Source organism: Toxorhynchites rutilus, chromosome 3, assembly GCF_029784135.1.
Source record: "Toxorhynchites rutilus septentrionalis strain SRP chromosome 3, ASM2978413v1, whole genome shotgun sequence".
Lineage (NCBI taxonomy): Eukaryota > Metazoa > Arthropoda > Insecta > Diptera > Culicidae > Toxorhynchites > Toxorhynchites rutilus.
The window spans coordinates 197360695-197504873 of NC_073746.1; the positions used below are offsets into that span (position 1 = coordinate 197360695).

Consider the following 144179-nt stretch of genomic DNA (forward strand, 5'->3'; position numbering starts at 1 on the left):
GAATTTTTTTCTCACCAGACGCATCCGTTTTCTTTGGAACTATCCAAACAGGAGCTGTCCAAGCGGAACGTGAAGGTCTGATAATACCATCAGCAAGCAGTTTATTGATTTGTTTGTTGACCTCTTCAGTGTAGGCAGCCGGATATGGGTAAACTCGCTGGTGTACCGGAATATCGTCGGTTGTATTTATAGAACATTCAACTTTTGTTGAACAAGTTAATTTTGAGTTGATTTTGTGGAAAACTGATTTATTGGCTTCAAGCACTTTATACAGTTTGTCTTTTTCATTTGAAGATAAATGTGAAGTTCGGAATAGGCTGTTAGAAGAATTTTCTGTTGGGCAATATTGATGAAGAGGAATTGTGAATGTTTCGAATTCCTTTTGTAAATACAAAATTTTGTTTCCAAGATCAATGTGTGCATTAAGGTGTTCTAAAATATCTGTACCTATTATTCCGTAGAAAAAATCGTGAAATTTGTGTAAAACAAATCGTGCAGAATGATTAATTTTTGGATAGAAGAAATTTATGTCAATAGCAGAAGTTGCGTTGAATTTACCATTTGCACTTGAGATCAAATTTGCTGTAAAATTGTATGGTTTCGAAATTCTGTATGAATAAGCTAGCTTAGGGTCGATGATACTAATGTTTGCACCAGTATCAACTAGAAAAGGAAAGGTTCCGATTGTCGTTCTCAGATTAATATATGGCAAGGCTGGTCTTACCATTGGGGGCACCATCCTAAAAAATTACTCTCAGGAGAAGTAGTTGTATCATTGATTGTTTCATTATTTTCGGAGACAACGTTATTATTTGAAGCACTAGGAGAATCTTCGATTTCTCCTTGTTGGTCGTAATATTGATCTTCGTGATCATAGTATTCATCATAGTATTTGTCATAATTTTGGTAATACTATTCTGGCGGTCCTTCTGAACGATGTGCCTGTCTTTTGAAATTGTCTTGACAGTTCCCTTGGTCTTTTGAAAATGAAATTTGGTCGATTGCCGTAATTAATATTTCTTGTCCTCAATCTTTGATCTACTTCCATCGCTTTGGGACGTGGTAAATTTTGTGAAGGTCCTGGCCTAAAAACATTGGCTGGGGGAAAGCGAGGGGAATAAAAATTGTTTCCCCTGAATGGTTGCTGCTGTGGAATAAATGATTGTGGCCGAGGAATGAATGCTTGCTGCTGTTGAACAAATGGTTGCCTCCTTGGGGGAATTTGTGGTGGCTGTTTATGTGCAATTTTTAAATAATCAAGCTCTTTTGGTTATGGAAGAAAAATGGGAATTACTTTCATTCCTGAAATTTGAACGCACGTCTAGATTATAATATTCTAAACAAAATTGGAAAGCCTTGCTCAATGAACCAGGCTCTGCAGTTTTAAAAAACATTGAAAGTGGACGTTCCAGACCCGGATAAAGGAGTCTAATGCCTTTTCTCTAAAATATTGAATATGGACTGTCGCGCTCCTTCTGTATTTTTCGTCAGTTTGTATTTGTGCAATAATCGATGATAGCAGTTCGTTCACTCTGTCGTAATAAATACACAGAGTTTTATTAGGAAGCTTTTTTATGGTTGTGATTTCGTGATCAAGGGTTTTGACGTAGGACGTCTTTACATTTTGACGTAGGACGTCTTTCATTTCTATACCGGGGTGTAAAATCAAAGTTTCGAAAACGAAAGCGTTACGCCGGAGACCGAGATTTTGAGCGTTAATAGCTCCTAAACAACTGAACGAAATGGTATGATAAACACTTCATTCGAAAGATAAAATGTCTACGCGTTCTATACTTGTTACTTTTTGATCCAAAAACTTGTTTCAATAGTCTTAAAACTGTTTTCAAAACAGGCTATTGAAATCACCAATCGGTATATAAGCGAGCGCCGCTCGGAAATCCACTCAGTTCTAATTGAACAGCAATTGGAGCATGTTGTCGCTGTTGTGGTGAAGCTCTTCGTTTATCATGAAAGCGCGGATGAACGGTGTCACCAAGAGCCTGTTTGTGCACCCTAGGCCAGAAGGGAATCCATCAGGAGGAGAGTGATGCCACAAACGGTTCCCCGGGAAGACATCGCTACACACACATACACGCGCAGAATTCTTTCCGTTTGGATGCCATTCAGCATCGAGAAAGTTCCAGAAAGATCTAATCATTGCTGGAAAATAATCTGCCAGTTCATCTGGGAATTTAAAAATACATTCATGTGAAATAGTTTATTTGAATGTTTTCTATCCATGTAACACTGTGACCAAATATTTTTCAATCAAGTACTATTAACAGGTGGTTTTCGAGTTATTATTAACCACTGGTGGGCTTCCAGTATCGAGGAAAATGTGGAAATATCTAATCGTTACTGAAAATAATCTGCCAGTTCCTCTGGGAATTTAAGAAATACATTCATGTGAAAGAGTTTATTTTAATGTTTTCTATCCATGTAACACTGTGATCAAATATGTTTCAATCAAGTGCTATTAACAGGTGGTTATCGAGTTAGTATTAACCACTGGTGGGCTTACTGAAAATAATCTGCCAGTTCCTCTGGTAATTTAAAAATACAATCATGTGAAAGAGTTTTTTTTGAATGTTTTCTATCCATGTAACACTGTGACCAAATACATTTGGTTTTGTGATTTTTCAATCAATCGCAATCAACAGGATAGCTTCTGGAGATTATTCTTCCCCATCAGTAGGATATTTCCGTATCCAATATTGTATGCGCCCGCAATCGATTATTGCTCAGTCGCTGAAAGTTCGTAGCTCAGAGAGTTCATTACCCTCTAGTTTGCCTTCCAAATTGCCATCGTAAACCACACCTTCTGTCAATTCAATCACACACAAAAAGCATACTTAAGCGATATTCTGGTGGTGAGACACATTCATTTTTCGTGAGGACATCGACAAGACAACATCGTTGCCTAACATGCTGGAGGAGGTGGACGGCGAAGGATCGACACATACACGCGCAGAATTCTTTCCGTTTGGATGCCATTCAGCATCGAGAAAGTTCCAGAAAGATCTAATCATTGCTGGAAAATAATCTGCCAGTTCATCTGGGAATTTAAAAATACATTCATGTGAAATAGTTTATTTGAATGTTTTCTATCCGTGTAACACTGTGACCAAATATTTTTCAATCAAGTACTATTAACAGGTGGTTTTCGAGTTAGTATTAACCACTGGTGGGCTTCCAGTATCGAGGAAAATGTGGAAATATCTAATCGTTACTGAAAATAATCTGCCAGTTCCTCTGGGAATTTAAGAAATACATTCATGTGAAAGAGTTTATTTTAATGTTTTCTATCCATGTACTGTGACCAAATACATTTGGTTTTGTGATTTTTCAAGCAATCGCAATTAACAGGATAGCTTCTGAAGATTATTCTTCCCCATCAGTAGGATATTTCCGTATCCAATATTGTATGCGCCCGCAATCGATTATTGCTCAGTCGCCGAAAGTTCCGAGCTCAGAGAGTTCATTCCCCTCTAGTTTGCCTTCCAAATTGCCATCGTAAACCACGCCTTCTCTCGATTCAATCACGCACAAAAAGCATACTTAAGCGATATTCTGGTGGTGAGACGCATTCATTTTTCTTGAGGACATCGACAAGACAACATCGTTGCTGAGGGTGCTGATCGGCGAAGGATCGAGATCTGCCCTGAAACGCAAGCAGTTTGAAACTGTGAGGGAACACAGAGAAGCCTATCCTTCAGGAGAAGAGAAGGTGACCATCGAAGCAGCCGCTACACACACACACACATACACGCACGGAATTCTTTCCGTTTGGATGCCATTCAGCATCGAGAAAGATCCGGAAAATAATCTGCCAGTTCCTCTGGGAATTTAAAAATACATTCATGTGAAAGAGTTTATTTGAATGTTTTCTATCCATGTAACACTGTGACCAAATATGTTTCAATCAAGTGCTATTAACAGATAGTTATCGAGTTAGCATTAACCACTGGTGGGCTTCCAGTATCGAGGAAAATGTGGAAATATCTAATCGTTACTGAAAATAATCTGCCAGTTCCTCTGGGAATTTAAAAATACATTCATGTGAAAGAGTTTATTTGAATGTTTTCTATCCATGTAACACTGTGACCAAAGATGTTTCAAGCAAGTGCTATTAACAGATGGTTATCGAGTTAGCATTAACCACTTGTGGGCTTCCAGTATCGAGGAAAATGCAGAAATATCTAATCGTTACTGAAAATAATCTGCCAGTTCCTCTGGGAAATTAAAATTACATTCATGTGAAAGAGTTTATTTTAATGTTTTCTATCCATGTAACACTGTGACCAAATACATTTGGTTTTGTGATTTTTCAATCAATCGCAATTAACAGGATAGCTTCTGAAGATTATTCTTCCCCATCAGTAGGATATTTCCGTATCCAATATTGGATGCATAAAACCTTGTGCCTCCAACGTAACGCTCTCGTTTTCGAAGTCCCCCAAATATTCATTCATTCAGAATGAATTCAGATTCAACTTCAAACAAATGATCTCTAAATCAACGATAGTCCTACGTCACCCTTGCGGTTATACCATAGATATAACCCACTTCCTGTTTTTAATTCTCTCTTATCACTATAATACATCAGGTGCTTTTAATATCCCTCCAATTGGAAGAAATATTATTGGCATTTAAAACATCGGCAGCCTCGCCAGAAATTTTCCTACGAATTGTTTTTTCAATAATTTTGTATTGAAGCTATGTTTGAGATAAATTTCTATACATCGTGAAAATACTCTTTACGTCCATAAGCCAGTTCATCAATACATTGGCTCAATTCATAGAAATCTAACCTGGATTTCTTAACGTTCTTCAGTTCTATAAAAGAAAAATCAAAATTATCACAAAAAAAAATATATCTCACTTCACACGTTGTTCACATGCACGTTTCTAATCACACTGGTTTTTATTTAGTTTCAAAAATTATTATCAATGAGGATAATTAACTTACATGAAGGACCGTGTCCTTAGTGCGGCCAGCATTTGCAAATCCGGACTTGTAGTAGGTATGTTTGAGATAAATCTCTATACATCGCGAAAATACTCTCGACGTCCATGAGCCAGTTCATCAATTCATTGGCTTTCCCGGTAAAATTATTGAGTCCTTTTACAAAATCGGGAATTCTCCCTAATTCTGTGAAATCTCCACTTGTCCTACTACTGGCAGTTGTGGTGGAACGAAGGCAGGATTCATTATCTTTGAAAATAGTAATCTAACCTGGATTTCTTAACGTTCTTCAGTTTTATAAAAAAAAAATCAAAATTATCACCAAAAAACATATATCTCACTTCACAAGTTGTTCACACGCACGTTTCTAACCACACTGGTTTTTATTTAGTTTCAAAAATTATTATCAATGAGGATAATTAACTTACATGAAGGACCATGTCCTTAGTACGGCCAGCATTTGCAAATCTGGACTTGTAGTAGGTATGTTTGAGATAAATCTCTATACATCGCGAAAATACTCTCGACGTCCATGAGCCAGTTCATCAATTCATTGGCTTTCCCGGTAAAATTATTGAGTCCTTTTACAAAATCGGGAATTCTCCCTAATTCTGTGAAATTTGCCATCATCTCCACTTGTCCTACTACTGGCAGTTGTGGTGGAACGAAGGCAGGATTCATTATCTTTGAAAATAGAAATCTTACCTGGATTTCTTAACGTTCTTCAGTTTTATAAAAAAAAATCAAAATTATCACAAAAAAATACATCTCACTTCACACATTGTTCACACGCACATTTCTAATCACACTGGTTTTTATTTAGTTTCAAAAATTATTATCAATGAGGATAATTAACTTACATGAAGGACCGTGTCCTTAGTACGGCCAGCATTTGCAAATCTAGAATTGTAGTAGGTTGACCCTCGATGTGGAGGAGGCTGCAGCAGGTAGTTCCGGATGCTTCGTTTTGTTTCTAGCTACTATGGTCCGTAGTACCGATCGGATGATGTTTATTTTATGATCACGCTTCCAATTCCTTCGTTAGCGGATCCGATGTTTTGTTTATCAGCCAAGCAGCATAATATTCGCCTGGTCTGCAAATTCCATGCGATGCTCGATCGGTAACTCGCTCAACCAAACCGTTCTCTTAAGGTCAATACGGGGTGGTCTTGTTAAGGTGTATTACGCTTACAATATGTATCAAACTCATCGCTAACGAACTGGCGACCGTTATCCAGGGAGATAGTTTGAGGATACCCAAGCCGAACAAAAATGCGTTCTAGGCTCAGCCGTTTCATTTGCCGTTATCTTCCGAAGAACTTCGATTTATTTATAACGGCTAAAATAATCCTAAACCTAAACGCGCATCTCTATCGCATTGGGCTCGCAGCAAACAATCTTTGTGATTGTGGCGATGGCTACCACGACATCGAGCATGTTGTCTGGTCGTGTATCCGGTTCCATGCTGCTCGCTCTCAGCTCTCTAGAGCACTGAGAGCACAAGGCAGACAATCGGATATCCCCGTCCGGGATATCTTAGGTAGCCGTGATCCTGATCTTCTGCTTCATCTATACCTGTTCCTCAGAAACGCCGATGTCAACATTTAATGATGTTTCCTTCGTTGTGTCCCCGTTTCATATCCCTCCTATCTAAACGATAAACTTTTACTTAGTCGCGGCAATACATACACACACTCTTTACAGATACACGGGCCAAAGGTTGTGCAGTCCACTGATCATTCAACAAGAGCCAAAGGTTGTACCGCTTATGACAACTCTACACGAGCTGATGATTGCGCCGGCTAGTGACCATTCTATCCTGGATTCCTCGAGTCGAGAAAGACGCACCACGCTAGATATGGGGTACAGACTAGGGGGGCGTTGCTGATTAATGGTCAGCTGCATCCCAATAGGAGGTATCCCGTGTCGGGCACACGTACAGAGCATCGAAGACTGCAACATACCAATTATGAGAACACTTGTAATACTAACCTCGAGCCAACCGCGAGTAATCGGTTACATATTACTAACATAGTTGTAAGCAAACATTGTCGAAATATTGAACTCCCGGCCCCGTTAGGCTGACGCCATATGAGCCTTAATAAAAATATATATTTTGGATAAAAAAAAAAAAATAATAATAATCCACGGTAACTAAGTAGTCTCCCGAAGGTAACGGACCCATAAAATCAATGGCAACATCCGTCCACGGCGTAACCGGAAACTTCCTCCGTTCCATAGGCTCAGGGCGATTTGGCAGGCTTACCAGCTGGCAACCTGTGCACGAATCCACTGTGCGAATTGTAGCATTTTCCATTCCTGGCCACCAACAGGTATGCTTCAGACGCTGCTGCATCTTAGTACGACCTGGGTGACCCTCATGTCCCAATTGCAGCATGCGTTGCCTCAAGTCTCGTGGAATCACTAATCTTGATCATCTGACTACGAGGTCTCCCACTTTCCCAAGCTCGTTCTGAAAGGCGTGATATGGCTTGATTGCCTCAGATGTATGATTCCACACCCCATGATCCAAACACTCCCGCAATTGAGATAGCTCTGGGTCGTTGGATGACGCTGTTTCAGCTTCATTCAGGTCGATAACAGCCAGTTCTAGGACACTACGTACGTAGACCTCGGAATCTGGATCAAATGATACCGTTTCTGATGGTTGCGAAAGGCGTGACAATGGATCGGCAACATTCGATTTGCCTTTGCGGTACACAACCTCGTAGTTAAATGTCTGAAGTCTCAGAACCCAACGTTCGATTCGGAGACACGGCGATGAATCAGGTGAGAATATAGCTTCTAAGGGCTTTTGGTCAGTCTCTAGTTCAAACCGAACACCGATGAGGTAGATTTGAAACCTCTCTACTGCCCACACCAGTGCCAGAGCCTCTTTCTCTGTCTGGGCATATTGACGTTCGGTGTCAGTGAGGCTTTTACTAGCGAAAGAAACAACTCTCGGTTCTCCTTCATAAAATTGTAGGAGAACTGCTCCCAACCCAACCGGGGAGGCATCCGCCGCAACTCTTGTTTTCAGTTTTGGATCGAAATGGGACAAGCTTTCTACTTTTCCTATGGGTCGTACGAGATGATCGAATGCTGCCTGCTCTTCGACACCCCATTTAAATTCAGTTTTGTTCCTGGTGAGCTCCCGGAGTGGAAACGACTTCGTAGCCAAGTCCGGAATGAAAGCCCCTACGTCCGAATATATCTTTGACAGATTGGTTTGTTTACAAGTTTTAGATGAGGGAACTATGAAACTGATTCATAAAATTCAAAATATTCGGCAAAATATTGCAGTTTAATAATGTTGATTTCAAGCATTTTTAATTTACAGCCCGATATCAGCACAATTGCTACTGCAGTAATTTCAATACTCGCATCGTCATCAAGTTTCCTAACGTTTTTTTTTTTTTTTTATCCAAAATATATATTTTTATTAAGGCTCATATGGCGTCAGGATAACGAGGCCGGGAGTTCAATATTTCGACAATGTTTGCTTACAACTATGTTAGTAATATGTAACCGATTACTCGCGGTTGGCTCGAGGTTAGTATTACAAGTGTTCTCATAATTGGTATGTTGCAGTCTTCGATGCTCTGTACGTGTGCCCGACACGGGATACCTCCTATTGGGATGCAGCTGACCATTAATCAGCAACGCCCCCCTAGTCTGTACCCCATATCTAGCGTGGTGCGTCTTTCTCGACTCGAGGAATCCAGGATAGAATGGTCACTAGCCGGCGCAATCATCAGCTCGTGTAGAGTTATCATGAGCGGTACAACCTTTGGCTCTTGTTGAATAATCAGTGGACTGCACGGCCCGTGCATCTGTAAAGAGTGTGTGTATGTATTGCCGCGACTAAGTAAAAGTTTATCGATCGGATAGGAGGGATATGAAACGGGGACACAACGAAGGAAACATCATTAAACGTTAACATCGGCGTTTCTGAGGAACAGGTATAGATGAAGCAGAAGATCAGGATCCCGGCTACCTAAGATATCCCGGACGGGGATATCCGATTGTCTGCCTTTTGCTCTCAGTGCTCTAGAGAGCTGAGAGCGAGCAGCATGGAACCGGATACACGACCAGACAACATGCTCGATGTCGTGGTAGCCATCGCCACAATCACAAAGATTGTTTGCTGCGAGCCCAATGCGATAGAGATGCGCGTTTAGGTTGTAGTGATTGGACATAAGCCGAGATATCACGCGAATGAAATCACGACCTACATTCAATCCCTTGAACCATGCCCTCGTCAAGACCTTAGAGATAATCGTGTGTAACCAACGACCGAACTCATCACCACTCCACATGCGCTGCCAACTTACGAGTGTATACTGACGAGGAATGTGGAAAAATTCATTATAAGCAATTTGCCTTTCAAAAAGTGTGCCTTCTACAGCGCCCACCTTAGCTAGCGAGTCCGCTTTCTCATTCCCCGGAATCGAGCAATGAGAGGGAACCCATGCTAAGGTAATCTTGAATAATTTTTCGACCAAAACACTTAATAGTTGTCTTATACTTGTTAGGAAATAAGATGAGCATTTATCAACTTTCATTGAGCGGATTGCCTCTATTGAGCTGAGACTGTCTGAAAAAATAAAATAGTGGTCGATGGGCAATGTTTCAATGATCCTTAATGCGTAATATATCGCACCCAGTTCAGCGACATACACGGAACAAGGATCTTTGAGTTTGAAAGAGGCACTGGAATTTTCATTGAAGATGCCGAAGCCAGTGGACCCGTTTATGAATGAACCGTCAGTAAAGAACATTTTATCAGATCTAACTTTCCCATATTCTGCCGAAAATATCGGCGGAATAGAATCGGAGCGTAGGTGATCTGGGATCAAAATGACAGAGGAATTGCAGAAGTATGGGAAGCAAACTTGGTTGGAGATGCCTGGTGAAGGGTGCACGTCGTGGGTAAGGTACTCATGGTATAAAGACATAAAACTTGACTGAGGAGTCAGTTGGAGTAGATTTTCGAAGTTATCAATCACCAATGGATTCATGATCTTGCAACGGATGAGAAATCTGGAGGATAATTCTGTGAACCGAAGAGTAAGCGGGGGTACTCCTGCCAAAACTTCGAGACTCATCGTATGTGTCGAATGCAAACACCCCATGGCTATACGCAAGCAACGATATTGTATTCTCTCCAGCTTGAGAATATGAATCCTGGCAGCTTATCGGAAGCAAAAACTGCCATATTCTAACACTGATAATATCGTTGTTTTGTACAACTGGATGAGGTCTCCTGGATGGGCACCCCACCATGTTCCGGTAATTGTTTGGAGAAAATTGATTCTTTGCTGACATTTCTGTTTCAAATACGCAATGTGTCTCCCCCAGGTACACTTAGAATCAAAATATACACCCAGGTATTTGAAAAACATAGAGTGTTGGATCGTTTTGCCGGATAGGTGAAGCTGGAATTGGGCGGGTTCGTGCTTCCTAGAAAAAACGACCATTTCAGTTTTCTCCGTAGAGAATTCGATACCTAGTTTGAGGGCCCACGTGAACAGATTGTTCAGGGTATCTTGCAACGACTTTTGCAGAACGACGGGATTAGTACCCGTGATGAAAATAATTCCATCGTCTGCAAGTTGTCTCAACGTGCAGTCTCTAGTTAGACAATCATCCATATCATTGACGTAAAAACTGTACAAGAGGGGGCTTAGGCAGGAGCCTTGTGGTAGGCCCATAAAACTGTAACGAGAAGATTTCGAGCTGCCATGAGAGAAAATCATGTGCTTTTCTGACAGTAAATTGTACAGGAAATTATTGAGAATTGGTGAAAGTCCACGATTATGAAGCTTCTCTGAGAGAATTTCCATGGAAACTGAATCAAATGCCCCTTTGATATCGAGAAAAACGGAAGCCATTTGTTCTTGGCGAGCAAATGCGATTTGGATTTCAGAAGATAGCAGCGCGAGACAATCATTTGTCCCTTTACCTCGGCGGAAGCCAAACTGCGTATTTGACAGCAAATTGTTCGTTTCGACCCACATGTCCAAACGAAGTAGAATCATTTTCTCTAACAATTTACGAATACAGGATAACATTGCAATCGGCCTATACGAGTTGTGATCGCAAGCCGGTTTGTTGGGTTTCCGTATGGCTATCACTCTCACTTGTCTCCAGTCATGCGGGACAATATTCAGCTCCAGAAACTTGTTGAACAAGTTCAGCAAACGCTGTTTTGCCAAGTCGGGAAGATTCTTCAACAAGTTGAATTTAATCTTGTCCGACCCCGGAGCTGAATTGTTACATGAGAGAAGGGCAATTGAGAATTCCACCATCGAAAAATTCTCATAATCGCTTTGAAGTGGAATGTCGCGTACGACGTATTGTGCAGGAGCGGTGTCGGGGCAAACCTTACTTGCAAAGTTAAAAATCCAACGGTCAGAGTATTCCTCGCTTTCGTTTGTATGGTTCCAGCCACGCATTTTCCTAGCCGTATTCCAAAGAGTGCTCATAGCGGTCTCCCTTGACAAACCATTGACGAACTTCCGCCAATATCCACGCTTTTTTGCTTTAATCAAACCTTTTAGTTTGGCTTCTAGAGCTTGGTACTTTAGAAACCATTCCACTAATCCAGTTTTCCTGAATTTTTTGAAAGCGGATGATTTTTCAAGGTAGACCTTTGAACATTCCTTGTCCCACCAAAGTGATGGAGGACGACGTCGGAAAGTGGTAGCCGGTACACGTTTCTTTTGAGCTTGAAGTGCGCTTTCGTAAATCAAACTCGATATAAAGTTATACTCTTCGAGTGGAGGAAGTTCATGCATTGAAACAATTGCTTCAGATATTATTTCCGCAAATGTTCTCCAGTCAATATTCTTCGTGAGGTCATACGAAATATTGACTGACTCACGAAAGCTTGATTCATTAGCGATCGATAAAATTATTGGTAGGTGATCACTACCGTGGGGATCTTGGATTACCTTCCACATGCAATCCAGGGATAACGAAGAAGAGCATAGAGATATGTCTAGCATGCTTGCCCGTGCAGGAGGGATGGCTATTCTGGTTGCTTCCCCAGTGTTCAAAACTGTCAATTTGAAGTTGTCGCACAGATCATAAATCAAAGTGGCACGGTTGTCGTCGTAGAGTGATCCCCATGCTGTTCCATGGGAGTTGAAATCACCTAAGATTAACCGCGGCTCCGGCATTTCCTCGATAGTATCAAAGAACTGATGGTGGCCTACCGTAGTTCTGGGAGGGATATATATCGAAGCAATGCAGAGGTCTTTGCCATTGATTTGTGTCTGGCAAGCAACAACTTCAATGCCTGTCATCGATGGGAGAGTGACTCTATAGAAGGAGTGACATTTTTTAATCCCCAATAGTACGCCACCAAACGAGTCATTTCGATCGAGGCGAATAATGTTGAAATCGTGGAAATTCAGCTCATCGGCTGAAGAAAGCCATGTTTCACAGAGATAAAATACATCACAGTTAGAGCTGTGAACTAAAAATTTAAACTGATCTAGTTTAGGAATGATGCTTCTGCAATTCCACTGTATTACAGTGGTCAAATCCTTGACCTCTTGCCCTGAATCAGGCATCGAGGGAAATGAACGCTGCCAAAAAACCACATTTTTCTTTCAAAAATGTTCTCACAATCGGAAACAAACATAATACTATGCTTTTAAGAGGGTCATTTATATTTAAAGCATTTAAAATGTTGTCCACCAGGTCAGAAAGCGCAAGCAAGCCAGATTGTGGCTGTTGCCTCGACCGCGAAAAAGGAGCAGACGTGTTGGGTGCTGCTCCGGGAAGTGCTGAGGACCCCTGGTGCGTAGAAGAACCGCTTAAACCAGGAGGTACTTGCTTCGGTCTATTCTCAGCACGTTCGATTCGAGTTTTCATTCCAACTTGGAAAGTTTCGGTTTTCTTTCTGGGGAGTGATGGAAAAGAAGTAATTTTTCTTTTCCTGATGGCACCCTGCGATGTACCGGAACTTCCTGCATTGGGAGCGTCAGCAACAGGCTCGTCGTTCTGCAGAATGGAGTAGGGATTGTCCTGAGTCGTTGGAACGGGACTCTTAAGCATTTCTGCATAAGTCCGCTTGGAACGTTCTTTTAAGGAACGCTTGATTTTTTCCCCTCGTTGTATGTACACCGGGCATTGAGTAAGATCATGAGGAGTCCCGCCGCAATGAAGACACTTGCGCTCTTTCGGGCAAGGATTCTTATCATGGCTCTCTCCACAATCTGCGCAACGTTTTTTGTTGCAACAATAGGCGGCCGTGTGACCGAGTTGCATACATTTGTTGCATTTCATTACCCGGGGTGCAAACAACCGAACAGGTAAACGAAGTGCACCTATTGCAACGTAGTTTGGAAGGGCGGAACCCTCAAATGTCACACGAAAAGAGTTTGTCCGATTGAGAACTCTTTTGTCATTTTTAAGTGACACAGATTTCAGTCGATCGCATGCAAGAATCTTCACACTTTTGAGTGAAGAGTTTTTGAAGCGACCGACACCATCGAGTATCTCTTTTCGAGTCAAACCCTTTTCGTTTATTACACCGTCTATTTCAACGTTGCAACAGGGTACGTATATCGTATATCGTATAACGTATCGAGTATCGCGATCGCAAAAAGATCACAGCGCGTTATTTCATTCGCTTGGGTTCTGCTGGAGACAACTCGTAATTTGTCTGGCCCCATCCGAGTAATCTCGGTAACTTCGGAAAATTTCTGTGTCAACTCTTTTGAGATGCGAATGACGTTAAGAGGTTTGGATTTTCGTCTAAAGTATACGATAAATGGGCCTTTGGCGCCATCAGGGTATTCTTTTAGACGAAAATCCTGCTTCTCGTCTTTTTCCTCATCTTCAGAGCTTTCTATTTCGTACACAGAATTTTCCTCCTCATCTTCTGTTTCATCCTCCTGCTCTTCAGGAGGAGGTTCATTATCTGAGATATTCTTTGGCGTGGGTGGGGGATTCTCCCCGCCCTCTGCCATATTAATAAAAACGAAGAAGTAGACAACTGTTCGATATGAACAGAATATAATAATTTGGAAAATATAAATTAGTAAAAGAAATTATATTTCTATATAAGTTATTGTTGAAAATTTTATTTATTTCAATTTTTGTTATTATGTGTAATTTGAAAATGAAAAAAGTTCCAATAAAAGTTCAACGGTGATGTAGGAAATGAACACCCCTAATGCCAACGCTTGCCGATATGATAAACACAATGATAAACAATGGTATAAATCGAGCACAGAAGCTATACAGAATGATGGAAGAGGTAAGAGGAAAATAAACTTCTACTTGCCCCGCTGCTGTGTAGCGTGTGTAATGATGTGGCTTGCTGCCGGATTGTCTCGATAGCGCACCACTTTTTATGAGCTTTACTCGCTCGCAGCGCACCAGATGAAAAAAAAGACGGGTGGGTAATGTCGGGGACATAACCGGAGTGACGTAGGACTATACAAAGGGGACAGATTTTGTTAAATATATATTTTAAATATATTGTTTTATTTTCTTCTCCTACGTGATTACCTACCTATCTACCTGAAAAATGGATTAGTTTACTGTTTACTCTTTATGAATATATAACCTTTGGTGTTGTGTTTTTGTTATCACTCGACATTCCCATCTTGTTCGGTTAAACCTTTCTGTTTAGCTATTGCGTTTGCCACTCGCCACAGCTTTCAAAGTTGGAAAATTTCTTCCCATCCAGCTTGTGACATATTTTACAGTAAATTACATTCAATGGCACGTCGCATTACCACCACTCAGTATCGGATTGGAGGTAATTTTAACCTGTAATTGAACATTTGCGATGACAGCGGTACAGTGTCGACTTTCAATGTGGGGTCATAATTTGGACCCCGAACTCTATGTTTACAAAAATGTCCAACTAAATATGTCACATTACAGGTCCGTCCAATTAGCTAAATGTCGAGATAAGTGTAAATTACTGTACTTTCAATCTAGAAGCAATTTAAGAATTGCTGAAAATCAATAAGCTCAGAACAACTGCCAAATTCACATACTCATCATATCCTGACAAACAAATTATGAAAAAATCAATTTGTGTTTTATTATTATTTTGGATAATGTTTTAGAAAGCATTGAACTGTATTTCCTAAACTCTTTTTTGGAAGGTTTAATGGCCCTTAAAAGCGCCTTGATTAATGGAATGGTTCCAATTTAGAAAACTTAGTACTCGTGGTTTTGAAAAAATCCATTTCGAACGCCCTCGATGCCGCCTTGTTCTGGATTTGCCACCAAAGCAGTTTGTATAAAGAACAAACTTTTTACTTCTGCTACCTGATGCCGTTTTGCGATTGCGTTTGCCGCTCGCCACTCGCTGCAACTGCCTGTTATCTTGATGTCCACCGAACCGAATGTGTTCTGTTCCGAATGCGGGTTTTCTTATCGTCGCGAGCAGCTTTGCAAGCTAACTCGATCACTTCGGCGGCCGAAACTATATAACGCCGGCTAGGTGGACTGGTGCACTGGTACTAACGCGCTCGGCCTAGCTACCCTTGCGGGGAACTCCAGATCAACACGGTTCGAGCGGGATTTTGCCTTTCCCTTCACTTTTCCTCCTTTACCATGTCCAGACATGGCTGCTTGGGTTGGTTTGTTGATTTGTTGTGATGCGAACCGATGTGGTGTACGGTTTGAATGAGAATGATCGTTACGGCAGCGGAGCGGGGATTTTTAAGCTGACTGGCTGGCTCGAGAATTACGCATGTGTGAGACTGCGACCAATGTTTCGTTAATTTTTTTCTTTTTCCTTTCCAATCGTGCTTCATTGTATTTCGCTGCTGCTCTGATTGCCCGTTTTGGTCGGTACGATTTGAGAAGCACAAAATGGACCAATCAAAAATGGGCACATAGTGCATTTTGACAATGCTTGATATTTTAAAATTATTCAATTATTTATCTCAAGAAAAATGAAATATTATTCGTTATGATAGATGCGTGGATATATTTTCTATCAATTGATGCAAAAACCTTTGCGATCTATTGAGAAATGCTCGAGTTATAAGCGTTCCAAATCTTGCATTTTTCCTACTTGTTCAGTGCCTAGATTTCCATTTCACCCCCTATATCTTCCGGTTAGACGTAGTCCTACGTCAAAATACACACTAGAAACGGATGTAAAAAAAACACCTGTATCGGATCAAATATAGGTTCGACCGATCTGCTTGCGAGTTGTCGAAGCAATCTAACGTTTTTGATGGTAAATAAAAACAATAAACATTCGATCCAAATACTCGCAGATTGTTTGGATCGATTGCATTGAATCGAACATTCACTTCACCGTGTAGCAGCACATTCGTCACAACATTTGTCGATTCATCGAGTCAAATGTTTGAGTCCAACATTCGAGTAAAACGTTGGACGAATCGTATAGCGCCCGCATTACCGCTTTCTCGTTGCGAGCCTTGCTGTCAAGTCGCAGATCATCCAGGCTTACATGCGCCTATCTCTTTCACTTCCAAGAAGAAGTTTCACTCGCTCTCACCGTGCGGAGATTTTTCATATGCGCGTCATTAGCGTCAATCGAGAGCTTTTTCCACCAACCGTCTGATGAAAGTTATGGAAAAATATTTCATTTTTTTAGCAAATTTTCGCAACCAAATCAATTTTATCCACTTACCAGCTGATGATTGTTAATCCAGAAGAAATCCTATCCACTTACTACAAGTTATCGTCCCACAATCGTTGTCAATTTGTGAAAACTACACGATCAAATAAACACCAGTATAGTCGATTCTACAATCTCGTATATCTGTCTTTATTCTCTCCGCTCTCCTGTTCGTACACATCCGGACCATAGATTTATTACAGACCCATTACCACATCGGCTGTTACGGACCCAGTAAAATTGAATGATAGGAGCGCTTCCAGGCGCAATGTAAATTTTAATTTAGTAGCGCATTTGGCGTAAATAAAAGAACAAATTTATTTGTAAACAGATTCAGGCGAGCATATGTTTTGACTCAGCCTGGGTCTGTATGAGATAAGCGCAACAGGCGCAAATAAAAATCAATACCAGCGAAAAGGGACTGTTTCTCTTTCCGTCTTTAGCTTCCAACAAGATAAGCGTGCCAGATGTTTTTCCATCCGAGCCTTATGAGTTATGTTTAGATAAGACCCAAGCGAGAGCACCGGGCCACCCAAGGGGTGCTAGTTTGATCAAGTGCGGCCCAGATAGGGAGCCAGACAAAAACAAAAAATAAATATTTACTGACGGCAATTAGCCAAGCAAGGTTAGGCCTTATCGCATGAAATGTGCGAAGGGCCGAAAAAGGAAAAGGCGTGTTAACCACAGCGTTTATTTAGATTCCCATGTGGGAGTCAAAACCTAATTGCTAACCGCATGGTCTCGCGCCTTACCGCGTGAAAGCGAAGGGCCGAAGACCAAATAGGACGCTGAACGAATGCGTTCAAGCGATAAGCGGCATTTATGACGCACGCAAATTAGAGCATATGTTTGTTTGGGACCCTACGCGGTGGCGTAGTGGAGGAAGAGAAAACAGAAATTTCCACTCTGGTAGATTAGATTAGGACCGCACGAAATAGGCGGGTAAATTATTATCAGGATGTTTGTTGACATCCTAAATATGAACAAGGGCGTACACGCCAATAAGCTAGAACAACTTAGGGAAAAATAATCAGGCATATGTTTTACGACAGGCGTAAACATGCGCAAAGCGCACTAATTTGTTTAGGTCCCGTCCTCTTCGGCGCACCAAAGATAAGCGCGAATGACGGGAGACGCATAGGACCGCAAACAAGTGAAAAAGGTTCCATGCGGTAAATACAGATTACCGATATGTTTCGGTTATCTGAATAGGAAACAGCTGGGAACAATCCCACGCTGAGAAATTCGGAAGCAGATAACCACGTGGTTGGTTATCTGTGAGAATAGGAAAGGGAGATTATTCTCTCCCTTAAAAAACATGTATATATAGTTTAATTGAGGAAGAAGTAAGTCAGTCCAATTCTAAAAATCAAACCAAACGGTTCATAGTTCAATTTCATCTTTCAATTCAAATTAGTTCAATTCGTTAATTCAAAGTCCAAAAAATAAAGGTTAGGTTCATTTACAAAAGAGCAGATTGGTGATTCCTTAAATCCGAAACCATTCACCAGCGTTGGCAACCAGGCGCCACGCACCCAAGGCCACAGCTCCTAACAAGGAAGGAGCTCAACCAAAAAGGTAAAACACCAAGAAACCAGGAAATATCCCATCCGAAAGTAGTTACGAGTTTCACTCGGACGACCCAATCTGGAGTCGTCTGATTCTGAAACATATTCGTGATTACGGGATATTTTCCGCCGGGCCTAGCCCTTAAGAGACAAAAAACAAGTCCAGGGAAATAGGTTCCCTGGCTTAGCAAAGATTTGGACCCGTGATACTTAGGCCTCAATTGCCTACATCTAGGGAAATAAGTTCCCTAGATTAATCACGAAGCGCTCGAGAGAGGACGAGCGAAAAGTCTTGCCTTCATAGCAAGCATCTAGGGAATTTCGATTCCTTAGATTATATTTTGGTGGCTCCAGAGAGGAAATTTAAAACTCACACCTTCACCAAAGATCTAGAAACACGAAACCTCGCGCAAGAGGAGAATTCGCCAAGGCTCAGAATCACGCCTTTTTGAAAAGACTAAGAAGTCAAGAATTGAAATTTGAACTCTCGCGCCAGAGAGTGAAATTGAACTCACGTGTATTCAAACGGGAATCACGTTGTAAGAGGAGATAAGACTTGGAATTCAAGCACTCAAGATAAATTGATTTGGACTCACGTGCATTCAAGAAGGAATCACGTTATTAAAATGGCTACATACTCATATAACCCTAATGGGCACTGCCGTCTGTGTACGGACAAAGACAAGAAAGAGGACATGGTCGCATGCGATGAATGCGATCGGTGGTTCCACATTTCATGTGTGGGACTCGCATACCTACCCAAGCAGGAAGAAAGGTGGGTATGCCCTAAGTGCATGAGCACAGAAAGAGAATTGATGGAACTGAAAGTCAAAGTCAGACAATCAGTCTCCGGAAATAGTTTGCAAGAAATTTTGCAAGAGCAATGGGCGCTCTGGTAAAGTCCATGAGGACAACAAAATTAGAACCAAGCACTTCGAATCAATTAAGAAGTAGCGACGATCAAGAACAGGAGGCAGAGCCAGAATGGACTGTCTATCTGAAGCGGCAGGCATTGATGAGCTTGCCAAGATTTGGAGGCGCGGCACGAGAATGGCCGAAATTTAAAAAAGCCTTTGATGAGACCACAAAACAAGGTCAATTTAACAGGCTTGAAAATTTGAATCGCCTGCAAACAGTACTCTACGGGAACGCAGAGAGAACGACAGCTAATGATGGATCCAAATAATATGGACCAAATAATTGATAGACTAGAGGATAATTTCGGAAAACCCGAACTAGTCTATAAAGAACTATTGTCCGAACTCACCAATATCAAAAGGGAGAGTCGGAATTTGATTACCGAGATATCCGAAGTACTGGATAATCTCGTCAGTAATGTTTCTCTAATGGATAGAGAAGAATTCCTGATTGACCACCGATTGGTGGAAGAGATCATAAGGAAAATGCCCTACGGTCTACAGGTGAAGTGGACTGAAGAAATGTACGACGGGGCAAAGACTTTAGCTAATCTCAATGAGTGGCTAAAACCTCATTCGAGAACCAATAGACTGCTGAATGGAACCAGCAGGCCGCAGCCGCGAGAAATAAGTAGACCGCAGCCGCGAGAACTAAGGCCTGAGCGTAGAGTTAATATAAATACGCATCAGGAGAACCGACCAACAAATCCACGCAAATGTGAAGCATGTCGAGGAAGTCACAAACTCCTCGAATGCACCAGATTCAAGGCTATGAAGCCTGAAAAGCGAAATTAATTAAGGTGTGCTTGAGCTGTCTTGCATTCTCAAATCACGTGATGCGAGATTGCAAAAGAGCAAAACGATGCGGAGTTAATGGATGTAACTATAAACATCATCCATTAATTCATAAAACTCAAGAGAGAAGATCAAGTGATCCAAATCAGTCGGAAGGACAGCATAGTCCAGATACACAAGCAGATGGTGAAATACACAATAACCAACAAATAACAAAACCCAACGTATTCTACCAAATAGTTCCTGTGATGCTGAAAAATAATGGCAAAATCATCAACACGTTCGCTTTCTTGGATGCGGGGTCATCACTCTCTCTTATAGACGAGGAGATTGCGAACAAGTTAGGGCTCAACGGAAGAATTGATCCTTTGATGCTAAAATGGACGCAGAACGTCCCTAGAAACGAACAGAACAGCCGTAGAGTTCATGTACGAATCAACGGCAACAATGAAAAAGAATACGTCATGAAAGGAGTGAGAACGATAAAGAATCTCCAACTCCCAGAGCAAAGCTTCAACAAGGAGGTGTTGGAGAAAAGGTATCCATACCTAAAGAATCTGCCGTTGAGCAGTTACAGCAGTATACGCCCAACGATATTGATTGGACTGAGTCACAGTCATTTGTTGATTCCATTCGAAAAGCGAATGAGAAAACCGAACGAGCCCACAACGCTACGAACCAAACTTGGATGGTTCATGTTCGGCAACATATCGTCCTACGTGCAAGGCGGACACATCATGGTCATTCAGCAAGAAGATGAAATGAACAAGGCTTTGCAGAAATATTTCTCCACCGAAGACTTCGGTGTGAAATTAGTCAAGAATCTACCAAAATCAGCTGAAGAAGATAAGGCTGAACAAATTCTAAGAAGTACTATGAAATACAAGGATGGTAGATGCGAAGTTGGACTTCTATGGAAAGATGAGGAAACGAAATTTCCAAATAGCTACAACAATGCAGCAAAAAGGCTAACAACAAGTGAGAGAATGTTAAAGAAAGACCCAGAGTTGAAAAAATGGGCAATAGAAACATTTGCGGATTACAAGAAGAAAGGCTACATCCGCAAACTGTCAGAGGAAGAAATTATGAAGCCGGTACATAGAGTGTATTATCTTCCACACTTTATTGTGCACAACAAAAATAAGTTGCCACCTAAGCCAAGGTTGGTTTTTGATGCGGCGGCAAAGATACAAGGTGTATCATTCAACACGGAACTGTTATCAGGGCCGGATGCTACTACGTCATTGTTCGGCGTTTTAGTAAGATTCCGAGAAGGAGCAATTGCTGTATGTGGAGACATCAAAGAGATGTTCCACCAAGTACGAATCCGAGCTGAAGATCAACACGCTCAGAGATTCTTGTGGAGAGATTGTGATAGCAGCAAGAAACCTGATATATACGTTATGCAGGTGATGACATTCGGATCAACCTGTTCACCGTCATGTGCACAAGCGGTTAAAAACCACAACGCAGAAAAATTCAGGACGAATTATCCAGTGGCAGCTGAAGCAATAGTAAAGCAACATTACGTCGACGATTATTTGGATAGTTTTGATGAGCTCGATAAAGCAACAAAAATAGTGCAACAAGTTATGAAGATTCACGATCATGCAGGCTTCCACATCAGGAATTTCACATCGAATAGTAGAGAACTTCTTCAAAGTCTACCCTCGGAACGTGTACAAGCATTGACTGTCAAAATGTTCGAAGAAAAGGATTCAATGACCGAAAAGGTACTTGGTGTATATAGGAACACCACGTCTGACACACTCGGCTATCAAATCAAATTAGACAAGCTAGGAAGTGATGTCACACAAATGCTACATTTACCAACAAAGAGAGAGGTACTAGCTTTCGTGATGAGTGTCTACGATCCACTGGGACTCATCTCGAACATAACGGTGCATGGAAGAATTCTCATGCAAAAACTGCACATAGAAAATATAGATTGGGATGATGAAATTCCCGAGAAGTTGCAGTCAGATTGGCAACACTGGTTAGAGGTGATTGAATCTGCCGAGAGCGTAACGATACCGAGATACATTCTCGAAGAAAGAACTGGTGAAGTGGAACTACACACCTTTGTAGATGCTTCAGAGCAAACATTTTGTGCATGTGTGTACATAAGAAATGTATCTGGAAACACACAACATGTAAGACTTCTATCAGCAAAGTCGAGAGTAGCACCAGTAAAACCATTGAGTATACCACGCCTAGAGCTACAAGCAGCCGTGTTAGGAAGCCGATTGACAAAGTCGATAATAGATGAAACGAGGTTGAAAATCGTCAGCAAAACGTTTTGGAGTGATTCACAGACCGTATTGTCATGGATCAAGAGTCCAAAACGAAGAAGCGTATTTGTGATGCATCGAGTAGGTGAGATTCTGGAAGACAACAGGAAAAATGAATGGCGATGGGTGCCAACAGATGAAAATCCAGCCGATGAAGGCACAAAGGAAAAGCTAGGAAAATCACAATGGTTTGAGGGACCTGATTTCCTAAAGCTCTCAGAGTCGTCATGGCCTTCCACTGAAGAGAAGGAAACAGACGAAGAGTTCAGAGAAACAGTGTTAGTTCACAAAGAACTATGCAAACTTAGTTTCATCGATAAGTACAAGGAGTACTCAGATTGGTGGAAGTTGGTGAAGAACCTATGTGTATTGAACAGGACAAAGGAAAGATTACGTCGTGGATATATTCCAGACATTGAGTATAAAGACTACCAAAGAGCTGAGAACGTGCTCTATAAAAAAAAATGCAATGGGAAGCGTTTCCAACAGAGATGGAAACTTTATTCAATGGCGGAACCATAGCGTCAGGACCATTGGTTAGTTACGCACCCTTCCTAGACGAGGCAGGGGTAATGAGAAGTGGTGGACGTTTGAAGAAAGCCATGTCAGTACCATGGACTACAAGAACGCCAATATTGCTCCCACAAAAGCATCCATATACGTATTTGATCGTGAAAGCAACACACGAAAGATATTTCCACGACGGCGAGAAAACTGTCACAGCAGCATTACGGCAGAAGTATTGGATACTGCATATAAGAACAGTATTAGCAAACGTCATGAAGAATTGCAATAGGTGCAAAATACGACGTGCAACTCCGGTAGAGCCGATGATGGCAGATCTACCACATTTCCGCACAGAAGCGCATATACCTCCATTCACAAACTGCGGAGTAGATTACTTCGGACCTTTCGAAGTAGCAGTGAAGAGATCGCTCGAGAAGAGATGGGGCGTCATATTCACCTGTCTCTCAACAAGAGCAGTACATATTGAGATGGCAGAAAATCTCAGTACTGATGCGTTCATGGTCGTGTTAAGGAACTTCCAGAACCGAGAGGAAAGGTCACCAGTATCTACAGCGACAACGGAATGAACTTCGTTGAAGCAGAGCGAGAGTTAAAGTCGCTAGTCAATGAAATCAACGAGAAGATGGGCAAAAGTGAAGCAGCAAAAATGGAAATCCAGTGGAGATTCAACCCACCTTCAGCACCACATTTTGGAGGCGCTTGGGAGAGATTAATAAGAAACGTCAAAGTGGCACTAGCAGAGATCCTGAAAGTTTGGGGTAGGAGCAAGCCATCAGCAGCAACGTTGCAAGCTGCATTCATCCAAGCGGAATTTTTAGTCAACTCTCGACCGTTGACACACATACCAGTCTCCTGCATCGACGATGAAGTGTTGACGCCATTCCACGCGTTAATAGGAAGAGCAGGAGAGTATGCCCCACCGTATGCACCAACGACCAGTCAATATGACACAGCGCAACGGAGACGCATTCAACATTATTCCAAGTTGTTTTGGAACCGATGGAAGAAGGAGTACTTACCAACTCTGTTAAAGCGTAATAAGAATACGCAGAAAGTAGAACCGATCAAAGTCAACGATATCGTCTTAATCACGGATGACGACGCACCACCAGGAAAATGGCTCAAAGGAAGAATCATCGAAACGTTTGTGGCGAAAGATGGTCAAGTTCGCCAAGTGAAGATACAAACCACTAAGAGGATCCTCAAACGACCAGCAGTCAAAGTAGCAGTGCTGGACATAGTCAAAGGAAATGATCCTGCCAACTAATCAGGAAGAAGACGTCAGTGCTCGCTACCAGAGCACCAATATCCGAAAGAATTGCAGCCAACTGATGTAAGCTCGCGTAAGAGCCAAGATGAATGATCCAAGGACCAAGCATTGAGGAGGACAAGCTGCGTCATATCCGAAAAAAGCAGCCAATAGATGAAAGCTCGCGCTAGAGCCAATATACCCAAGATGAACCATCAACTCGACATTGAAGAGACAACCGGACAAGAAATTTCCACGCTGGTAGATTAGATTAGGACCGCACGAAATAGGCGGGTAAATTATTATCAGGATGTTTGTTGACATCCTAAATATGAACAAGGGCGTACACGCAAATAAGCTAGAACAACTCAGGGAAAAATAATCAGGCATATGTTTTACGACAGACGTAAACATGCGCACTAATTTGTTTAGGTCCCGTCCTCTTCGGCGCACCAAAGATAAGTGCGAATGACGGGAGACGCATAGGACCGCAAACAAGTGGAAAAGGTTCCATGCGGTAAATACAGATAACCGATATGTTTCGGTAATCTGAATAGGAAACAGCTGGGAAAAATCCCACGCTGAGAAATTCGGAAGCAGATAACCACGTCGTTGGTTATCTGTGAGAATAGGAAAGGGAGATTGTTCTCTCCCTTAAAAAACATGTATATATTTTTTAAGTGAGGAAGAAGTAAGTCAGTCCAATTCTGAAAATCAAACCAAACGGTTCATAGTTCAATTTCATCTTTCAATTCAAATTAGTTCAATTCGTTAATTCAAAGTCCAAAAAATAAAGGTTAAGTTCATTTTCAAAATAGCAGATTGGTGATTCCTTAAATCCGAAACCATTCACCAGCGTTGGCAACCAGGCGTCACGCACCCAAGGCCAGAGCTCCTAACAAGGAAGGAGCTCAACCAAAAAGAAACCAGGAAATATCCCATCCGAAAGTAGTTACGAGTTTCACTCGGACGACCCAATCTGGAGTCGTCTGATTCTGAAACATATTCGTGATTACGTGATATTTTCCGCCGGGCCTAGCCCTTAAGAGACAAAAAACAAGTCCAGGGAAATAGGTTCCCTGGCTTAGCAAAAATTTGGACCCGTGATTCTTAGGCCTCAATTGCCTACATCTAGGGAAATAAGTTCCCTAGATTAATCACGAAGCGCTCGAGAGAGGACGAGCGAAAAGTCTTGCCTTCATAGCAAGCATCTAGGGAATTTCGATTCCTTAGATTATATCGGCCATTGGAAATAGTGCATAGTGATGTATGTGGACCAGTTAGTCACATGACGTGGGACGGCTATAATTATTTCGTTACGTTCACTTACACCCACGTTGCTGTTGTTTACCTGATGCGATCAAAGAGCGGAGTGTTTCAGTGTTTGGTGGAGTATGAAGCAATGGCTTCCGCACACTTTGGGGTGAAAATCAATCGTTTGGTGTGTGATAACGATGATGAATACACGAGTAAGGCGCTGAGAAAGTTTTGTCAGAATATGGATATTCAACAGAACGATCATCGAACAAGTTCGAGCTATGCTGGATGCAAGTATAATTCCGAAGAACATGTGGGTGAGACAGTGTTTACTGCTGTCTATCTACTGAACCGAAGTCCGACAGTAGCTGTGGACGGAAATATTACACCGTATGATGGCATGGCACGGTAAAAAGCCGAATGTTTCGAACCTGCGAATTTTCGGGGGTGAATGTTACGTGCATGTTCCTAAACAACTTCGAAAGAAGCTCGACAACTTGAGAAGCTTGAAAAGTGAGAAAGTGTATTTCGTCGGTTATGCCCCTAGCGGATATCGCGTGTGGAATGGGAAGAAATTTTTTATAGCTCGTGACGTAGTTTTCAATGAAGAAAAGTTGGAACATTTTCTGGTGAAAAAATAAACTCGCGATGAAGAAAATGATATGACCTTGATTGAAAATCGCGCGATAGGTCGAGAAATTACCATATGTTATCAGAGCTCCGCGGGAGATGAATGCATCTGGTGTTCGACTAGCTGTCGAGGGTGGGTGACGGTGAGATAAGGGGACAAGACAAACAAACTAATAATGAAAAAAAACACAAAAACATTAAATTCTTATACTAGACCATTTCACAAATATATAGATCAACTGCATGTAGCAGATGTCGCGAGTTCCCAACACGTCTCTAACAGGAACATAGGGTTGGGACATTCAATAGGCTGCGTAATTATCCGCACATTGCGTGGTCGATGTCATCGTAACCGTTTCCACACCGACAGACATTGCTTCGAACAAGATATATTCTAGTTGCGAGTAGTTGTTGGACATAAATCTACTCATTACACGAATGAAGTCACGACTTACGTCCAAACATTTGAACCACGCTCTCGAAGAAACATTTGGAATAATTGAATATGACCACCGCCCAAGACTTCCAGTGTCTCAATCGGTTTGCCAACTCAAGAGAGAATTCTGACACAGTAATTGGAAAAATTCATCGTATGAAATCTGTCTATCAAACAATTCGCTTTCCTGGTCACTCACCTTTGCGAGAGTGCCTGTCTTCTCATTGTCAGGAATTGAGCAATGAGAGGGGACCCATGCAAAGGTTATCTTATGAGATCTTTCGATCAGTGAACTTATCAACTGTCTCACTTTTGTTAGGAAATATTAATAACGTAATATAGTAGAACGTAGCAATCTGTACTAGTGATGTATTTTACAACTGATTGATTCGCGTTGCCAGAACATATTAACAAACTCTAAATATGCATAAACTCTACCAACATCGCAAACATCGCGGTAGCTCAGATTATAAATATTTTGCTCCAGTGTACTCTTGAACTATCATCTATCGCTGGAGTTTTGTTACAATGTAGGCAACTTTGAATTTGTATTAGCTCGGTACTGAAATCAGGGTAAACATGTGACAACATCAAGTAGAAACTGCATCTATAGTGTTTATCGGGATGCGAGAACATGCCCGGTAGTTGAAACAGCTTTACTAGTCCGACAGTTTCTAATCATTTATTGTGATTCTTATGTTAAAGGCTGAGATGTTAGAAGAGTATTCCAGATGGAATATATAAAATTTTCCTTGAATTAAAGAAAAAGAAATAGTATAAAACGATATTTTAGGTGATAAACTGATAACCTCAATAATGGCTAATGAGAGTGTTCTGGATAAGGATTCGTGTTCTTGTATATATGATCCAAACTTCGCAGTCATATATATGTTCCTCGACAAATTTGCAGATGAGTGTGGTATAAGCAAACCAAGTATTACCGAGTTAGCTTTTATGCTCGAGAGTAATGATCATGGTGAGTTTCGCAATATTCATCCTATCTCAGTTGCTTGAGCATAATTTGAGTACGAATAATGATTGCGTATTGGAACATTGTAAAGAACATTGAACACGCAATATTAGTGCAGTTCAGAATTTAACTATCAATCACTGTAACTAATATTTGTAGCAAGATGGCGTCAATTTACAGAATGAATTGGAATCGTGTGCCAAGGGCGTAAACAAAACAACAATCGTAAAATTGACATATTTCAATCTACAAATTTAACAGCTTTTGGATGTGTTATCGTTGTTTTGACTAATGTCAACAATGGAGCTCCCATGTTCAGTCTTTTCCAACACTATTTACATACAGTACATAATAAAATGGTGTAAGACAGTTTTGAGTGAACAAATACGGCAAACAGAGTGATCTAAATTCAGGAGTTACGGGAGATGTTTTCGAAACATAAGTGTTCAATGTAATAATTTGGTTTCTACAAACCGTGCAAGTCAATTTGATTGCATGTGCGCATCGAAGAATGTATATTTAATAAAAATTAATCTTTCGAAACCCTGCATTTTTGTTTTGGAGAAGGAAGATTATTATACATTTCCTTTTGTACAGAAGATTTTTGTTCAATTCACAAACAATTTCGACAAAATAAATTTGTTCTGATATACAATAGTATAAATCAAATATATAATCGTGATCAAATATAAAGATATGCGGTAATAATATATGATTTCCTTGCGGTGGGTTTAGACTAGTGGTTTATTCGTGTGAAGAAATATGATGAGATTTATAGAAATCGCATCAGCCGTTTACACTAGCGCGAATTTATATAGTAAATATTCATACTTTCGGTGAATTTATTCACTGCATCCTACTTTGGTGATTTCTCACCAGTGAGAAAGCGTTTACATATGCCTGAGTTCAATCTATACATGTATACCCCGAAGAAGTGTATCATATATATTCCTGTTACTTCTATTTTCGGGTGAATAAATCCATCTATAGCTATAGATCTCTCTAATGTAAACCCGCCATTACACCTTTCAGTCGCCCCAGCATTACAGGACATCCATGTGAAGCTTCTGAGAAAAATGAAAAAAATGGTTCCTTATGGCAAATGGGAAAACACGCTGGCAAAATTTGTTCATACATATTCAAATCAAGATGCATGGGAAATTGAAAGATTTGGTTACAAAAACGCACAGATAGCTGTCAAACTTCGGGTTTTGAAGGTAACTTTAAAATAAATGGAAACACACATAAGTAAAATAACATAATTTTAGGCATTGGTGGAAACACAATTTGACCGCAACGTTAAATTTAAAGGACATATTAATAGCATACCTGCCGAACAACTTCGTAGTGAGCCAGTTGGTAGGGATAGATTCGGTAACATATACTGGTGTATAATGGATAAACACTGTAATGTGAGAATATTCCGAGAAAACGTGGATGATGAAACGTGGTGTGTAGTGGCCAGGTGAGTTACGCATAAAAATAAAGAAGTGAGGTAATGATATTACAACTAAAAAATTAGTATGTGTCTGAGTAAATCTGAGCACTCCATAAACTAAGGTCTACCATCCTTTCATATTTTCTATTTCGTTTTTCAAGTTCGATCAAGAAACTAGTTATCGAACAAAATTGTCGGAACCCAAACCGAATCGAAGTGTATCGAAAAGTAACCTTTATTACTCACATATTTTATGGACGTGTATTCATAGCCTAAATGTGCACAAGTGACTTGCGGAGAAGGACCATCAATTCTCACATTTATTTGGACGAATACTTGAAGAGGAGATTGTTTCCATTGCATAGAAAACATGCGGCTCCTTACTCCAAATCTACTTTCCAGTGGTTGAAAAAGTCAATCCACCAAATTGTCCCCAACTACGATCAATCGAACGTTACTTGCCAATTGTCTGGCGTATATTCAAAAAGGTTGGTACAGTGTCTAGGAACATGTCGGACTTCCGGAACAATTGGTCAGCAGCGTCCAGGAAGCACACGGAGACTTCTGTGCAGAATTTGATGCGAGACATCATATCCCAGATACAATCGTTCTACAGAAATCAGCAATAATAAAACGTTCAACCAAAAATTTCAACAATCTGTTCGCCTTCTTTTCGATATACTCCTTATGTCGAATGAATTGAATTTAATGAATGGTTTGACGACAAGTGTCGAGCGCTTCTAAGCGCGAAAGATGAAGCTCACGCAGTCATGCTGTAACGAGCGACGCCTGGAAGAGAAAATGCGAGAAGATGGAGCTGCTCTATCGTTCTCGAGAGTCTTCTCAAGTTTCTCAAAATTCTTCAAGAAACTTCAAGAATAAGCACAAAGGCTTTGTGTCGCGGGCCAAAATGTGCAGGAACAAGGAATGAAAGACTTAACGAATGAACGCAAATTGATCGAAAGGCACTTCGATGAACATCTGAACAGCGCGCAGACGGCGTTGAAAAAGATTACACCGGTACAGTAAACAACGACGATGTACCTCGCGAAGGGTGATGTTCAGGAGTCATTAATCAGCTAAAGAACCACAAGTACCTGGTAAGGATGGCCTCGCAGTGAAATTTATACAGTGTATGCAACGGTTGATAGCCAAGATCTACCGCAGCTACCGGAGAAGTGGAAAAAATATAATCTGCTCCATCTATAAAAGACAGAATCAAGCTGAATTGTGAGAACCGAAGAAGTTGAAAAAAAAAGATAATCTACCTCATCTAAAAAAAATATGACAAACTGGATTGTGAGGACTACCATGCCACCGTGAAATATACCTGAATGGTGCCTATAATGTTTTTTCAGATCCTCTGTCACCGTCACCGTTGCAGATTTATGGGAAGTTATCAGGTCGGATTAATGGCCGGCCCCTCGACGAGGGACATGATTTTTAGACAGCGGCAGATCCTCCAAATGTTTCGCGAATATCAAGTCCTTACGCAGCAGTTTACAACAGTATAATTCGAAGACGCATATCAACGGAAACCGTGCCTACTGTAGACTCCACAAATCCCTAAGGTTCAGGAAGCTCCGACCCCATACAAAGTGTACCATATAAGAATTCCTGATTCGACCCGTAGTCCTCTGTGGGCACGAAGCATGCACAATGCTAGGATAGCATTCGCAAGCATTTGGTGTTTGCCGTGACAGTTGTGGAGGGTGCGATTGTGCAGGGGTATACTGCATGCATGCGTGAGCTAAATCGTCTGATCCAGACACCCAAAACGTTACAGGATGTACCACGAACTGGCGCAACTATGCAGTGAATCCAGCATCCTGAAAGTCGCCAAGGCGGGACGAGGACAATATTTATAAGGGTTAACCGTAATGGGACAATTGACTAAAACACGTCTGTTTGGTATGACGGTCGGATACAAGAGAAAGTTTATTAATTTATACACTCATGGCTTACGTCATTCTACTAATTCATCGGTTACTTATCCAACACCCCCACTTAACCGATAATTTTATCGATTCCTATTGCACATCTCCCAACTTCAAGTTTAGGGACTGCCGCCGCTTTCGTCAGAAGATCTGCCGTTTGAAGATTACTGCCAACGTGCTTCAAATCTATTATTCTCTCACAAAGCTTCTCACGAACAAAGTGATGTCGAATATCGACATGCTTGCTTTGCGGTGAATATTCGACTTCCTTCTCTGCAAGATTGATCGCACTTTGATTGTCACAAAAGATAGTTATCGTCTCCGCTTGTCCCGATAGCTCCTCTCGTATTCCTCTCCATCATATGGTTTCTTGTGTTGCTGCTGATTGGGCCACAGTTGATTGTTTGCGGCAATTCCACGAAATTGGTCCACCCGAGGGAGCCACGCGCTCCCTCGCACTGCCCCTTACCAACTGCTGTTGGTCCTCTGTCTGTGGAGGGAGCACAGCAGGTTGTTGATCCACATTAATCAAAGAGCTACCAATGTCGGAATTATTACTGTCACTAAGCTCGATCCGCTGAAGGATATTTTGATCGCCTTCATCAACCACTTGTTCTTCTCCTTCTAGTTCGTTTCGCACAACTTTCCTGTACGACAGGATCTAGTTCCCTTGGAATCATTCTATCTTCACTCAAAAATATCACGTCGCGGCTGACTACTCTGCTCTCCACCCTGGAGATGTACACTTTGTACGCTTTCGAGTTCTCACTGTAGCCCATGAACATACATGACATGACAACTCTACACGAGCTGATGATCGCGCCGGCTAGTGACCATTCTATCCTGGATTCCTCGAGTCGAGAAAGACGCACCACGCTAGATATGGGGTACAGACTAGGGGGGCGTTGCTGATTAATGGTCAGCTGCATCCCAATAGGAAGTATCCCGTGTCGGGCACACGTACAGAGCATCGAAGACTGCAACATACCAATTATGAGAACACTTGTAATACTAACCTCGAGCCAACTTAGAGAAATCGGTTACATATTACTAACATAGTTGTAAGACAAAAATTGTCAAAAAAATTGTCAAAAATTGTGCCTTAATAAAATATATATTTGGGGGAAAAAAATGAACATACATCGCTCGGATTTTGCGTCCCACTTGCGTCTTCTCTTTAGGGATGTGTATCATTACCTCACTGTCAAACACGCGGAGGTGCGATAGATCTGGACGTTTACCTGTGAATCTTTTTTCTAGAGTGACCGATAGACCTTTTGTCGGTGATCGGTTAACCACGTAGGAAGCAGTGGCCGCTTTTCAAGCTTGATATCGAATAACATGCTTCTAGCCCGTTCCACTAATGTCCGGTTCATCCGCTCTGCCAGCCCGTTCTGCTCAGGATTATACGGGACCGTTTCATGATGAATTCCAGCTTGACATAAATAACGCAGCAACGCATGGTTAACGTATTACTTGCCGTTGTCCGTTCGAATTCGTTTGATTCGCTCACCCGTTTGGTTCTCTGCGTACACCTTGAAATCCTCGAACACTTCTAGAACATCTGGGGTGGCATTGCGCATTTCGAAACGAGTAACTCGTTTCGAGAAAATTCGAACTCAAATCGAAATGGTTTTAGTATTATGTATATTTTTCAAGTTCATATTTTCGGTGTACTAGATTTAGAGCAAAATTTGTCTCGTAGAGAAATGTAAAATTTTTGGGTTCATAATCAAAGCTGGTCAAAGGCATGTCAAAATGGTCGAAACGAACAAAATTCACTCGTTTCGAAATGCGCAATGTCACCCCTGCTTTCGATTTCAGGAAATATACAAACGCCTTCCTGCTAGCATCATCGATGAATGTTAAAAAATATCGACGTCTTCCTAGCGACGGTGTATCCAATGGCCCACAGAGATCAGAATGGATCAGCTCAAGCACGCGTTTTGCTCGGTAACCCTTACTTTGAATGCACGGAATACATTGGAAAGAACCTGGATCTACGAATTCTATTCCAGTTACCATGCCTTTGAGCCTCCGCATGCAACCTGAAGACAGATGACCCATTCACTGATGCCATAGTTGAAAACTATTCTGTTTTTGAGTGAAGTGAGCCGTTGAACTTACTGCCAATTTCAACTTGTAAAATCCATCCGAATGCTGTCCAACTGCTACAACATCGTTTGTGCGCTGACAACTTTACACGACTCCTTATCAAACATAACTATATATCCATTCTGGCACATCTTGCTAACAGATATCAGATTCAAAGCCAAATCTGGAACACAGACAACATTACTCATTATAATTCCATAGGACGTACCTCCAATGTCTGCTTCCAAATCGATAGCACCCTTGACAACAACAGCAGCTCCAGTACTATTTGCTACATAGATGCTCCCTGACACATTCTCTGCGTTCTTCAGATGGTCCCTGTTTCGACATAGATGCGTTGTAGCTCCGGAATCAAAAATCCAATTGATATCATCCTTGGTTGAATGTACCGTATTGAAAACTGCGTAAAATGTAGCATGACCGCTTTGCTTCTCACGAAAGCACTTCACGTTCGATTTATCGGTAGATTTCTTCTTCTCCGTTTTCGTGTGAAACGCTCCATCACTTGACTTGCTAACGATCCCGACTTTAACGTCTTGCAGGATTTTTGCTTTAACAATGCCCGCCGTAAGCACCATACCCGTCCCAGGATCATCGGTTCGTACTGCTTCGGTAGACCCCTCATCAGCAGACTCGCCAGCCATGTATCGTCTACTTTTAGGTAACAGAAAAGCGCTGCTACTCATGCTGAATCGTCCCTCAATCCTACTTCCGAAAGGTGGTGACTCGTAGTAAACAGCTCATTCACGTACTCCTAGTCGTCTGACATATGACTTCTTCGTCACGTTCAGCACCTACCGGCCGACTCCGCAAGCCTTCATAGCCAATCTTCCGAGTGGAACCGCTATGAATTTCCCTTACAGGCAGCGACATTGAACTGCCCGGTAATCGAGCTCCAGCATTGCCTTGTCCTCTGAAACCTGTTTGAGATCCGTTTCCTCCTCCAGCATCTGTTCCGGCAACCTGGCGCATTTTCTCGTTCACTACTATTCATATTTCGCACAGGATACGAATGGGACAACTGATTAAAACACGTCTGTTTGGTGTGACGGGTAGATACAAGAGAAGTTTTATTCATTTATACACTCATGGCTTGCTACAATGTTCATTCTACTAATTCATCGGTTACTTATCAAACAAACCCTTACTTTACAATTATAATGAATGAATAAATGAAATAAGCGCGATGGGCAATACATGTTGCAAGATTACCAGATAGCAGCCCTGCAAAGATGGTGTTCGCATCAAGTCAGTTGGGGATAAGGAGAAGAGGAACCCAGCGAGTGAGGTGGTTGGACCAAAGGGAGCAGGATTTGGCAAGTACATTGCAACACGGGAAATTTGAAATAGTCTCAGAAAGACTACAGCAGTATGGTTTGCGCCGAGACCCATGAAGCATGTTTTTTAGAACACGTAGATTCGAATATCTGCATTAACCAGAGAAAAGTGAAAAAAGTCTTCAGCTTCCTCCGCCATTTCGAGGAAGTTAAGAAGAGCTGTGTCACCCGGTTGAAACTGTTGAAAACCACTTCCAAACCGCATCGGCTATAGGTGGTCAAATCTATCATCAGCAGCCGCCTCATCTATGGCCTCGAACTGACGTATTAGGCTGGAGACAAGCTCCCAAAAACTCCGGCACCGATCTACAACAAAGCACTACGGACTGTCTCCGGTCTGCTGCCATCAACACCAGTATCCTCTGTCTTCGCTGAAGTTGGAGAACCTCCTTTCGATCTTATCAGACTCGGCGATCGTAACCAGGACTGCCAGTTTCTTGCCGAAAACCAGCGGTAGAGGGGAGACACCTGACCGCCCTTTAGTAACACCAAGGACTATCAGGAGTTGGATTTGGGGTAAGCGATAGTAATGCGAAACCTTCATGAAATCAGCGGGAGTGTAAGAGACATATTGAGGGACGATTCAGCAAGAGTAGCGGCGCTTTTCTGTTACCTAAAAGATGCCGAACTTTTTTTTAAGATCTAGCGTCTGAACAATCAGTCAAGAAGATCCTTGTTGCTCCCCCTCCACGATGAAGGGGAATAAGAACACATCGGCATTTTCAACGGCATGGCTTCCTCTTCACTGGCCTGGAACCATGGTTCGAGGGAAGACATCTTTGCCATCTGGTCCAGTAAGCCAACAGCAAATATAACTTTTTGTAAAGTTATATTTCGAAAAAGGATTTATGTGTTTATTTTGTATGTCCAATTTTGATGTGATAATTTTATATGCAATCTGTTCCTAACAAAACCTTGCGGCAACGCGAACCAGCCCAGGAGTCTGAAAACCTCTCAAATAAAGAATAAAAGAAAGAGAAAAGTGAGTTATAAGCGTAACGAAATTTCTAAATTACACCAAAAACTGAGTACACAGAATTGTGTGTTAGGTGGACAGGCAAGCCAATGAAATCGTGAACCGAGACCAATATGTTGAAAGCATAGCTTATCACGAGTTTTCTTCCTCATAAATTCTGCAAAAATAACCCTAGAAACAAAAAAAATAGAATAGTCTATACAATTTCAAAAATGTACAATACTAATGTCTCACTAATATTCTCTATGTTACAGTAATCGAAATGAACTAGAACAACTGATAAAGACATTAACATTGAGCAAAAGCAATGTTTCTTTTACTCAGGATACCTCTGAAGACAACAGTAGTAACAGCAATTCATCTTGTCCAGGAAAAGATGATACGGACCGTCCTCATGTGGTGGATAACAAGAGCTGTGAGAAAAACGAATCCGAGGATATCAGTCACAACCAAGCAAACTGCGAAAACAACGACACAACACTCTCAAATAATGGGAACGAAGTGCTTGATTCCAGTCCTACACCTCTTGGATCTCCTACAGAAACTAGCCCCATTGACACAGAAAACGACAGCAACTACGTTGGTGACACAATAGAGGAACCTTTGGTTATTATAACCGGTTCAGGTTCAGGATCTAATTGCGAGGCATGTCCTATATTTAGCGAAGTTGTTGAGGGACCTACAATTTATGTATATGGATTGGGGAATGGCGAAGAAGTTGGAATGGGTAATGTAAAAATGAGTGACAGTAGCACTGGTAATAGTCCTGAACTGAAAACCCCGAAAGAAACTAATTTAATTATTACATCAACGGATGCATCAACTGTTACAATCACTGATAATACCGGATTAGACGAATGCGACGAAGAAACTAAAACAAGTTTAGTTAGAAATTGCACCGATCTTCCACCTAAGAAAAAAATACCCAAAGGTTATTTTGTTAGTTCCGATAGAAAAGACTCTCAAATGTGTAACGAAAATGTACATGCAAATGTAACTGAGTGTTCTCAAAGTTCCGACGATGATTTTCAAAAAAAAGCTGAGGTAACTGGAACCCAAGATGAGAAACCTATACTAGAATACGAAAATAACACATTACCTGTTGAAATCAGCACGCTTGAAAATTCTATCAAGAGCATCGCAAACGAAGGAAGGGCGGATAGCGAAGTAACCACAAGAGAGAACTATGAAATATGTTCGAACGGTACAGATGCAAAACTTGAAAGCATGCATGAAAATGACATATTAATACACGGGGAAACGAAAGAATCTGATCGCATCGATATGGATACTGATGAGACAAATACTGTTTCTGATCTAATCTTAAGTACGGAGGTAAAGAATGAAAAAGTAGAAATTCCTGTTTCTGCATGTAAAAATCATATTAAGACAGAAGTAAGGGATACGAATGTCCTACACGAAACAGAGAAATCCGTAGATTGTTTGCGTATTGTTAGCGTAAACGAATGCAAAAAGAAAATTAGGAAAAGTCGAAAGTCTAAAACAGGGATGGGTAAGTGACAGTAAATTACAGGAAAAACATCAATTTTGTATTTTTTTTATGTTATTTCAGTTGATGGTCTAGACACTTCCCATATTCTTATTGATAAAACCGACGGCTCACCTCCCGTTCGACAATCGCGGAGAATAGCGCAGCAAAAAATTCGCGAAGAAACGAACCGGCGGATGATAGAAGAGAAGATGCTCCGAGAAATGAAAGCAGAGGCAATGAAAAAGAAAAACGTGGAAATGTCTCAATCTGAAGATGAGGAATACGTTGTGCACAACGATGACGATTTCGAGAATATAGAATACAACAAAATTAAAAAAAAGAAAATTAGTGATAAACCATGGCTTTCATCAACATCCGAAAGTAGCAGTGAATCAGAAATAGATGATGACTACATCGAACCAGAGCGCTCAGAAGGCCCACCATCTTCTTATAAATCAGATCACGAATTTTCTCCAGAGTCGGATTTGGAGAACGAAAGTATTATTCCAATTAAAAGAGCTCGTACCGTGCGAGGGGAAAATGAATATATTTCAAATGAGAATGATTCATGCCTTGATCACAATTGCCAGAAATGTGGCAAAACCGATCATCCAGAATGGATTTTGCTTTGTGACTCGTGCGATAGAGGCTACCATTGCTCATGTCTAAGTCCCGTTTTATTCATCATACCAGAAGGAGAATGGTTCTGTCCTACATGTCAACATGACAAGCTGATTGCTAACTTGCAAACAACATTATTGCAACATGATGAATATTGTAAACAACGCTCTTCAGAAGAAATGCATGAGAAACAGCAAAAATGTGTTAAGATGAATTATGATAGTGATTCAAAGTCAGGACAGGTAATAAGGAATAAAGTCGGGTTGAAACTTTTTGTAGAAGATTCCGATTCTGACAATTATGCATCTGACAAAGATAGGACACATAGTTCCTTGTCGTCTCCGGCGTCTAGAAATAAATCTACTCATGGACACGAGGACCTGTCTGAATTAGAACACGATGATATGTCTTCTTATAGATTGAGACGGAGACGACAAAACAATTTGAACTATAGATTCAATGAATACGATGATCTGATCAACTCGGCGATACACAAGAGTGCAGCACAAGACCCAAAATGGCATGTGACTGAAAATGCTGCGGAACACATTGACGGAATCAAGACAGAAGATAAAAAAGAAGAAGAAATTAAATCCCCGTGCAAATCTCCCGTATTTGAGAAAAAACCTAAACGCAATAAAGAAACCGCGAAAAAGAAAAAAAGATTGAACAATCTAGATGTAAGCTCAGATGATGATTGTGGTTCCGACGAAGATTTTAAACAAGATCAATCGACGAGCGATGAGGAAGATGAGAGTTTGTCCATGACGGAAGAAAGCGAGAGTTCATTGGAATGTTTGAAATCGAACAGGTTTCGTGCTGTTTCCAAACGGAAGTTGGATATGGAGTTCATTGACGATGACAGTGATAAAAGTGATTATAATATTCGTCCGAGAAATAACAGAACAAAAAGAATTCTAGATGAATCTGATGAATTTGATGAGGAAGATCTTACTGAAAGTGAAGAAATAGACAGTGAGGAATTATGCAACGATACTGAAACGGACAGTAGTGCAGATCGAAAGGCCAGAAAACGCACAGTTATTCGTAAGAATGCTCCGAAAATCAATGTTCCCGCTAACAGTAGAAAAAAGCAAACCGTTTCCAAAATCAATTCAAAGGAAGAGGATTTGAAAGCGAAGGAAATAAACAAAGAATCTGATTCTGATGAATCCGTTACGGACAAAATGTCGAACACGAAAAGACGAACGAGAGGAAGAAAGCTTCATTACATTTTGGATGACGATTTCCAAAGCTCCGACGACGGGATAACTCCTGGCGTTCAACGACCAGATACTCCTCCAGAAGAGCGTGAACGTTTCATACAAAAACAAGAAGAAATTAAACGGATGCTTGCCGAGAAAAATACTGCTGCAGCTAAGGAGCTGGCGACGCCAAAAATAATTCCTTTGTCAGAGACGAGTGACAAGAAACAACTTACTCTGTCTATTGTACCGCCTCAAATCATCGAAAACGCTAAAGAGCTTGACATAGACTTTTTGAAAAGCTCTAAAAATGCAGATTCAGATGATTTTGACGAGGATTTAGCCGTTAACTTTCCAGATTCCGATGAAGTGAATGAAGAAGACTTGGCAAAAATAATGGAAGATGAGGACTTTGCTCAACATCATCTAAGGCAGAGTGATGAGGAACTTGTGAAAAGTAAATCATTGTTTGTCGATAACACTATCAAGAAAAAAACAAGAGACTTCAATAGCATCGACCCTGATAAAATAACCATGGCTGAAAAAAGGAACCCAGGTATTGACAATGTTTTGAGGATTCCTGAAAAAAGCACGCTAAACAGTAGAGTGTCTGGTACAGTCGAACATACAACTAATCGGTTTATACCCGGCAAATTAGGTGAATCTGGAAATATGCTTCCAGAATCTTCACTGTCGTACTATCATCAGCTATTACCACTACCGACATCGAGCCTTTTGCAGGAAATGAAACAGCAAGCTATTCCGTTACAAGATTGCGAAGATGCAACACAGTTTGCCTCATCCCTCATATCAGCTCCTGGCGCAGATATAATCACACCGCCAGTTGTTCATATGTTCTCTCCGACTGCTCTCAATATTTCCATCGACAAAATTGAACCGTTACAACCCAAAGACAATGCTCCAATTATGCGAAGGAGAAGACGGAAAAAAATTACACCGCTTCGGGGAGATTTGTATAAAATGATGGAAAATCGAGCATGTGAACAATCGATGAACCCTTTGTCATCCAACGTAGACAACAACGTTTCTAATAACTACACGCTGCAAACGTGTCAAAGTAGTAGTAGTTCAAATACATATTCTACTGCGTTTATAGGAAATGAATCAAAATTGGACCAACCGGATACATCACTCGCGAATTGCGGTAAGTAAATTGAATTCAACATATTTGCTATGTAAGTAAAGAATTTGAACAAACTTTAATTTAAGTTTATTGTTTTATAGAAGCTTTAAACTTAAAAGTTCATTCGCCTCTATTGAACAAACGCTATGTAATGTAAGACACCTTGGATTTGATGGCTGTGTTAGGGAACATATTTCGGTGGGAACAAAAGTTTCTTGCAACTTGCATGTTTGGGTCGGACTCGATTATCCGGAGTATTGATTTTTTTTCACTCCGAACAATCGAATCCTCCGGATAATCGAATCATAAAAAAACTAATTTTCTCTCGGTAAACGGTAAATATAATTATGATTTGTTGACGGTGAAACTCTCCCTAACTCGATGTACTGTGCCTCGATATTTTCCCTAACTCGATGGATTTCATGGCACCTTCGATTTTACAAGCATTCTTCTCTCCATAATTCGATACCTCCCTTACTCGATGTGTTTTGATTAATTTTTCCATGGATTTTCACCTCCCTAACTCGATCGGTTTTCGCGTACATGTTTTTGTGCGTTATAACCTCTGATTTCAATTGCTTTTTAAAGTGAAGACGGAGTGTTCGTGTCATCAAGCAATTTCTATGGAAAAATATGGAAAACCACGAAAAACTTTTCAAGCAAACGATTAAACCGCTAACCATTTTGCAACGTTTGAGCATCATAGAGTAGGTCGAAAAGTATGGACGGAAGAGGTCTGAAGCTGCAAATAATTTCAGTATTGCACAAAGTGCGGTATCAACACTATTCAAACTAAAGTAAAAATGGAATCGGAATTGAAAATTGAATCTAGACCAAAAGATATAAGGTTGGTCGGAATCAACACCAAGGTCTGGATGACCTTAATGCATTTTGAAAAATGGATCATGCAATTTGACGAAACATTTTCCAATGGAAATAGAAAAGTATTATTTCTGGAATTATGTGTAATGGTTATGTATCATACTTATACCTATTTCTTCTCAAAGGTGGTCATGTTCGTTGATAACTATACAGCGCACCCAAAATCTCTCCGACCATAGCTCAAATCGATATGTTTACAATTTTACCACAAATCTTAACTTCCGTAGCTCAGCAGCCGGACTTCGACATAATCAAGAACCTGAATCAGTACTATCGCCATCTTCGATTAATTAGTTCGATTAGTTAAACGAAGACTGCAAGAAATGGAGGATATTTGTCCTTTTCAACCCTCATGTTATTCAGCATTCTTACTGTATTTTAATGCACTTTAGGACCACTCAGATATCGGTATTGGATGCAAATGAAATACTTTCACCCTTTAAAATCAATAAGGTTGAATCTGAGACTATTTAAAATTGCTTCAGGAGGTCGAATTTTCCTTCAATGATGATGGTGATATTCCGCTGGCATAATTAATGCGTCGTGAGCTTGCTGATGTCGACAGTACAATACCGTTCGATTGCTCAATGTCTTTTAATGATTAGTGCAAAAAGTACCAAAACGTGATTTACTGTGATCTGATGCCAGATACCGATATACTGGAAAGTGTTGAAAACACCTGAGAAAAACGCTGAAGATAGTAGTTCTATTGAGATGGAGAATATTCAGGAAGGTTCAGATGATTGTGTCGAAATTACATCTTCGAACGGTAAATCAAACCTGAAGAATATTTCCGGAATATTGAAATCAACTGAAAATGTTCCTGTGAAACTATTCGAACATTTCTTTGTGATTGAACAGTTCCTGCGTGATCGTTACAATTTAGTTTGAATAACATACTTAATCAATATTTTCTTTGTTAACCTAGTCTTGCAGGTTGGACTCGATTATATATGATTCGATTGACTCGATTATATACAGTTTGAAAACAAAGTTTTTTTTTATAATTCAAATATGAATAATTTCAAGAAAAAAAATTAACCTTTCAACATTAAAGTGAAATTTAAGTGGCTTTTATAAGTACAGTGTGTAAAATTTTTTTGAAGAATTTGATTAAATTTTCATCAGGAATTGTTTATATCGATATTGTACCTTAATTAAGAGAGATAGAAGTTGGGCGTCAAAGAACAAATTGTAGAGGGCTTTAATTTGATTTATAGAAACAATCAAGTTTAGTATTAATTTTTGTAATAAAATTAATAATTACAAATTGAAAAAAATAACTTTAAAATTTTCCACTTCCAAAATGTTATTTTAATCCACTAATTTAGATGTTCCACTACTATATCCCGTACTAAATTTTTTCAAAACGCAACTGAATCGGCCTGCGTAGCGTACTTTTCAATGTAGAGTTAGTTTGAAGCAACAGAGTCCGAAATAAAGAAAAAGTTCTATAACTCTGTCATCGTTGAAATTCGAACAAATGCGTAGAAAGATTTTTCTTCATCAAATATGATCGTCTATCACCTCCTGAGAGAATCTTGAGATTTTTTTTTATATGAGAGCTGTTTTTTTCACTGTTAAGGGAATGAATCAAAAATTCAAATTCATACCATAATTGAGACACTTACCCTAATATATGACAATTTATGACATAAAAAAAATATGAAAAAAATGTTCTGTATCTCGATACCTCCCTAACTCGATGGTCCCTTTGAATATCGAGTTAGGGAGAGTTGACTCTGACGGTTTTATCTCGCTTGAATTTGTCTGTAGCGATGCACCACATTAATATAAATTTAACCCCCTTCCTGTTGACGGATTGATCTTAAATTTGGAACACATCTTTATCTCTGGTGTCATTATAAAACTGAACCGCTTCCATGTGGGTATCAAATGAAAGGGCTTGACTAGTAGAATACAGTTATTTATGAAAAATTTAAATCCAAGATGACGGCCGCTATAAAATGGCGTATTACATATTTTCTCAAACCCCCATCTAAAACCAAAAAAACCTATATATGTATAGCAAATGAACTGGATTGACTAGTAGAACACAGTTATTTATGAAAATTGCAGATCCAAAATGGTGCTATATATATTTTCTTCAAAACCTCATCAATATGGGTATCAAATGAAAGTGCTCGACTAGTAGAGCAGATCATGAAAAATCCAAATTCAATATGGCCGCAATCCCCAAATAATTAATTACTTTTTAAATAGTTTCATTCAGCTTGACCTGTTTGTACGAGGGCGGTCCGATAAGTACTTAGCCTCATCGCCCGATGGTGGCAGTATCGCAAAAAAGATTACTTATCGTGTAGTACATTCCCGTAAACGGCTACTGTCAAAATTTCAGCTGAATCGGACTATTTTTGTTTTGACCGTGTGTGGGAGCGGGCGTGTCCGCGGATTTCAGAAAAATGGAAAAAATGGAAACCCTGCGTCGCCAGGGCCAAATTGGTCGAACTGTACTATGAACTGCTGCCCCATCATTCTCCACATTTGGCCTCGTGCGACATTTTTTCGCTGGGCAGAAATTTGAATCGAATGAGGAGGTCATCGCCGCCAAGGAGGCCTACTTTGCAGACCTCGAGAAAACGTATTTTTCAGATGGATTAAAGGAGTTGGAGCATCACTGGGTCAAGTGTATCGAGCTAAAGGAAGCCTATATTGAGAAATAAATCGCCAATTTTCCAAAATTTTTGTTTTTTTTTGTAGGCTAAGTACTTATTGAACTGCCCTCGTATATATGATAGAGAAAGGAGATGGGGAACATTCATTCGAGGAGGTGAAACAGGCTTCTAATGAAGACATACATGGGGAACACACACATCGCATCACTCGCATTGTGAGCTAACACTGGATTGCAAGCAAAAAGATTGCTCGTTGCATCGGGGAGGAAAGCGGGTGGTTAGTGCAATCAAAAAAACCTATTCATTTCAATCGTCAAATTGTTTGACTTTTTTGCTATATTTTCTATTCGTGTTTCAAGCAAAAAAATGCTGGATAAATTTCTTGTATAATGGTTTATAACAGTGGTGGTAGTAAGGGCAAATTGGTCATGGGGGGCAAAGTGGTCACCTGTTTGTTTGATAGTATAACTTTGACTATAGATGCCGTATTGATAGTTACCTTATGCTTGAAGAATGTAATGACTTTTTAGTCATTCTGTACATCAGTAGAGCTGTCGCATGTCAAAATATAAATAAAAACAGATATTGCACTCTCGATAGCCATTCGACCGTATTTCTGTGCGCCAGAACTTTGTTTAATCTCAGCGATTAATTAGCATAGAAATTATTTTGATTTTTGGGGGCAAAGTGGTCCAAGTCGAATAACGACTTTCAATGTTCTTTTTACTATAGCTGATATACCTCATCACATTCTGCTCTTGAAGAGGTTACTTTTGTGGCTTTGACCCTGGAAAAATATGTCACTCCATCTCCAACTAAACCATTATGCGAAACGTTATGTGTTTCTTACTACTATTTGTATGCATGAGAAAACTGAAATTGAGAATAGACCAAGCATATTTCATACATGTACTTACTGTATTAAATATGATTTGAACAAATTTAGACGAAAAACGCATAAATCTATCCCATTTAGCGTGACTTTGTCCCCACTCTACCTCCAAGCAAAAAAAAGTTAGATTTTTCACCTTTTTATCTAATAATGAAAAATGTACTATTTGATTTTTTATAGTGAAAGCCGTTTACTATCTTGAACAACAATGAGTTGAACTATATTCATCGAAAAACGGGAATTGAGGCGGTGTGTGGACGCTGGGAATGGGCATAATCCTTAGGGTGATCACTATGCCCCTACTTCCCCCATCTAAATAACGATTTAGAGTAATATGCGTTTGAACGATGTTGATGAATCGTTATAAGGGTTTCCCCTTAATTGACCTTCTGCACACATGCACATACACGCACTCGCACTCATGTCGCGCTCACCTGTGTCATCTGCCGACCCAAAACCGCGTTCGTTATCCTTGGGGAAAGCTTCACTCGATCCCGCTTCCCTGGAAAGAGCTGCTGGGAATTCCGCTGCACTGGGGGAAAGATTACTCGATACGACTGTGCTGGAGTTCCGCTTTCCTGCGGAGGAGCTTCCGGGCCAAATCCGGTCCTTCATCCGAACAAAACACTGCCGCCAGCAAGTTTCGGCCAACGGTTCGCCACTCACGCACCAAACTGCACCAAAACACCCGGATTGACGGCCAGGAAGGTTTTAGGGTGTGTTTGGTGGGATTGAAGGGGATCATCCACTATGAGCTGCTCAACTATGACCAGACCCTCAACTCGGTTCTCTACTGTGTGCAGCTTGACCGTTTGAAGCAGGCGATTGACCAGAAGCGGCCAGAAAGGATCAATAGGAATGGTGTTGTTTTCCACCAGGACAACGCTCGGCCTCACACATCTTTGATGACCCGTCAGAAGCTACGGGAGCTCGGATGGAATGTTCTATTGCACCCACCGTATAGTCCAGACCTGGCTCCAAGTGATTATCATCTCAACCTGTACATGTAAAACGCTCTTGGTGATACTAAGTTGGCCTCAAAAGAGGCTTGCGAAAACTGGCTGTCTGAGTGTTTTGCAAATAAAGAGGAGGGGTTTTATAAGGGGGGGATAATGAAGTTGCCTTCTAAATGGCAACAAGTTTGCGAACAAAACGGCACATATTTGACTTAAATTGGATAATTTTAAGTATGTTAAATAAAGCGTCAAATTTCGATCAGAAATACGACATTTCTTTTCCCCCAACCCTATATCATACACACATTGTGTCTAAAAAAAATTTGGTATTATAATGCTAAGTTTTGGTGAGAATATCTGAAAAATTCATAGAAAATAGTTTAAACTAGGGTCAGAACAACGTACTTCTAGTAGGTAAATAACGCCAAGAAAAAAATTTCATACAAATTTTAGCAATTTAAAACTGCCTTAGGGTCGACTAATCTGATAGAAAATAGTTGGCCTCATACAAACTAATATCGTATCCAGATGTCGAGACCATTCAACCGTCAACGCGAATAGCTCTTAATAGAGACCCAATGAGGTATATATCGAGATGGAGCAGTGGGCGAAGTATATCTGTATTGGCAACCAAAATATCGTGTCGTAATTATTTGCATTCAGTATGGAATGTATATGGAAGAAACAGAACAATGTTGAAAGTACTCACGGTTGCATGATAATTTGAGCCAAAACTCTCATGAAATCATTCAACTGTTTGTTTTTCAATAGATGACAATTGTATCGCGGCTTATTTGGATTATTCATGTGGTAAAAAGGTCCAGAGAACAGTCGTATGCTTAGTTCTCGAAAGCAGTAACATTTTCGGTGTAATTTTGATTAATTGGCGATTATTCTCTCACAACACACCGACACTGAGAGCCTTCAAAACATCAACTTCAAAACGTTAAAATAATGAAATTTCGTTCGTTTCTATAAACGTGGGCGCATGGCACATGAAAATATAACTTTTATCCGTCTTTTTCGACGTGATTTCACAAATATTCATTGTACGCTATCACATTAGCCTTATATTCAGCGGGAACTCTAAAAAAATGTCAGTTTTTAATTGATAAATTACTTCCTGAAAATAGCCTTTTCACTACTTTTTTGTTCTCACTGATTTAACAGATTCGATCAAACACAACAATGCCACCGTGTACGGGGTTGAAGTTTTACTGAATCAAATAGATTTTGAATATCACTGTCTTCTGGAACTTTGAGGAAATATCGTAAAATTCTTGAAATTTTCAAAATTTACTGTAAATACCGTACACTGAATTCTTTTTTTCGCGACTGATGAGTGCGCGCAAAAAACAAAATCGCTTTAACCCCTTTCCGTATTATTTAATACGTCACACATCATGTGATTTTACTAGCCTGCTGAGCGCCCTGGTTATTCATGTACCCACGAGTGAGACTCGATGTTGTACGGGAAAGGGTTAAATAATCGCATAATTTCGAGCAAATCGCATAATTTCGAGAGAATCACGCAAAACGCTCGTACCACACTCGTAAACGCTCTCGCGCCAAACTAAGTGCCCTAATCGAAGATTCGATACATTCACTATCACTATCACACAGAGCAAAATCTCATATTTTGTAAATCGAGATTATCTCGTACCGAGCTCGAATTTCATGTTTTGCGATTGCATATATTTAGACGTTTCTGAAATGTTTCTCAACGGAAAATATTAGGGACGCAAACCAAAACAAAATAATTCTCTGAAGGTGTGCGTCAAGCAAACCAAACAACTCGAAATATTCTGAAAGCTGCACCGATAGCTATCACTCGCTCGATGCTATCGTATTGCTCGCTATCTATAATACACTGCGTTTCACAACTATTAAACCACTATTTTTTTCTGAGTTTCCAGAGATATGTTAAGAAGTCGGTTGAATTGAAGTATATAGTGTAGGGTATAACAACTATCTTCACTTATAAGATTGGTTATTTCAACTTTATTGTTGTGTTCAGGCGCGAAACATTCGAAAAACTAAAATTCCAGTGTTTCATAACTTGGTTCTATAGTTATGAAACACTGGAATTTTAGTTTTTCGAATGTTGAAAAAACTCTAACTCCTTTACAAAATTAACGTCAGTTTCACATGAATCACAATAAGTTTCTAACTTGTAGGTCATCTTTAGTTCTCAATCAGTTCAAATGACCCATTTTGGGTAGTTTTGACCATGTTGCGCCATGTTGTAGTGTGTATCTCGTTCTACGTAAAGGATACTGATCGCTTAAGCTCTTCAAATCACTCATACTGTATGTAAGCTGCATCTACTATTCGTACGATCACTCCTCATAAGTTCTTGATCTGGTAAACAAGCTGACCAGTCCAGAATCTGAAGCCCTTATCCATACCATGCCATGACTTTCCGGATGTTGTGAATTGATACCAAATTACCTAATTATCACAAGAAACAGAACAATGTTGAAAGTACTCACGGTTGCATGATAATTTGAGCCAAAACTCTCATGAAATCATTCAACTGTTTGTTTTTCAATAGATGACAATTGTATCGCGGCTTATTTGGATTATTCATGTGGTAAAAAGGTCCAGAGAACAGTCGTATGCTTAGTTCTCGAAAGCAGTAACATTTTCGGTGTAATTTTGATTAATTGGCGATTATTCTCTCACAACACACCGACACTGAGAGCCTTCAAAACATCAACTTCAAAACGTTAAAATAATGAAATTTCGTTCGTTTCTATAAACGTGGGCGCATGGCACATGAAAATATAACTTTTATCCGTCTTTTTCGACGTGATTTCACAAATATTCATTGTACGCTATCACATTAGCCTTATATTCAGCGGGAACTCTAAAAAAATGTCAGTTTTTAATTGATAAATTACTTCCTGAAAATAGCCTTTTCACATGGATGCGGTGGGCAATCAAAGATAAACACAACGACTGACTTCACTATTTGAGAAATAGTTACGGCAGCGCATGCTTCTTCTTCTTCTTGGATGGCACTAACGTTCCCAGTGGAACTTTTGCCTTCTCAACATAGGTATTACTTGCGTCATTTTTGTTATTTGAGATTTCTATGCCGGATAACACGCCTTGAATGTATTCTGGAGTAGCAAGCTCTAGAATACGCGTGAACGCATGCTATGTTACTCGAAACTTTACCGTCTTCATTACCTTTTTTTCCAGGACATTGATAGAGACCCTAATCACAGTTAGAATTATTCGTGTGAAATCAAAGACATAGTCCTATGTCAAAATATCACCTTTATTTGTCTTTTCGGTGTGATTTCACAAATATGCACTGCAGGTTACCGCGTTACATTCATATTTAGCGGAAACACTAAACAATATGTTTTTAGATGATGAATTTGTTTACTGAAAATAGCGTTTTACATTGCAATTGATTATAACCACAAATATTGACGTCACGATGAAAAAATAGTTATGGCAGCGCATGCTATGATGTCGCTCATACACTCCACCAGTGATGCCACACGTACAGATTTATCTGGAATGGTACAGATTTTCGTCAAAAAGTACAGATTGGTACAGATTTTTCCACGCATGAAATTTCTTACATTTAAACAAAGCAACATTAAGGTACATGACGGTTTTTACGCCGCAGTATCGCTTGGTATCGCTTACTATGCAATGATTGATAGTTGCATAAAGACGAAATTCCTTACAAGGATCGTCTGGATCCTTGACGCGTCAGACGGTGCGACGTATGTTTTGCTCCAGATGGACAGATTGAATCGTTTGTTCCAGGCTGAAAAACCTGAATTCACGATGCTACATGAAGATTTGAAAGATTTTCATTTGATCATTCTCACTGATATCTGCGAGGAATCTTACGTTGTTTCATTGTCCAATGCTATTAAATATGATGATCATTTGAAAAGCGACAAGAATTTTAGGGTTGGAATAGCAGCAGAAAAAGTTATTAGAATAATGGACAGCGAAAGGCAAGTCATTTTTAAGGATATTTGTCGCAGTTTTTTCATGGAGCTGATAAAAACAAATTAATAAAAAATACGATTTAATGATTCGACGCTCAAGTCGGCAACAGTGTGAAATCCAAGAAACTTTTTCAATTTGACCAGCAATAACGTTATGTTAGAAGCGTTTCCAAGATTCTACTATGGGAATGTACAAGACGTGGATAATTAATTCCGTACCCTAAAGATAAAATTAATCACAATTTCAAAAAACGAGCATGTGCAGGGTTGATGGACAGAAATTGGATGCGTATGCCCAACTATGCCTCACTCCTCGGCAATGGTCGAGCGATTTTTTTCTGAATATAAAAATAAGCTTCGAAATCGGCTCAGCAACAATATGATGAATGCTATTTAGAGATTAAAAGATTTGGTCAAACATCGTGGCGGCAGCTCGAAAATTTTGATAAATGCAATCTAGATTCAGAAAAACTATTTATAAGCATCATCGTACACACGAATGTAAATGAAGTATTTGTAGTAAATAAATGAGTATATTTTTCATGCTAATAAATTTATTTTTTTTCTCTACAACGAATATTTTCGATGGTACTGATTTTTGGAATAAAAATACAGATGAAAAAGATTTTTGACCCCTCTGGTACAGATTTATTACCTATATTTTCAGAACGTATTGCATATAAACGTTGCATAAAATAAACTTAATAATATAATGCCATTGTTTTTTTTTATTCTGTAGGAGATCCTTCGAATTTTCCTCGTGGATTTACTATGCCTCCATTGAATGAACATCGGATCTATCGAGCATTTCAAAATCTAGAACCAGTCGATAGAGATGGTCCACCCACGGAACAGATAACAGATATTACAGAAAGTATTGACAGTGATCATAACGTAACGGAGAGTACTAGTGAATTCAGCGGTTTAGTAAGTTATTTTAGTTCGCAGCAGAATGAATTAAATGCATAAGTATATGCAATATTTATAACTGTTAAAACTAATAGTTTATATAGAGAAAACCTTTGTATTAGTTTGTGTTTTTATTTTAAGTGCTCCCAGATTCGTCTGTAGCATAAGATGGCAGAAGTCTGAAAATTGTATATAAATAAAAAGCAAATACCAAGAAAATACCCGTTTTTACTTGAAGTTTCATGTTTTTTATTTAAAAAAAAAAGAAAAAAAGTGAACACAATAATGAAAATCCTGTTGATGCACACCCGCTTTACTCAGAAATTTTAATATATTCCATCAAAGACATAGTTGTAATTTACATGAGTTTCTATATATTTGCGTTTTTTTATTGTTCTAGAAATTGTTACGCAACATAACTGTATTCGTCACCAGAATTAGGTGTTCTTTCAATATATTGTTTGTCAATTAACGATTCAATACATTTTTTTATCATTGCTATACTCGGCGCAAAAGTTGCTTTCGATTGTGATATGATCTGAAAAAAACATTGGTAGAATTATATTATTTTGTATGAATGTCAAACCTAACCTCTTGTATAAGAGCATTGTGTCTTAGCACTTTCCTAGATTTCATGATTCGCACAATGGTTGCTTGGAGATACATTTTTCGATCATCATCCACTGAGATAATAGTACTAACGATCTGAAAGCACGACAAAAGTTTTGATTAATTAAAAGAGTATGAACGAGGATAATATCGCTAAAAGGGAAGTTTTTCTAGATCCTAAAGCAAACTTAAATGTGATAGCGGATTACATCTATCAATCCACACTACGATTTAACGTCAACTATCTACTAATAATTATGTACGTCCAGCAGCGTAGTGTGCGGGGGCGCCAAATTCTAAGAATTTTCAACAGGAATTTTTTCCCCGTATTATATTTCACCTTTCATTTGAATAGTTGCGTCTGTATGTACAAGAAACCAATAACCTCTTCTTAATTTTCGCAAAATCGAAACACCCAACATCATATCAACACAAAGTAGAATTTCAGCAGCATTTTACCTACAATGGATAACGTTGTTATGAACTGTACAAGAAATGTTCAAATACTTCAGCAGCTCAACTATACGTTGGAATGTGCTTATTGAGCACATTGAAAGGACAATCGCGAGTATCGTTGAAAGGGCAAGGTCAAAACGACAAGCGGTATTAGCGTTGAAAAGGTCCATTTATTCCGCCTTTTTTGTTCTCACTGATTTAACAGATTCGATCAAACACAACAATGCCACCGTGTACGGGGTTGAAGTTTTACTGAATCAAATAGATTTTGAATATCACTGTCTTCTGGAACTTTGAGGAAATATCGTAAAATTCTTGAAATTTTCAAAATTTACTGTAAATACCGTACACTGAATTCTTTTTTTCGCGACTGATGAGTGCGCGCAAAAAACAAAATCGCTTTAACCCCTTTCCGTATTATTTAATACGTCACACATCATGTGATTTTACTAGCCTGCTGAGCGCCCTGGTTATTCATGTACCCACGAGTGAGACTCGATGTTGTACGGGAAAGGGTTAAATAATCGCATAATTTCGAGCAAATCGCATAATTTCGAGAGAATCACGCAAAACGCTCGTACCACACTCGTAAACGCTCTCGCGCCAAACTAAGTGCCCTAATCGAAGATTCGATACATTCACTATCACTATCACACAGAGCAAAATCTCATATTTTGTAAATCGAGATTATCTCGTACCGAGCTCGAATTTCATGTTTTGCGATTGCATATATTTAGACGTTTCTGAAATGTTTCTCAACGGAAAATATTAGGGACGCAAACCAAAACAAAATAATTCTCTGAAGGTGTGCGTCAAGCAAACCAAACAACTCGAAATATTCTGAAAGCTGCACCGATAGCTATCACTCGCTCGATGCTATCGTATTGCTCGCTATCTATAATACACTGCGTTTCACAACTATTAAACCACTATTTTTTTCTGAGTTTCCAGAGATATGTTAAGAAGTCGGTTGAATTGAAGTATATAGTGTAGGGTATAACAACTATCTTCACTTATAAGATTGGTTATTTCAACTTTATTGTTGTGTTCAGGCGCGAAACATTCGAAAAACTAAAATTCCAGTGTTTCATAACTTGGTTCTATAGTTATGAAACACTGGAATTTTAGTTTTTCGAATGTTGAAAAAACTCTAACTCCTTTACAAAATTAACGTCAGTTTCACATGAATCACAATAAGTTTCTAACTTGTAGGTCATCTTTAGTTCTCAATCAGTTCAAATGACCCATTTTGGGTAGTTTTGACCATGTTGCGCCATGTTGTAGTGTGTATCTCGTTCTACGTAAAGGATACTGATCGCTTAAGCTCTTCAAATCACTCATACTGTATGTAAGCTGCATCTACTATTCGTACGATCACTCCTCATAAGTTCTTGATCTGGTAAACAAGCTGACCAGTCCAGAATCTGAAGCCCTTATCCATACCATGCCATGACTTTCTGGATGTTGTGAATTGATACCAAATTACCTAATTATCACATTGTTTTCGATGTAAAACAGCGGTAAATGATTCTAAAGTACTTCTTTGCACTTCTGACTGTTCATTCGAGTTGATGGTAGGCTACCTAAACCAGGCCTTTTTGCTAAAATTCTCCCCAAACAATAAAAATCACATCTCCTAAGATGTAGGATGTTCCAATATTAAATACACACTTTGAATATACACATTAGAGTGCCAATGAAAATGGCTATCTCGAATTTTCAAAGCGAACTTGATTAAAAATGTTGATTCCCACGAAAAACTACCCTATGCAAAATATCAGCTTAATCAAACTTCATTTACTAGTGTCGCACAGCGGTCAAAGTTTGAGTTTTTTGAAAACCGAAAAATCACCCAAGGGGGGAGGTAAAGGAAATCGGGATTTTCGAAAAAAAATGTTTGATGCCAAATGTCTTCAAATTGCATGAAATCTCGAAAAAATTTTGGTGTACACAGAGATCGTGTGACGAAGCAGAAAGAGGCAGCAGTGACCGGAAAAGCAAGAAAAAGGACTGCGCTCTACGGGCGTATTTTACACCTGGCGACGACGGAAAAGTGAGTAATATAATTTTTTTAAAAAAGAAATAAAAAGAAAATGTCCCAAAAGTGAATAACAGTAATGCATTGATTGCTGAGAAGGGGGTATAGCGCTGGCCTCAACAGTCGATGTTCAGGTTAGGTTTCCAATGGGTGATCGGCTGATACGGAAAAAGGGAAGAAGTCGCGAAGAAGTTATGAGCATGGATCTGCCCCCAATTCCGGACGGAAATATTCTTCAGATGTTGATAAGAACTTGTATCAGAAGTGGAAGTGTTCAAGACGCAGATGAAGACTGACCTAAACTCTTCGACGCCTTCAGGCATCTTGAACATTATTTTTAGATATTCTCTAGAAGCAGTTTATCCTAACATCGAGACAGCGCAACGAATTTTCCTGTGTCACAGTCAGGGCTCTGCATAGTCATAGTCAACTGAGGATAGTCAGCTGACTATCTGACTGACTATATCCATAGTCAGTTAGTGAGATTCGACGACTTTTCGCACTCAAATTCTCGTGAATGTTTGATAATGCCACGCTATCACCCGAAGAAGTATCGACAGCCGCCGGAAATGTTCCGGTTAATGAGATTTTTTTGAGCCGAATTCGTAAACGATGAGTATCCTCAAGGCTGTGGCCAAATTGAAGTCATCAATGTCAGCGGGCCCCGATGGGATACCCTCATTCATACTAAAAAAGTGCGCCCAACCGCTGATCGCCCCGCTCCGCCACTTGTTTGGCCTTTCGTTGTCTAGTGAAAAATTCCCGATCCTTTGGAAAACTGCGTATATGTTCCCGATACACAAGAAAGACTGACTGGCAGAACAAACTGCGTGAAGATTGGTGATCGTCTATCCTCATGTTTTGCATCGTTTTCCGGAATACCACAGGGTAGCCATCTCGGTCCACTTGTTTTTTTATGTCACTTCAACGATTGCAATAATTTACTAGAGAGTCCCCGATTACTTTACGCTGATGACATGAAAATCTTCTGCCACATCAGATCGATTGACGATGCCATGTTCCTCCAAAGGCAACTGGACTTCTTTGCAGCTTGGTGTGGAACGAATAGGATGGTACTGAATCCCAATAAATACTCAGTCGTGTCGTTTGCAAGAAAACGGAATCCTATCTCCTTCGATTACCGGCTTTCAAACGTGGTTCTACATCGCGTGAAGTGCGTTAACGACCTTGATGTGCTCCTGGATGCCAAACTTACATACAAGGATCACATCGCATATATTGTCAACAAGGCATCGAGACAACTTGGTTTTATCCTTCGAACGACGAAATCATTCACAGACATTTACTGTCTGAAGGCTGTTTACTGTGGCCTGGTTCGCTCCATACTGGAGTATTGCTCTGCCGTCTGGAACCCGTACTACCAGAACAGTGTGTATCGCATTGAAAACGTGCAACGACGGTTTATCCGTTTCGCTTTGCGTCTACTGCCGTGGCGAGATCCGTATGGCCTTCCCAGCTATGAAAGCCGCTGTCGGCTAATCAATTTAGACACTCTGGAAGTGCGTTGGAACACTGCCAGAGCCATGGTGATATCTGACGTTTTAACCTCACGAATCGACTGTCCTGCCATTCTCCATAGGATCAATCTTCTGGCTCGACCAAGGCAGCTTCGGAATGCTGCACTTCTCTGGTTTCCCACCCGGCGAACTAACTACGATGCTTACGGTGCTGTTACAGGTCTGCTGCGCATTTTCAACCGTGTAGTCTCTATGTTTGACTTTAACCTGTCCCGTGTTTGTATTAAGCGTAAATTTTTAATGTTTTTAAGATCTTGACTTTGGACAACTTACTAGGCAATGTAAATTTTTAATGTAATTTTGTAATTTAATGCAATATTATGTAAAGTTTATTTAGATACTAAGACTACCATTGGGGTTTCTAGTCTAGCCTCAGATTTGTATTCATTAGTCGAGTCAGTTAAAATAACCACTGACTGGACTAGTGCACCAGTCATCCCCGCTGGTTAACGCTAGTCAATTCATTTTCTAGTCAAGTCACTTTTTGTTGGCGGCGACTGCCGAAGCAGTCCTAGTCGAAGCGAAGCTGCTGAGAGTAGAGTCGGTCCTCATTTTTCACCTTCGAAGATTTCTGGCATCGTGCGAACGCAGTTTCAGCAAGATTATACTGATTAAAAATTATCTGCGTTCTAAAATGATCCGAGACCGACTCAATGGCTTGGCAATTCCTTCGATCGAGATAGAATCGCTAACAGACCTTGATTTAGATGCAATTGATGATCATTTTGCTTCAGCTAAAGCACGCAAGGCTAAGATTTGACTAGAGAATAAGAGAAGCTGGTAATGATATTTCTAGACTTCTAAATACCAATAAACTGTTTGTTGTATACGGGATGGTCCAATTGAATCTTGGGCGTCAATTTGAACAATAACGACGCCAGTTCCAAGGTTAATAAACTTCTTTGCTTTATTAAACACTTATTCATAATTTATTTAACGCTAACAAATTCACGTTATTTCACAGCAAACAATGTCCAAGGAATGGAAGCTGAACAGCCTCTGGAGGCATGGATCCGACTGGTTGCAGAAGGGGGAAGATACCTGGCTAAAACAGGAGCTCACTCTTGCCGGTTAATACGGAAGAGATACTTGAGCGTAAAATAACAACACTAGCAATTCAAAATATACCACCACCAAACCCTCTGATTTCCCGATTTTCGTCGTATCATCGCATGGTACGAACAATTGCTTATTGCTTGCGGTTCGTCAAAAATAGTCGAAAGCAAGAACGAGAGAGTACAATAGAGTACAATTCCGTCGACGAAATTACAAACTCACAAACAACTTTATTGAAAATAGTTCAAGGTGAATGTTACCAAAAAGAGCTGCGTGGTCTCAAAAAGGGCCAACCAATGAACAATCAGTATACATTGAAACATTTAAACCCATTTGTGGATGATTCCGGTATTATACGCGTTGGTGGCCGGCTTAGATTCTCCACAGAACCCTATGGTACCAAACACCCGATTCTCTAACCGGGATTCCACCATTTCACGAGATTGCTGATAACATATTATCATCGTAAACTGCTACATGGAGGCATTTTACTCACACTTTCCATAGTTCGCGATGAATTCTGGTCAACCAACGGTAGAAGAGCCGTTCGTAGTATAATTCCGAGCTGTTTCCGGTGTACCCGAATCAATTCCCATCCTATTCAACAGTCCGTTGGACAAATTGCTCAAGCTAGCATCACTCCCAGTCGGCCATTTGCTTCAATCGGCATAGATTATTGTGTTCCAGTATACGTAAAAGCGAAACTTCGCAAAGGTGCACCAATCAAGACTTATATCGCGCTCTTCGTATGCTTCTGTACCAAGGCTGTTCATATCGAACTGGTGGGAGATTTGTCTACAGCATCCTTCATCTCTGCACTGAAAAGATTTATCGCTCGTCGTGGCTTGCCTGCGAACATTTATTCTGACAATGCCACAAATTTTGCTGGAGCTAGGCACGAGCTGCATGAACTCTACCGAATGCTAAATGATCGAACTGAGAATACTCATATCGCTACCTGTCTCGCAACGAATGGGATAAAGTGGCACATGATTCCCCCTCGTTCGCCAAACTTCGGCGGCTTATGGGAAGCTCCTGTTAAAGTGGCTAAACGGCACTTACTACGTCAAGTTGGAAACAGTCCATTGCTACAAGAAGATCTCGAAACAGTGTTGGTGCAAATCGAGGGGTGTATGAATTCTCGCCCTCTGGTCGTGTTATCAGACGGCCCCAATGACCTTCAAGCGCTCACACCTGGACATTTCTTGGTGGGCTCATCCCTGCAAGCTATCCCAGAACCGGATTTAATAGAAACACCAATCAACCGTTTGGATCGATACCAGCTAGCCCAGCAGAAAGTTCAGCATTTTTGGTATATATGGACACGAGAGTATTTGAAGGAGTTACAGCGTCAAGGGAAGGTCAACCCACGAAAGATCGATCTCAAGGTTGGTCAAGTAGTGATCCTGCAGGACCAACAACTACCGCCATTCTGCTGGCCTCTGGCCCGCATTCTGGAATTACACCCCGGACAAGATGGTGTGGTACGAGTCATAACTCCGATACCGATACTACAGATAATTAATTTAATATAATGAACTATTGATTGAATTGAAATAGTACTAGTTAGTAAGAAATCATATATTTCGGTGGCCGGTCTATGTTAGATTCCAGAACATTCATATTAATATGTAGTCAATGTGAACTTGGATCGTTGTTCAGTTGCCATGACGATCCAGCACTTGTTATTTAATTTTTCATTTTCATTCCTTGGACACCGTTTGCTGTGAAATGACGTGAATTTGTTAGCGTTAAATAAATTATGAATTAGTGTTTAATAAAGCAAAGAAGTTTGTTAACCTTGGAACTGGCGTTGTTATTGTTCAAGTTGAAGCCCAAGATTACGCCCGTGGACCATCCCGTATACAACACTGTTCAAAGTGAACATTGGTATAAGTGAGAAGTTTTCTCAAAATATCACAATCTTAAAACTAGTGGAAAATCGAAAAAAGTAATATTTTTTGGGGCGTCATTTTCATAGTTTGCTACCCTCACTACACCGCTGTGTACGCCATATCTATGTGATCGTGAAGTTTTGTTCTTTGTCTAAACTATATATTTAATATAAATGGCGCATATATTAACCAATAAAGTTTCTTTAATATCTAATTATAAATATCAGCAATAAACGAAACAGGTAAATCCAGCAGCTCTTAGCTGGAGCCTGATTGCAATTAGAAAACCATATCGTGTTCGACATTTGATGGAAGGATGGGAAAGAATTAACACGTTAAGTGCCGCGGTTTTATAGCGATTCTATGGACATTTTTAGACGTATTAGGGCCTACGTTTCTTATCGTAATGGAAGTATTTCTGTTCGAACGAACGATGCTTATAAGCTTATATTCTTATATTAGCTATCTTCATTATCATATGTTATGCTATCAATCACCGGTGACAGACGAAACCTGAGCGAACTCGGTGTCAGTCAACGGTGACTGATGTGGCAGTCATCGTGTTAAAGAGTGAAAAATTTGGATGCTAACTTGCTCTTTTCCCGAACTTTCCGGAACAAATCTTATCGTAATGGTCCCGAACCTTCAAAACGTGGAACGTGGATGTGAATTATTATTAGCTTCAAAAATTAAAAAAAACACATTATGTTCCAACCAAACGGAAGAGAGGTGGGGTTGCGATTATTGCCAAGAGGGGGATCAAGCACAATCTACAACTTCATGCCCGCACTTCTGTAATTGGGGCTCTTAGTGTTGAGGTGGAATCTTTTACCGGATTCATCCGGATTATCGCAGTATACTGCCCTCGACAATGCTTCAACGGCAACGGCTCATCAGCATAGATTACAGAAGTCCTATCCGCCAACAATCGAAGCACCCGCTTTACTGTCGGAGGTGAATTAAACGCCCGACATGAAGCTTGGAGTAACTATCGACAAAACCAGAACGAACGTCTGCTCTTCGATCATACTCGGCACGGGCTATACACAGTGCAGTTCCCGGGTGAGCAATTCATCCACTCTGGACTTTTTCCTATCAAACGTAGAGCTATCCAAACCAGAGACATATAACGATCTTAGCTCTAATCATCGACCAGTACTAACTGAAGTCAGCGTAAACGTGGTTCCTTCAAGCTGTCTGTGAAAAGACTACCATCATGTCAACCGGGTACGGTACGGACGTATTGATGAATCACCAGCTCAACAATGTGGAGGATATCGATCGGACGCTAGAGAGTTTTTCCCGAGTTATAACTGTTGCCGACGAGACATGTGTTCAACGTGTTCATTTGAGGGGCAAGTTCGTTGCTAATGATTCCTACATCCAGCTTCTTATTCGCTTTCGAAATGTGCGTAGACGCTAGTTCCAGAGTACCGAAGACAGAAAACGTGAAATGGCCGATCTGAACATGCAGATGACTTCCAGAATGGTCTCACACCGGAACGAAAAATTCTGACACTTAATAGAAAATCTAGACGACTTCTAGTTTGGGTATAGATATAGCGAATGTTGTTTATCACCCGCGCAAGAATGCCCCTTCCTAAACCGAAACTGTTCAGGCAACATAATGTTTTTTTCATCGACGACTCTGTTTAAACGATAGATCTCCGTCAACCAAGCCGATCCTGATAATTAACGACTCAACCATCGATGCCATCGGTGCAACCGGATGCAGACACCTATGGGTTGTCAGATACCGTCCTCATGATATAGTGGCATAGTCGGCAATGGAGCGGTCAATCGTTCTCCCGGAATCGGCCACTTTGGACAACTTCTAACTTCTAACTGCCGGACGACCTCAAATTATGGATTACCAATACTTTCAGCACTTTTTGGACAGAAAGATGGTTCGCTGAGGCGAGGCTCTTCCTTCGGAAAATCAAAGACTCCACAGCATAGTACGATGACATGATAGCAGTGAGGGGGCAACGAATTCTGTTCCGACTAAGAACAGGACACTGCAATATGTCACATAATTTCAACAGAGAGCCACTTCCATCTTTGCGATCTGTGCTTGATGCATAACTGGGTTTAACACGTGCTATGTGTCTGAAATATGAGATCCTCCGGATTTTCAACGCCATCATCGGAAGCATCCGTGATGTCCTTAGCGGCACCCTCCACAGTATTTTGTCTTTACCGTGTTACAGCAGGGCACTGACACAAAGAACCGTTATTTCCCTAGCGACTCGTGGGATGCAAATTTCTGAAACCTTAAAATTAAAGCGAAGAAGAACGGAAAGAGTGAACGAAAACAGAACGTTAACCGTCCTAGTCAAAAAATGCCAGCCACTGAAAACACCTCAAGTAGCTTCAAGTCCGCTGAGAATTAGTCAGTGGCAAAATGTCATATTTTTTTCTGTATTAAAGTGACTTTCAACACTTGGCTGGTTCGTCATTTTACTTCTTTTACTTTCACTTCACTTTACTTTTACAGATCCGTGATGACGTTCGGGATAATTCAAGGCAGTCAACGAGATCTTTGGCCAGATGATATTACAGATGCTATTTGAGTTGCTTTAAGTTAGAGTGTATAAGCAGCAGCAGTTGTGGGATAGGATCCAAGCTTGTTGGTACACCATCCGGGTGCGTGCAGTGATGCGTAACAAAAGTTACACGACCATGTACTAACCCTAGAAGCTTTTCACGGTATTAATTTTCTTCTTTTTTTCACCATGAATTTTAAAACCGGTCTTAATTTTTGCCGCGTCATTTTAGTTGTTAAGTATGCTTGAAATGCATTTTTAATGAATTATGTTATAAATTTTTTTGATCAATACAAATAAATTATTATAAATGGATTAAACCACTGGATTGGATTATTTTTTCTCAAAGTTTTGTCGCTTTCTTTCCTTTTTTTTTGCTTGAGCAGTGGTCTTAATGTTTTGTCCGACACTGTATATCAACAAGTGTTCCGCGTACTTGACGAAATTATAGAAAAAAAAAAGATTTTTTTTTCTTTAAGTGTTCATTTTTTCCATATACTGACAAAATTTTTACAAAAATAAAACGATGCAACAATTTATTATGTTGTCTTAAAAAAGTGCTATACAAAGAAAAAAGATCTGAAACCAGCTGTCTTTCATGATGCAACAAGCGAACCAATAACGAGCTGCTCGAAAAATTTTGTGATACATCCGGTTTACGCGATATCCATGATAGCTAAATAGCAATAATGAACAAAATTATGTTCGGTTCGGAATTGTGCACAATGTGACTAGTTTTGGTCTTAGTTCAATCAAAATTCACAACGTCATAACTAAGCCGCAATAAAGGCTAACTACAGGAAATCATACGAAGTATAATTTTATGTCAGTAATCATATGATTGAATAAATTTTATGATTATATCTCTTCATAGTTATGTAGAAATAGGATAAAGTTACGATCAATACATACCTCTTGAGGGGTTTCCTTGTGCAAAGCAGCAGTGATTTTGAATTTCGTTCTTCTATTTGTATACTCTTTATTCAGAATTATTTTACAATTCTCATCCACAATCTGGAAATGAAACAATGAGAAAATATTTTTCATAACAATTTACCGTACTCGTGAAAATTGTGCTAGAACAATTGCACAACAACAGTGATAACACATATATGAACAATATTGCTGTTCGAGGGAGATTTCTACATTTTCAACTTGCATATATCACTTACCTCCGAATCCGCTAAAAGCAATTTTGAGTCAATGAGACTCATGATGTGCTTCTGAAACATATCATTATTCAATTGCAAGGATTCCTGCAGTTCCTTATAGCTCATACTATCAGACGTCTCAAACAACAACAATATCGCCATTTGATATGTCTGCATAGTCACAATATATGTTCTATTGTTTGCTAATACTATTTTTAGTTCTCCATGACACAAATGATGAAGCCAAGTCAATTTGCGGCCACTGAAATTGATGTGGTAGAAGCTCTCAAATAGCCTAACCGGTTTTTCGAACTCTTGAGGAACTGCAAAGCCCGCTGGCACTTGTGTTGGACCAAACGGCCAAGCCCCAGCTTGCAATATTTTAATAGAGATATTGATGCCTGTTGAATAAATATATTACTTTCAAACCGTACAATTTCTTTAAATATAATTTCTTACCTGTTTGTTTTTCGTGTTGTTTTAAAAATTGATTGAATTTCGCATTCAAGTCTCCGGAAACAGAAATATCCGTAAACATCCTATGTAGTTTATTGGTAAATTCATAGCCACAGGCTTGCTTCAGTTTATTGATCATCATCTCTTCAACGTCCATACTTTGTGACTGGTCGTGAATTAATCTACAACAGAGTGAGAATACCGAATCAATTACAGGAAACTTGTGATTCTTTTTAAAAAAATGTTTGTTTTGAACTAAATCATTAAGAATTTAAAAAAAAATCAGAAGTTCAACTAAACTAAGAAAAAAAAGACGGGTGGGTAAAGTCGGGGACCTAACCGGAGAGACGAAGGACTACACCAAGGGGTGTCCATTATTCAAATATCATGTAGCACAGATCTCAGAATGACCAACTTTTCATGTACCAAATTACAGAAAAAAATCAAAGGATAAAATATAACCTCAGCAATCAGCAAACACTCAAACGTTTAAATTCAAATACGAAAAAATAAAAATTTGTCGTGCAAATGTTGCAGGGGTTATTATTCAGCCGCAACGAACACATACTTGATTGCAAGCATATCGTAATAGGTATTTACCGTTTGGTATCGTGATATTATTGGGCTTAGATTATTAGGCCATAGACAAACATGTTACATACAAACATACAAATATGTCACAGCTTAATATAACCGTTTAAGAACTCCAGCATTCTATCAATTCGAGCGCGATTAGCCACTCATACACCCGGCCGGACGCTTCCACCGCTTTTAACACACTTCGATAGGCTCTCCTGCTCCACAACCCATTGAAACTCCTGTCTCTCACTCTTGCGGTATCGCACCGCATACATCTCCGGCAAATGCAGCAATCTCTTATGCGTCCGATGATAGAATGTGGCCAAGCCCCACCATCGCTCACTTTATATAGCCATGTAGTTAACGTTGTAGCGACCGCCTATATTTATTTATAATCTCTTTTTTGTCTCCCTCCTTCACCTTGTCCATACGTTTAGCCCGTACCCGTGGTTGCTTGTAATGAATAGCTGTTTGCGGGAGCGCAGACAAAATGTATGGGAAAGTATGGAATTCTTTCTTCCAATTTTTCATCAATTTGAACTTTATATGAGCTGAAAAACCGTAATGTGTAGCATATTAAACAAATGCTGAGGCACACATTAATTTAACTATGTGTGTATTTGGAACCAAAACCCATTCATTAATTGAGGAGGTATTAGCGTTCAAAAACTGAACACTTTTTCACATCGAAATATTGAAAAGGTTAGACGTAGTCCTACGTCAAAAATTGGAATTTTAACATCTATCAAAAATCTTTTGACTCAAAGGAAAACACACTTCGCTTAATCTTTTTGTGTCTATCATCATTGTCACGGACAGTTGCGTGTAAAAACGAACTCCGTGAAGTGAAAGTGTTCATTCCCGTTTATAAGAGACATGTTGGTTGCATAATGTCGGGTGTTTGAACGTTGTGTCGGTTGCAGAATTTCGGATGTTTGAACGTTCTGTAGGTAAAATTAATACAGCGTATGAGATAAGATTCCATTTAATTAATCGTATGTTTTAGAATGACAAGTTTGCGATTATACCTCGAAGATTAGATTGCTGAATCAAATGCTGGCTCAAAGATGAGGAGGAATACTTGGTTGCTCGGGAATAATGTAGTTGTTGAACATATAGGAATATAATTTTACGCTAGAGATAAAACATGAATATTATGATTGATAATCGAAATCTCGCATACTCTTGTATTTAGCTCTTTCTTACTCGTTTGAATAGTGAGAAATATTTAGAATCATTTTTCATGAACCGTTTCTACAATTTTGATGAACAATGTCTTCTATATCTCAGAACAAACCCGAATTTATCCACCTCACGATCAGTATAATCAGAGCTAATCCCATATGGGATTCTGAAGTTTAATCCTCTTATCCTTATCCTTCGCGGGTAATTTGATACACGAGACATGAGGTTTGATTTTATTATTCAAACAGAAACTGGTCAGCACATTTTTAATACTCTTTCATTCAAAGTATGTCTTCAAAACAACACCGTTGAAAATATTTATAACGTGAAAAGTTATAACTATCGTCCTGATTCTGGCCTGGTCCGCCGATTGTTAATGTTTGAATTACAAAAACTAGCTCTGCAATGTGGGAAAACCTTTACAGTTTTTATTCTATATTCAAAACATCACCAAATCAATGTTATACATCATCAATCATAATGATCGTATTTGGGCCAGTGGCCTCCATTACCATTTTATGGTATTGCAACTCTCTCTTAGTCTAATCCTAAAAATAGAAACAAAAAATTTCTGTTCATTCAGGACAATCGGAAGTAGACCTTCGCCATGTTTCAATGGGCCTACGGGAGATACATTTTTAATCCTTATTTACATCCCATAGCGCATTTACCGAATCCAAATAAACAAATTTACGCCCTCTGAATACGTCAGAATTTCGTTCTAAAAAGGCCACCAGGCGGGTAAATTGCTGTTTGTTTACCTTTTGTTTCTTAAACAAGACGAGACAGTATTGAAAATGTTAGCAAAAAAGCTAAATAAATACGAAATTAAACTTACTCCATTCCGCGTGACTAGCTTTCACCATCTCATGAAAGGCTCATGAAAGAACCGTGGTTCATTAAAGAGCCGTTTTTTCGAGAGCCGAGACTCATTTTTAAAGAACCGTGGATCGTTTACTCTTTCTGACGAACCGGCTCGTGAGCGCTCACTCATCTCTAGGTAGCACCATTTAATATTGCAGTGTTGATACCTTGCGACAATAAAATCACAGTAGGTGTCGATGTGAAGCAAATAACGGAGTAGCCTTATGTAGCTCAATAATTTCCATTACTGTTCCAACTGTCGATCGGAGTAGTTTGTTTTACGGCTCTAGCCAATTCACAGGAGGTTATGGGTTTCAAGCTATTTTTAAAACGAACATGGACGAACGAGGACAAGTTTCCAGACAGGCGGAGGAAATCCGGATGTACAGTTCATCAAGTCTGCCGTCCATACAACTTCTGCCGTGAGAACTGGCCGACGTGGAAGTTTGCGGTCCAGACGTTCTTAGAACTGGAAGATTTTTGGGAAGCAGTAAAACCGAAGCAGAATGAAAACGGAACTATGGCGGCCGTGGATGTGTTGAAGGACCGGAAAGCCAAGGCGAAAAGAATTCTTTTTCTCGATCCGGTAAATTACGTACATATGAGGAAAGCTACTTCTGTGAATGACGCTTGGTCAATGAAGCAGCGTTTGAAGACACCGGATTGACCCTAAAAGTCGGCCTTTTGAGAAAACTGATAACAACGTCGCTAGCTACTGGTGACTCCATAGAAACGTTCATCAACGGTATCGTAGAAACGGCACACCAGTTACGAGCAATCGGATTTACAATTAGCGACGAGTGGATCGGAACTCTTCTACTGGCAGGATTGCCTGATAAACATCGACCAATGATTATGGCTCTCGAGAATTCCGGAGTGGCAATTACCGGAGACATCATGAAAACCAAACTGCTGCAGGAAATTCGAGCACCTTCGTCGGGAGCTGCATACGCAAATAACGACCATGGAAGAAACCAGTCAACAAAAATAAAGAACAAGAACCGAATTCGTCGTCATCCAGCAAAGGGCCAAAATGTAGGTGATGTCGTAAATTCGGCCAGATTGCGAAGGAATGTTATTCAAGTCCTGCCAAGAAAGGATATGCCTGATGTACGATACTGTCGGCGTTTAAGGAAAATGACAACGACTTCGTACTTCGATTCAGGTGCTTCAAATCATTTTGCCAAATCGGAGCGGTTCTTGAAGGTTCTCCTCGAGTAGCAGTGGCACATTTGTTGCCACCAACAGAGGAACAATGAAGGTAATCGCAAAAGGAAGCATGAAATTGAAGCCGGAATGCTGTCCAGATGATCATATTGTAGTGCAAAATGTCCAAGTGATTCCGGAGCTTTCGACCAATTTACTGTCGGTGAGTCAGATTATCAAACGTGGCCATACAGTAGCATTCAGCAAGGATGGCGTTAAAGTTATCAATCCGGATGGTGAAATAATGGCTACTGAAAGTAGAAAGCGTGACTTGTTCAAGCTGGATCAGCTGCAGTCATCAGAAGCCTTGGCGTGTTCGTCTCGAGAGAGCGCGGAGCTGTGGCATAAGAGACTGGGTCATATCAACTATGACAGTCTGCAAAGGATAAAAGGTGACCTTGTTTCCGGAGTCGAGTATAGTCCACGAGGAGCGAAAAATGCAAGATATGTGCTATGGGTAAGCAAACACGTTGGTCTTTTAGCAAGTCCGGATCACGAGCGTTAGATCTGTTGGAAGTCGTCCACTCGGATATTTGCGGACCCTATGGAGGTTGAATCGCTAGGTGGAAGCCGATACTATTTGACGTTCACTGTTGACAAATATCGCCGAATCTTTGTGTACTTCCTGAGAGAAAAGCCTGCGGAAGGCGTTTACAATGCGTTCGAAGATTTTCGTTCCATGGCCAAGCGACAAACCGGGAAGAAAACGAAGCTACTCCGAACTGACAATGGTAAAGAGTTTACGAATAGAAGGTCGGAAGTTCATTTGAGGCGTTTGGGAATACGTCATCAGACAACGGCGGACTACACACCGGAACAAAATGGACTGGCTGAGCGAGTAAATCGAACCATCGTCGAGCGTGCACGGTGTATGCTATTTGAAGCGGATCTGCCGAAGACTTTCTGGGCTGAAGCAACAGCAACGGCCGTGTACCTGGATAATCGATCTCCAACACGAGATTAGGCACCAGAAGAAATGTGGTCCGGCAAGAAACCTAACCTAGCACATGTTCGAGTCTTCGGATCGAAAGCGATGGTGCTTGTTCCCAAACCGAAGCGCAAAAAGTTAAATGCAAAAGCGTACGAATGCATACTTACTGGATTTAAAGAAGAAACTGCCCTTGAGCCAGTTCTGGTCAGTGTTGAACTGCTATTGCGAGAGAAATGCTCCCTTTTTGAAACCGAGGCAGATTTCGATTTATTCTAGAACAGCCTATCGGAGTAACCATCAAAAATTTCGAAGCAGCTGTTTGAAGCCCTGATTGGAAAGATTGCAGAAGGACGTTTCGTATATGCAGATTTGTTCCCGTATATGAATAATTATTTTGCTCGTGATCGTGACACAATGATGGAGACTTTGGAATTTTCTATCGAACGTCGCGGACTGCATTGATCAGGCAGGCATTTGAAATTGTTCCTGACTTGATCAACTTTGATGATCATAATATTGATTCAGTAGCTGGACAACAGGAAGAAAAAATATAAGAGGTTGTGTCCAAGAAACGACCGCATTGTTGACGTAGAACTACGCTGTTATTTTATTCAAGTCGCTTGTTTATAACTTTGGATATTATTTTATAATGCTGCGAAATTTTAGAAATAACTGAATGGTTTGATCGCCCTGAAATGGTATTTTAAATTGTAGAATCTGTTGTTGATAATTCATTCTCGTCCTCGCAGAACAATACCCTAGTCCTATCGTATGTCACAATTTGTTTCATGTCAATGCATTGAAAATTTACCTTGAACGCTATTCCGGTGGCCTTTTTCGCAATTGACATAGACTCGGCTACAGTCGATTATATACTTGTTGCACTAGTACCATTATTCCCCATCTTATAACTACATCCATATATCTTTGGCACCGTATGGAAACAACACCAAGGACAATATTCACAAGTATCAAATATCATGCTACCTGTTATATTTAGTGTTGCCTCAGTGGAATCGCACCTCTAGGAATCGTTCGTACAACATAAATCAAGCGCCAAACAAGCGTTTGTTATAGCATGCATACAGAGCCATACATTGGTGGCTCAAAGCTACTAGAAATATAAACACTTCTCATCATTTTGCGCTATTCTCAAAAAACGCTTCTGTTAATATTGACTGGCATCGAAAAAATTGCATTAGTTTCTCATCTGTCATCCTGTCATCCTTAATGGAAAAAGTTTTGCTACTGGCGAGCGAAACCAAATCACATACAAAATTCCAGAACGACATTTACTTCCATGGTGACTAAATAAACGAAATAATCTCTTTCTGTTAATCTCAACAACTTCGAAAAGAGTAGCATTGCTGAATATTTGCCTCAGCAGAGATTCATTACTAATACCCAATGTCCTGGAAAAAAAGGTAATGAAGATGGTCGAGTTTCGAGCGACATAGCATGCGCTGCCATAGCTATTTCGCAAATAGTGACGTCAGTCGTTGTGTATATCTTTGATTGCCCACCGCATCCATGTAAAAATGTTATTTTCAGGAAGTAATTTATCAATTAAAAACGTACATTTGTGTAGAGCTTCCGCTAAATATGAGGCTAATGTGATAGCGTGGAGTGAATATTTGTGAAATCACGTCGAAAAAGACGAATAAAAGTGATATTTCCAATTGCCTTGTGTCACTATTCGTCAGTATACGCTCGTAAGTTGGCAGCGCATGTGGAGTGGTGATGAGTTCGGTCGTTGGTTACACACGATTATCCCTAAGGTCTCGACGAGTGCATGGTTCAAGGGATTGAATGTAGGTCGTGATTTCATTTGTGTGATATCTCGGCTTATGTCCAATCACTACAACCTAAACGCGCATCTCTATCGCATTGGGCTCGCAGCAAACAATCTTTGTGATTGTGGCGATGGCTACCACGACATCGAGCATGTTGTCTGGTCGTGTATCCGGTTCCATGCTGCTCGCTCTCAGCTCTCTAGAGCACTGAGAGCACAAGCCAGACAATCGGATATCCCCGTCCGGGATATCTTAGGTAGCCGGGATCCTGATGTTCTGCTTCATCTATACCTGTTCCTCAGAAACGCCGATGTCAACGTTTAATGATGTTTCCTTCGTTGTGTCCCCGTTTCATATCCCTCCTATCCGATCGATAAACTTTTACTTAGTCGCGGCAATACACACACTCTTTACAAATGCACGGGCCGAAGGTTGTGCAGTCCACTGATCATTCAACAAGAGCCAAAGGTTGTACCGCTCATGACAACTCTACACGAGCTGATGTTTGCGCCGGCTAGTGACCATTCTATCCTGGATTCCTCGAGTCGAGAAAGACGCACAACGCTAGATATGGGGTAGAATAGGGGGGCGTTGCTGATTAATGGTCAGCTGCATCCCAATAGGAAGTATCCCGTGTCGGGCACACGTACAGAGCATCGAAGACTGCAACATACCAATTATGAGAACACTTGTAATACTAACCTCGAGCCAACCGCGAGTAATCGGTTACATATTACTAACATAGTTGTAAGCAAACATTGTCGAAATATTGAACTCCCGGCCCCGTTAGGCTGACGCCATATGAGCCTTAATAAAATATATATTTTGGATAAAAAAAGTGCCATTTTCACTCCCCCACGATCATAGTAACAAACGAAGCTTCATTATTTTACCGTTATGAAGTTGATGTTTCGAAGGCTCTCAGTGTCGGTGTGTATGTTGTGAGATAATAATCGCCAATTAATCATAGTTTCACTGAAAATGTTACTGCTTTCGAGAACTAAACATACGACTGCTCTCTGGACCTTTTTACCACATGAATAATCGGAATAATCCACGATATAATTGATATCTGTTAAAAAACAACCAGTTGAATGATTTCATTAGAATTTTGGCTCAAATTATCATGCAACCGTCAGTACTTTCAACATTGTTTTGTTTCTACATTCCATATTGAATGCAAATAATTACGACACGATATTTTGCTTGCCAATACAGATACACTTCGCCTACTGTTCCACCTTTATATGTAGCTCATTGACTAATACCCTAGCGCAAATATTTCCCTCCCACTATCTCCCCTCCTTGTTTAAATTTATCATTACGGCTGCATAATTTGCACCACCGATGCACACGGGAGCAGATACAAATGTGGTTTCAGCCAAGATGAAAAATAGAAGGTTGGAAGATTCACGGGCTTTGGTTGTGTTGAACTTTGATTGTGCTAGTAGCCAGGAAGATGGGAAGTTCACATATCAGACATACCAGTCAGTTACTCAAATGGTACAAAATCGAATGTGTTAACCAATAACGTTGAAAGAGGATATACAGAAGCTAATTACAGATTTCCAAATCATATTTTACGCATTATGAAAAAAAAACAGAACATATCACGAACTTAAATTGTTGATTTTTTTTTTATTTCAGAAATAGTATTCTAGTGTCTACTATGTTTGGATTCTAGAGGAACTTCAAGAAAGTTTGACTTTTGTCAGCAATTGTATTTTCACAATTAGGGTGCTGAGAACTTCAATCGTCTAAAACTAAGACACAAGCGGAAAACTTTTCATCTCAATCTATGTCATACGGAGTCAATTAAATTTATTTTTCAAGTTTTTTTCATTTTACATGAAAAAAACTTGCAACCTTTTTTCCCATGCACTGTCAAATGTTCAAAGGAACCGCCAAAGGAACAAAAGATTGTGTGACTCTGACTTTGTTCGTTTACGTTTGTGGTCGATGTAATTGAATTGAAATTATATTTAGAACACTTCAAAAATACTAAAATTGCAGTTCATTTCATCTGCTTATTTTTACTTTTAATAACAACACTTTTCTTATGTAGTGGACTATTATAAGAAAAGTAACATACATAAACAAAATCTGTGACGTCACAGATTTAAAAAATCTTCCCACCTTCCATTTTCCATCTTGGGTTTCAGCGTAGCGAATACGCACTATTTTTACGTACGGGTTATGAAGCACGCACGTACGCACACAAATATCCATATATCGATGGCTTGAAGCATCTAAATATACACAGACTTATATCCGTTTTGCGCTCTTCTCAACAGCCTTTTCTATTAATATTGCCTGTCTAGATAAGCTGTTAGCTGTTTTAGCATAGCTGTTAGCCTTGGTGGAAAGAATTTTGCTACCGCCATGGAAAACCAAATCACAGGCATAATTCTAGAACAATTATTTTCTTGGTGAGCCAACGATAGCCTAACTTGATGATTCTCCACACAATTGTGTAGCTCAAAACATTAATGCAATGACATCAGTTTGATGCAATGATTGCAATGTCAGAGACATCAGCGAGTGAGTAACTTGGTCGCGTCCAGTCCAATTGCTTTAAGAAAGGCACTCGATCCCTCACTATGCAGCTCGCCCAGCAACGGTGTTGTCCAATCGGTGTCCTTACGAAGAATGAACGTTTGCCTCAACGAGATCCACTGTTTAAAGTGTAGGCAAATATTCCCCTTCGTTCTTCTTTTTTTCCTTTGTTCACGGAGTTATTGACAGGTCTGTTCGGGAAATCACACAAATGGACAAAACAAATGTATGGGGGAATGAGATTGCTTACAATTTTCAAGCCATATATAGACTATGGGATAGTAATGTATAGCATGTCAAACAAATCTTAGAGAATTTCCGATTCGATTGGTATGTAAATCGTGAAAATCCGTTCACAGCAAGAATAGTTCCTAACGTTAACTTTATTTCATAATTTATTTCATTGGCACCCTTAATGTAAGACGTAGTTCTACGTCAAAAAAACTCACTGGACGATGTAGAACCTGCAGAACAGTTGAGCATCAAGGAGCATCAAACTTGAACGACGATTACAACAGTCAAAGGTATTAACGTCCAGCCCAAGCTCAACGTATATAAACGGATTGATGAAAACCCTCGGCCAAGAGTTTTCGTACACAGGGCATCAGATGGACGGCCTACAGAGCACACAATCGCTAATGTAGTGCGTAAATTCGAACAAACTGGATCCGTAACGGATATTGTGAAACCTGTGTATCATCGTAATGTGCGTTCGGCCGAAAATATTGCTGCTGTTGCTTCCAGTGTGGAGGATGACCCGAATGTTTCGATTCTACGGCGTGCTCAGCAATTGGGCTTGTCAAACACATCATTGTGGCGAATTTTGCATTTGGACTTGCACCTACATCCATATAAAGTCCAACTGGTACAAAAATTAGAGCGTGGTGACCATGGAATGCGTCGGGCATACGTCGATTGGGTGAACGAACAACAGCAGCAAAATGCTGAATTTTCGCATCAAATTTTCTTCAGCGATGAGACACATTTCGAGCTGAACACCCAAAATTTCCGTATATGGGGCTCAAAAAATCCACACTTGATTGTTGAGAGGCCATTGCATCCTCCAAAAGTCACTGTTTGGTGCGCATTATGGTCTAGTGGAGTCATCGGGCCGTATTTCTTTGAAAATGAGGACGGCGAGACGATAACTGTGAATGGTGAGCGCTATGGCTGCATGTTAACCGATTTTTTTTTGCCACAAATTGAAGATATGGATACGGATGACATGTGGGTTTTAGCAGGACGGCGCCACGTGCCACACAACACGACCGGACATGGCCATATTGCGAACGAAATTTAAGGGACGCATAATTTCGCGTTTTGGTGATGCCAATTGGCCGTCCAGATCATGCGATTTGAACCCGCTAGACTTTTTTCGTGAAGTTATGAAAAAGACCGTGTCTATGCCAACTCTCCGCAAACTCTTGAACATTTGAAAGACAACATTCGTGAAGTTATGACCGAGATACCGCGCCATATGTACCGAAAAGTCATCGAAAATTACCTGTTCCGGATCAAGGTGTGCGAGGAAGCCCTAGGTGGAAATTTGAATGATGTTGTATTTAACACATAATGGCATAAACCAAACATTAATTTGAAATAAAAGTTTCATCGAAATTCGAATTCTGAGTGTGTTTTGCTTCAATTTACTTTCGGAATTTAAAGATGGAAAATCCCGAAAATACCGAAATTGGATATATATATTAGGCTGTCAAAAAAGTCCTGCGGTATTTCCGCGAGGTGTCGTTGTAAGTGCGTAGTTCTAGTTGTATTCAATGTATCGAGTCATACTATAGCTTGTTGGAAAGGTATTTTTGCGCGCTATAACGTAGTCCTTGACAGTGTTTTGTTTGGTTAAGTCGTTCGTGAGTTATAGTGTCGCAAATATGGAGCAAAATAAAGAGAAAATCCGACATATTTTACAGTACATCTCAAGCTGCCAATAAAATTTGTGCAGTTAATGGACCCGATACAGTTTCCATTTCCACCGCACAACGATGGTTTCAACGTTTTCGTTCTGGTGTAGAGGTCGTCGAAGATGCGCCACGCTCCGGAAGGTCTATCGTCGAAAATTGCGACAAAATCGCTGAATTAGCCGAGAAAGACCGGCATAGTAGCAGCCGTAGCATCGGCCAAGAGCTGGGGATAAGTCATCAAACCGTTATTAATCATTTGAAGAAGCTTTGATTCACAAAGAAGCTCGATCTATGGGTGCCACACACGTTGACGCAAAAAAAAACATCTTTGACCGTATCGACGCATGTGAATCGCTGCTGAATCGCAACAAAATCGACCCGTTTCTGAAGCGGATGGTGACTGGCGATGAAAAGTGGGTCACTTACGACAACGTGAAGCGTAAACGGTCGTGGTCGAAGCCCGCTGAAGCGGCTCAGACGGTGGCCAAGCCCTCATTAACGGCCAGGAAGGTTCTGCTGTGTGTTTGGTGGGATTGTCAAGGAATAATCTATTATGAGCTGCTTCCCTATGGCCAAACACTCAATTCGGACCTGTACTGCCAACAACTGGACCGCTTGAAGGTAGCACTCATGAAGAAGAGGCCATCTTTGATAAACAGAGGCCGCATTGTCTTCCATCAGGACAACGCCAGTCTACTTCTTTGGTGACGCGCCAGAAGCTCCGGGAGCTCGGATGGGAGGTTCTTTTGCATCCGCCGTATAGTCCGGACCTTGCACCAAGTGACTACCACCTGTTTTTGTATATATTAAGAGATGGATGAGGGAAATCGATAAATTTTGAATCACTTCGAAACACAATTTCAGTTCATGATTATGTCAAAACACGTGGAAAAATGATATAAAAATGAAGTTATGTTTGTCTGTCTTTCTGTCTGTCTCATTCTTATGGACTCGGAAACTACTGAACCAATCTACATGAAAATTGGAATGTAGGGGGTTTTTGGTGTCGGGGAAGGTTCGTGACCCCTCCCCCCTCTCTAAGAGGGGGCTGCAATACAAATGAAACACAAATTTCTGCAAATCAAGCAAAAGAAGCCAAATTTGGAATGTAAGGGTTTTTGGGTACGAGAAATGTTTCTATGGTGAGTAGACACTCCTTCCCCCTCTCTAAGGGAGGGCTGCTATACAAATGAAACACAAATTTCTGCATTACTCGAGAATTAATCAAGCAAATAAAACCAAATTAGGCATATGGAGGTTTTAGGGAGCACGAAACGTTTCTATGGTGAATCTACACTTCTCCTCCCTCTCTAAGGGGGTGCTGCCATACAAATGAAACAAAAATTTTTGCATGACTCGAGAATTAATCAAGCAAATGAAACCAAATTTGGCATGTAGAGGTTTTAGGGGACAAGAAACATTTCTAAGGTGGTTCAACACTACTCTCACCTCTCTAAAGGGGTCTGCCATAGAAATGAAACATAAATTTCTGCATAAAAGAGGAGGGAGAAGGGGAGGGTACTGAACAACTCGAGAACTAATCAAACAAATGGAATTAAACTTAGCATATAGAGGTTTTAGGGATCGATAAACGTTCCTATAGTGGTTGGACACTCCTACTTCCTCTCTAAGGGGAGGCTACCATACAAATGAAACGCAAATTTCTGCATAACTCTAAATCTAATTAATCAAATGGTGCCAAATTTGATATGTGAAGGTTTTTGAATATGAGAAATGTTTGTATGATGGAGGGGTGTCACTCCCTCCGCTGAAATGGAGAGGGGGTCCCATAAAAATAATACACATATTTCAATCAAACATATTCCAACCAAACATGACAATTGATTTTTTTTAATGTGATAAAACGCACACCTATATCTTCTTCTATCTATATAAATAAATATGGATCACCGAATGTGTTGATAAGAGCAAAACTCGGGAAAAGAATTGTCCGATTTAGGGCTGTCTTTATTCTATCATATTTTCAGTATCAAACATTTATTCTATGTAACAGAGAAACATGTTACAGGTCGGACTCGATTATATATAATCGCAATTTCACTTTCAACGTTAATTTTCGAATCCAATACATAATCGAATCACAAAAAAGCTATTTTTCTATTAATGTTTGACATTCATACATTAATAAAAAAATTGTTTTCTTGAGATTCGATTATGTATAGGATTTGAAAATAATTGTTGAAAAAAAATTGTCGACTATATATAATCGAGTCCGACCTGTATTTACAAGTGGTTGAAAAATCTTGAACGAGAATTGTGTCTGGAAATAATCTGATATTATAATGACGAGTTTTGGTAGAAGTACTTGGAATTTTATAGTAAAAGGTAACTTTAAAGGGTAGATTGAAAAATCGATTAATGAACAGTTCTGCGATTGGACGTATGAACGTGCACTTAGTAAAAACACGTGAATGTGATAACGAAAAATATGTTTTGGGCGAGACGAAGTTTGTCGGGTCAGCTAGTTATAAATAAAAGCCGTTTCTACAAAAAAAATGGTTCATTTTAAAATATGTTTTTAAGGGTAATTTACCGGTTTCACCGGTAATGAAATTTTCAAGTCTTCGTTACCGGACTCGTGTTTCTACATCCGAAAGAAGGGCAACACGTTCGCCTTTATCCTTTTATACGTCGACGACTTGCTTATAGTGTGTCAGACTAAGGAGGAGTACAACGCAATATACCAGGCACTGCAACAACTTTTTACCGTAACTGCACTTGGTGGCGCTAAGCATTTCTTGGGTATCGAGATCGAAAAGAATGGCAACGGTTTCAAGCTCAACCAGAAACAGTACATTCTGAAGCTCGCAGGACGATTTGGTCTGAAAAACACTAAACCATCAAGAATACCGTTAGATCCTGCGTATCTACAGCAGAAGGAGGAGAATAAGACACATTTGCCAAACAATGCTCAATATCTGAGTCTCATCGGCGGTCTGCTGTACATTGCAGTTCAAACCCGGTCGGACGTAGCAGCAAGCGTATCCATCCTGGCTTAGAAATCAAGCTGCCCAACACAGCTGGACTGACAAGAAGCTGATAGGGTACTAAAGTACTTTGTCCATAAACTACATCTTGGGTACACTGATGCGGGACTGGAGATGTTCGGGGACGCGGACTGGGCAGGCCATCGGACCATCGGAATCGGAAGTACAATTCCGGTTTCTTGATACGATTTGAAGGAGGCATCATCAGTTGGGCATCCCGCAAACAGAGCAGTGGTGATCGATATGGGTGAAGATGTCTCCAAGCCAGTTCTTACCTACGAAGACAATCAAAGTAAAAATGTATTCGTTTGGTGGAAAGCGAATTGAGAAGCGATCGAAGCACATCGGAACCAGATATTTTTACGTACGTGACCTTCAAGAAAAACAGCAAATCTATCTGGAGTAAAATGCAGATATTCTCACGAAGCTGCTGCAACAATTACGATTGAAAACGTTACGCGAGATGATAAGGTAAATGATTTTGGTTTGTCCAGTCGAAAATATGATCATGGTTTGTCCACTGTTGTGAATGCTCTAGTTCAGCGCACCTGTGTCAAATTAGGTATTGGAATATTTAAAAACATATAAATAATATTGTCTTCTTCATGATTTACAGTAGTTATATATTATATTTTTAACGGATTCACATGTTTTAAAGGATTATAAGATACACATTCTATCGGTGTCAATGCGCCCCTCACTTGAGCTAACTAACTAGCTTGCACACCATTCGTATAAGATTCACTTGGCTAATCCATGTAATTAACACATTTCGATGACCTCAATTCTGATCATGAGTTGTCCGCTTCACTAATGTTGTTTTGTCCACATGATTTCTATGGCAACCGCTTGGCGCGCTGCAGTTTGTTTTTGGTGTCCTTCGCGCATAACAGAAATGAAGTTTTTCTTTGTTGAGCGTGTTGAGGTGAATACTTTTAAAATGCCCAAGAAAAGGCAATATTCTGAAGAAAGCCTAAATTATGAATGGATCAATATGATGACAGTTAACCCAAGCAATGAGAAATGCAACATTCACTTTTAAATTCGATTTTTTTTTATTAAAAAATAATGATTTTTAAAACTGGACAAACCATGATCAGAGGTGGACAAATCATGATCATAATTTCTCAGCATAAATATTTGAATAAGCTCAACGCCTTATGGTAGAATCAGAAACTAGAGACTTAGGGCTTTCCAACAACCCGAAACTCGTCTTGATTATATGTGATTTTTATAAAGCAAAATCAATTTGCATTTACTAGTTGCTTGGAAACACCCTAAATTGGACAATCCAAGATCATTTACCCTAGGAGTATTGCAAGATATTATCGAGGAGGAGTGTTCATACCTTGCGACAATACAATCACAGTAGGTGTCGATGTGAATCGAATAACGGAGTAGCCTTATGTAACTGTTAGATCAATATTTTTTTCATTACTGTTCCAACTGTCAATCGGAGTAGTTTGTTTTACGGCTCTGACCAATTCACAAGATGCAGTGAAACGTTATGGGTGTTAAGACTGGTCATTTAAGCAACATTGCGTACTTAAAATATCCAAAAAATTAGACTATATTTTTTTCTGAAATTTTTGCAAAAATTTATAACTCAAAAACTGTAACAACTACAAATTTTTTATCAATTCTCATCCCTTCTTTTATTTTATCTACTTACCTTTTGGCCAACATCCTGCTGTAGAATTTTTGGTACACATCTTTATCTTCGATATATTTGAAAATAGTTATACTTTTCGTCAACTTTGTTTCGATTTCGCTCTCGGATATTTTTGACTTCTTCAAAAGACTATCGCAATATTTTGAAACTAATTCAGCGCTTCTGTTAGATTGATTATCACTCGTTTTCGAATTTATGAAGCTAGAGCATGCCTTATCGAGAGCGCTCAGGAAGATTGGATCGGATGCAAAAGTATTAGCTATCATTTTTTCGTATTTTTCATGTACTTGAAGCATCCCTTCGACAAATTGAACGTGAACCTGTCAAATAATAAAGAAAAAAACATCAACAAGTTTTGGGTTTAAAATCAATGCGAACATTTTATGTAAACTTCAGGAGAAAACGAATCGTGAACAGATTAATACACTAACTACTCAAATTACATGGGATCCTTTTTGACAGCATTGAAGACATGAAAACGAATTCGCTGCGTGAACTGAAGGCAATTCCTGAATACAGCTATGAAAAGTGTTTTGATGAGTGGATTGATGGTCAGGAAAAGGGTACTGCTTCGGAAGGGGTCTATTTTAAAGACTATTTATATTTTATACATTTAGATGAAAGATAAAGCAATTTCTTTTAAATGATGATGATGTTGGATTAAAGAGGCTTTAAACTTTTCAGTTCATTCGCCTCTACTATTTCTTTTAAAGCGCAAATTCCCGGTGTATATTTGACAGAATATACAATAAACCGACGACAGCTATGGGAAATCATAGACGAACACGGCTCTCCAAAAAGCTGACAAGACTGATTCAGGCAACGATGAACGGTGGACTTAAATCTCAACACTATTTTTTGCTATTGTAGCGCACTTTGATATATCTATTTGGGATGCTTTGTATGTACAATACTTACCGTTTCTCCTTTTATCGTCGATACCATTTGAACTCCTTTATTTCGTATGTGCTCGTAAAATGTGTTCACCAATAATTTCAACGCATCTGGTACCGGTTTTAAGATGGTATATAAGTTTTTGAGGTCTCGTTGTTTTTCCAATGTCACCATTTCGTTGCATTCAGAATATAGGAATTCCAAGTTATCAGTAATTATCCGTTGTTCGCATTCTTTTCGTAATTTCGATATTGAACTATGAAAAGAAATAAAAACAAATATTAAAACAGAATGTTATTTGGAGAATTTAAGGTTGTAAGTGTAAAAGAAACGCTTTGATATGATTTCTACCTGATGTGAAGATACTTCAAAGCGCGTTTATTCTCCTCGTCCAATTTTTTTATTGTTTCTTCCATATAACGACTCACCGTACATGTCTGTAAATACACAATTAAGGACAAGTTTGTATATAATTCGTAAGGTAAAAATATTTGGAAAAGTTGACCTTGACCCGACCTCTGCCTTGCAACGGCCATTCTTCCTAAAAAGAAATAGAAAAATGATAGGAAAAAATAAAAGCTGCTTGCACTTTTTGGAACCCATAGTCTTGTTTGTCGCGTTTTTCACCTGGGTTTTTGTCCTTGTGAGTTTATCGGCATAAACGAATTTGAACTAGCTTGGGACATAACCTTAACCAGTGGCTTCATAGAACTTTTCTCCGAGAAGCTGCCCAGAATCCATATTGGCTTACGTTTCGTTGTCCATTAGCATGTCGTAAGAACCTCATTGTGAAACTTCCGGGCACGTCTTTTCTTCCAAACTAGTTTATTACTGTTACTGGTCCGAAATGCATTGGCATTGAATTTGTCGGCGATATCATAATCCGACAGCACTTGTTTTGTCCTAATTGTTCTCAACAAATGCAGCTTCCGATCCTTAATTCCACTACGACGCTAGCTATGATCCTGCCGATCGATAGTATGCCGCGGAAATGTTTGAGAACGCTGCACAATTTCGATTTAGCTAGTTTCAACGACTTCGTGATTTTTCATTGTGACAGTGCGTACAGATATTAAATGACTCGAGCTTTAGTTGGAAGTTGGAAGATATGTACCATAAGCAGAAGCGTATTTTAAAATATTATTTACAACCCTTTAGAATTGACTAATCAGCAGGTGTTTCGATATTGACAGGTTTTTTATTCCTTGTGTTTATTTTTTAGGTTCATTTAGCGCTTCAGCTGTAACACAGCCGAATTTATCCGTGTACATTTTTACCTTATCGATAACATGTTGTAAATTACACACAATGTCGCCGTAAGAGTATTCCTATTGTTCGAATGTCCACAGTTGGAAGTTTGACAGTTAACTGGTCCGAAATCGAGCTTTGTTGTCTGGTCTCGTCTCACCATTTTAGTGGTGCCACAATTCCTTGAAAACTTAATTGCACTTACTTACTTACTATATATTGGAAACTTTATTGAGATGGGAAAAAGTATTGTTGAAAAGCTGTATAGCAAATTGCTGACCGAGAATTTTGATGAAATCAATGTAGATGAGTAGTATCAGCAGATACGTGATTGAAATATTGCAGTACTAGCAATATTGGTTAGTAATGAATCACTCCCAGATTAAAATCTATTCTAAATTTTGTTACCACCCCTTAGCCACAATCCTGCAACACACGTTAGCCGTAACGCCATTACAATAGAGTGCGTTTGGTTAGAAAAGCGCGAACTCCTGTGAGACTGAGTGGAGTAGAAAGTTCTAGTCTTGTTTCCTTTATGTATGAGTTCAGTAAGGAAAATAAAAGATTTGTGAATTTATTTGAGAAATAAGTTGTATTTGTACCAAACACAACATATTTGGCGACGAGGATTGCGACTGAAATGATTTTCAGTGAACTCCGGTACTAAAATGGCTGAAGGCGGAGAAAAAACTGATTTTCCGGGTTTCGCAGAGACTCACACACAAGAGCTTAGTAAGCAAATGGCGGATCGAAATACACGTCTGTTGCTTCTTCTGAAGCGCATCTCCACACAGCAGGCAGCACCGGCAACTAAGCGGAGCGTGGAACAGATTGTCGAATCACTGTCATCGACGATCAAGGATTTTTGCTTAGTCTGTGCAGACTACTCAACAAGATTGAATGCATTGCTTGAACCACGCCACTATCCGCTTCCAACACCCGACGACATCTTTTCAAAACTGTCGGGGAGTAGAGTGTTCAGTATCATCGATTTGTCGGACGCTTATCTTCAAGTCGAGGTCGAAGAAGACTCGAAGTAGATGCTAACAATCAACACACACCTCAGGCTATTTCAGTTCAAGCGCTTGCCTCCGGGAGTGAAATCCGCACCTGGTGGCCTCCAGCAGCTCATGAGCTATTCATCATCTACAGCGTAAATAGAGAACAGCATGATCATATTCATGAGGAGCTTTTCAAACGTTCTCAGGAGTATGGGTTCCACTTACGTCCGGAAAAGTGCAATTTCTACAAATCCGAAATTTGATACCTGGGCTTCATCCTCAAGGCTGACGGTATCAAACCTGATCCAGAGAAGGTGTCCTCAATCGCCAGAATTCCACAGCCGGAAAACGTCAGTGAGCTCAGGGCATTCCCTGGAACAGCAAACTTTTACGGGAAGTTCGTCCCAGAAATTCATAGAATCCGACAACCGCTGGATGATCTCCTAAAAAGGACAGAAAGATTGTGTGGAGTGCACAATGCAATGGTGCTTTTGAAATCATCAAGAAAGTGTTACAGTCTGACTTACTACCCATCACCCATCACTGGAGTTGATAGCAGCAGGTGATGTTTCGAAGACCGGAATAGGCGCAGTCATCATACATCGTTTACCTGACGGTCAGCTCAAAGCGATTGCGCACGCTTCGAAAACTTTGACCAGCACAGAGCAAAATTATAGTCAGGTGAAAAAGGGAGCACTAGCTCTGGTCTTTGCAGTAACGAAGTTTCGTCGCCGAAAGTTGGACGATAGTTTACATTACAGACGGATCATTAACTATTGCTCAAAGTGTTTGGATCGAAGAAAGGTATACCACTTCACACCGCCAATCGACTCCAGCGGTGGGCTCTATCGCTGCTGGGTTTCGATTTCGACGTGGAATACATCTTTACTGACAAGTTCGGATACTCGGATGTGCTCTCTCGGCTGATCAGCAATTATCAAAAGCCCGAGGACGAATATGTCATCGCCGCCTTCAGTATGGAAGAGGAAGTCAACGCAAGACTTGAAGAGTGTTTCACATCCCTGCCTGTGACTTTTAAGATGATCAGTGCCGCTACCAAGAAATATACAATCCTTCAATAGTTTATCCAGTTCATCGATGGTGGTTGGCCACGCAAGATCGAAGATCCAGAACTCAAAGCTTTCCATTCTCGCCGTGAGTCTCTATCAGTGGTCATGATGGAGGACCGCCTTGTTGTGCCGGATTTCTACAATGAGCGAATTTTGAAGCAACTTCACCGATGCCATCAGAGCATGGAGCGAATGAAAAGTATCGCGAGCATTGTGGTATACTGGCCGAACATCGAAAACGACATTCAAGACCTTGTTCGTCGGTGCGATATCTGTGCAAGTGCAGCTAAGTCACCAATACACTTTCAACCACAGCCGTGTCCGCGAGCAGATGGACCATGGAAGAGAATACACTTGGATTACGCAGATCCGCTTGAGGAAATGTGCTACTTGGTTGTAGACACTCACTCAGCGGTGAAAATCCGATTTCTTCAGGAAATCTTTGCCAGATTTGGCATTCCAGAAACCGTTATCACCGACAACGGGACGCAGTTTTGTAGCAGCGAGTTCAAGAAAATGTGTGAGCAGCTCGATATCATTAAAATTCGAACTGCTCCCTACCACTCACAGTCAAACGGGCAAGCAGAACGCTTTGTCGATACGCTGAAGCGATCGCTACGCAAAATAGTAGAGGGGGAGAAGTACCATCAGTCGCAGCTCTTCAAACTTTTCTTCAGGTGTACCGTTCAACACCCAGTGCCGCACTTGCTGGGAAGTCTCCGGCAGAAGAAATGTTGGGCGGATCAATGCGAACACAGTTTACGCGAAGCTCCATGACAACATAGACAAATTGAAGTGGGTTCCCGGGACTGTCATCGAAGCCATCGGTGCAGTCAACTTTAACGTTCTCCTTGGTTATCAGTCAGGTCGGAGAAAGTTAATTCGCTCGAACGTGAACCAACTTCGATCTCGATTCAACGAAGCAGTTAAGCCGTCAGTAATACAAACCCCGTTGGATATATTGGTGGATGATTTTGAACTCAAGCAGCAGTCGTCAGTGCAACAGACTGCTCCACAGAATTTTCCATCGATCGATCCCGAACGAGTTTCCGTATGTCAGCATCAGTGTGACAGTTCGGAGAACGACGAGTTCTTCGAAGTAGAAGCTGGCTCAACAGTTTCCAGTCAAGTAACAGTTCAGCCAATACCTAGACCAGCCAGAACCAGTCGCCTTCCAAAGCATTTGGAGGACTACGTCGTGGGTTAGTCGTAAAGGGGGAGATGTTACCACCCCTTAGCCACAACCCTGCAACACACGTTACAATAGATGGTGTTTGGCTAAAAAACGCGCGAATTCCTGTGAGACTGAGTAGAGTAAAAAGTTGTGGCGGACGGATTCAGAGGGAAATGAAAAGTCACGGTTTGACTAACAATAAAACTAACTTTTATTCGGGGAAAATATATTCCGTTGTTAACGACACCGCGCGTGGTAAAAAACTGACTATTGTCGTTTCTCTCCTTCTCTTCGTTCCTCGACATAGAGTGATTCTCTCTCTGGGAAATTAATAGGGTGTGCCTAGACGGCAACCCATAGGGCCCCCTCCAGTTACACTAAGAATCGAACCCGGTGACCGGATTGTGTAACTAACGTTTGGCTATCCTCAGTTGGGTGATTTCTGATGTTGTCATCGCATCCAAACGCTGGTTTGAGTCGGTCTATAGATACTCTTTGCTCTCTTCCTGCTATGATGATATCGAAATATTTTCCGCTTCGTCTCACGATTTCATATGGTCCTTCATAAGGCTGTTGTAGCGATCGCTTGACAGCGTCGACGCGTAAAAAGACATGAGAGCATGTGTTCAATTTACTGTGCACAAACACGGATTGCTTGGCATGATGAGTAGTTTCAGGAGGACGCAGTTTAGACAATGCATCGTGCAAGCGCTTAGCAAATTCTGAACGGTCAACACTTGTAACGGGTGAGTCGAAAAATTCCCCTGGCACACGCAGTGGCTGACCATAAACTAGTTCAGCTGCAGAACATTTTAACTCGTCGCGATATGCACTTCTCAACCCCAAAAGTACAATTGGTAATTCGTTGCTCCAATGATTTCCGCTTCTACACATCAAGCTTGCCTTCAATGTTCGATGAAATCTCTCCACCATTCCGTTTGCTTGTGGGTGATATGAAGTAGTACGAATGTGATGTGATCCTAAAATATAAGTCAGCTCACGAAACAACTCCGACTCAAACTGACGACCTTGATCGGTGGTAATTGTTTCCGGTGTACCGAATCGAGAAATCCATCCCGATGTTAATGATTTTGCCACAGTTGGAGCCATAATATCCGATAATGGAAATGCTTCTGGCCAGCGTGTGAAACGATCAACAACTGTCAGAAGGTATCGATGTTCATCAGACGGAGGTAAGGGACCCACTAAATCGATGTGTACGTGTCGAAATCTGGATTTAGGTAGGTCGAATGAACCGAACGGTGACACAGTGTGTCGATTTACTTTGGAACGCTGACAGCTTATGCATTCGCGAACAAAACGATTGATGTCGTTATTCATTGCAGGCCATATAAACCTCTCGGAAATGAGTTTTCTAGTAGCCCGTGCACCAGTGTGCGCCAAACCGTGTAGTTGTTGCAGCACGGTAGCGCGATGCTTCTCTGGAACGAAAGGACGAATTCGATTTTTTATTGAAACATCACAGTAGATTGGCTGAGACAAATTCGGAATACGTATTTGTTCAAATTTCAACGACGGAGACGACATAAGCCTTTTTAGCTCAATATCTGTTTTTTGATCGTTTGCAATAGCATTTAAGTCAATTGCCGACACAGCCTCGACTCTGGACAGAGTATCAGCAACAGTATTGTCGACACCACTGATGTGACGTATATCCGTAGTAAATTGAGAAATATATCGCAGATATCTTTCTTCGTGGGGCAACCTGCTGGCTGAATTACTAGTCAATGCGTTCGTAAGTGGCTTATGGTCAGTGAATATTATGAAATTGCGGCCTTCTAGGAAGTGCCGAAAATATTTGACAGCCATTTTCATAGCCGTTAATTCACGCCCGAATGTTGAGTATTTTTTCTGCGAATCTCCAAATTTCTCAGAATAAAAACCAAGCGGCTGCCATGACGCACCGGAAAGCTGTTGAAGCACCGCTCCTGCTGCGGTACTGGAAGCATCTATCAACAAAGCAAGTGGTTTTGACGAGGCTGGATAATGTAGAAGTGCTGCGTTAGCTAAAGAATTTTTGCAACATTCAAATGATATTTTAGAATCGCTGCCCCATTGGATTTTCCGTGTGTCGTTCTTTCTATTGTCTGGAATCAATTTACGAAGTTCAAGTTGAACATCGACAGCTTTAGGAATGAATCTTTTGTAAACGTTAATCAGGGCTAGGAATCTTCGAAGCTCCTTCACAGTTGTCGGACGAGAATAGTCAATGACAGCTTGTACACGGGATGGTAATGGTTTAATCCCTTCTTGATCTACTAAATATCCTAAAAATTCAACTTGTTGCTGTTGATTACCAGGCCATTTTCTTTCAGCCGTTTAAAAACAACACGTACATGTTCCATGTGTTCTTCATATAAAGTTGACGCAATACAGATATCATCGATGAATACAATTACAAAATCGAGATCTCCAAAAACTTTGTGCATGAAACGTTGAAAGGTTTGGCTCGCGTTGCACAAACCAAACTGCATTCGTGTAAATTCGAACAAGCCGAATGGTGTAATTACGGCTGTTTTTGGAATGTCTGCTTCTTCAACTGGTATCTGATGATACGCTCTCTCCAAGTCAAGCGTTGTGAAAATATTCTTACCTTGTAGAGAGTTGAGTAGATCGTGAACGTGAGGCACTGGATAACGGTCCGGAATCGTTACTTGATTTAGCTGCCGATAGTCGCCGACGAATCTCCATTGACCATTCTTTTTGGGAACGCAGTGTAAAGGACTAGCCCAGCTGCTGCATGATGGGCGGCAAATACCCAGTTCATTCATTAAGGCAAATTCCTCTTTTGCAGCCTTTAATTTGTCTGGGAGCATTCTTCTCGCTTTGCTCGCTTTTGGTGGACCTTTGGTAAGAATATGATGCGTGACGTCATGCTGAACCTCAGTACGCAGACTTCCCGGAAGTGTAACTTGACGATACTCAGATAGAAGCTGATGGAACGGGTGATTTAAATTAATGCTAGTTATGCTATGAACTCGGGTGGTCATCACGTTGCCAGAAGATTGCATCAATGTCTTCGAATCAATTAGAACTTTGTTTGTCAAATCGACCAGAAGCCCGAAATGCGCCAAAAAATCTGCTCCGATAATCGCATGATTGACATCCGCCACCAAAAAATTCCAAGTAAATTTCCGTCTTAATCCGAGGTCTGTTGACACAATTTTCGTCGTGTACGTTTTGATGCCCGTACCGTTTGCTGCGTGTAGAGTAAATAATGTTTTCGTTGTCGATAATTTTTCTTTTCTCGTTGCTGGAATTAACGAAACGTCGGAACCCGTGTCAATGAGGAATCGGTAATTACTCGTTCTGTCTGATAACAGGAGGCGCCGGCTCGTAAATGCTCCGCCCACTTCGGCCGACTCGTGCGAGCAGAGAGCTAGTTTTTTTGTTTTTTATATTGGCAAGGTGGTTTGCAGTGCTGTGCTTGCTGCCCATACTTTTGATGATACCAGCAAAAATCGTTGTTTGTTCTTGTTCGGGACGAAGAACGATTGCGGTGAGGCGAGGGACTGAACTTGAGATGACGAATCTCCGCACTGAGAACCTCCAGCTGCTCTTGTAAAGATACAATTTGATTTGAAGTTTCGCTTGAAGATGGAACCGTCGTTATTCCTGCAACTTGAGGTGATTCTGCCATTTTATCAGCCATTTCTGCTAGCTTAGGTAAAGTTCCATCGCTGATGGTTAAAATCGGACGAATGTGTGCTCGCATACGCTGTAGAAACAACATCTTGAGTAAATTTTCACTAACGTTCAGACCAGCTGCCAGTTCCTGCATTTTAGCTAGAAAATGTGTCGGTCGCATATCTCCAAGGTCCGACGCACTAAGCAGCCGCTCCAAACGAGCCTCTGATGACAAGGCAAAACGTGAAATTAACCTCTCTTTTATCGCTTTGTATTTTTCTTGTGGAGGGGGGTTCGACACTAAATCCGCAATGTGACATATTACTGATTGGTCCACTTTCGCTACGATGTGATAAAATTTGGTTTCATCCTTTACGACGTTTGCCAAAATAAATTGTGCATCAGCCTGTGCAAACCACATTTCTGGATCTGATTTCCAAAATTCTGGAAGTTTTACAGATACGGCTGCAGCGCCGCGAACCTCTTCATTCGCCATTTTGTTCGCAAGCAACTTTTAACGAACTGCAAACTTTCCCGATTTCGATACCAATTACGCGATTTCGATGCAAATTACGCGATTTCCACTTTCAAATCACGTCGGGGTCACCAATGTGGCGGACGGATTCAGAGGGAAATGAAAAGTCACGGTTTGACTAACAATAAAACTAACTTTTATTCGGGGAAAATATATTCCGTTGTTAACGACACCGCGCGTGGTAAAAAACTGACTATTGTCGTTTCTCTCCTTCTCTTCGTTCCTCGACATAGAGTGATTCTCTCTCTGGGAAATTAATAGGGTGTGCCTAGACGGCAACCCATAAAGTTCTAGTCTAGTTTCCTTTATGTATAGGTTCATTAGGGAAAATAAAAGATTTGTGAGTTCATTTCACAAATAAGTTGTATTTGTACCAATCACAACAAATTTCGCCTGTAAAGTAAAAAAAAACAAATCACTAAAACGCTTACCTGCAGCAATTTGTTGGCTTCCAGTTTATAAAATTCTCCACTGTCGGTTAAAAACGGCTTTTCAAATATATTCTGATAGAGTTCCAATGATCCTTTCTTCTTGTATTCCTCTACACAAACAAAACTTTGTATGATACTTTTGATAATGTGGGCAAAGTCGGAGTTTTGATTTTTATTCGAGCGGTCATCTCTTATTCCCTCTATTAATTGTTTAACCAATGCTTCGCCAAGATTCTCAATCATGTGTTGACGCCATATATCCAAACCCAATTCACCGATTTCGAGTTGTTCTTGAGAGTCGTGGTTGACACAACCGTAAACTACTTCCACTTCGGATGTCTTTTGTTTCTTTATGTGCTGTTGATTAAGATACCTGAAAAGGGACGAATAATATCTTTACACATATGTAATAAGAAGTAACAACATAATTTTGAGTTTGATATTGATGTTGTATAAATATAAAACTGCTATTGCATATGTTAGTGTTATGCGATATGTTAGTTTGCGTAATTTGATAGTGCTTCAGACTATCAATCTGATTTGTTCATATCCGCGATGATAATTGAAGTGTCGACGTCTGGAGACGTCTCTAGGAGCTACGTGTCCTCACGCACTACGATTCGAAGCGGTAAATCATCTGACGCTTCTTCCGTTGGGTTTGGGGCACACAATGCTTCTCGGACGGCACTTCGAGTTAGTTTTTTTATAAGGGAATTCCGGTGTACACTGCAAACCACCTGCAGTGCTTCGCCCTACGACAATTTATTCAGCAGAAGATCCTGAACGTGTGCAAAGTCAAGTGACATACAGCTCTTGGATGATCAACATAGTTCAAACATACTACATGGGCTGAAAAGCCCCGGGATTTTCAATGAAAACAACCGTTTTTTGGGCAAAGCTGTATTTATTCCTCACCATAGTTTCCTTCGAGGGCAATACACTTGGTAAAGTGAGTTTCCAATATTTCGATTCTCTTTCTGTAGTACGAAGCGCCTAACTCATCGAAATATGCTTCAGTGACACTCTGCAGACTGCCTATTGGACTCAGGAGTGTGCTAATGTATCATCCATTGTCACAAAACGTCGAAAGAAGTCCACTCAAACAACGCCAAATCGGCTGTTGAATCAACGCACCGCTGTTTTTGGTATACGGCCAGCAAACGCGGCACCCATCGCGCGGATAGCTGTTTCACGTCCAAAATGCATCCCACTATAACTCTCGAAAATTTAATGCTATTTGGGAAACATGCTTGGATGCGGCAGGTTGCAGCAGCGGAGATCAAAATGCAAAGTATGCTGAAATTTACATGTGACTCATTCCATGAGAACCAAATTTCAAATCTAGTTTTAGGAGAAAATTTAAAACATTATTTGAATGAGAACTAGTTATATCATAAATCCTTTGCAACGAATTTGATTTTAATGCACCAACCTTCGAGAGAGGCGAGTTTAAAAAACTACATAATTATATTTAAAATATATTAGGTTTTCAGTATTTTCTGTTTCACTTGCTCAACCAAACTTCAATGTCTATATACCATTGAATGTATGAATAAACACTTGTTTAAAAAGCCATGGGTAGACCTAGGTTTCATTTTGTCATTTATGAGAAACAAGAATTTGAAAAACAGGTATTTGAAGCGATGTCACGTCACAGAAATCGAGCTTTTTTTTAGTTTATCAGATGAACCTAAGTTCAAACATATTTTGTTTACGTTTTCATGTATAAATCACACAAAGTTAAACGATGATATAGTAAAGTTGTCAGTCAAATACTCTTGTGAAGTGACAACACCTGACTTTTTGCTGTTTCGGAATGTTGAACATTAATGATTGGTTTAATTAATTTCAGTTCCGTTTCAAAACATACGATAGAAGTATTGAATGATAAAACATATGGAAAACCCATGAGATATGGGCATTGGGTACATGCCAACGTAAGTCGAATATCGTATTCCGATGTAATTTTGGTATCGAGGATAGTGACTCCCGGTTCGTTGAAAACGGACCTGGACTGGAACTGGAGACTGGAATTGGCATGAAATACCACAATACGACCGGGAAAGGTAGTGTTAGCATATATCCCCGGTTGCGTGAAGAACTATGAAAAAGAAAATAAAGTTTTATAGTGAACATATAGGATTAATGCCAGAGGGAGATAATGTAAGAGTGGGAGGAACTTAGCGTTAGACCGACGTGTGTGGAGTTAGACAAAAAAGTGCACATACAAATGTACACACAAACGTCAAAGGTCAACGTCAACGTGAAAGCCATCTTCAGCACACAAACATAAATGCCCTTGCACAGGTACATGATGCATACATAAGGTTAATAAAAAGTTTCTGATAGCAAAACCAAATGCGTCCCCCCCGTAGCGAGCGACGCTCGATGAGCTAGGCTTGTACGAGTTATTGATGTAAACATCAGAGTGAAGTGTTAAATAAGCATAATATAAAAACTGGGGGTCGGTTTAGGACCATCCCGACTTTCCCAAACAACGATATGCCGTGTACTGCAAGTAACCGGTAGATTAAATTCATATAGCTTATTTTGATGAACATACCATAAGAAATAAAAATTGGCTTGTTTCGCAATATTTCACAATCTAAAAGAACATTGAACTTATTTTGCATATAGGTCAAAAATATTTCTTCTCTGTTATTGAAACAATGGAAACGCAAAATGGCGCTTAAACGATAGAATGAAGAGAACCAGAAAAAAAGTCAACATATTATCAAATTGTCAGCGTTATGACACCTTTCATTTGACACTATTGAAAATTCAGTAGGAAGCACCGTTCCGAAGATACAAAGGAGGATTGATTCAGAACCACCGGTCGCGTTAGGACCACCTTCAGGATGAACGTTTGGAAAGGGAAGGGGAAATATCAAAGAAAAGTGAGAAGTATTCAGAGTAATAAAAAACATAAAAAATAGTATATAGGTTGCTACAACACGATGAAACTTTTATTTAATACAACTTATTGATCGTGTGCCGTAACTACGCTTCGTGGAGACTGTTTATTCGCACAAAGCGCGTTGTCACGTCACAAAATGCATGCCGATTTTTGCAAAGTTCTCGCGATTTTTTTCTAAACTGAATATACAAAAATCTACGTACATATTTTGTTGATAAATCATAGAACAAAGTTTATTTGTATGATTTGAAACGGAACTGAAAATACGACATTAATGTTCAAAAGTCGGGAACCGCAAAAAGACAGGTGTTATAACGTCACAAAAGTATTGGGCTGGCAACGAGCGATTTCAACTGTAAAATATTCTACAGCTGAAGATTTTTATAGGAAATTTTCTGAATATCACTCCAACATCGTTTGCTATTTGGAAATCGTGTGATTTATAGATGAAAACGAGAATAAACCGGTTCTTAGTGAGTCAAAACGTTGTCACGTCACGCTGGAATGGGTCATGTCTCGACGAGCTGAATATTCGGATTGCTGATCATATTGGGTTGGGGAAAAAGAAATGTCGTATATTGTCAATATATGGCAACACTTAAACATATCTTGTGTTGTACTTATCGTATCGGGTCATACTATATGGCTATTTAAATATGACAATCTATGCTACAAGTGTCGTTTTGACAGTGTTGTGATTGTCCTTTTCAGTCTCAAGTTATAGCGCGTCAAAGATGGAGTCCAGCAAGCAAGAAATTCGCCATATTTTACGTTATTACTTCCTGCGAGGTAAAACTGCAACGAAGGCGTCCGAAAAAAATTAGATTCGCACAGCACAGCGTTGGTTTGATCGATTTTGTTCTGGTGTAGTGGCTGTCGAAGATACACCCTGTACTGGTAGGCCAATTGTCGTGGAAACCGATAAAATCGTTGAAATCATCCAAGTAGACCGGCATGTGAGCACTCGCTCGATTGGCCAGGAACTGGGTATAGACCATAAAACCGTTTGGAACCATTCGCAGAAGATTGGGTTCCAAAAAAGCTGGATGTATGGGTGCCGCACAAGTTGACGCAGGTGAATAAATTCATCGAAAATATGAATATATTCATTATAGAAGTTCGCGCTATTGTAAACGGTTGATGCGATTTCTATAAATCTCATCATATTTCTTCACATGAATATATCACTAGTCTAAACCCACCCTTAGATTCGCAGTCGGATTGGAGCACTCCAAGTGACAAAATTTCATCCAGTTTTTTTGGTGTTCCAATTGAGATTCGCGATAAATCATCACAAATCACACTGTTGGGCAGTATATTGTCGATGAGTTTTTGAAAGGGCGTTTGCCGAAAGAACTGTGGAAGAGAAATAACTTTTTGCGAAAATGGATTTTCCGCGGCCAAAACTGGACAAGTTAAAAACGATTTGTGCTAGAAACGGTAAAATAGTTACACGGAACTTTGATGCTACAGCTCACGACGCGTAGTAGCTTTGTGGGTCAGGGACAAGAGTAAGGCAAGGCGCAAATTGAGAAGCGTATAGCGCTCGTAAACGAACACGAGACCACCAACACGACTCATACGTGCCACATACGTAGCGTGGTGGAGCGCATATTCAGTCGCAGTTTGGTGTAAATAACGTGCCACTCGCATACAATGTTTGATTGACACAGTTTTGCGCGATATATTTATTTACTAACACAATCACCCGACCGGTACGACCAGCACGAGAAACTGTGGTTCAGCAACAGCGTCACGCGAGTCGACACTCACGAGCGCTCCACAATCTCGCGTCATCTGGCCAATTTGCGCCGTTCTATCTGTTTTCATTAGCCACAAAAACAGGCGCTATATCGCGGCAAGTTACTCGCGCTATACGTTTGAGAAAACTTGCATTGAAGATGCGTTATGGCGGGTTTACATTAGGGAGATCTATAGCTATAGATGGATTTATTCACGTGAAAATAGGTGTAAACGGGTGAGAATAAATATGATACACTTATTCGAAGTATATACAACTTGAATAAATTTAGCATGTGTAAACGCTTGTGAATTTCTCACTGGTGAGAAATCATTAAAGTTGGATGCAGTTCTACTTCAGGTGAATAAATTCACCGAAGATATGGATATATTCATTATAGAAGTTCACACTAGTGTAAACGGTTTATGCGATTTCTATAAATCTCATCATATTTTTTCACATGAATATATCACTAGTCTAAACCCACCCTTAGATAATGCTAATGAAATCGTAAGAAACAAGCAATTGTGAAGAAAAACAGAGAAGGCATGAACATTCTCATTGAATTAGTTTTCTCAGTTCACATGGGCTGAGCTTCCGAGATCACGATGAAAGCATAACGTCTGTAAATAGAGGAAACTATAAGGACATGTGTAACTTTTTGGCTACGAAAGATATGTCGGTTTTCGTCTGCATAAATACCACGGTAGTGTTTTCTGGAACATCAGAATAAATTCAGAATGAGTTTAGTTTACTGCATCAATTTGGCGTATCACCTGCTAAGCTGGTTGCGCAAACATATGATGGAGCTCGAGTGATGTCGGGAGATAAAGGTGAAATCCAGGCGATCACAAAGAAGTCGTTTCCAAACGCTAATCATATTCATTGTAAGACGCATGTTCTCAATATTGTTTTTCTGCACTTTTGCACAATTAATTCAAACACAAGGAAATGCTTTTCTTCCCTCTCTTCGTTGGCACCATTCTTTATCCAAAGCCCAAAGTGCGATTACGGGTTGAAGAAATTTATGCAGCAGAAGATCCCGAACTTGTGCAGAGTCAAGTGGGCCTACAGCTCTAGGATGATCAACATAGTTGAAACATATAATAAAGAACCTTAGAGGCGAATGAACTGAAAAGTTTAAACCCTCTTAAAGCCAAAAAGAAGAAGAAGATATAATAAAGAAATTTCTACTTGTCTCGAAGAAATGTATCTGTATCACAAAGTGAGATGGTGATACGATTTCACTCGCAACAGGGCTGCTCAAAATTCAAATTTCTCATTTACCAACATTCTGTACCATACACTACAACAACGAGAACTCTAATTTTGACAAAGTGAAATTAGGAAATGAGTTGCGAGTGTTCTATACGAAGCCAGAACTTGCCGAGAAGAAAATACCGGAGATTATAAAAACACTGATCGGTAGCAATTTTGACGATATTTTTCCGGAAATTGTTTTATTCGCAAAGCTAATACTAACGCTTCCTCCAACCACAGCATCAGTCAAACAAAGTTTTTTATTTCTTCGTAGACTGAAAACCTACTTATGATCAAAGATGAGAGAGGAGCGACTGAAAAAGCTTATTATTATGGTTATTGAGAACAAATCGCTTCTTGAACTAACCGGCCCAATTTATCTTCGTTCCATTTGCGTTGCCAGTTAACGATGGTATTTTTACGAACTAAAGAATAAAATTCATTGAAGGCGATTTGACGCTGATAAATTTCGCCTTCAATTGCACCTACCTTTGCTAATGAGTCAGCCCTCTCATTACCCGGAATTGAGCAATGTGAAGGGACCCAGACAAAGGTAATGACATAACAGCGTCTGGATAAAGCACTCAAAATTTCTCGTATTCTCTCAAGGAAGTACGGCGAGTGCTTTTCCGGCCTCACTAAACGAATAGCTTCGACAGAGCTCAGACTATCCGTTACAATGTAATAGTGTTCAACAGGTCGTGAGGCGACGCTGTCCAGCGCCCAGTGTATTGCTGCCAATTCAGCAATGTACACTGAGCAAGGATACTGAAGACTGTGTGAGGTGCTAAAAAATGTGTTGAACACTCCAAATCCTGTGGACTCATTCATAGAGGACCCATCAGTAAAGTACATATTATCACAATTGACACGCCCATACTTTGCTTCGAAAATCGTAGGAACGATCCCCGTTCGATGATAATCTGGAATTCCATGGATATCCTGCTTCATGGACAGATCAAAATGCACAGAGGAATTGATGTAGTCAGGAAAACAAACACGGTTGGGAATATACGAAGAAGGATCAACCTGCATGGAGATGAATTCATGATATGAACTCATGAATCCGGAGTGAAAATTTAGCTCGATCAGTTGCTCAAAATTTCCGATCACCAATGGGTTCATAACCTTACACCGGATGAAGAACCGAAGAGATAATAAATTGAAGCGATCTTTTAGTGGGAGTACGCCTGCCAAAACCTCGAGACTCATGGTATGCGTTGAGGGCATACATCCCAACGCGATACGGAGACAAAGATACTGAATTCGCTCGAGTCTAATGAGGTGTGTTTTGGCAGCTGATTGAAAACAGAAACTGCCATACTCCATCACTGAGAGAATAGTTGTTCGATACAACATTATAAGATCTTCGGGATGGGCTCCCCACCAGGCGCCGGTAATTGTACGGAGAAAGTTTATTCTTTGTTGACATTTTTTAATCAGATACCTAATATGGGCCCCCCAAGTACATTTGGAGTCGAACCAGACCCCAAGATACTTGAATGACATAGCATGAGTGATCGGTTTACCCAAAAGTTGAAGCTTTGGTTTTGCTGGTCTATGCTTCATAGAAAAAAACACCATCTCTGTTTTCTCTGTGGAGAATTCGATCCCTAGACCATTGGCCCAGGCTGAAAAATTGTTCAAAGTATCTTGTAAGGGTCCTTGCAGGTCGGATTCGTTTGATCCAACGACAGACACCACTCCATCATCTGCAAGTTGTCTTAGGCTGCAATTTTGTATAAGGCAATTGTCGATGTCGCTTACATAGAAGTTGTACAAAAGGGGGCTTAAACATGAGCCCTGAGGGAGTCCCATGTAGGAGACCCGACTTACTGTCGAATCCCCGTGAGAAAAATTCAAATGTTTCTCACAAAGCAAGTTATATAACATATTATTCAATAGAGGCGGCAGACCCCGAGAGTGTAATTTGTCTGACAGGGCCTCTATTGAAACTAAATCAAAGGCCCCCTTTATGTCCAAGAATACTGAAGCCATTTGTTTTTTTTTCGGCGTAAGCCATTTGAATTTCTGAAGAAAGCAACGCAAGACAATCATTCGTCCCCTTGCCCCTGCGGAACCCATATTGTGTATCTGAGAGTAGGCCATTCGTTTCAACCCATCGATCAAGGCGAAACAAGATCATTTTCTCCAACAATTTCCGTATACAAGACAGCATTGCTATAGGGCGGTACGAATTGAAGTCGGACGCGGGTTTTCCGGGTTTTTGAATAGCTATAACTTGTACTTGTCTCCAATCATCTGGAACAATATTATGTTCCAGAAACCGAATGAATAAATTCAACAAGCGATGTTTCGCCACATCAGGGAGGTTTTTCAACAAGTTGAACTAAATTCGATCCGATCCCGGAGCAGAATTGTTACATGAAAGGAGAGCAAGAGAGAATTCTACCATCGAAAAATCAGAATCAAGATCGCACCTATCTTGTGGTATATCTCGAACAATTTTTTGTTTCGAGCCACTTTCCATATTTTTTTCATTGACGTTTCTCGTGACAAACCTCCCACGAAATTTCGCCAATAAGCACGTTTTTTCCCTTTGATCAAATTTTTGAACTGATTCTCAAGGGCTAAATACGTTTGAAAATTTTCAGGAGTTCCACGTTTCCGAAAAGCTTTAAATGCATTCGATTTTTCTATATAAAGCTTGGAACATTGGCTATCCCACCATAGATTGGGAGGCCTTCGGCAAATGGTGGAACCTGGAATGGGTTTCGTTTGAGCGCGAACTGCGCTGTCATAGATCAAACGAGAAAGGAAGTTATACTCCTCCAATGGAGGTAAACCATCTATGGAATTGATGGCTAGAGCAATCGCGTCCGCATACTTTTTCCAGTCAATGTGTCTAGTGAGGTCATATGCCATGTTTATAGATTCAGAAGAATTCGACCCAATGGTGATGGAAATTTTGATTGGCAAGTGATCACTACCGTTGGGGTCCTGGATTACATGCCACTTGCAATCTAACGATAGTGAATTCGAGCAAAGCGAGAGGTCAAGAGCATTTGGGTTAGCAGGAGGTTTAGGTACACGTGTTGTTTCCCCAGTGTGCAAAACGGTCATATTGAAGCTGTTACAAAGGTCATATATCAACGATGAACGATTGTCGTCGTACTGTTCCCCCCAGGCAGTTCCGTGAGAGTTGAAGTCTCCCAAGATCAATCGTGGCTCAGGAAGGAGTGAGCACATGTCAACAAGTTGCTTGCGGCTAACCGCAGCTCTCGGAGGCCAATACAAGCTGACAATACAGAGGTCTTTGCCTCTGATGTTTGCATGACAAGCAACAGCTTCAATCCCTCCAATAGGTGGAAGGTCAATTCGAAAAAATGAGTGGCACTTATTGATCCCCAATAGCACCCCTCCGTATCTGTCATCACGGTCCAAGCGTATAATATTGAAATGATGGAAAGAGAGATCATCTCGCGAAGAAAGCCAAGTTTCGGACAGAGCAAAAACATCACAATTGAACTTATGATTTAAAAATTTGAATGTATCCAATTTAGGGATAAGACTACGTTAATTCCACTGTAAAACAGTGATATCTCCGACCTCTCTATTTAAATTAGACATCAAGAGAGATAATCATTGCAAGGAGGGGCCATGTTTGCATCAATTGTTGCAAAATTGTCTTTAATACTGGAAGCATTGAAATGACAATGGTTCTGATGGAGTCGGAAACGTTAAAAAACTTGAAGATTTGATCCAAAAGGTCAGACAACTTTATAAATCCCGATTGGGAAGTTGAGCTGGACGGAAAAATAGGGACATTTGGGGTTTTTGATGTCCCCTCGAGTGCTGGGTCGTTCGAAGGTGAACTATTCCCACGGAAGCCAGGAGGAACCTGATTTTGCTTGTCCGCTGCACTCGCTTTTTTAGGCAAGCTAACAGGGGATATCACCGGAGGGACTTGTGATTGAATTTTTGGAGTGGTCACATTTTTGCGCCGGGAATTCCCTTGGGAAATAAACGGTGTGCCCCCGTGAGCTGTGTCCGCTTCCATTTCGTCAACTGGCAACGTGGAAAATATATTGTGTGAGGATATTGGATGTTGTTGTTGGGCCTGTGGAGAAGCGCCCTTTAAAATTTCCACAAAAGTGCGTTTCGAGCGTTCCTTTAAAGAGCGCTTCTGTTTCTCCCAGCGACTCTTATAAGTTTCACAAGCTGAGAGCTCATGTGGGGTCCCCCCGCAATATGGACACTTATGCTCAGTCGCACTGCAGGATTGGCCCACATGTTGCTCTCCGCAAGTGGCACAGCGCTCCTTGTTGGCGCAGTAGTCTGCTGTGTGACCAACTGACTTGCATTTGTTGCAAGTCATGGGCTTTGGCACGAAGAGACGCAGCAGAAGCCTCAATTTGTCCACCATAACGTAGTCAGGGAGGGCGGAACCAGCAAAAGTTACTCGAAACGAGTCGGACGGCGTGAATTTTGTTTTTCCCTCTTCCTGGGACACTTTTCCTAATTGATGGCAGTCCAAAATTTTAACTTTCGTCAAAGGGAGCTTTTTAAATCTGCCATCTCCCTCTTATATTAATGCGCTCGTCAGACCCGTTTCTGTAATCACCCCCGAAATTTCTACGTTATGGCAGGGCACATAGACGCGATATTCTAGTACGAACCTATTGTCGACAACAATCTCGTTAGCTTGCTTCCGATCAGCCACGACAACACGCAGTTTGTTCGGTCGAACCTTTCTAATTTCGACCACGGAGGAATAATTTTGACGTAGGACTACGTCTTTCATTTCTATACCGGGGTGTAAAATCAAAGTTTCGAAAACGAAAGCGTTACGCCGGAGACCGAGATTTTGAGTGTTAATAGCTCCTAAACAACTGAACGAAATGGTATGATAAACACTTCATTCGAAAGATAAAATGTCTACACGTTCTATACTTGTTACTTTCTGATCCAAAAACTTGTTTCAATAGTCTTAAATTTGCTTTCAAAATAGGCTATTGAAATCACCAATCGGTATATAAGCGAGCGCCGCTCGGCACAGCGCTCCTTTTACTCAGTTCTAATTGAACAGCGATTGGAGCATGTTGTCGCTGTTGTGGTGAAGCTCTTCATTTATCATGAAAGCACGGATGAACGGTGTCACCAAGAGCCTGTTTGTGCACCTTAGGCCAGAAGGGAATCCATCAGGAGGAGAGTGATGCTACAAACGGTTCCCCGGGAAGATCTCGAAGCAGCCGCTACACACACACACATACACGCACGGAATTCTTCCGTTTGGATCGAGAAAGATCCGGAAAATAATCTGCCAGTTCCTCTAGGAATTTAAAAATACATTCATGTGAAAGAGTTTATTTGAATGTTTTCTATCCATGTAACACTGTGACCAAATATGTTTCAATCAAGTGCTATTAACAGATGGTTATCGAGTTAGCATTAACCACTGGTGGGCTTCCAGTATCGAGGATAATGTGGAAATATCTAATCGTTACTGAAAATAATCTGCCAGTTCCTCTGGGAATTTAAAATTACATTCATATGAAAGAGTTTATTTTAATGTTTTCTATCCATGTAACACTGTGACCAAATACATTAGGTTTTGTGATTTTTCAATCAATCGCAATCAACAGGATAGCTTCTGAAGATTATTCTTCCCCATCAGTAGGATATTTCCGTATCCAATATTGGATGCATAAAACCTTGTGCCTCCAACGTAACGCTCTCGTTTTCGAAGTTCTCCAAATATTCATTCATTCAGAATTAATTCAGATTCAACTTCATACAAATGATCTCTAAATCAACGATAGTCCTACGTCACCCTTGCGGTTATACCATAGATATAACCCACTTCCTGTTTTTTGTCAGATCTTTCATGATCTGAATGACGTTGAGCGATTTCCCGTTGGGTTTTGGCCGGAAGAAAACAACCCATGGGCCAGATCCAGATGCATCTTCTGGATAGACCTTGACACGCGGAGAGGGGACAGCTGAGGGGGAGGACGAGGTCGATTGTTGAGCGGGAGTGGGAACCGTTGGGCTGGGAGGCAAGTTCGGGAGATAATCGGAAGCGGAAGCGGGAGATTGAGGGGGCGAAGTGGAAAAGTTTACCAATTTTCTTGAAGGGGGCTTGTTGAGGTTGATTAACTCTTCCTCTGAAAAGACATCGTCTGAGGGGGGAACGCGTTTACGCGACTTCCCAGTAGTTAGTGAGGAGGAAACATCTGATTCAATGTCCATATCAAGAGGATCCGATTTGCGTCCGGCGGCTTCGGACTGCGCGAGCTGACTGATGAATATGTTGATGGTTCTGAAAAGAACCTTTGGTGTTGTGTTTTTGTTATCACTCGATATTCCCATCTTGTTCGGTTAAACCTTCCTGTTTAGCTATTGCGTTTGCCACTCGCCACAGCTTTCACAGTTGGAAAATTTCTTCCCATCCAGCTTGTGACATGTTGTTCAGTAAATTACATTTAATGCGACGTGCCGGAGAAACACTTTGCCACTCACTGAAACTAATTGTTGCCTTGATGAGCGCCGAACCGAAGCTGCTCTGTTCTTGATGCGGGTTTTCTGATTGTCGTGAGCAGCTTTGCAAGCCAACTCGAGCACTCCGACGGCCGAAACTCTATAATCGCTGTTAGGTATACTGGTGCTCCGGCACCAATCCGTTCGGCCTAGTTACCCTTGCTGAGCAATTGGCGGATACACCTACGGGGAACTGCACACCTGCACGATTCGAGTGGGACTTTGCCTTTCCCTTAACTTGTCCTCCTTTGTTACGTCCACGATACCGATGCTGTACAACCACACGGGTTTACGGTTTGAAAGAAAATAAGATATTTTTTAAGGGTCCGCGTGTTTTATACTCTAGCGGTACACACTCACAGGATAGAGACAAATCGGCAGACTCAGCCAGAGGGGCGAGTCCAACGAGACGAACGAATGAGCGTTAAAAGGGAGCGATGGCAAAAAAATACATTCATTACGATTTGTTCGCTCGTTGGATTCACATGCAGGCTAAAAAGGGTCCTTTTCAGGATCACAAAATTATCTTCAATCTAAAGAGTTTATTGTTTTGTTTTCCCTCGATATCCCCATCTTGTTCGGCTAAACCTTCCTGTTTAGCGATTTGTTGCCACTCGCCACAGCTTTCACAGTTGGAAAATTTCTTCCCATCCAGCTTTGTGACATGTTGTACAGTAAATTACATTCAATGCGACGTGCCGAAGCGCCACTCAGTGTCGCATTGGAGGCGATTTTAACCTGTAATTGAACATTTGCGATGACAGTGGTACAGTGTCGACTTTCAATGTGGGGTCATAATTTGGATCTCTATGTTTACAAAAATGTCCAACTAAATAAGTCGCATTACATGTCCGTCCAATTAGCTAAATGTCGAACTAATTGTAAATTACTGTACTTTCAATCTGGAAACAATTTAAGAATTGGTGAAAATAGAATAATCAGGAAAGTCCCCAACTATCAATAAGCTCAGTACAACTGCCAAATTCACATACTCATCAGATCCTGGCAAACAAATGATGAAAAAATCTATTTGTGTTTTATTATTATTTTGGATAATGTTTTAGAAAGCATTGAACTGTATTTCCTAAACTCTTTTTTGGAAGGTTTAATGGCCCTGAAAAGCGCCTTGTTTTATGGAATGGTTCCAATTTAGAAAACTTAGTACTCGTGGTTTTGAAAAAAACCATTTCGAACGCCCTCGATGCCGCCTTGTTCTGGATTTGCCACCAAAGCAGTTTGTATAAAGAACAAACTTTTTTCTTCTGCTACCTGATGCCGTTCTGCGATTGCGTTTGCCACTCGCCACTCGCTGCAACTGCCTGTTGTCATGATGTCCACCGAACCGAATGTGTTCTGTTCCGAATGCGGGTTTTCTTATCGTTGTTCTTATCGTCGCGAGCAGCTTTGCCAGCTAACTCGATCACTTCGGCGGCCGAAACTATACAACGCCGGCTAGGTGGACTGGTGCACTCTTTTTTTTCAACATATCATTCTTTGTGTGGACACCGACTGGACAACATCGTTGCTGGACGAGCTAGACGGCGAGGGATCGAGTGCCTTTCTCAAGGCAAGAGGGCGGAGGTGGTAGCGCTGAAGTAGAGTAGAGTAGAGTTTTCAAAGAGCCTTTCTCAAGGCTAGAGACGAATGAACTGCAAAAGTTTAAAGTCTCTATAATACAATACCTTCCTTCCTGGTGCACTGGTACTAACGCGCTCGGCCTAGCTACCCTTGTGGGGAACTCCAGATCAACACGGTTCGAGCGGGATTTTGCCTTTCCCTTCACTTCCTCCTTTACCATGTCCAGACATGGCTGCTTGGGTTGGTTTGTTGATGTGTTGTGATGCGAACCGATGTGGTGTACGGTTTGAATGAGAATGATCGTTACGGCAGCGGAGCGGGGATTTTTAAGCTGACTGGCTGGCTCGAGAATTACGCATATGTGAGACTGCGACCAATGTTTCGTTCATTTTTTTTCTTTTTTCTTTCCAATCGTGCTTCATTCTATTTCGCTGCTGCTCTGGTTGCCCGTTTTGGTCGGTACGATTTGAGGAGCACAAAATGGACCAATCAAAAATGGGCACATAGTGCATTTTGACAATGCTTGATATTTCACAATTATTCAATTATTTATCTCAAGAAAAATGAAATGTTATTCGTTATGATAGATGCGTAGATATATTTCCTATCAATTGATGCAAAAACCTTTGCGATCTATTGAGAAATGCTCGAGTTATAAGCGTTCCAAATCTTGCATTTTTTCCTACTTGTTCAGTGCCTAGATTTCCATTTTACCCCCTATATCTTCCGGTTAGGCTACGGTTAGTCCTACGTCAAAACAATATTCGAGCACTGATTAGCCCCTTTCTTTTGCAATGTTGAGCAGAAATTTATCAAATTTTGGGTTTCGCTGGCTCACCGTGTAGGTGCACAACTAGTCAATTTACTCACGAGACGCCACTGGTAGATATAGTCGGAAGAACCCACTATACAGCAAAGAAAATCATGAACAAGTGGAAATACGAAAGAAACATGGAAAATCTCTCGAGTAGAAGACACAAACGTATCCTGTCTTCTGATGGTGAACGAGTAATTGTGCGAACATTTCGAAAGAACTCTAAAACAAACATTCCTAAATTGACTACCGAAGTAGTCGACATCATGGCCTGTAAGCACAGATACTGTCCGGAGAGCATCAAACAGGAACAATTTGGGAGGTCTTGTTCCCCGTGAAAAGTCTTTCATCTCAAAGACGAATCTGAAAAATACGACTACAGTTTGCTAAGGCATATGTAAATTGGCCTAAGGAATTCTGGAACAAGGTCCTTCATACGGATGAGACGAAGCCCAATCTCTTTGAATCGGATGAAGAACAAATAGTGTGAAGGAAACCAGGATTGGAGCTTCAGATTCAGCATTTGGTTCTCACAGTAAAACACGGCGACGGCAGTTAGATGATGTATGGTACGATGGCGGCTTCTGGAACTGAAACCATGGAGTTTTTCGATTCGGCGATGGACAAAATGGCTTCATTGAACATCCTTAAACGTAACCTTCAGTGTCCCGTGCAGAAATTGGCTCTCCCGCGTGATTACTACTTTCAGCAGAATGATGACCCTAAGCAAACTGACCTCATCATGCGGGAATACCTGCTCTATTATGTACCAACCAACTCAAAACACCTTCGAAACCACCGGACTTCAACACTAAAGGGTGTGTCACATCAAATTGCATCACGGAAAAAACGCTGTAGAAATTTAATTTTTAGGAATTATATCTTCAGCTTTCGCTTATAATCAGATAAGAGTGTATAAATCACGTTGGCCATGCTTCACTGTCAATTTTTCGTAAATTTGGAAAAATGTCGTCGAACGAAAAAGAGCGTCGTGAATTAATCCTGTGCACTCATTTCGAGAATCCGGAGTTGTCACATCGGGACATCGGTAAGATGCTGGGAATCGTCCAATCCACGGTCAGCAGAGTACTAAAACGATACTTCGAGAACCTAACCATCGACCGGAAGGTGAAAAACGGCAAAAATGGATGCTCCGTCAGTGAAAAAGATCACAAGCACGTAGTTAAGCAGTTTAGACGTGATCCGAGAAGTTCGGTCCAGGATGTCGCCAATAAGCTGAATTTGTCAAGTTCATTCGTCCAGCGGAACAAGCAGCGGGAGGGCCTGCGTACATACAAGGTTCAGAAGGCTTCTAACCACGACGAAAGGCAAAACATGGTGGGGAAGACGCGAGCCCGGAAGCTGTACACCGAAATGCTGACGAAGCCGCATTGCCTGGTAATGGACGACGAAACCTACGTCAAAGCGGACTTTCGTCAGCTGCCGGGCCTGTTGTTCTTCTCCGCAGAGGACAAATTCAGCGTTCCGGAGGAGATTCGCAAGCAGAAACTATCCAAGTTTGCCAAAAAGTACATGGTGTGGCAAGCGATCTGCTCTTGCGGAAAGCGGAGCGCTCCCTTCGTGATGACCGGCACGGTAAACGGGCAGGTTTACCTTAAGGAGTGCCTACAGAAGCGCTTACTACCACTATTGAAGCAGCACGAGGGCTCGACCATCTTCTGGCCGGATCTCGCTTCTTGCCACTATTCAAAGGACGTGTTGGAGTGGTACGAAGCCAACGGGGTCACCTTCGTGCCAAAGGAAATGAACCCGCCCAACGCGCTGGAGTTTCGCCCAATCGAGAAATATTGGGCGATTATGAAGCAGGCCCTCCGGAAGAACCCAAAAGTTGTCAAATCGGAGGCGGACTTCAAGAGAAAATGGATTTCTGTTCAAAAAAACTACAACCTGACGTTGTACAGAACCTTATGGACGGGGTAAAGAGGAAGGTGCTAGCATACGGGCTTGGGCTCGAAGTATGAATAAAAAGAAAATGCCAAAAGTTGTTTAATAGTTTTTATTTTACTGTCTAAAATTTTCAAAAGGATCGGTCTACTGGGCGAATTTCTACAGCGTTTTTTTCCGTGGTGCAATTTGATGTGACACACCTTTTATTGAGTATCTTTGGATCAAGAATCATCTTGTTCCGTGTGCTGGGGACTGTGGGGTGGACTGTATTTTTTGATGTGTTGCTCCACTCATGGAGGCAACGGGTGCGTGGAAGGAACCCTCGTGTTCCTCACGCTTTTTTTTGTAGAGTGGGAGCCCTTGTAAACACATCTGAAGAATAAAAATCCATGAAACAAAGCGGAACTCGAAACGACGATTGCAAGATCTGGGAGGCACTTCCGTCAGTTACCAGAAATCTTGCTTCGTCTCTTGCAGGAAGTGCTAGACGCCGAAAGGGGGCCATTCTTACAAAACTTGAAGAAATTGAGAAATGCTATATAAACAAAACCAAAAATAAAGAGATAATTGTTCAAAACAACTGCTAGTGGAAAAAATTTACAACTAGGTTCAGCACAGAAAAAATAAAATTTGATTCATAAATTCCACACCCAATATTACTTACAAATATAGATGATTGAGATACTCCACACCTTTACTGTACTCAGTCCATGCATCATAATAACGATAGAGCAATGTGTAACGCTGGTCACCATCTACTTCAATTACTGAGGGGAAAACTTTATGTTGCAGTAAGTTACGAACATGTGCCTCCAAAAATAACCTGGTTTGAGCATAGAGTTTGTCTGCCAACGGTTCTGGATGCGCCACACATATAGAATAAATGTCACTGTAAAAATAGAATAAAATAGTTAATAATTTTTTTTATTCCATTCAATCTTATCTATAGTTTCAAATTAAATTGTTTGGAAACTGAAAACATTAAATTATCTATACAGCAATTTCAAATGAAATCGACTAATGACAAAACATGAGTATTTTTGATTCGATTGAAAGTTTGTATTCCGTTTTGATTGGAGAAAATATGAGTCTTCCACAGCATTTAGAAACTTCTTAAATCAAGTGTAATTTTTGAAATGGGCGTATCGATATTAGTAGGAGAAATCTTTGATAACTTATACCTCAAAAATTATCAGTCGTACCGAAATAGTGTCTTAGAAAGAGTTATAGGATATTGATGTTTAAACGTGGAAAAATATACACTGAGAAAAAAAATAATACTCTGTTTTATTATTTACAAAAAAAAACATTACAAAAAAACAACAGCGATATCTAAAAAACGTATTTTTTTATTTTTTTCATATAGAATAGAAGTCATGTAGAAAATGTAGAAAAAGTAGAATATAGAAAATTTGATGTAGAAAATGTAGAATATAGAAAATTTGAAAAATCAGTCAAAATCAAAATCAGAAGATGGTAAAACTATTTTTGACAAACTTTGTAGAACATTGAATTTTTAAGAATCTTTGTATGTTTACAATCATGTTTAGCCACAAATTATGAATCCTGATGTGAATTAAAACAAAAAATCTCATCATCATTCTCCTTCTAAATGCAGTCATTCTCGAGACATTCAAAAAAATATTTCTAATTTATTGCCTTTTTTCACAGTAAATAGGCCATTTAAATACGTTTGTCGTGTTATACCGTCATGTTCATGAAATTTTATGAATTTGCTTTTAATTTCCAACAACTTTTCTAAGTACATCACTATTGCAAAAATATACGTTTATGAATTAGGTTGAAAAACATTTGAAAACATGTGAGTCAGGTATATTCAAGGTACCTTCATTGCAAGCCATTCCATGTCAAACCGATATAGCTGAGCTCAGATTTTTGCATAAAGCGGTAGTTTTGTTTCTTATCGAAAAATATTAGACCCATATTTTTTTCATCAGGGTGCCCATTCCTGTTTGGGTGGTCTGAAAAATCCATTTTTTGCCTATTTTTTTCATAACTTTTGAACTACAGAACCGATTCAGATGATCGACAATCAAATTAAAGACATTTTTATTTTTATTGGCATTTGTTTTCGTGAATATTGATTTTATTTGTTTTTTGTTGTTTTCGTGGCTTTGGACTAGAGGACATTATATTTTTTATATTTTTTTCTTGAAAGCTGAGTTTTTTTTTACATAACATATCCGAAAATCAGAGATTTGTTTTTTTCCTTTTTAAGTTATTATTTTTCAAAGACAACCGATGGTCCAAAAAATCATTTTTTTTCCTTTTTCTTCCAAAAAAGGCTTTTTTGAAAATTCATAACTTTTGAACTACTGGACCGATTCAAATAATCGACATTTAAAATAGAAGCCAATAAGATAGTCTTTTCAGAAAAAAATATCACACTTGCAAATTATAGTCGCATAAATCTAGTCATAGTTACAACGAAGACTAAAAACAAGTTAAATTTGACGAAAAAACACACATCTTTGATTTTTGGATAGGTTATGTAAAAAAATCTCAGCTTAAAAATATAAAAAAAATATAGCGCCTCTATCTTTAGCCGAGAAAACTATGAAAAACTATAACAATCAATAATTATTAAAAACAATCCTGATTTTTCGCAAATGTATATATTGGCTTCAATTTGGTATATCGATTACATAAATCAGTCCAGTTGTCCAAAAGTTATGATTTCTCCAAAAAAAGTTTTTTTCTGGAAAAGGGCGGAAAATTCGATTTTTTAGCCAACGGATAACTTTCAAAATTCATAATTTAAAAGCGAAAAAAAATCACAAATCTGATTTTTGGATATGTTATTTAAAAATCCTCAGTTTTTAAGAAAAAATATATAAAAAATACGGCGCCTAACCGTGTTTTAACCGTGTCAGTGATGGAGAAAATTAAGTTAATGGGATGCAATATTCTTTCAGATACATCTTCAAAAATTTGCGGATTGCGGATTTGCGGAAAACTTGTTTATCTTCATAAAATACATAATAAAGACCCGGCAAACGTTTCTTACCACGTTTTCTTACTAAACGCACGTTCATGGGTCCAATCGCAGAACTGTTCATTGATTGATCTTCGAATCTACCCTATAAAATTATTTTTTACTATAAAATTTTAGTACTTCTACCAAACCTCGACATTATAATATCAGATTATTTTCAGACACAATTCTCGTGCAAGATTTTTCATCCACTTGCAAATAATATGTTTCTCCGTTAAGCGTTAGAGTTCCCTTGAACGTGAACAGAAAAAACAGGTGGTGAAATGATACGATCATTTCAATGTTCGTTGTTTCATTTCAATGTTTCTTACTATCGTTTCATGATGTTTTCCTCACGTTTCATATATGGGATGATGAATTATTAACAAAAAAGTGTTTGTTCATGTTCACGTTCACGGGAACTCTAAACCTGCCTTGAAGGCATGGAATAAATATTTGATACAGAAAATATGATAGAATGAAGACAGCCTTAAACCAGACAATTCCTTTCTTTTTTGCTTTTATCAACACATTCGGTGATTCATTTTTATTTATATAGATATTAGACGATATAGGTGTGCGTTTTATCACATAAAAATCCATTTCCCCTTTCGAACGAAGATCAATTTCGTTACCGCAAACATCAAATGGACTAACAACGCTATGTAATTGTAGAATACATGCGAATTGATTTTTCGAATTTAACCATTTTCTTTCAGAATTTTCCGAAAATTTTCAATTGTCATGTTTGGTTGAAATAAAAAATCATGTCATACCATCATAGAAACATTTCTAGTACCCAAAAACCCTCACATCCCAAATTTGGCTCCATTTGCTTGATTAGTTCTCGAGTTATGCAGAAATTAGTTTTTCATTTGTATGGCAGCCCCATGCCCTTAGAGAGGGGGTAGGTCTGTCGAGTCACCATAGAAACGTTTCGTGTCCCCTAAAACCTCCACATGCCAAATATGGCTAAATTTGCTTGATTAGTTATCGAGTTATGTAGAAATTTGTTTTCCATTTGTATGGGAGCCCCCCCTTACAGAGAGGGTTGGAATGTCTAGCCACCATAGAAACATTTAATGTACCCTAAAACCTCCACATGCCAAATTTGGTTTCATTTGCTTGATTAATTCTTGATGCAGAAATTTGTGTTTTATTTGTATGGCAGCCCTCCCTAAGAGAGGGGGAGGAATATCTAACCACCATAGAATCAATTATTGCACCCTAAAACCTCCACATGCCAAGTTTTCCCCCTTAGAGAGGGGGGAGGGATATCGAACTATCTTAACAACCTTCCCCGGCGTGAAAAACTCCGACATATCAGTCTTCATGTCGATCGGTTCAGTAATTTCCGAGTCCGTAGAATCAGATATACAGACAGACAGAAATCCATTTTTATATATAGATGTCACGATATTGATGCACGAACACCAGAAAATCCGGATTTCTGCGTCGTCGGCTATGTTCAGCTGTCATTATGCTCTCAAATGTCATCATATTGACAATAATATTGATCGTGTAAGGTCCGCTTAAGACACTATTTCGGTACGACTCATAGTTTTTGAGATATAAATTATCAAATATTTCTCCTACTACAATCAATACGCCTTTTTAAAAAAGATACGCTTGAGTAAAAAAATTCCCAATTGCTGTGGAAAACTCATATTTCCTCCAACCCAAACTGAATAGAAACTTTCATTCGAATCAAAAATACGTGTATTAAAAATCTGGATTTTTAGGACGATTTCATTCATTCATAGGACGACGGATTCATATTCTCACGCTGTAGAAGATACAATATCGTTGCCTGTGTATAGCCATGAGGTGTTTACATTCGACATATACGATGAGTCTCGAAGTATTGGCAGGAGTATCCCCGCTTACTCTTCGGTTCACAGAATTATCTTACATATTTCTCATCCGTTGCAAGATCATGAATCCATCGATGATTGATAACTTCGAAAATCTACTCCAATTGACTCCTCAGTCAAGCTTTATGTATTTATACCATGACCCACGACTTACCCACGACGTGCACTTCACCTTCACCAGGCATCTCCAACCAAGTTTGCTTCTCATAGTTTCGAAATTCTTCTGTCATTTTTTATCTGTCCATGTGGCAAAAAATCCATGGAATCCCAGATCATTCCAATGTTATTCCGTCGATATTTTCGAAAAAATAACGGGTCTACTGGCTTCGGCATCTTCAATGAAAATTACAGTGCCTCTTTCAAACTTAAAGATCCTTGTTCCGTGTATGTCGCTGAAATGGGTGCGATATACTATGCTCTAGGGATCATTGAAACACTGCCCATCGACCATTATTTTATTTTTTCAGACAGACTCAGTTCAATAGAGCCAATCCGCTCAATGATAGTTGATAAACGCTCATCTTATTTTCTGACAAGAATAAGACAACTATTGAGTGTTTTGGTCAAAAACTTTTACCTTAGCATGGGTTCCTTCCCATTGCTCTATCCCGGGAAATGAGAAAGCGAACTCGCTAGCTAAGGTGGGTGCATCAGAAGGCACCCACCTTTTGAAAGGCAAATTGCTTATAATGATTTTTTCCACATTCCTCGTCAGTACAGTCTCGTAAGTTGGCAGCATATATGGAGTGAAGATGAATTTGGTCATTGGTTACACACGATTATCCCTAAGGTCTCAACGAGTGCATGTAGGTCGAGATTTCATTCACGTGATATCTCGGCTTATGTCCAATCACTACAACCTAAACGCGCATCTCTATCGCATTGGGCAAACAATCTTTATGATTGTGGCGATGGCTGCCACGACATCGAGGATATTGTCTGGTATATATTGTCGTATATCCGGTTCCATGCTGCTCGCTCTCAGCTCTCTAGAGCAATGAGATCACAAGGCAGACAATCGGATATCCCCGTCCGGGATATCTTAGGTAGCCGTGATCCTGAATCGCGGCAATACATACACACACTCTTTACAGATACACGGGCCGAAGGGCAGCCCACTGATCACTCACCGAGAGCTGAGGATTGTACCGCTCATGGCAACTCTACACAAACTGATGATTGTGCCTGCTTGTGACCAATCTATCCTGGATTCCTCGAGTCGTGAGAGACGCACCACGCTAAATATGGGGTACAGATTAGGGGATGTTGCTGATTAATGGTCAGCTGCATCCCAATAGGAAGTATCCCGTGTCGGGCACACGTACAGAGCATTGGAGACTGCAACACCCCAATTATGAGAACACTTGTAATACTAACCTCGATCCAACCGCGAGTAATCGGTTACATATTACTAACATAGATGATAAGAAAAATTGTCAAAATATTGAACTCGCCATATGAGTCTTGATAAAAATATATATTTTGGATAGAAAAAGAGGAAGTCGGGAATGACGTACAGGGTAGGAAAGACAACCCTGTAAAATTGATAAATTACATTTTTTTTTAAACTAGCTGACCCGGCAAACTTTGTCCTGCCAAACCGTCAAACATTCACGTTTTCTTACTAAGAGCAAGTTCATGAGTCCAATCGCAGAACTGTTCATTGATTGATCCTCTAATCGACCCCGTTGAATTTACCTTTTACTATAAAATTCCTAGTATTTCTATCAAAACTCATCATTATAATATCAGATTATTCTCAAACACAATTCTCGTTCATGACTTTTCAACCACTTGCAAAAAAGCCCTAAATCGGACAATTCCTTCCTCGAGTTCTGCTCTTATCAACACATTCGGCGATACTTTTTTATTTGTATAGATAGAAGAAGATATAGGAGTGCGTTTCATTACATTAAAATTCATTTCCAGTGAACAAAGATCAATTTCGCTAGCGCAAACATCAAATGGACTAACAGCGCTTGTCACTGTGTAATTGTAGAACATATGAGAATTAAATTTTCCGAATTTTCCCTTTTTCCTTCAGAGTTTCCACATGCCAAATTTGGTTTCATTTGCTTGATTAATTCTCGAGTTATGCAGAAATTTGTGTTTTATTTGTATGGCAGCCTACCCCCCCCCCCTTGGAGAGAGGGGTGGAGAGTCTAACCATCATAGTAACATTTATTGCACCCTAAAACCTCAATGTGCCTAATTCGGTTTCATTTGCTTGATTAATTTTCGTGTAATGCAGAAATTTGTGTTTCATTTGTATGGCAGCCACCCCCCCTTAGAGAGGGGGGAGGAGTATCTAACCACCGTAAACACATTTATTGCACCCTAAAACCTCCACATGCCAAATTTGGTTTCATTTGCTTGATTAATTCTCGAGTAATGCAGAAATTTGTGTTTCATTCATATGGCAGCCCCCTTAGAGAGGGGGGTGGAGAGTCTAACCATCATAGAAACATTTATTGCGATCATTTTTATGGCCTGTTTCAACCTCCAAAACTTATTGAGTAAATAAGCTTGAATTTTCATTTAGTGTCCATCTTTCCCACCCCAGGTGTCCGTCTTTACCGCCAAGTGTCCGTCTTTCCCGATTCAATCTTCTTTTAAAGAAAAAATACCGAACAAATTCATTTTGCAAAATTTCTGCCTCAAAGACAAATTTTATTAGGAAAAGAAACCTATAACATCAATTTGTGGTGAGATAGCTATATTTTTTTGTGAAATTCACGAAAAAAATCAACGTTTACCTAAATTGAAATGAATCGCCGGATGTGGTACTAAGTGCAAAACGCATGAAGCGTGAATGATTCGATTTGCGCTGTCTTTATTACTTTTGCTTTTACGGTGAGCAATAAAGACGGGTGGGTAATGTTAGGCACATAACCGGAGAGAAGAAGGACTACCCCGAGGAATATCCACTAAAATGTTGTAACAAATGGACTTCCAACAAAGATCCAAAATCCGAATAAAGCAATGCCAATCAAACATCTCTTGCTAAAAACTCGTTATGACCTAAAGGATCGTGAGGCCTAGCCTTGGCTGTCTCGACATGTACTGTATGTCGAGATCAAGCCAGCTTTTGTTCCTATGCTCAGCGCATGATTTATGTCCACACCGAGCTAGACCTTGGTTTTTCGTAGTAAATGATTTCCTCCGCATCAGAAATGGTTTTAATTATTTTGAATCCAAAACTATCATCCAAACGCCACTCAATGCGGATTTATGCCTTTGCTTTGGGTTAAATGTAAATGAGATGCAAAAATTCGTTGAACTTACACAAAACGGTTACTCCACACATCACGTCGAACACTTCCAAGAGTAATAACTTCTTTTACAGTATCCTTCAATTCGCTCCATGTCTGATCAAAGTCTATACGTTTTGGTTTAAGCGACATTTCAATTTGGTTTTTTTTATTTCGTACTTGAACCTAAAATGATAAAAATAGCAAACGTCTGTATAATTCGCATTCAATATATACAATTTTGTTTAATTTTGTATCAATGAAAACTTACCTCTTTGGGAAATATCTTAATATAACATATGAAATATTACGACATTTAAACTGATGAACCTAATTTATTTTGCTATGCTATTCGTTTGACATTCGAGTGCAAATATTTTGTTTCTCGTGGACTGGTAGACAACTCACGAAAGCGACTCTGAATTAAATGAAACACACGCTTTTGAACATCATAACTTGTGTTGTTGAAATGAAATCACGAATCCAACAAATTGTCGTAAAAATGATCTGTATTAAATATTATGCTGAGAATAAGTATGAAAAAAAAACTCGACGTGAGAATTGCTGATCAGCTGTTTTTTGAAGGTAGCAGACATTTGTATTGTCAGGAACGCCAGATAAGTTTTTCAAATATCATCACACGACATAGAAAAATTCTCCACATAATCAGAAAAATAACAAAAAAAATACATTATTTGAAAATATAATATAATTTCAATTTGTCATATAATGCGTTTTTGAATCTAACTTTGAAAAATCCCGAAATTGAAACCTGTCTTCATATCTGGCATCCTTGTTTGTCACAGCAGTAAAAACATACACGGAGAAAAAATAATGTGTAAAAGTAAATACACTAACAGAAATAATTAGTCAATATAACGATTTTTTTTGGAAAATGGTACCAGAATAAAATGGATGAACGAGATATGGACCTATAATCAACCGAACACTCACCCTCATTCCGGTTCACGAACGGCGATTGGATTCCAATCCGTTCGAGTTCGAATAGTTTGTATTTTACCTTACGCAATCCTAAAGGCCGGTGAATTTCGAATTCGAACTTTCATCGCAGCAGTCAGACAACTGTGAAACCAAAACAAAAACAAAAACGGCAAATGGTTTTAAAAGTTATAGTTTCTGCAGCAAATTATTTATTGTGCATTCGTCTACATTCGAATCAAAGGTAAAACCATGTAAAATTATATAGATTTCAATTTATAATTTTTCTCATTGATTTTTAGAGAGGTAAGCGGCTACAGAAGGTTACTCAGCTGGAGGTGCTGGAACCGGGTTTTGCGCTTGAAGATCATTAACTGCCACATCCGCAGCAACCGGCCTGGGAAGCGATGGCAACTAATAAATTCGGCTTGAAACGATGACCGAAATCGCTGTTACAGTAAATCCATTGCTGTTATGGTTTTTACAATCATTTGGAATCAAGGCTATGTGCGGTTACGCTTCCTGTAAGATGGTTCACAGCGGTTCGAGGTCATCGTTAGCTAACATTTGCCGTGTATATTGAGTAATTTCTAGTTTTTTTAAATATTTCAAATATGGCTTATTTCAAGAAGAAATGTAACCATTCAGTGTTAAGGTGAAGTTTAAGTGGCTATTACATGTACAGTGGGGTAAAAATAAGTGATTTTTGAAGATTTTGCTTGAATTTTCACCAGGAATTGTTTAGATCGATATTGCAGCCAAATAATGAAAGATAGAAGTTGGGCGTCAAAGAACAAATTGTAGAGTGGTTAAAGAACTTCAATTTAATTGGTAGAAATAACCTAGTTTAATTTAAAATTTTAGGATAAAATTAATAAGAACACATTAAAAATTATTAACTTTGAAGTTTTTCACTTCCAAAATGTTATTAACATCCACTAATTGAGTTGTTCCACTACTAATCCTGTACTAAATTTTCTCATCTTTCAAATGAAGGCATCAGAATCGTCTTCCGAGCGTAAATAAATAACATGTTATATATAAAATTGCGCAGAATTAAATTTCTTACAAACTCATCGCAATCAAATAATCTTTTATGATTATAACATTGTAATTTATGGAAAGAATTACAAAGCTTCCATAAGCTCACATGGCAAAATTTAAAACCATCATCACTTTCACCGCAGCGCCGCCTAGGTGTAGATTTGTACGTAAGATCGCCAATTGGCGATCTAACGCAAAACGTAAACGATCGGTGGGACATCTGGATTTTGTTTTTGAACTAAGAAAATGATGCTAATGTAACCTAAAACTCAAAAACAAATCACGTATATTTTACTTCGTGAACCGGAATGAGGGTGACTACAAACGCCGAACACTACGTTCCTGATTCTGGAATAAACTTCACGGTGCAAACGAAATAAACGGCACGCCATTGAACTACGTTTTACGGATGTCAAAGATAATGATGAGTTTTCAGGCAGAATGAGCACTTTTCAAATAAAAAATCATAAATGAAAATTAACTTCTTCGTATCAAACTGGTATTCAATGTGAGTGGAAAACTTTGTTTTCTTCATGTGATATAATAATCTCATACAAAAATTTCATCTGAAGATAATTTGATGTTATAATGATAAATTTAGTGGGTAACTAATCGCGTATCCAGATGTCGACACTGTACCGTTGTCATCGCGAATACGTTTCATTCCGTTTCCACCGTGAAGTGTATTCGTACACTGACCCAAAAAATTGGTATATATAACGATTTTTTTGGTAAATATTACCAATGATTAGTAAATTTTTGCATTACGAATTATTCGTACATATTATAACAATATACAATAACAATGGTAAACAAATGTCAAACCGGCCAGTCTGACCCACTATAAGCGGTTGGTTTAACATATTTCCTAAATACATATGTAATTTGTTCAACACGGGGTCATTTGTCAGTCCAAAGTCGGTTCAATGGTTTTTTGATCAGGATTTTATACCTGTAGTAATATTCAAGATGTGTGGAATGAAGGTGTGACCGTGTCGTCAATAAGTGCGCGAGGGGAAACGGTATAAATATACAGAGGACTGTGGAAAGGGATTTGACTGCAAATAGAGATGTCTAAATTTTTCGTTTATTCAATTGTCGATTAATCGTGGGGTCATTTTTAAATATTCGATTCATTCGAATAATTGTTTTTCAGTATTCGATTAACCGAGCGAATATTTATTTCTTGTAATCAAAAAGAACAGACATATTTGTAATAAAAAAGTATGATGTCATAATTTTAAAAGTTACATTAAATATAATTTTGAAATAAACATGGTGCAGAATAATTGTTTTTGAATGAAATGGTATTTTAGTATATTGATAAATTTACCATTTCATGATTTTTTGAGGACGATTGAAAAAAAAGTACACAATGAGAATGATGCACAATATTATTATTGTACCAACATAAAATTTTTTCTTTTCAAAATTACCTGTTCTTTGAATGTTGAATGAAATGATTTGTTTGAATATTTCTGCTTGGTCCTTATAGCTACTAGTTCAAAAGAGGTACATTTATAGAATCATTGACCACTAGTATGGTATATTTTCCTCGGCACTCTGAATTTGAATACTACTATTTTAGGACGGGAGCACCTTTTCTAGGTCCGCATTTTACTCCTGCAGACCCTGAATTCTTCTTCCCAGTCTCCTCCACCACCAGGGAATAATTTTTATGGTACAACCTTAAATGATTTAGCATATCCGAAGAATTTCGACGAAACACCATGACAGTTAACACTCCTATACTCGCGCATAGGTCTGAGAGACCAAGAAATCAATAATTCGTTCATTTCTCAGAAAACATCAACACTACGACATTGCGATTCTATCTAGCTTCGTCATTCGTTGTTCATCTTCGTTTGGCGTATCATATAAGTTGGTACGAAGGGGACGTATATCACTTTTTCACCACCTTCGGTCTGAGACACCGACGCGCGTACAGGAGTAACTTTTTTGGACAAGTGACTTTTTTCCTATTTTAGAATATTGTTCAATGAAATGTATAAATTAATGTCAGTGGCGTGGAATATTTATTAAATATAATGCGTTATATCATTTTCGGACTATTCTTATTTGATTTTAGTCCTTTTGTCACCGGATTGAATGGATTCATATATGGTCACGCATATACACACTTGTGTAATAAATGCACTTGCGGAAGAATTGTAAACTGTAAATTAAAAATTAATCGGTGGCTTATGGTTATTTTTACAGTTACAGCTTCGGGTTTTTTCTATAATATATGAGCTGAAAAATATCGACGATAAAACAAGTCGTAGGAAGTTCCTAGAAATCCTTTTATATCATCTTTTTATGCCCCACAGAAACAAAGAATATTAGATATAGGAAAACTTGAAATTCCAGAAACCTTGCAATCGAATAATTAACCGACGTCTCTAACTGCAAAACGCGGGAAAATACCTCCATCGCCGACCGACACCGAAAGTCGATTTATTCTCTTGAGCTGAAACATATAAGATAGAGTATATTACAAACTTTTTACGGTTAAGACTCACCTTTCAATTTCTCAATGCTCTTATTCCCACCAAAACAATACCTCACATAAAGAGCAAAAAAAAGATATTGCAAAATATTGCAGATTGTTTACATACAAAATCCAAGATGGCTGAAAGGACTTTCTCATAAGTCGCGCTACCGTATTGTATCTATCGTGGTAATATTTTCTTTTCAATTGTAATGAAAACAAACTTTTTTTATCTATTGTAATCAATAAAAATGATGAATATTTATTTCTATACAAATAAAATTGGAACTCGAAAAAAGAATCAGTCGATTTGATCCGTTAGGTCAGCACCAATTGCTCGTATCAACGCTATCCCCCGATTTTCAGCTGCCAGTGTTCCATTTCTACTATTCCTACCGGCATTATTATACACCCCAATCAAGGGCGCTCGTGTCACAGGTGCCGTAGATGTGATCGCAGGCCTTTTGAAGTAGCCTATGCAGCTGGTAAAACAGTGGATAAACCGGGTATTTGTTGTTGCTGCTGCTGGTACTGTAACACAGCCGTACTTCGGGAGATTTTCCGTGGTGGTACCGCAGGAGCAGACAGAAATTCTGGTAGTTTTTCGTTCCAGTTCAGCTTGTAGAGCAACAGTTCCATTATTCGCAGGTTTTCCGTGTTATACACAATTTGACTGGAAAAAATAAACAAACGCATTAACATGTGACAGTCAGACAAGACTGGCAGGCATACTTACACAATTTTCTCCCTAGGAGGACGCATTAGAATATGACACCACACTTGTATCAGTATTGTCGGTTCCTCTTTCAGTTCCCGCTGGTACTGCATTTGGCATATTCGTATCAGATGGATCACAATATATTAGGCTGTCAAAAAAGTCCTGCGGTATTTTTTTTGAATTTTCATTTGTTCATAAAATTAGTTACAATCATCTGTTTTAAGTCAAATATGCGCCGTTTTGTTCGATGACTTGTTCCCAACGAGATGCCAACTTCATAATACCCCTGTTATAGAAGCTCGCTTCCTTATTGGCAAAAAACTCGGATAGCCAATTTTCACAGGCCTCTTTTGTGGCTAACTTCTGACTATCTAGCTCGTTCGCCATGGACAAAAACAGGTGGTAGTCACTTGGTGCAAGGTCCAGACTATACGGCGGATGCAAAAGAACCTCCCATCCGAGCTCCCGGAGCTTCTGGCGCGACACCAAAGAAGTTTTTGGCCTGCCGTTGTCCTGATGGAAGACAATGCGGCCTCTGTTTATCAAAGATGGCCTCTTCTTCATGAGTGCTACCTTCAAGCGGTCCAGTTGTTGGCAGTACAGGTCCGAATTGAGCGTTTGGCCATAGGGAAGCAGCTCATAATAGATTATTCCTTGACAATCCCACCAAACACACAGCAGAACCTTCCTGGCCGTTAATGAGGGCTTGGCCACCGTCTGTGCCGCTTCAGCGGGCTTCGACCACGACCGTTTGTCGATTTTGTTGCGATTCAGTAGCGATTCACATGCGTCGATACGGTCAAAGATGTTTTTTTTGCGTCAACGTGTGTGGCACCCATACATCGAGCTTCTTTGTGAATCCAAGCTTCTTCAAATGGTTAATAACGGTTTGATGACTTATCCCCAGCTCTTGGCCGATGCTACGGCTGCTACTATGCCGGTCTTTCTCGGCTAATTCAGCGATTTTGTCGCAATTTTCGACGACAGGCCTTCCGGAGCGTGGCGCATCTTCGACGACATCTACACCAGAACGAAAACGTATCGGGTCCATAAACTGCACAAATTTTATTGGCAGCTTGAGATGCATTTTTGCCTTTGTCATAATAGTACTGTAAAATATGTCGAATTTTCTCTTTATTTTGCTCCATATTTGCGACACTATAACTCACGAACGACTTAACCAAACAAAACACTGTAAAGGATTATATTATAAAGAATACAACTAGAACTACGCGCTTACAATGACACCTCGCGGAAATATCGCAGGACTTTTTTGACAGCCTAATATGTACTTGAGCGTCATGTTGTGGTAAATTGGCAGATCCAGGGGATGCAATCGGATTGCTACGCATCACTGGTAATTACTGTAATTACATGGATAGTTAGTAAAAAGTTATATAAAACAAGTATCGGATATCCTACTTGAGGCTTACGACGAATTTGTCGTAAAACATAACCGGAATGATCGGATTGGGCAGCTCCCGTAAGAACTTCTTTAGCACCGTGGCTACACACTACGGTGAGTAGCTGCTCAGATCGGTGTTGATTAGATTTTCGTTGAGTGAGCCACGCAGTTTGTTAACCTCGTCGTAGTTCGGTGACGTCGTCCGATACAGCTTGTACAGATGTAGGTTCAAGTTACACATCGTTTTCTATTCGAACTCCGTTGCAAAGTATTATGGAAATCTGCGGCGCAGGCAGCTCGGCCACGTTAAACTGCTAGCAAGGACCAAGCCAAAAGACCTGCTGATTACGGCTGGTCAACGTTACTGTCCGACTGGCAGTTTTCGCAGCATTGCTTGCATAGCGATCCCTGATGTATCATCCCCCGCAAGTATTGCTGACACTTATTACATTTAACCAGCTTAGAAAAAAAGAATGGTCCACCAATTCATGCGGGTATAATATAAACTATCGGCCGAGTTATCACCATCTTCGCCGGTTATTCCCAATACGATACCTCCACCTCCACTGGTGGGTTGCAAAGTACCACCACTGTGAATCGGTTTCTCTGCACTCTGCGCGATTAGGTGGGCTATATGTAAAAACCTATAATACTGCAACGGAATGAAATAATAATTCATAAAATAAACGTTAAAATGCACTGCTTAAAAATGATTCAAAATAACTTACCTTTATTGTTGTTATCAGCACGGCGAAAATTGAAATAATGACAGATAGTTTTTCGCGGTGCCGAGGATGACAATTGTCTGAGTTACCGATTACCCGCAGTAAAATGTACCAATCGTTGGTAGGGATGTGTATTGCATCTGACATTTATTTTACTAACGGTCAGTAATATTTACAGAAAATATGTACATTCTACTAATGTTTGGCTTACCAAAGATTTAGTAGCTTATTTTAGTAATCTGTCTTCTGGGTGTAGTGTATTCGAGAATCAGGCCCTACATGTACTGAGCGAAAAGGTATCATAGCAGCCATAATTTTTTTTCGAAATTCTCTCCTAGCTGTTACAACACAACAGAAGATGAATCGCGAATAAAATTCTGCGAGTATGTATGATTCTTATTTCTATTCATCCAAAATAATTGTTCTCAATTTTATTTCAGAAACCAGTTTAACCGTATGCCGACAGAGCTCGATAGCCTTCGCATCCCAACTGTCGAAGCCACTGGAAGAGTACCCGCACACTGCAGACTTTTGTCGGCCGATAGATAGATCGGGCGACTTAATCTGTATGGAGCGAATTACACAAATTAAATACAGTCTTTTGAGAATATTCGACCGACAGTTGACCAAACTATCGGCTGAAAAAAAAAGTCTGCAGTGTGCGGGGGCCCGAAAAGGGACCCCTGTTGCCGAGATGGAAAATGTAAGGTGAGAATATTTTTTAATCTGTGACGTCACAAATTTTGTTTATGTACGTTACTTTTCTTATAATAATTCACTACATAGGAAAAGTATTGTTTTTTTTTATCCAAAATATATATTTTATTAAGGCTCATATAGGCTGACGGGGCCGGGAGTTCAATATTTCGACAATGTTTGCTTACAACTATGTTAATAATATGTAACCGATTACTCGCGGTTGGCTCGAGGTTAGTATTACAAGTGTTCTCATAATTGGTATGTTGCAGTCTTCGATACTCTGTACGTGTGCCCGACACGGGATACTTCCTATTGGGATGCAGCTGACCATTAATCATCAACGCCCCCCCTATTCTGTACCCCATATCTAGCGTGGTGCGTCTTTCTCGACTCGAGGAATCCAGGATAGAATGGTCACTAGCCGGCGCAAACATCAGCTCGTGTAGAGTTGTCATGAGCGGTACAACCTTTGGCTCTTGTTGAATGATCAGTGGACTGCACAACCTTCGGCCCGTGCATCTGTAAAGAGTGTGAGTATGTATTGCCGCGACTAAGTAAAAGTTTATCGATCGGATAGGAGAGATATGAAACGGGGACACAACGAAGGAAACATCATTAAACGTTGACATCGGCGTTTCTGAGGAACAGGTATTGATGAAGCAGAACATCAGGATCCCGGCTACCTAAGATATCCCGGACGGGGATATCCGATTGTCTGCCTTGTGCTCTCAGTGCTCTAGAGAGCTGAGAGCGAGCAGCATGGAACCGGATACACGACCAGACAATATGCTCGATGTCGTGGTAGCCATCGCCACAATTACAAAGATTGTTTGCTTCGAGCCCAATGCGATTAAAGATGCGTATTTAGGTTGTAGTGATTGGACATAAGCGTGTACTGACGAGGAATGTGGAAAAATTCATTATAAGCAATTTGCCTTTCAAAAAGTGTGCCTTCTAAAGCGCCCACCTTAGCTAGCGAGTCCGCTTTCTAAATTCCCCAGGATCGAGCAATGAGAGGGAACCCATGCTAAGGTAATCTTGAATAATTTTTCGACCAAAACACTCAATAGCTGAGCTGAGACTGTCTGAAAAAATAAAATAATGGTCGATGGGCATGTTTCAATGATCCCTATGGCGTAATATATCGCACCCAGTTCAGCGACATACACGGAACAAGGATTTTTGAGTTTGAAAGAGGCACTGGAATTTTCATTGAAGATGCCGAAGCCAGTGGACCCGTTTATGAATGAACCGTCAGTAAAGAACGGAAAAGTATTGTTTTTAAAAGTGAAAATAATCAGATGAAATAAACGAACTAGTAAACGAACCCTTTCTCGTACAATATCGAGTATCGCTCGTGTGCACTTGCATAACATAGCGCGCTGGAACGCTCAGTAGAGTAGTGAAGTCACTTGATGTGTGACTATTGAAATTGAAGGACTACACCAGCACCAGCACTCAACGCAACGTTTTCAGCTTCGCTGGAGGAGGTAGCCACAGTTGTTTGCTTCTTGCTTGACCATGAGACCGTGTTGCCATAAACTTGGAATAAGAATCCGCTTACCGATTTCCTATCCACAGTATCCGTCGCCCAGTCCGAGTCAGTGAATCCAACTAATGGCTCCACGTCCTTGCCACGAGAGAACTCCAGAAACATGTCCTTCGTACCTTTCATGTAACGTACCACTCGTTTTAGGGCTGTCCAGTGTTGTTGTTCCGGTTCTTGCTGAAATCGTCCAAGGTATCCAACTGGGGAACAAATGTCCGGCCGAGTGGACATCATAACGTACATTAAGCTGCCTAGAACTTCTCGGTACGGTTCATCAACGGTTCCAGTATTACTGCAAGTCAGCTGTAATCCTTTCTCCATGGGTGTTCTTGTTGGGTTGCAATCATTCATACCAAATTTCTTCAGCACTTTTTCAATGCTAGCTCCTTGCGAAAACTGCATCTTTCCTGGTGTCCGATCGTACGCAATTTTCATGCCAAGGAAGTGTTGCATCTCACCACAATCCGTCATTTTGAAGAACGGAGACAACTTCTTTTTCACTTCTTCAACAGTCTTGATCCTTAATCCCATGATCAGCAGGTCATCGACGTATATGACTAGGTAGACATCATCGTTCCCCCTCTCGTCGATCCGGGTGTAAAGGGTGTGTCACATCAAATTGCATCACGGAAAAAACGCTGTAGAAATTGAACTTTTAGGAATTATATCTTCAGCTTTCGCTTATAATCAGATAAGAGTGTATAGATCACGTTGGCCATGCTTCATTGTCAATTTTTTGTAAATTTGGAAAAATGTCAAACGAAAAAGAGCGTAGTGAATTAATCCTGTGCACTCATTTCGAGAATCCGGAGTTGTCACATCGGGACATCGGTAAGATGCTGGGAATCGTCCAATCCACGGTCAGCAGAGTACTAAAACGATACTTCGAGAACCTAACCATCGACCGGAAGGTGAAGAACGGCAAAAATGGATGCTCCGTCAGTGAAAAAGATCACAAGCGCATAGTTAAGCAGTTTAGACGTGATCCGAGAAGTTCGGTCCGGGATGTCGCCAATAAGCTGAATTTGTCCAGTTCATTCGTCCAGCGGACCAAGCAGGTGGAGGGCCTGCGTACATACAAGGTTCAGAAGGCTCCTAACCGCGACGAAAGGCAAAACATGGAGGGGAAGACGCGAGCCCGGAAGCTGTACACCGAAATGCTGACGAAGCCGCATTGCCTGGTAATGGACGACGAAACCTACGTCAAAGCGGACTTTTGTCAGCTGCTGGGCCTGTTGTTCTTCTCCGCAGAGGACAAATTCAGCGTTCCGTAGAAGATTCGCAGCAGAAACTATCCAAGTTTGCCAAAAAGTACATGGTGTGGCAAGCGATCTGCTCTTGCGGAAAGCGGAGCACTCCCTTCGTGATGACCGGCACGGTAAACGGGCAGGTTTACCTTAAGGAGTGCCTACAGAAGCGCTTACTACCACTATTGAAGCAGCACGAGGGCCCGACCATCTTCTGGCCGGATCTCGCTTCGTGCCACTATTCAAAGGACGTGTTAGAGTGGTACGAAGCCAACGGGGTCACCTTCGTGCCAAAGAAATGAACCCGCCCAACGCGCCGGAGCTTCGCCCAATAGAGAAATATTGGGCGATTATAAAGCAGGCCCTCCGGAAGAACCCAAAAGTTGTCAAATCGGAGGCGGACTTCAAGAGAAAATGGATTTCTGGTCAAAAAAAACTACAACCTGACGTTGTACAGAACCTTATGGACGGGGTAAAGAGGAAGGTGCGAGCATACGGGCTTGGGCTCGAAGTATGAATAAAAAGAAAACGCCAAAAGTTGTTTAATAGTTTTTATTTTACTGTCTTAAATTTTCAAAAGGATCGGTCTACTTGGCGAATTTCTACAGCGTTTTTTCCGTGATGCAATTTGATGTGACACACCCTTTATAAGCAATAATCATGCTGTGATCTCTTGAATCCAAGCTTCAACAATACTTCATTGAGTTTTTCATTCCAGCACTTTGGAGCCTGCTTGAGACCATATAATGACTTCTGCAGCTGGCAAACAATATCAGGTTCCGCTTCAACACCATCGTGTATGGCCATGAAAATTTTCTCTTGAAGCTCACCATGCAAGAAAGCCGTCTTCACATCCATCTGGTGTATGAACAGTCTCCTCTGCAACACAACAGCTAAGGCTACTCGAATCGTCGTCAGCTTAGCTACTGGTGCATAGGTTTCGTGATAAGCAAGGCCAGGTTTCTGGAGAAACCCTTTCACGACCAACCTAGCCTTATGTCTCACAGTATTTCCATCAGCATCTTCTTTAACGCAGAATACCCACTTCGGTTGTAATGGCTTCACTTCTGCTGGACGTTTCACCAGGCGTCACACGTGGTTGCTTTCCATGGATTTCAGCTCATCACGGACAGCCGCCAACCATTGGTCCTGATCATCACGCCCTTCGATCTCCGCGTAGGATGATGGTGGATCTGTTGAATTAAAATTTCCAGCAGCAGAGGTTGCTCTAAATCCAGTTAGAAAGTCAAGCAACTTACCTGGGAGCCTGCGCTCCCGTTCGCTATGCCTCGTGGTTGACTCCGGACAGTCGTCACTTCTTTGTTGCGAAGGAAGCGCCCCAGGGTTTACTTTTACTTCTCCTTCTTCCAAATCCTCGAACTCGTCTTCTTCATCAGTCCCGGAATCAGGAACATCTAGTTCTTGAACAGAGTTCTTCAAAACGTCCCCCTCTGGTTCGTACAATGTGGGGATCAAAAAGGGAACCTCAGATGCTTCATCGAATTGGTCTGCATACGGGAAGCATTCCTCATTGAACTTCACGTCTCTTGCAATCACTATTTTTCTTGTTGCTCTGTCCCATAGCCGATATCCGTTCGGAGCGTAGCCAACCATTATCGTCTCGCGGCTTTTGGGATCCAACTTCTTCCTCTGTTGGTTTTGGATCCACGCCATGACCTTGCACCCGAAAATTCTGATCTTGTTAAGGTCCGGTTTCACAGTCATCCATCTCTCAGCAGGAGTTTCGTTTCCATCCAACGCCACCGTGGGACAACGGTTCAAGAGGTACGTCGCCGTCAAAGCCGCTTCCGACCACATGTTTTTGGGAACTTTTGAATCAATTAACATTGATCTTACCTTTTCAACCAGGGTGCGGTTGAAACGTTCAGCTACCCCGTTTTGCAGAGGAGAATAAGCTACCGTTGGTTGAACTTGAATGAACTTCTTGTAGTATTTCAATTGTTCATTCGAAAAGAATTCACGGCCTTGATCCACGGTTAACTTGCAAATCCTTGTCTGTCACTGAGTAGTAGCCATAGCTTCAAACTCTTTGAAACACCGGAATACATCCGACTTTCGCTTGATTGTATAGATCACAGCAAAATGCGACCAGTCGTCAATGAACGACACGAAGTAATTTGATCCATCCCACGTCGGCGGATGTGTGTGGGACCACACACATCCGAATGAACCCTCTCTAGCGGACGTGTGGCACGTTCTCGTACACCATCGAACGGTTCTCGACACTGCTTCGCCATTACGCACCTATCGTAAAAACCAATCGACTCAACTTTCTTCACAAAACCCGTAGTCATTTCGTGCTTCGCCAGATTGTTCAACACTTGCTGACTTGCATGACCCATGCGACGATGCCACAACTTACTTGTTTCGGCCACAGTGATATTAGCTTTTCCCGTAGAACTGACATCCAATTCCAGTTGGTACAAGTTTCCAAGAAAATATGCCACACCTATCAGTTCTCCGTCCTTCTTGAACTCCGCACGATCTTGACCTCCACGACCAGTGAAAAGAACATCGATTTCAGCCTGCAAGATCTTCTTGACCGAGAGCAGGTTTTCTCGTAGATCCGGCAACAGTACAACGTTCTGTATATGAAATTCAATCCCTTTGTTGGACATACCTTTAATTTCTCCAGAAAACTTCCCAACCAGTGTCACGTCGTTTTTAGCCACATCGATGATGAACGGATCTTTCAATTTTCGCACGGTCTGCATCGTTCACGAGATGATCGCTACATCCCGAATCCACGCAGAAGTGAATCTTCCTGGCTTCAGACTTTCTCTGGTCACCGTTTGCCATGAATGCAACTGCCTTACTACCGACCGCAGCATTTGCGCTGCCTTCCGGTTTCTTTGAACGACAATCCTTTTTCATGTGTCCGGGCTTTCTGCAGTGGTGACACTTACCAGAAAACTTCTTCTGGTTCTGATTCTGGTTCTTTTTCCTACCGCCGACAAACGCCGCACCATTATCTTCACTCGAGTCATCCGGACGATCTGCCCGTTTGCTCTCTTCAGCCAGCAGCCGCTGCTTGACTGTCTCCAGCTTCAGGTCCATCTCCGCCAGACTCTCGAGTGCCGTCACCAGAGGGTCGTAACTATCGGGTAGAGTTAAAAATAATTGCGCCACTAAATCACCTTCTTCCATTTTGACTCCTGCGGACTTGAGTTGCCTGACAAGGTCATCGAAAACAGTGAAATGAGCTCGCATGGACGATCCTTCCTTCTTTCGCAGCCGCGCCAACTGCTTCCTTACCAACGTCTGGCTTGATATCGACCGTTTCGCGAAAGTCTCTTCCAGAGCCTTCCACATTTCAGCCGCTGTTTCCTTTTCCCGGACAACTTCAAGAACATCATCCGCAATAAATCCCACAAGAACAGATTTGGCCTTCTTGTTCGTTAGCTCCCACTTCGCATGACCCCAGCGATACTTCAACTGCGTTCATGTATAGCTTGACCCGGAAACACAAATTTTCATAGTTTGGTCCGGTCAACTGCGGGATTCCTTCTTTTGCTGGGCCCATAACCTATTGAAATTGAAGGACTAGGCAGATTGGTAGTGAGACAAAGTCGTAGTTCTATAACGGTTAACAATTAAAGTTTATTTGAAATACGTCTGTACAACTTGAGAGCTAGTTTGGGAATGCCATGAATTTTTTCTCCACGAGCGCTTGACAGCTTCTTAAGGCCTACTTCTTCAGTGACGTATTATGTTCTTAACATAATTTTACTTCTCGTTATGTTGACCAAAAAGGTAAATGAACAAAGTCAAAGTCACAGAATCGTTTGTTCGTTTGACGGAGAAACATTTGACAGTGCATGGGAAAAAAGGTTGCAATTTTTTTCGTGTAAAATGCATTTGAAAAATAATTTAAAATAAGCAGGACCAACGGAGCAAGACGCCTTGAGTTTGTTCATATCAGATTGTACCATTGGCTCGTCAACCTCGATATGGGAGCAAGACTGGCCGAGAAAAGGTACGTTTCCAGCAGCAGATTCAATTTGCTCGGGTGTTATCGACTCATCCGAAAACACGCTTTCAAATTTATCAGCAAATAGGTCACATATCGTTTGTGTGTCAGAACTCCAGCGCCCATTGTACTCCATTGTAGAAGGTAGACCGGACTCATTCCTATGCTCGTTTACGAACTTCCAAAAAGACTTAGGATTTGATTTCAGTTTCAGCTGCATGTTAGTTATATAATTACGATAACACATATAATTACGATAACGATGAGTCATTCGCTTGTATGCATTGTTTAGTCGCACATAATAATTCCTAAGTGACACGGTTCGGTACTAGGCAAATCGACGTAGTGCCGCTCTCTTTGCTGTTTTCATTTGACTTAGTCTGCCATGGAGTATGCGAGTACACTGCAGTTGCGGTTTTGCGGAATTGATTTGAAGCACGGTTTTCCAAAACAAGGTGCAGAGCGGGGTGGTGAGGAACGGTTGTAACTAGCGGAGCGGCCGCTGCTGAAATAACTGGAGCTGAGTCAGCACTGCTAACGAAGCAGAGGTCCAGAATTCTTCCGTTGTTGTTCTCGACATGGTTGATCTGTTGAAGCAGGCTGGTGCTGTACGAATCCAATAGGGAGACTGTGCATGTCGAAAGTGTTGAGTGATTGGCATCCGGGTACAGAAATCCTGATCTCGAAGGTCTCCATTTGATTCCAGGTAAATTGAAATCCCCGATTATCGCAATTTCATCCATCGGTTTGAGTCTAGAACGCACTGTTGCGATCGAATCCGTGTGAACGGTCATCAAAGCTACATTACGAACGCAGTCTGGTGGTACATAGACGGCACACAGAAATAGTGAGTGATCAAACATCTTGATTTCAACCCACACTTGTTCGATGCTTAACCAAGAGTCATTTGGAACGATGCGGGGTTTTAGCTCACAGCGGATGGCAAGCAGTACTCCACCTCCAGAAGCTTTCGACCTGTTTGACTGACAGCGATCGCAGCGAAAAACATCGTAACTCTTATCAAATTCCTGAGTGGATGTGGTACGGTCGTTTAACCAAGTTTCGGTGAGTGCAATAATGTCGTAACATAGATCAGAACTGGCCAGCAAATAATCCTTAATGCCAGCAACGTTTTGGTAGTAAACGTGCAAAGTTGAAAGATGGCGATCACTGTTATGTGAATAAGTACCAACAGCCACAGAATGACGATCGTCTCCTCCTGAAGCTAAGGCTACTCGAATCGTCGTCAGCTTAGCTACTGGTGCATAGGTTTCGTGATAAGCAAGGCCAGGTTTCTGGAGAAACCCTTTCACGACCAACCTAGCCTTATGTCTCACAGTATTTCCATCAGCATCTTCTTTAACGCAGAATACCCACTTCGGTTGTAATGGCTTCACTTCTGCTGGACGTTTCACCAGGCGTCACACGTGGTTGCTTTCCATGGATTTCAGCTCATCACGGACAGCCGCCAACCATTGGTCCTGATCATCACGCCCTTCGATCTCCGCGTAGGATGATGGTGGATCTGTTGAATTAAAATTTCCAGCAGCAGAGGTTGCTCTAAATCCAGTTAGAAAGTCAAGCAACTTACCTGGGAGCCTGCGCTCCCGTTCGCTATGCCTCGTGGTTGACTCCGGACAGTCGTCACTTCTTTGTTGCGAAGGAAGCGCCCCAGGGTTTACTTTTACTTCTCCTTCTTCCAAATCCTCGAACTCGTCTTCTTCATCAGTCCCGGAATCAGGAACATCTAGTTCTTGAACAGAGTTCTTCAAAACGTCCCCCTCTGGTTCGTACAATGTGGATATCAAAAAGGGAACCTCAGATGCTTCATCGAATTGGTCTGCATACGGGAAGCATTCCTCATTGAACTTCACGTCTCTTGCAATCACTATTTTTCTTGTTGCTCTGTCCCATAGCCGATATCCGTTCGGAGCGTAGCCAACCATTATCGTCTCGCGGCTTTTGGGATCCAACTTCTTCCTCTGTTGGTTTTGGATCCACGCCATGACCTTGCACCCGAAAATTCTGATCTTGTTAAGGTCCGGTTTCACAGTCATCCATCTCTCAGCAGGAGTTTCGTTTCCATCCAACGCCACCGTGGGACAACGGTTCAAGAGGTACGTCGCCGTCAAAGCCGCTTCCGACCACATGTTTTTGGGAACTTTTGAATCAATTAACATTGATCTTACCTTTTCAACCAGGGTGCGGTTGAAACGTTCAGCTACCCCGTTTTGCTGAGGAGAATAAGCTACCGTTGGTTGAACTTGAATGAACTTCTTGTAGTATTTCAATTGTTCATTCGAAAAGAATTCACGGCCTTGATCCACGGTTAACTTGCAAATCCTTGTCTGTCACTGAGTAGTAGCCATAGCTTCAAACTCTTTGAAACACCGGAATACATCCGACTTTCGCTTGATTGTATAGATCACAGCAAAATGCGACCAGTCGTCAATGAACGACACGAAGTAATTTGATCCATCCCACGTCGGCGGATGTGTGTGGGACCACACACATCCGAATGAACCCTCTCTAGCGGACGTGTGGCACGTTCTCGTACACCATCGAACGGTTCTCGACACTGCTTCGCCATTACGCACCTATCGTAAAAACCAATCGACTCAACTTTCTTCACAAAACCCGTAGTCATTTCGTGCTTCGCCAGATTGTTCAACACTTGCTGACTTGCATGACCCATGCGACGATGCCACAACTTACCTGTTTGAGATGATCGCTACATCCCGAATCCACGCAGAAGTGAATCTTCCTGGCTTCAGACTTTCTCTGGTCACCGTTTGCCATGAATGCAACTGCCTTACTACCGACCGCAGCATTTGCGCTGCCTTCCGGTTTCTTTGAACGACAATCCTTTTTCATGTGTCCGGGCTTTCTGCAGTGGTGACACTTACCAGAAAACTTCTTCTGGTTCTGATTCTGGTTCTTTTTCCTACCGCCGACAAACGCCGCACCATTATCTTCACTCGAGTCATCCGGACGATCTGCCCGTTTGCTCTCTTCAGCCAGCAGCCGCTGCTTGACTGTCTCCAGCTTCAGGTCCATCTCCGCCAGACTCTCGAGTGCCGTCACCAGAGGGTCGTAACTATCGGGTAGAGTTAAAAATAATTGCGCCACTAAATCACCTTCTTCCATTTTGACTCCTGCGGACTTGAGTTGCCTGACAAGGTCATCGAAAACAGTGAAATGAGCTCGCATGGATGATCCTTCCTTCTTTCGCAGCCGCGCCAACTGCTTCCTTACCAACGTCTGGCTTGATATCGACCGTTTCGCGAAAGTCTCTTCCAGAGCCTTCCACATTTCAGCCGCTGTTTCCTTTTCCCGGACAACTTCAAGAACATCATCCGCAATAAATCCCACAAGAACAGATTTGGCCTTCTTGTTCGTTAGCTCCCACTTCGCATGACCCCAGCGATACTTCAACTGCGTTCATGTATAGCTTGACCCGGAAACACAAATTTTCATAGTTTGGTCCGGTCAACTGCGGGATTCCTTCTTTTGCTGGGCCCATAACCTATTGAAATTGAAGGACTAGGCAGATTGGTAGTGAGACAAAGTCGTAGTTCTATAACGGTTAACAATTAAAGTTTATTTGAAATACGTCTGTACAACTTGAGAGCTAGTTTGGGAATGCCATGAATTTTTTCTCCACGAGCGCTTGACAGCTTCTTAAGGCCTACTCCGCAAGGCCTACTTCTTCAGTGACGTATTATGTTCTTAACATAATTTTACTTCTCGTTATGTTGACCAAAAAGGTAAATGAACAAAGTCAAAGTCACAGAATCGTTTGTTCGTTTGACGGAGAAACATTTGACAGTGCATGGGAAAAAAGGTTGCAATTTTTTTCGTGTAAAATGCATTTGAAAAATAATTTAAAATAAGCAGGACCAACGGAGCAAGACGCCTTGAGTTTGTTCATATCAGATTGTACCATTGGCTCGTCAACCTCGATATGGGAGCAAGACTGGCCGAGAAAAGGTACGTTTCCAGCAGCAGATTCAATTTGCTCGGGTGTTATCGACTCATCCGAAAACACGCTTTCAAATTTATCAGCAAATAGGTCACATATCGTTTGTGTGTCAGAACTCCAGCGCCCATTGTACTCCATTGTAGAAGGTAGACCGGACTCATTCCTATGCTCGTTTACGAACTTCCAAAAAGACTTAGGATTTGATTTCAGTTTCAGCTGCATGTTAGTTATATAATTACGATAACACATATAATTACGATAACGATGAGTCATTCGCTTGTATGCATTGTTTAGTCGCACATAATAATTCCTAAGTGACACGGTTCGGTACTAGGCAAATCGACGTAGTGCCGCTCTCTTTGCTGTTTTCATTTGACTTAAGGCCCATTTATACGTTGCTAGTAGCTGACTTGACAATGAGCAGCTACTGACCCGGTGGACTCGCTTGACAATTGGTTGACTCGCCTTGTCCGTTCACATAGTGTGAGCTGCTGGCGAGAAACTAGATACTACGGCACGGGTTTACCTGGGATGCCAGGCGATTTTTCAAATGTCCATCAAATAGTCAGAAACAGCAATCAGGTCCGAATTTGTCAAATGATTGGTCCGAAATCGACTTCTTTATTGGTAGTTTTCATCTTAGGTTTTCAGTTGAATGTATCATTACACAATTTTATAGAGATTACAGAGCAGTGTTGAGAATAACACCTGAACAAGTGGAAAAACTGTTGAATTTAATTGCTCCACAAATACAACGCCAAGATACACTCATGAAGGATGCTGTACCTGCAAGAGTGATAATATAAATGACATTGATATGCCTTTCTTCTGGAATATTGTTCAGATTGTTGTCGATATTTTTTAGAATCTCGAAAGCATCCATAGCTAAGATAATTCCGGAAGTATGTGATGCTTTAAATGATAGTCTAGAAGACTTTTTAAAATTTTATTCACACGCGTCAAAAATTAAAATAATGAATGAAAATGTACTTTTTTAAATCGAATATGTATTCTGTTTCTTAGAACCTTACTTTTTTTCGCAAGTTGTGAGTGAATTTTGAATGAAAATTGTGCCTGATAATGATTCTATATTAGACATTCTCCAGAAAACTATCTCAAAAAGAAAGCGTGCCCCGCCAGCGTGCAAAACAGAATAACAATGATTTCGTTAAGAAACTATGAGGGTTTTATTTGTTTTTCCAATAATTTTCAAGTCTATAAATATCTTCGCATATTTTCAAATATCTTAAAAATAGAGACATTTCTTTACATTTGGCATCCCTGATTCGAACGCTAAATTCTGTTTTTGACGTTTTGAAGCATGCGAGTGCGAGTAAATTCAAAAAACTTTGAAGTAGCTCGCACGCCGGATCACACATGACAATAACTGGCATGATGTGTTCACACGGTGTGAGTAGCTGCACTGCAGTAACTGACTAGACCGACTCGTATGCTTGCTCGCACCGTCTGAACCCGGCTTTAGTCTGCCATGGAGTATGCGAGTACACTGCAGTTGCGGTTTTGCGGAATTGATTTGAAGCACGGTTTTCCAAAACAAGGTGCAGAGCGGGGTGGTGAGGAACGGTTGTAACTAGCGGAGCGGCCGCTGCTGAAATAACTGGAGCTGAGTCAGCACTGCTAACGAAGCAGAGGTCCAGAATTCTTCCGTTGTTGTTCTCGACATGGTTGATCTGTTGAAGCAGGCTGGTGCTGTACGAATCCAATAGGGAGACTGTGCATGTCGAAAGTGTTGAGTGATTGGCATCCGGGTACAGAAATCCTGATCTCGAAGGTCTCCATTTGATTCCAGGTAAATTGAAATCCCCGATTATCGCAATTTCATCCATCGGTTTGAGTCTAGAACGCACTGTTGCGATCGAATCCGTGTGAACGGTCATCAAAGCTACATTACGAACGCAGTCTGGTGGTACATAGACGGCACACAGAAATAGTGAGTGATCAAACATCTTGATTTCAACCCACACTTGTTCGATGCTTAACCAAGAGTCATTTGGAACGATGCGGGGTTTTAGCTCACAGCGGATGGCAAGCAGTACTCCACCCCCAGAAGCTTTCGACCTGTTTGACTGACAGCGATCGCAGCGAAAAACATCGTAACTCTTATCAAATTCCTGAGTGGATGTGGTACGGTCGTTTAACCAAGTTTCGGTGAGTGCAATAATGTCGTAACATAGATCAGAACTGGCCAGCAAATAATCCTTAATGCCAGCAACGTTTTGGTAGTAAACGTGCAAAGTTGAAAGATGGCGATCACTGTTATGTGAATAAGTACCAACAGCCACAGAATGACGATCGTCTCCTCCTGAAGCACACCCTGAGAGGAGTGGGTACTGTAGGCTATCGTATGTTACGTATTCATTAATAATAAGAGAGTCGCAAGTAGAACTGAAATTACAAGAGCCTTCAAGGAACGATCGACTGTTATCTCACACGTACTTGCCTGAAGATGCAGGCTGGAAGACCTCTTCCGAACCTCCGTGAACAGGGTCGGGACGACTGCGACGGCAGGATACGGAGCATGTAGAGGGGACGGAAGACGAAGGCTCGACTGTTACGGGGTCAGAAGAGGCTTCTGTAATACTTTGTGGTGTGCGTCCCGGTTGATTCGAAGATGAAATCAGCTGACTTATGCATTACACAATCGAATCAGGCTGGCTTACAGAAAGCGTTTGTTGTACTTCATGGTCGATGTCAGAGACAGGGCTGAAATATGGAGGATCTTCAGGGACACATCGACTGACAAAACACGTATACTTGCCTGGAGGTGTAGGCTGGAAGACCCCTTCTAAACCTTCGTATACAGGGCCGAGACGACTGCGACGGCAGGAAGCGAAGTTGAAGAGTGTGGTGGAAGATGGCTCGACTGTTACGGGGTTAGAAGGAGCTTCCAAAGAGCTTCTCAGCGTGCGTTCCGGTTGTCTTGCAGAGGGTACCGTTGACTCGAGATGTTTGAGATCGAATCCGATGCATTCATGTTTGATGAGGAATTGTCTTCGAGAGGTGCCGTTGACAGTAAACTGACAATTTTCGGACCGTTTCTTGACCGATGATCTTCAAATTCATGAAATCGGATACTCTCGGGCCACGTGTCACTGAAGAGGGCTTTTTGTTTGTACTGGACTGCAATTCCAACCTTGAAGGAAACGAGCTGCAACGAGTTCAAATCTTTTCCTCTCGGAACTAACTTCACCACCTTAGGTGACACGCTGGTCAGATCCAGGCACTCACTGACGAGCGAAGAAATTTGGTTCTCAGATGTAGCAGGATAGAAGGCCGAAAGGTAGATCAACTCATTGTCGGCACGTAGGTCGAGTTGAACAGTTTTGATGATGCCAGCTGCTCTTGTACCTACATTGTCTGCAACTTTGGAAATGTCTAAAGCATTGCCATCATTTGCCCTGCGACGTTTCAATGCACCAAGGGGAGTATTAATGCGGTTTCTACTCTACTTCTAGTTGGGTGTAGCGAAGGGAGTCAGTGTGTTGGCCTTTTCTTCTAACTTTGCAGCTAAAGTGTTCACGGCATTGTGCAGTTTATCAATTTTCGTTTGCATCGTTTGGAAAGCGACTGGAACGGCTGCAGATCGGTGATCGTAATTGGTCATCACTGATCGAAAGTGTGCATTTCGCACATCCAGAATACATTTTTCTTGTTAAGCGATAACTGCTCCTGGAGAGGTCCATCCACGTTGGCGCAAACGGCATGAAATTCTCCACCACAATACCCCTGGCAAGTTATTCTTTCCTTATTAGAGATTTTTTTAACATCGTTGACAAGCCATAGCTGGGACGGTACTGTATATGTAGCTCTTAAGCGCCTTACGTTAGGCAACGCCGGACAGCAATACGGATGATGTAGTTCACCGTGTAAGGTAGTATGCGCTACGCAAAAAGCGATAACAAGGAATGATGATGCAAACAAAGGTACTCCGGTTCCCAATGTATGATGCCGTGAGCAATAGGCAAAAATCAAAGAAAATCACCCAGTAAACGACACTAGGACTGAAACTTTATGCTTATGATCCGACAATACACTATAGGAGCGCGGACAAGTAACAACGGATATTCAAAAATGCGTAATTACAGAGAAAATAACAAAAATCAAACACATAAATGTAGAGACGATATGTTTGGATGGAATATGCCGTGCCTTCCATGAAGGTGCTCTAAAATCCAAACATAATAGACATCAGAACACTAATTCTGATATAAGAAGAAATAAAAGAAAAATGAAATATTATAGTTCGTGACATGTTCTGATTTTTTTGAATGATGAACGTAATACGAAAAATATTATTTGGAAATATGTAATAAGCTTCTGTAATTCCTTTTTCAACGTTATTCATTGACACATTCAATTTTGTACCATTTCAGGAACTGACTGGTATGTCTTCCTTCCTTCAACTCGCCCTGTTGCCGCTGCTGTAGAGCGCATCCAGCTATATTTTATTATATTAACACTCTGGCGTCCGGCGACACCACAGTGGTTACACCCCAGCAAACATTAAATCGTATAATTTTGCACGTGCTTACCCAGCAAACATTAAGTCGTATGAATAGCTATAATTGGAGGCGATATACATACAACCAAGACACATTTGTATGATATATGATGCAGATAACTAGCATATACACACAAAAGTGGAGGCGATATACGTATATGCCATATTTTGTACGCATATAAAGCCGTATATAACGCGATATGCGATGCTTTTTGGACTGATATGCGATTTGATACGACAACGTTACCACTCAATCCATCGATGACATGGAACATCGTGTTTTTGCATTTTATGCGATTTTAGATATATATGATCGATATTTTGATTGATATTTTATGCGATTGTGATTTGATACAAAATTATATGTGACTTATCATGCGCAAAGTTATACGATTTAATGTTTGCTGGGTACCCAGCAAACATTAAATCGCATAACAATCGTATATATAACATCATATGCCCTAAAATTTGGTTGGCATATGCATGCAAAAGTGGAGGCCATATACATACATGGCAAATGCTTACCGAATTTGTTTGGATGAATATGCAACTTTGACCGGCTATAATAGCGATTATGTTGAAATTGAATTGCGATCTAAAGCGGACCTACACGGTCAAATTTATTGACAATATGATGACATTTGAGAGCATAATGACAGCTGAACATGGCCGACAACGCGGAAATCCGGATTTTCTGATTTTCGGGCATCAATATCGTGACATTTCATATGGATGCATGATGATGACGTTTAACCTCACGGATTTCCAGACTGAGTTGCCAGATTTGCAAGCAGAGATTTAATGTTTGTTAGTCTTTTTGCGATTGCAATTAAAATTTATAAACTTCTGAAATTGTAGGAATCATAAATGAAAGCTTTTGGTTTGGAAAACTGATACAGTAAATTACATTTAATGCGACATGCCGGAGAACCACTGTCGCTGATTTGACCTGTAACTGGACATTGAAGATGAGAGTGGTACAGCGTCGACGTCTGGCGGCGAATTTCAATGTGGGGCCATGATTTGGGCCCAAACTCGATGTTTACAAAAATGTCTAATTAAACGTGTCGCATACAGGTCTGTCCAATTAGAAAAATGTCGCATTAAATGTAAATTACTATACCTAAAATAGCAAAATACAGTACTTCTCGCGATACAAATCAAAACCTCAAAGTAAACTGACAATGTGATGGAGAGAGTGAATGAAAATTAACAACGTCTTAGGAATTTTTTAACATTGAACTCGGTCATTCTTTGCGCTAGCGAGCGGGGCAGCCACTTTAGTCTAAGTTGTGTGTTTCTTCACACTCCGCTATAATATTTGGGGAATGAGAAGATCTGGGAAAATCACAGGTGAAAAAACATCACGTGTTAATTCAAGTTACAGTAGAATCCCGATTATCCGCGAATAGTCGGGATGATGTTTAAACAGAGAAACTATGTTTTATCAATACAGAAATAGATACAGATACAGATAATCGGGGTACAGATACAGATACAGATAATCGGGGTTCTACTGTCACAGTCTTATTTATCGAATAAAATCATTTGCTTGCAGATAATATAATTTTCATATATTTCCGCAATCTAAAATAATCTGGCATCCCTGAAACTGAAAAGATCAGTCTGTATTTGTGAAGCGAGTATTATGATGTGTTTTTGAGAAGGAAAAACGAGTTTTAAAGTGTAAATTATGAATGAAAATTAACTTTTCCTAATCAAATCAGTATTCTATGTGAATGCAAATCACTTTTTTTCTGCAAGTGGTGAGAAAATCCCATACAAAAATTGTATCTGAAACTGACGTTATATAATAATAATAAATTTTAGCAGGAATATCTGAAAATTCATAGAAAATAGATTATGTTAGAGTTAGGACTACACGCTTCAACTAATCAAATAATACCAAGTAGATATTTTCATTCAAATTTTACCAATTGAAAATTGCCTTTTAGCCTTCTAATCTGATGGAGAATAGTTTGGATCCCAAACTCGAATGTCGCCACTAGCCATCGCGGATATTTTCGTTGTCTCGGGTTGAGGGCGATATTGACCGTGTAAGGTGGCAAAATATTGATTGAGGTTAGATCGGATGTCGAAAGCCTAGCTGTCACGATATTGAAGACACTTATTGTCAATCAGTTTGATCGTGTAAGGTGCCCATAATATGAATATATTCATGAATTGTCAAAGCACCAAATACAACTTTTGCCATACTCATATACGATTTATTACAGACATAGAAAAGAAAAACAAATGGCGCAAAATATTTTCGTGAAATGTTTATTATAGCCTCACGAATTGCCATTTTTATATATGAGTATTCATGTTTGTAAAAATAATAATTGTTTGATTGACTTGTGTTGGGAGTGGAATATGAATGTTTAAAATGGCACAGATTGATGTTTGGTGAAAACTGCTCCGATGTGGGTTCGAACTCCGGTCGTCTGGATTATCATCCACCAGCTATCTCGCGCGGCTATCTGAAGCTATCTGAATTTAATTCAACAGCGGTTAAAAGTGCATCAGCATTTTATTGACATTTCAATATGATGTAATATTTTTTTTTTTTTTATCCAAAATATATATTTTATTAAGGCTCATATGGCGTCAGCCTAACGGGGCCGGGAGTTCAATATTTTGACAATGTTTGCTTAGACTATGTTAGTAATATGTAACCGATTACTCGCGGTTGACTCGAGGTTAGTATTACAAGTGTTCTCATAATTGGTATGTCGCAGTCTTCGATGCTCTGTACGTGTGCCCGACACGGGATACTTCCTATTGGGATGCAGCTGACCATTAATCAGCAACGCCCCCCTAGTCTGTACCCCATATCTAGCGTGGTGCGTCTTTCTCGACTCGAGGAATCCAGGATAGAATGGCGGCGCAATCATCAGCTCGTGTAGAGTTGTCATGAGCGGTACAACCTTTGGCTCTTGTTGAATGATCAGTAGACTGCACAACCTTTGGCCCGTGTGTCTGTAAAGAGTGTGTGTATGTATTGCCGCGACTAAGTAAAAGTTTATCGATCGGATAGGAGGGATATGAAACGGGGACACAACGAAGGAAACATCATTAAACGTTGACATCGGCGTTTCTGAGGAACAGGTATAGATGAAGCAGAAGATCAGGATCCCGGCTACCTAAGATATCCCGGACGGGGATATCCGATTGTCTGCCTTGTGCTCTCAGTGCTCTAGAGAGCTGAGAGCGAGCAGCATGTATGTGTATATGATGTAATATGTTCTTTATTAGGATCTAATATGATTTACTGTTTCATGATTTTCTTCAGCATGCAACACGATTTACTACAGTACTGAATCGATTTAAATTATACGCTTATACGACACACAAACTGCATCAGCGTAATATACGCATATAATGCGGATTAAATATATTTTACGACATTGTACATCATAAAATTGATGTTTATTATACCGAATTGCGACTTAATTTGATAATATGATGCAGTTTGTATGTCGTATAAGCGTATAATTTAAATCATATTAGATCGTAATAAAGAATATATTACATCATATTGAAATGTCAATTAAATGCTTTAACATTGACAAGTTTCAATTCACAACAGCAAATGTCTGAACACATACGGAAGAATAAAATAATTAAATTTAAAAAAAAGTGGCTCTTATATTCGATTACTCACAAAACATAGCAACCGCTGGAGAGAAGCTAAACGGATCGAAACAAATATGAGCGAAACTCATAACCAATTAACAGATGAATATGGAATGTAAGCATTTGCCATGTATGTATATGGCCTCAACTTTTGCATGCATATGCCAATTAGGCGCATTATATGCCAACCAAAATTTAGGGCATATGATGTTATATATACGCTTGTTATGCCATTTAATGTTTCCTGGGATGAGCATAGTATCTCAGTGGTCGGCGACAGCATTTTAGTGCATTCTGTAGGGGCTTCGTTTAGGTAAAAATAAATTATAAACGCTCAACATGTTTTATGTTTTGACGTAGAACTACGTCTTTCATTAAGGGTGTCAAATCAGAAAACAGGTCACGTTTTTATGAAATAAAGTTAACGTTAATAACTATTTTCGGAAGTTGCACGACATGTACAAGCTACAGCCTCTGGCGGTATTCCCTATTAACCGTCGGAACAAAGAGCTGACATATCGTGATTGCCTGTACTTGGTACACTTCGCCAAGGGCAGTGCATCACTACGTGCCCTGCAAGCCATCCGCATGATTAGCGACGTGAAGGTTAAATGGGAGGCATACAGAGGACCGAATCGGAGCGTGACACAGTGCATGCGCTGTCTCAACTTTGGCCACGGCACACGGAACTGCCATTTGAAACCAAGATGCAACGTTTGTGCTGCTGTTCATCTCACCGACCAATGCCCGATGAAGGAACCTGAAGCCTTCAAATGTGCAAATTGCAGTGGGGCCCATATGTCCACGAACAGGAATTGTGCCAAGCGCGAGGAATATCGCCGCATCCGCTACGATGCCTCTACGAAGAATCAGCAGCCAATCCAGCGCAAGAAGAAGAAGCAAGAAAACATCAATTTGGATGCCTTCCCGGAACTGCCACCTCCGCGTCCGAGACCGGTACCCAATCTCGCGCCCCTTCCACTTCCGAATCATCAGCAGACGCGAAATCCATCAATAGTTGACCGCTCTTCCGGGTTTAGAGTTCAGCCCTCCGTTGACACAAATCAATGGCCGTCCGAAGCAAATTTTCAAAAGACATGCACAGATCCATCGAATCAGACGATTGTTCACCTGGCAAGCATCGTGGCCGAACTCCAAAAAATGATGGTGCAGATGATGCAGCTCAAAATTCACCACCAGAATCCTTAATTGGAACGCCTGCTCTATAGCAGCCAAAAAGTCAGAACTCATCGAATTTCTGCAAAATATCCAAATCGACGTCGCGTTCTTAACCGAAACGCACCTCAAGCCTTCCGTTAACTTCACTCTGCCTCATCACGCCATTTACAGACTCGATCGAGCTGGAGCTTCCAAAGGTGGCGTTGCAATAGCCGTTCGCAAAGGACTGGAATTCAAAACTCTGCCCGACTTCCGCTTATCCATCATCGAGGCCGTTGGCATTGAGCTTAATACTCCTGAGGGACTGATAACCATGATTGCCGTGTACTGTCCGATTCAGTGCAAGGTCTCTGACGGTACCTCAGTGCAATTTAAAAACGACATCCAGAGGCTGATCCGACGCAGTGGTAAATTCGTCATCTCCGGGGACATCAACGCCCGCCACTCCACGTGGGGGAACATTCGTGGCAACCGAAACGGAGCAGTGCTCGCTGAGGACCTCCAGGCGGGACACTATGTGGTTCTTCACCCAGATACGCCAACCTAATACTCTCCAACCGGGGCCGGCTCCACTCTCGACATCACTCTTACTAACATCAGCGATGGCTGCTCTCGCCCCTCTGCAATCACCAACCTATCCAGCGCCCACCTTCCGGTGGTATTTGAACTGAATCAAGCAATCAACCACCGACAGCAGTACCGCAGGCGGAACTATAATCAAGCCAACTGGTCCCGGTTTCAGCGGTTCGTGGAGGACCGTGTCAACGAGATCCCCCGCCTGGCAGCGGTAGAAGACATCGATAGGGTGTTGCAAGCACTCTCCCACGACATCAGCGAGGCGGAGGATCGCTTCATCCCGACGACGACTGTAAATTGTAAGTTTTTACCCCTGGGTACAGTAACCAAACACATTATTTCATTGAGGAATTGCGTCAGACGCCAGTTCCAAAGGACAGGAAATCCTTCTAGGAAAATTCTTTTTAAAAAACTCAACAAAATAATCGCAACTAGAGTAGAAAAATTACTCGCTAAAGTCCTTAAGAAAAAACCCAAGCCTGTGCCTCCCCTCAGAACTGATAATCATTCATTCCTAACATCTGGTGAAAAGGCTAACGTTTTAGCTGTTCATTTCAAAGCTGCTCACGAATTGGGTCAAAATATCGCTAGTCCGATGGAAGCGTCAGTCGAACAAAGTGTTGCTCAACTTGCATCAGTGCCAATCGAACTAGCCGAGGAACAATGGGTTACGGAATACGAAATTGCTCAAGCTATCAAGAACACCCGCAACATGAAGGCTCCTGGCTTTGATGGGCATTTCAACATTGCGCTCAAGAACCTTGGGCCCAAATCGCACGTTCTCCTAGCGAATGTCTTCAACCGCTGTCTGGAACTAGGTTATTTCCCAGCAGCTTGGAAAATGTCTAAAGTGGTACCTATCCTCAAACCGGGGAAGGACCCCACGAGCCCGTCAAGTTATCGCCCGATCAGCCTCCTCTCGTCGGCAAGTAAATTGTTCGAAAGAATCATATATACCAGGCTCCTCAAGCACACTGAGGAGAACAATATTCTCCTTGACGTGCAATTTGGCTTCCGTCGAGGGCATTCCACTGTACATCAGCTCCAGAGGGTAGTGAATCAGGTGAGACGTTCCAAAGATCTCTCGAAGACCACAGTCATGGCCATGATGGATATAGAAAAAGCTTTTGATAACGTCTGGCATGGCGGACTGATCCACAAACTGAGATGCTTCAACTACCCAGTTTACCTGGTGAAAGTCATCCAAAACTACCTCCAGGAAAGGAAGTCAAAAGTCTTTGTCACTGGTGCCCTCTCCGAACCATACCAAGTCATTGCTGGAGTGCCGCAGGGCAGCATATTGGGTCCGCTGCTGTATAGCTTGTATACCTCGGACATCCCGGCTCTACCAGATGGAGGAACACTCTCGCTATTTGCCGATGATTCTGCAATTAGTTACAAAGGACGAGTTATCCGGGCTCTCGTGGCGAAACTGCAAGCTGGACTCGATTCTTACGTCGAATACCTGTCGACGTGGAAGATTCGGGTAAACGCAGCCAAAACGCAAACCATTGTGTTTCCACATCGAAACTCGAACCGACTGAAGCCCACCTCAAAGGTAAAGGTGCAGGAATGTGAAATCGAGTGGACGTCTGCCGTTCGGTATCTTGGACTAATCCTAGATATGAAACTGCTCTTTAGGTCTCATATAGACGACCGGGTCACTAAAGCTATAAATATACTCAAAAGCCTTTACCCGATCATCGCCCGGTGGGCCAAAACATCAACTATAAACAAACTCGCCGTTTTCAAACAGATAATTTCGCCGATGCTTGAGTACGCCTCTCCTGTTTGGAAGAGTTGTGCTAAATCACACATGAAAAAGCTCCAGATCATTCAAAACCGGTTCTTAAAGCTAATCCTAAACCTCCCGTGGCACACTAGAACTACCGAGGTACACCGGCTAGCGGGATTTGACCCAATCGAATCTAGAATAAATAATTTTGAACGAAGGCACATAGAAAGATGTCAACAATCAGAATGGCAAACGATTGCAGAACTCTACCCCTAGAATAATAATTTTTTTGTATAGTAGTTTAAGCTTGTAGGTTAGGTTAGAATATCAAATTAAAACTCAAACATACATCCGTAGATGTCAAGCAGCTATAAAATTCCAATGAGTAAAATCAAATCCAATTCCACATAGAATAAATAATTTAACAAAAGCATGAAAAGCAAAATACTGCGGAATCACTTAAATTGCAAAAACCTATTGTAAAACAAAAATTGGTAAATAAAAATGAATTTAATGAAAAAAAAAAAAAAAAAAAGGTAAACTTTCATTCGGCATCGGACTGTTAAGTAATCCAGTTCACTTTGCTTTCACTGCGCTTCGATCTAAGATTGGACCCCACCAGTGGTAATCCAACTTGGAAATCGTCGTTTGATTTTTCTGTTCGTTTTTCGCGTTATTCGTATCGTGTGTTCTTCTTTCCGCGTCATAAATTGGACGCTTCGCGTGGTGTGCGATGAGCAAGAAGAAGAGGAAGGCAGGCTCGAGCCCAAAAACGAACGCATTGCTAAGGGCAATAAAATTTCGAGATAAGCGTCATCTAATGATGCACGCGGTGTTGGTGCAGTGAAAAGCGCTCGCACTGAACCGAGCCTTCGCAAATGTGACACCGCACCGAACAACAGCGAAGTAGGCGATTTCGGCGCGTCGGTCGAAAATGTAAACGCTCAGGCAGCAACCAAAATCAAGCTCCCCCCGCTGGTGGTGAAGGCGGTTGCTCTTGACAAACTCATCAGCGAATTCGCATCGATGGGTGTTACAGCAGAGTACAAGCTGTGTGGCATAATTCTGTCTTTTTCCAAGCAGTTAACATTGTGTATCAATGCATTAAACTGACGTTATGGCGAAGCAGATGTTAAGGTTGTACATGTCTTACTGGAATGTTATAAGTTATTTGGGTTCGCGTGCCAGTCGCAAAACTGCCTTCAACTAGGATTGCATTTGCGCTAATATTGATCATAATGAAGCATTGCTACTGTTTTCGAGGTTGTTATTATCAAAAAGAGTTTATTTCTCTTGTTTAGTCATCAAGAAAGTAAATGTTCTGGAATTTTGTATGTGATTAGGTTTTGCTTGCCAGTAGCAAAACTTCCTCCACTAAGGGTGACAGCTGCGCTTCTCTCGAGCATGTGAAAGTAATGCAACTCTTTTCGAGGCCAGTAATATTAACAGAAGCGTTTCTTTTGAGAATAGCGCAAAATGATGAGAAATGTTTATAATGCTAGTAGTTTCAAGCCACCAATGTATGGCTCTGTATGCATGCTATGGTGAACGCTTGTTTGGCGCTTGTTTGTACGAACGATATCTAGAGGTGCGATTCCTTTGAGGCAATACTAAAAAACATGTAGCATGATATTTGATACTTGCAAGTGTTGTGATTGTTGTTGTTTACATGCGGTGCCAAAGA

General features: G+C 40.6%; 4 protein-coding genes across 6 annotated transcripts; 2 read left to right on the forward strand and 2 right to left on the reverse strand.

Annotated features, from left to right (window-relative positions):
* Positions 1-19919: 19919 nt before the first annotated feature.
* Positions 19920-22691, forward strand: LOC129773804 (uncharacterized). Its single transcript, XM_055777457.1, has one exon. The coding sequence runs from the start codon at positions 19920-19922 to the stop codon at positions 22689-22691; it is 2772 nt and encodes a 923-aa protein (XP_055633432.1).
* A 4255-nt stretch (positions 22692-26946) lies between these two features.
* On the forward strand, positions 26947-49831 carry LOC129780439 (remodeling and spacing factor 1). Its single transcript, XM_055788718.1, has 6 exons — positions 26947-27245; positions 28272-28456; positions 28508-28704; positions 35297-36555; positions 36616-39525; positions 49590-49831. The coding sequence occupies exons 1-6, from the start codon at positions 27086-27088 to the stop codon at positions 49817-49819; spliced, it is 4941 nt and encodes a 1646-aa protein (XP_055644693.1). The 5' UTR covers positions 26947-27085; the 3' UTR covers positions 49820-49831.
* Positions 49832-50051: 220 nt separating this feature from the next.
* Positions 50052-112722, reverse strand: LOC129780440 (cullin-2). Of its 2 annotated transcripts, XM_055788719.1 has the most exons (13): positions 112326-112722; positions 112089-112240; positions 104599-104823; positions 87216-87588; positions 78614-78649; positions 78460-78545; positions 78133-78364; positions 77215-77534; positions 61508-61686; positions 61070-61449; positions 60810-60911; positions 50351-50464; positions 50052-50297 (listed from the first exon to the last, which is right to left on the reverse strand). In XM_055788719.1, the coding sequence occupies exons 2-13, from the start codon at positions 112205-112207 to the stop codon at positions 50166-50168; spliced, it is 2298 nt and encodes a 765-aa protein (XP_055644694.1). In that variant the 5' UTR covers positions 112208-112240; positions 112326-112722; the 3' UTR covers positions 50052-50165. The 2 variants fall into 2 exon arrangements, with proteins under 2 accessions (XP_055644694.1, XP_055644695.1); XM_055788720.1 differs by lacking the exon at positions 78614-78649 and having other exon boundaries at positions 112326-112718.
* A 4100-nt stretch (positions 112723-116822) lies between these two features.
* LOC129774669 (uncharacterized) lies at positions 116823-120064 on the reverse strand. 2 transcript variants are annotated; one of them, XM_055778501.1, is made up of 5 exons: positions 119380-120064; positions 118669-119303; positions 118487-118610; positions 117265-117350; positions 116823-117201 (listed from the first exon to the last, which is right to left on the reverse strand). In XM_055778501.1, exons 3-5 carry the CDS (start codon positions 118547-118549, stop codon positions 117003-117005), a joined length of 348 nt encoding a protein of 115 aa, XP_055634476.1. In that variant the 5' UTR covers positions 118550-118610; positions 118669-119303; positions 119380-120064; the 3' UTR covers positions 116823-117002. The 2 variants fall into 2 exon arrangements, with proteins under 2 accessions (XP_055634476.1, XP_055634477.1); XM_055778502.1 differs by lacking the exon at positions 119380-120064 and having other exon boundaries at positions 118669-119345.
* Between the last annotated feature and the right edge of the window lie 24115 nt (positions 120065-144179).

What these genes read in the sequence shown, in the direction of transcription:
- LOC129773804 (XM_055777457.1), top strand. Translation starts at nt 19,920, where the DNA reads ATGCGAGATTGCAAAAGAGCAAAACGATGCGGAGTTAATGGATGTAAC.
- LOC129780439 (XM_055788718.1), top strand. Translation starts at nt 27,086, where the DNA reads ATGGCTAATGAGAGTGTTCTGGATAAGGATTCGTGTTCTTGTATATAT. An exon ending in GCTCGAGAGTAATGATCATG is followed by an intron (nt 27,246 to 28,271) that starts GTGAGTTTCGCA and finishes TACACCTTTCAG; the next exon opens with TCGCCCCAGCATTACAGGAC. An exon ending in ACGTGGTGTGTAGTGGCCAG is followed by an intron (nt 28,705 to 35,296) that starts GTGAGTTACGCA and finishes TCTATGTTACAG; the next exon opens with TAATCGAAATGAACTAGAAC.
- LOC129780440 (XM_055788719.1), bottom strand. Translation starts at nt 112,207, where the DNA reads ATGTCGCTTAAACCAAAACGTATAGACTTTGATCAGACATGGAGCGAA. An exon ending in AAGCCAACAAATTGCTGCAG is followed by an intron (nt 78,650 to 87,215) that starts GTAAGCGTTTTA and finishes ATTTCTTTTTAG; the next exon opens with GAAGAATGGCCGTTGCAAGG. An exon ending in TTGAAGTATCTTCACATCAG is followed by an intron (nt 78,365 to 78,459) that starts GTAGAAATCATA and finishes TTCTTTTCATAG; the next exon opens with TTCAATATCGAAATTACGAA.
- LOC129774669 (XM_055778501.1), bottom strand. Translation starts at nt 118,549, where the DNA reads ATGACGCTCAAGTACATATTAGGCTGTCAAAAAAGTCCTGCGATATTT. An exon ending in TATTTCCGCGAGGTGTCATT is followed by an intron (nt 117,351 to 118,486) that starts GTAAGCGCGTAG and finishes TGCCAAATGCAG; the next exon opens with TACCAGCGGGAACTGAAAGA. An exon ending in CCTCCTAGGGAGAAAATTGT is followed by an intron (nt 117,202 to 117,264) that starts GTAAGTATGCCT and finishes TATTTTTTCCAG; the next exon opens with TCAAATTGTGTATAACACGG.